This window comes from Stegostoma tigrinum, unplaced genomic scaffold (assembly GCF_030684315.1).
Source record: "Stegostoma tigrinum isolate sSteTig4 unplaced genomic scaffold, sSteTig4.hap1 scaffold_73, whole genome shotgun sequence".
In the NCBI taxonomy this organism is placed as follows: domain Eukaryota; kingdom Metazoa; phylum Chordata; class Chondrichthyes; order Orectolobiformes; family Stegostomatidae; genus Stegostoma; species Stegostoma tigrinum.
In genome coordinates, this window is record NW_026728674.1 from 1,247,376 (window position 1) to 1,389,469 (window position 142,094).

A 142,094-nucleotide genomic window follows, 5' to 3' on the forward strand; every position below is an offset into this window, starting at 1 on the left:
AATTCAATGCTCCTCCTTGAAGGGAGGACAGATGGGAGGCACTTGTCTACTGTATCAATGCCCTTCACTTCCAAACACAGATTGCCCCATCACCCCTCGTACACCACGGTTTCTAATTGGCCCTACTCTTTCCCTGGTTATTCTCCTGCTTGATATGCCTGTAGAATATCTTGATATTCTTTCCAATCTTGGCCACCACCGTTTCTTCACGCTTCATTTTTATACGTCACGAGTCATCCATTCATTTGCTCCCTTTGCACTTGTCATAAACATGTCCTGAACATTCCTCAAGATCCAGGGTTCTCCAGGCTTGTTGATCATAAATTTCACCCAAAACGGAATATAACTGGCCTTTACTCTCCCAGTTCCTTTTCTGGACGTATCCAACTATACAGCTGTAGATTCGCCCGCAAGTCACTTCCCAAAATATTTTACCCAGATCCTGCCTTGTTTCAATAAAATATGCCTTACCCTAAGCCAAAAACATTTGTTTTAAACAGATCTCCTCTCCCATGTTGAAAAGTCTGTTGTCATGGTCACAGGGACTTATGCACTTAGCCACTGTCACCCTGAACACTGGCTTTGTGTCCCAGAAATAGGTCCAGCATTGCACTGTCCCTGACAAGCTCGTCGACATGTTGATGTTAAATCATCTCTCAAATGTATTTAAAGAATTATTTCCCAAGTCAAACTTTTATGTTATCTCAATTAATGTTGTAAAGTTCAAATCCCCTAATATAATCTTTATTTTATTAGTTTCTCACCCCTCAGTGAATTACCTGCTCTTCCATTGCCCACTGCTTGCAGGCCTCTCACTTAAATTCCTCACCACATTAGCAAACCCTCGTGCAAGGATTTTGGTTCCTTTCTGGTTCAGCTGCAGACTAGCCCACTTGTAGAGGATATACCATCCCCACAAATTGTCCTTCAGATCCAAGTGTCTAAATCCACCCCCAACACAAACACTTGAGCCAAGCATTCATCTGTTTTCTTCCCCTTTTTCTTGCCTTCTCAGCATGTGGCACCACGAATAATCCAGAGATTGCAACTTTACAGGTCCTGCTATTTAACCCACTGCCTAGCTCTCGGAACGCTTGATGCAAGACCTCATCACTCATCTTACCAATGTGTACATTGAGCTGTGTCTTACGGTCCTCCTCCTTCAGGATACCCTGAATGACATGGTTGACCTGGTTAACACGCCATAATGGAGTCACATCAATGACTGTGAAAAATCTGGTCCACCCAGATTGTCGCAACGGGCAAAAAAGCACACCAATGTGTCTACTTCCAAGGAGGCTAAGGCAATTCAAATATAAAGGGCAACTTTCATTGATGTACCAGAGAAAGCATCCTATCTGGATGCATATCACAGCATGGTATGGCAGCTGCTCTTCCGAAGAAAACAACAAACTCCAGAGTCATGAAAATAACATAGTCCACCATGCAAATCAGCCTTCCATTCATTGAATCCACCTATACTTACCGCTGCCTCAGGAAAGCAACTGACATAATCAAAGGCCTTTCTCACCCCCCAATTACACTCTCTTCTACCCTTTTCTGAAGGGAAGATGTCAAAAAGTTAGTATTCACGTGTGAACAGATCCCAGAACAGCTTCTTCACCGCTGTTCCTGCACATCTGAATACAACACTTAAAATTTTAAATCTAATTTTGATCTCGCTCTCTGTAGCTGTCACTATGTTCCATTTCACTAATGCACCTTGTATGGTATGATCTGTCTATACTGCGTGATCTATAGACAGATCTCTGTACCTAGGCACATGTGATAATGATGACTCAAATCAAATTGACTGCGTGCAAGAGAGAGGTGAGCATATGATTGTGTTCAAGAGTGCAAAGACAGTGCATGAAAGTGTGAGCATGCGCACGACAGAATGTGTGCGCCAGTGACTGTGCTCGAGAGTGTGTAAACGAGAGTCAGCACAAAAGGGAGTGTTACAGCATGCATGAGGGAGTGAGTGTGTCTGTGAGAGCGAGTGAGCTTGAGAGGAAGTGAATTTGTCAGCCTAAGTGTGTGAGGGAGAGTTTTGTGGGAGTGTGCGTGTGTCTGTGTGTTGAGAGTATGAACATTGGCAAAAGATCCTACGACAGGGCATGCAAGTGTGCCACGGAATGTGTGCAAGGCCATGCATGATTGTGTGACAGTATGGACTATGAATGAGTGAGAATGTGACTGTGTGCCTGTGCGTGCGTGTGTGCCTCTGTGTGTGTGTCTGTGTCTGTGTGTGGATAGTACGTTTGTGCATGAGGGATAGGATATGCATGTGCAACATAGTGTGACCGTGAACTTCTGTTTGTGCCTGAGTCAAGTGTTGGGGGAGAATAGGGAGAGGAGAGATACAGACAGAGAGCGAGAGAGACAGTGTGTGAGAGAGAGATGAGATGAGGAATAAGAAATGACGAGCAGTCAATACCTGGAGCTAAAAAAGAACAGTATGTGAGCGTTAAGAGAAGCCGCTGGATGTAATATGGAGGCTATTGTTTTACTGATTGTACTAAGTGAAAAGCAAGTGTCACCTCCTGGTGTTAGGGGACAGGAGATGCGCATTAGAGAAGGAGATCTAGTCAGCCTTGTTATAGACAGCAGACACGTTGCAAAAGCATAGAAACTGAAATTAAAGCTTTACTGTCCATGTGTAAACAGGTGAGACAAATATGACCAGCCGATATTGTACCTTTGCGCTCAGTAAGATCATAGAATCATGAATCAGAGAATCCTTACAGCGTGGAAACACGTCCGTCAGCCCAACATGTCCACACTGCCCCTCACAGCATCCCACCCAGACCCATCCACCTATAATTCATCTAACATACACATCACTGAGCACCTTGGGAAATTTAGCATGACCAATCCACCTACGTTGCACATCTTTTGACTGTGGGAGGAAACTGGAGCACCCGGAGAAAACCCATGCAGACACATGGAGAACGTGCAAACTCCACACACACCAAAGGGTGGAAGTAAACCCAAGTTGCTGGTGCCGTGAGGCAGCAGTGTTACCCAGAGCCACTGTGGTCTTTATTATGCCAACTAAACTGCAAGCATTTTTTTTTAAAGAAAGGAAACTTACCATCGTCACAGGATGTGAGGGCTTTCAATTTTCTATCAGCTTTGAGAACTTTATCCATGTCTGTCTTCACAAGAGCAAGGTGATGGCAATGGTGAGAGACTGGTTAATATTCAGCAGCTCGCCGTGCAAAAAATTAGCGGCACTTTCATTGCTTTTTCGCTCGGGGCATAACAGAGAGACAAGTAGAAGGAAAATATTCTGCCTGGAAGTCAGTGGTGAGTGGGGTTCCACAGGGCTCTGTCCTTGGGCCTCTACTGTTTGTAATTTTTATTCATGACTTGGATGAGGGGATTGAAGGATGGGTCAGCAAGTTTGCAGACGACACAAAGGTCGGAGGTGTCGTTGACAGTGTAGAGGGCTGTTGCAGGCTGCAGCGGGACATTGACAGGATGCAGAGATGGGCTGAGAGGTGGCAGATGGTGTTCAACCTGGATAAATGCGAGGTGATGCATTTTGGAAGATCGAATTTGAAAGCTGAGTACAGGATTAAGGATAGGATTCTTGGCAGTGTGGAGGAACAGAGGGATCTTGATGTGCAGATACGGAGATCCCTTAAAATGGCCACCCAAGTGGACAGGGTTGTTAAGAAAGCATATGGTGTTTTGGCTTTCATTAACAGGGGGATTGAGTTTAAGAGTCATGAGATCTTGTTGCAGCTCTATAAAACTTTGGTTAGACCGCACTTGGAATACTGCGTCCAGTTATGGTCGCCCTATTATAGGAAAGATATGGATGCTTTGGAGAGGGTTCAGGAGGAGGTTTACCAGGATGCTGCCTGGACTGGAGGGCTTATCTTATGAAGAGAGGTTGACTGAGCTCGGACTCTTCTCATTGGAGAAAAGGAGGAGGAGAGGGGACCTAATTGAGGTATACAAGATAATGAGAGGCATAGATAGCGTTGATAGCCAGAGACTATTTTCCAGGGCAGAAAAGGTTAACACGAGGGGTCATAGTTTTAAGCTGGTTGGAGGAAAGTAGAGAGGGGATGTCAGAGGCGGGTTCTTTACACAGAGTTGTGAGGACATGGAATGCGTTGCCAGCAGCAGTTGTGGAAGCAAGGTCATTGGGGTCATTTAAGAGACTGCTGGACATGCATATGGTCACAGAAATTTGCGGGTGCATACATGAGGATCAATGGTCGGCACAACATCGTGGGCTGAAGAGCCTGTTCTGTGCTGTACTGTTCTATTTTCTGTGTTCTATGTTCTATGATAGGTGGAGAGGCAAGTAGTGTTGAGGAAGTGGGGAGGTCACAGAGAGTCTGTGGAGAAGTGGAAGTACAGGCATAGACTATTTTCTAAATTGGGAAAGGCTTCAGAAATCTGAAGCACAAAGATGACCCAATTCAGGATTCTTTTAACATGCAGTTTCAGTTGGCAGTTGGGAAGGCAAATGCAATGTCAGCATTCATTTCAAGACGGCAAAAATACAAGAGCAGAGATGTGTTGCTGAGGCTGTGTAAGGCTCTGGTCATATTGCATTTGGAATATTAAGAGCAGTTTTTGGCCATCTATCTAAGGAAGGATGTGCTGGCCTTTGTCAGGGTCTAGATGAGGTTCTCAAACATAATCCTGGGGATGAAGTGAGGAGTGGCTGAGAACTCTGGGCCTGTACTTGATGGAGTTTAGAAGGATGAAGGGGGTCACACTGAAGGTAATTCAGGCCTGGATAGAGTGGACATGGAGATGATGTTTCCACAAGTAGGAGAGACCAGGACCTGAGGGTACAGCCTCAGAGTCAAAGGGACCACCCTTCAGGATGGAGTTGAGGAAGAATTTCTTCAGTCAGAAAGTTGTGAATCTGTGGAACTCATTGATGCAGAAAGCTGTGGAAGCCAAGTCAGAGTTGATTTCAGGCATAGATAGACATGTTCTTGCTTAGTAAGGACACAGGAGGTTGAGAATGATAGATCCCACTCAATGGGCTGAATGGTCTAATTCTGTTCTGAAATCTGAAGGTCCAAAACACTGGAGTGAATCAGTTCAGTGTTATTTTTATTGCACTGCAAGGACAGTATCTCTCCAAAACACCTGACAAATTTTCTCAATCTGTTGTTGCAAACCTTTTCAATAACTAGCAACAATGCTCCTGTAGTGCCTCTCTCAGCCGACGCTCGTTAGTTTTCCACTCATCGTAACTGCAAGTGTTTGCCACCACTGAAACATCCCGGTATTACTGGCACTAGTGCCATGTTTAAAGGCTATTGTGAACCAGTAAAATGCCCAGAATCCAGAACTGCCTTATACAGTTCATAGCATTTGTCCCAGACAGGGCAGGAAAGGGGAAATTAGCACCTTACTTTACAGTTGGAGACCTGGAAATCCTGGTGGATGGATTGGTGCAGTGGAGGACTGTCCTCTTTCCCAAAGACAAGCACAGGAGGCCACGACACAAGACTCGGCCAGACTCATCTGAGTCTGTCCAGTGTCAAGGCAGTCTCAACCACCAAAAGAGCCATACAGCAGTGCTGCAAGATCAGTGACCTCTGCTCCAACAGAAGAGGAGCCTCATTGGAGATAATGGGAACTGCAGATGCTGGAGAATTCCAAGATAATAAAATGTGAGGCTGGATGAACACAGCAGGCCAAGCAGCATCTCAGGAGCACAAAAGCTGACGTTTTGGGCCTAGACCCTTCATCGGAGAGGGGGATGGGGAGAGGGAACTGGAATAAATAGGGAGAGAGGGGGAGGCGGACCGAAGATGGAGAGTAAAGAAGATAGGTGGAGAGAGTATAGGTGGGGAGGTAGGGAGGGGATAGGTCAGTCCAGGGAAGACGGACAGGTCAAGGAGGTGGGATGAGGTTAGTAGGTAGATGGGGGTGCGGCTTGCGGAGGGAGGAAGGGATGGGTGAGAGGAAGAACAGGTTAGGGAGGCAGAGACAGGTTGGACTGGTTTTGGGATGAAGTGGGTGGGGGGGGGGGGGCAAGAGCTGGGCTGGTTGTGTGGTGCAGTGGGGGGAGGGGACGAACTGGGCTGGTTTAGGGATGCAATAGGGGAAGGGGAGATTTTGAAACTGGTGAAGTCCACATTGATACCATATGGCTGCAGGGTTCCCAGGCGGAATATGAGTTGCTGTTCCTGCAACCTTCGGGTGGCATCATTGTGGCAGTGCAGGAGGCCCATGATGGACATGTCATCTAGAGAATGGGAGGGGGAGTGGAAATGGTTTGCGACTGGGAGGTGCAGTTGTTTGTTCCGAACTGAGCGGAGGTGTTCTGTAAAGCGGTCTCCAAGCCTCCGCTTGGTTTCCCCAATGTAGAGGTAGCCACACCGGGTACAGTGGATGCAGTATACCACATTGGCAGATGTGCAGGTGAATCTCTGCTTGATGTGGAATGTCATCTTGGGGCCTGGGATAGGGGTGAGGGAGGAGGTGTGGGGGCAAGTGTAGCATTTCCTGCGGTTGCAGGGGAAGGTGCCGGGTGTGGTGGGGTTGCAGGGCAGTGTGGAGCGAACAAGGGAGTCACGGAGAGAGTGGTCTCTCCGGAAAGCAGACAGGGGTGGGGATGGAAAAATGTCTTGGGTGGTGGGGTCGGATTGTAAATGGTGAAAGTGTCGGAGGATGATGCGTTGTATCCGGAGGTTGCTAGGGTGGAGTGTGAGAACGAGGGGGATCCTCTTCGGGCGGTTGTGGCGGGGGCGGGGTGTGAGGGATGTGTTGCGGGAAATACGGGAGACGCGGTCAAGGGCGTTCTCGATCACTGTGGTGGCAAAGTTGTTGTCCTAGAAGAACTTGGACATCTGGGATGTGTGGGAGTGGAATGTCTTATCGTGGGAGCAGATGCGGCGGAGGCGGAGGAATTGAGAATAGGGAATGGAATTTTTGCAGGAGGGTGGGTGGGAGGAGGTGTATTCTAGGTAGCTGTGGGAGTCGGTGGGCTTGAAATGGACATCAGTTACAAGCTGGTTGCCTGAGATGGAGACTGAGAGGTCCAGGAAGGTGAGGGATGTGCTGGAGATGGCCCAGGTGAACTGAAGGTTGCGGTGGAAGGTGTTGGTGAAGTGGATGAACTGTTCGAGCTCCTCTGGGGAGCAAGAGGCGGCGCCGATACAGTCATCAATGTACCGGAGGAAGAGGTGTGGTTTGGGGCCTGTGTAGGTACGGAAGAGGGACTGTTCCACGTAACCTACGAAGAGGCAGGCATAGCTGGGGCCCATGCGGGTACCCATGGCCACCCCCTTAGTCTGTAGGAAGTGGGAGGAGTCAAAAGAGAAGTTGTTGAGGGTGAGGACGAGTTCAGCTAGGCGGATGAGAGCGTCGGTGGAGGGGGACTGGTCGGGCCTGCGGGACAGGAAGAAGCAGAGGGCTTTGAGGCCATCTGCATGCGGAATGCAGGTGTACAGGGACTGGACGTCCATGGTGAATATGAGGTGTTGTGGGCCAGGGAATTGGAAGTCCTGGAGGAGGTGGAGGGCGTGGGTGGTGTCACGGACGTAGGTGGGGAGTTCCTGGACCAAAGGGGAGAAAATGGAGTCCAGATAGGTGGAGATGAGTTCGGTGGGGCAGGAGCAGGCTGAGACGATGGGTCGACCAGGGCAGGCAGGTTTGTGGATTTTGCGAAGGAGATAGAAACGGCCGTGCGGGGTTGGGGAACAATGAGGTTGGAGGATGTGGGTGGGAGGTCCCCTGAGGTGATGTGGTCGTGAATGGTGTTGGAGATGATGGTTTGGTCACGTGGGTGTGGGGTCATGATCGAGGGGGCAGTAGGAGGTGGTGTCGGAGAGTTGGCGTCTGGCCTCAGCGATGTAGAGGTCAGTGCGCCATACTACCACTGCGCCACCCTTGTCTGCGGGTTTGATGGTGAGGTTGGGGTTGGAGCGGAGGGCTGCCCGTTCTGCGGGGGAGAGGTTGGAGTGGGTGAGAGGGGTGGAGAGGTTGAGGTGGTGAACGTCTCGACGGCAGTTGGAGATGAAGAGGTCGAGGGAGGGTAGGAGGCCTAGGGGTGGTGTCCAGGAGGAGGACTTGTGTTGGAAGCGGGTGAAGGGGTCAGTGGAAGGAGGGTTAGGTTCCCGGTTGAAGAAGTAGGCATGGAGACGAAGATGGCGGAAAAACTGCTCTATGTCCAACCGTGACTGGTATCATTGGTCTGTGCTACCTCACATTCACACTCTCTCTAATTCTGCACCACCCTTCAGCACAGCTCATGTAATACCATTCTCACCAAAGCATTCAATGTCTGTCTTCACTTGCTCTCGCCTACTTGAGGGCCCAAGGCTATTCATCCTCTATGTTCTCTGTGCCTCTTGCTCTCACCCAGGAGACCTCACCTCCCTTCCCAAACATACATGAGCACTAACAAATGCACCAGCTCATTTCATCTCACTCAATCACTCCCTTTGTTTCATTCCAGGAAAAACAGCCCACCGTAGGGCAGAAAGAGCCAACACAGGTAGTGAGGTGTCTAACGTTTGACTTCTCACAACCTATGAGGACAGTGTCCTGACCATGATCATCCTGAGCAGCCAACTGATTGCATCCAAGCCCCTCGAGTGATATCAGACAATGCCCTGGAGTTACTTCGATCTGCTGCCTGGAACTGCCTCCCTTGACTACAGACCATTCCCCTCAGAACCTGAAGAACGACCATGTGGTTGGAGACAATGCAACGCGTTCTGTGCTTCTGCAGCTGGCACATGCTGCAGGTGTGAGATCAACATATCACGGTGCTAAACGGCAACACACCCACTCCTTTGATTGATGACTGCTGACAAACATGACAAGCTGTCTGGCTTTGTCTCGATGCCAAAAGGTTAATCAACATAGTAGCGTTATGAGTCTGAGAGATGTGGCGGAGGGGGCAACCCATAAAAAGACAAAGCAAATGAAGACAAGGCAGAGGAGCTGTTAGCATTCATGCAGGGACAAAATGAGAGTGGAGAGCTCAAGCAAGGTGTCCTGATGTGTAACGTGGCCCAATACACGAATGGGTGCCTGTCCCTGCATATAAAAGTGCCCTGGCAGTAGCACTGCAATGAGGGGGGCTGCTGCAATCCAAAATGCAGCAATGAAGTACAGAAGAGTACTGAAAGCAGATCTGACATGTGCCATGATGTGCTGAGGCTGGAACATGCCACATGTCAAAACGGTGGACATGGGGTGCTACTGATGGGTGTGGCTGCAGATGCTGGTGACTACTGCCCAAGTTGGAGGTCCAGAAGAGCATTGAGCAATGTGCAAGCATCACACATGCTTATCTCACTGAAATAAGCACGTCAGTGGACTCAGCATCAAAAGTTGAGTGGTTTGGTGAAGTTGAGATTTTGGTCTTCTGAAGTCGTTATATCACTGAAATAAGCATTTCAGTGAAACGTGCATCAAAAGTTGAGTCGTTTAGTGAAGTTCAGATTTTTGTCTTCTGAAGTGCCTACCTCACTGAAATAAGCGTTTCAGTGAAACAAGCATCAAAAGTTGAGTCGTTTTGTGAAGTTGAGAGTTGGGTCTTCTGACATGCTTATCTCACTGAAATAAGCAATTCAGTGAATCCAGCATCAAAAGTTGAGTGGTTTGGTGAAGTTGAGATTTTGTCCTTCTGAAGTGCTTATCTCACTGTTATATGCATTTTGGTAAATACAGCATCAAAGTTGAGTCGTTTGGTGAGGTTGGGATTTTGTCTTTTTGAAGTGCTTATCTCACTGAAATAAGCACTTCAGTGAACCCAGCATCGAAAGTTGAGTGGTTTGGTGAAGTTTAGATTTTGGTCTTCTGATGGGCTTATCTCACTGAAATAAGCACTTCAGTGAACCCAGCATCGACAGTTGAATCGTTTGGTGAAGTTGAGATTTTAGTCTTCTGAACTGCTTATCTCACTGAAATACGCACTTCAGTGAACTCAGCATCAAAAGTTGAGTGGTTTGGTGAAGTTGATATTTTTGTCTTCTGAATTGCTTCTCTCACTGAAATAAGCATTGCAGTGAACTCACCGTCATAAGTTGAGAGGGAGGGCAGTGTGGAGCGAACAAGGGAGTCACGGAGAGAGTTGTTTCTCCGGAAAGCAGACAGGGGTGGGGATGGAAAAATGTCTTGGGTGGTGGGGTCGGATTGTAAATGGCGAAAGTGTCGGAGGGTGATGCGTTGTATCCGGAGGTTGGTAGGGGGGTGTGTGAGAATGAGGGGGATCCTCTTAGGGCGGTTGTGGCGGGGGCGGGGTGTGAGGGATGTGTAGCGGGAAATACGGGAGATGCGGTCAAGGGCATTCTCGATCACTGTGGGGGGAAAGTTGCGGTCCTTGAAGAACTTAGACATCTGGGATGTGCGGGAGTGGAATGTCTTATCATGGGAGCAGATGCGGCGGAGGCGGAGGAATTGGGAATAGGGGATGGAATTTTTGCAGGAGGGTGGGTGGGAGGAAGTGTATTCTAGGTAGCTGTGGGAGTCGGTGGGCTTGAAATGGACATCAGTTACAAGCTGGTTGCCTGAGATGGAGACTGAGAGGTCCAGGAAGGTGAGGGATGTGCTGTAGATGGCACAGGTGAACTGAAGGTTGGGGTGGAAGGTGTTGGTGAAGTGGATGAACTGTTTGAGCTCCTCTGGGGAGCAAGAGGCGGCGCCGATACAGTCATCAATGTACCGGAGGAAGAGGTGGGGTTTGGGGCCTGTGTAGGTGCGGAAGAGGGACTGTTCCACGTAACCTACAAAGAGGCAGGCATAGCTGGGGCCCATGCAGGTGCCCATGGCCACCCTCTTAGTCTGTAGGAAGTGGGAGGAGTCAAAAGAGAAGTTGTTGAGGGTGAGGACGAGTTCAGCTAGGCGGATGAGAGTGTCGGTGGAGGGGGATTGGTCGGGCCTGCGGGACCGGAAGAAGCGGGGGCCTTGAGGCCATCTGCATGCGGAATGCAGGTGTATAAGGACTGGACGTCCATGGTGAATATGAGGTGTTGGGGGCCAGGGAATTGGAAGTCCTGGAGGAGGTGGAGGGCGTGGGTGGTGTCACGGACGTAGGTGGGGAGTTCCTGGACCAAAGGGGAGAAAATGGAGTCCAGATAGGTGGAGATGAGTTCGGTGGGGCAGGAGCAGGCTGAGACGATGGGTCGACCAGGGCAGGCAGGTTTGTGGATTTTGCGAAGGAGATAGAAACGGGCCGTGCGGGGTTGGGGAACAATGAGGTTGGAGGCTGTGGGTGGGAGGTCCCCTGAGGTGATGAGGTCGTGAATGGTGTTGGAGATGATGGTTTGGTGCACGGGTGTGGGGTCATGATCGAGGGGGCGGTAGGAGGTGGTGTCGGAGAGTTGGCGTCTGGCCTCGGCGATGTAGAGGTCAGTGCGCCATACTACCACTGCGCCACCCTTGTCTGTGGGTTTGATGGTGAGGTTGGGGTTGGAGCGGAGGGAGCGGAGGGCTGCCCGTTCTGCGGGGGAGAGGTTGGAGTGGGTGAGAGGGGTGGAGAGGTTGAGGCGGTTAATGTCTCGACGGCAGTTGGAAATGAAGAGGTCGAGGGAGGGTAGGAGGCCTGGGGGTGGTGTCCAGGAGGAGGACTTGTGTTGGAAGCGGGTGAAGGGGTCAGTGGCGGGAGGGTTAGGTTCCCGGTTGAAGAAGTAGGCATGGAGGCGAAGACGGCGGAAAAACTGCTCTATGTCCAACTGTGACTAGTATTCGTTGATGTGTGGTTGTAGGGTGACAAAGGTGAGCCCCTTGCTAAGGACTGACCGTTCGTCCTCAGTCAGTGGGAGGTCCGGGGGGGATGGTGAACATGCGGCAGGGCTCGGTGTGGCTGTCTCCTCTGGGGTTGCTGGCTGTGGAGGTTGTGGGCGGAGCAATGAGGTCGTTGGCCATGGGCGGGGTTCCGTCGGCCGTGGGCGGGGTTCCAAAGTTTGGTCTGAGGAGCATTTGTTTTACTGCAAGAAGTGTGTAGTGAGCTATCAACGCAAGGTAGCTCAACTGTGGGGTCCTTACAAAAGTAATGTCAAAACTGAACAAGTTGAACTGCTGGGACAGGACAGATTTAGCAAATATCATGTGTGGCACAGCACAATTTTTGACAAAAAAATCTGAATTCTCAGATAAAGATGCATGAAAACTGATGCTATCATAAATCATGAAATATATTCAGAATTTTCATAAAGCTCAATGATAAACTGTATTCATCAAGAACTACAGTAATATTTATATTTTATTATCGACAATTTGACAATTTCACAAACAACGAAAATGCATATTTTTTTCACATTTTTCATTTCAATGGTTCAGCCAATTATTTTCTAACCACCATCTTTATCAGGCCAGAAAGCCATAACTCATGGAGTGCCACACGGATCAGTCCGAGGACTACAATTATTTACTATCTACATTCATAACTTAGAGGAGGGGACAAGGCATAAATCCATCCAAATTTGCTGATGCTACAAAAATAGTGGGAGGGAATGTTCTCATGAGGACAAAGAATCTGCAAGGGGATAGACAGGTTGAGCAAGTCGGAAAAAGTTGGCAGATAGAGTTTAATGTAGGAAAGTACACTTTGGTAGGAAGAATCAAAAGACAGACTCTTACTTAAATAGGGGGAAGACTCTAAAAAATTGCAGGTTAGGGGACTTGGATGCTGTAGTCCATGAAACACATACTAGCATGCAGGTGACTGATTGATTTATTGCTGTCACATGTACTCAGATACTGTGAAAAGTGTTGATTTGCATGCTGTAGAGGCAAATCATACCATACAACGTGCAGAATACAGTGTTACAGCCACAGAGAAGATGCTGATAGAGAGAGATCAGAATTAACATTTGAGAGGTCCGTTCAAAAGTCACAACAGAATAGAGGCTGTTCTTAAATCTATTTGTACGCGTTTTCAAACTGATGTCCTCTGCCTGACAGAAGAGGACGGAAGAGAGTATAACCAGAGTGAGGGGGTATTTTGATTATGTTGGTTGTTTTCCCAAGGCAGTGGGAAGTGTGGATGGAGTCAATGGATGGAAGGCTAGTTTGCGTGACGGATTGGGCTGTGCTCATGATTCTCTTTCGCTTCTTGCAGTCTTGGGAACAGCAACTGCCATACCACACAGTGATGCATCCAGATAGGATGCATCTACAAAAATAGGTAGGGTCCTCATGGACATGCTGAATTTCCGTAGCCACCTTGACCATTGCGTCGACATGGGTAGACCAGGACAGATTGTTGGTGAGCAACATTCCCAGGAACTTGACACTGTCAACCATCTCCACTTCAGCACCATTGCTGCAGACAGAAGCTTCCTGAAATCAATGACCAGTCCTTCATTTTGCTTATGTTGATGGAGAGACTGTTATCTTTCCATCATGCCAGCAAGCACTCAATTGTTTTTCCTGTAATCTGACTTATTGTTGTTTGAGGTCCGACCTACAATGGAAGCGTCATCAGCAAAATTATAAATAGAGTTGGGACCACACAGTCATGATTGCATAAGGAGTATAGAGTAGGGGCCTGAGTATGCAGCTTTGCTGGGCACCGGCGTTGAGGCTTACGGTGGAGGAAGTGTTGTCACCTATCCTTACTGATTGCGGTCTCTGGGTCAGGAAGTCGAGAATCCTGTTACAGAGAGGGATGCTGAGGCCGAGGTCTCAGAGTTCAGAGAGGAGTTTGTTTGGAATTACAGTGTGGAAGGTGGAGCTCTGATCAATAAGTAACAGCCTGATGTAGGTATCCTTGTTATCCAGACATTCCAAGGATGACTGTCAGGCCAGGGATCAGCTGTAGACCTGTTGCAGTGGTAGGTGAATTGCAGAGGATCAAAGCACTTTGGTAGGTTGGAGTTGATGTGAGCCATGATTATGGTGATGCAAGTAATTAAGAAGGCAAATGGAATTTTGGCCTTTAGTGGAAGGAGGTTTTAGTTCAAAAAAGGGGAAGCTTTTTTGCAACTGATCAGGCTGTTGAGGAGGTCACACTTGGAGAAATACAAGAAAGAATACACAGCCATGGGAAGCAGTTCAAAAGAGATTCACCGGGCTGATTCATCGGATCATGATTTATCAAGAATGGTTACACAGAACGTCTTTATTCATTCAAGTTTAGGAGAATGAGGGGTGATCTTACTGAAACACAAAATTTTGAGAGGGCTTGACAGGCTAGATGTGAAGACAATGTTTCCATTAGTGTGGAAATCTCAAACTCAGCGACATAGTTACAGAAGAAGGGAACATTTATTGAAACCTGAGATGCAAAGGAATTTCTTCTTTCAGCAGGTAGTGATTGTTTAGAATACAAGAGAATTGTGAAAGGTAGATCACTGAAAGTATTTAAAGAAGGTGGTCGATAAGATTTTTGAAATAGAGAAGTTGAGGGCTCTGAGAAGCTGGTATGGAAGAGGAGTTGAATCCTGGGGCGGTCAGCCATGTTCTTATAGGATGGTGAGGCAGGGTCGAGAGGTAGAACATCCAGATCCTGGTGCTATTTCTTATGTTTTTGTCTGCTTTCTAGAACCAGTAAGGAGTTTTATTGTGCTACATGGCCAAGCGAGCTACTGACACAGAACAAGACTGAAATAATTTGCTCAATAAAACATTTCATGAGGCTTTATGGGATAAAGGAAATTTTCATGTACTACTTTGCTGACATCAATCAAAATCTGCTCAATTGAAAGAAATACATGCAGTTCATAAAATTTTATGTTGTTCTTCCCTTCAATGCATCAAGTATATCTTTGTTGTAATTCATTAAAGTTTGTCTTTCTCAGGGACTTAAAATATATGAAACAATACATAATACTGAAGTGCACAGCAGTTATCACAATGTTCCAATTCCAAATTCTTTTAGATGGATCGGGAAAAATATCTGCTACCTGCAGCTTCATTATGAATATATTCAAATTGTCCAGTCCTGAACCATTTCAGACTGTGGTTTGGATGCTCACATCTCTCACTATTTGGATTTTGTTTTGCGAATACATTCTAAAGTGCAGACTGCAGACCAGAACATTGTATTTTTGAAAAAGAAATATTATAAAATTGAATAACTTTATAAACCATGATAATAAAATATTAATTGCTTGCTTAAATTGAAAGGGTTCTTTATCTTGCTCATCTGTTTGAAGCCAAATTATTTGTACATGCTTTCTACAACAGATTGGCTGGCTTTGAAAATGTTTTCACTGTTACCTGTATGAATTTCCACCTCATATTTCGGTCATCAAGCTGATGAGAAATCCTTGGAGATAAAGAGACATCAAGTGGAGATAACTGATTGGCCAGATCATTTAATATTTTGACTTCTTGTTTCACTGGGGCAATTTCTTCTTTAAAAACCTAATGGAGAGGAAGCATATAAAATCTGAGAAACATCCTGAAATTAATGATTAAATGTTAATAAGAAATTAAGTTAAAACTAACATCCTAATATTAAATACAAAATACAAAAGCATCTGCTGGAAATGACATTCAATTAATGAAGATTTCGAGCTAAAAGTAACAGTGTCGATGAAACTATCACAAATTGTTGTAACAGAAAACTGAATTCACGAATCTATTCTTGAGGGAAGGGAATCTGCTTTCCTGAGCAATTCTGGTATCTGACTTCAAATTCACAGGAATATGGCTGACTCTCTACTGACTTCCAAAATGGCCCACCAAGCCATTCCTGGATGGGAAACAAATGTTAGCCTTGCCAGCAGTGCCCTCATCCTGTGAAAGAATGCTTTAAAAAAAGTGGATTTAATAAATGTAGAAGTAAGTAACAAAACAGGACAAATCAACTCAACAAGGCTTTGAAGGATAATTCTACTTAGTCCTGTTCTTCTTATGTTATGCTATCTATTTGCAGAACTGTATTTGAAAATACAATTTGACACCTGCCTGAGGCACAGCATATATAAAGACATCCTGAGGCATCCCAAAACTCAATCTGTTAACCAGTTCCAATTCAAGCCATTAGGAAATCAACCTCTGGATGTCGGGTATGGGTTGCCTGAACAAGCATAAACTGTTCCCTTTTTTTATATACCACCAAGCAAATAGCAGACAATTAGGTTTAATGTGGAAAGGGTTTTAGGTTTTGGTTGGGCAAATCAGGGCAGAACTTTTACACTTAATGGTAAGGTCCTCGGCAGTGTCGCCAAACAAACTTGGGGTGCAGGTTCAGAGTTCCTTGAAAGTGGAGTTGCAGGTAGTGAAGAAGGCGTTTAATATGCTTGCTTTTGTTGGTCACAGCACTCAATATAGAAGTTGGGAAGTCACGTTGCAGCTACAAAGGACATTGGTTTGGCCATTTTTGGAATACTACACTCAATTCAGGTTTCCTTGCTTTTGGAAAGTTGTCGTGAAATTTGAAAGGGTTCAGAAAAGATTTACAAGAACATTGCCAGGGTTGGAGAGTCTGACTGTAGGGAGAGGCTGAATGGGTTGGGGCTGCCTTCTCTGAAGTACCTGCTTCAAAATCTTCCTGCCGCCAGCCTCATCTCATATCCAGCCCGACTGATCACAAGGTAAGAATGTAACCACCTCTGAATGGCACTTCTCACAAGACATTGGAAGAAAGTCGCTTAGCCACATAATTTCTTTTTCTGGCAATCGGAGTTTTTAATGCAATAAATTGCAAAGAATTAATGAAAAGAAAAGCATGCTGCCGTTTGACTCTTCAGAAATATGGCAAATCCCAAATTTCCACTGTTAAATCTTGGTAAAAATGGAGTGATGAAAATCATCTGCACACAACAAGGTGGCCAGCTTTTGAATCGATAGTATTTACGTAGCTGATCTTGTTCAGTTTCTGGTCAACAGTAACACCCATGGTGTTGATGGTGGGGGATTCAGCGGTGGTAACAGCATTAAATGTCGAGAGATGATGGCTAAATTCTCCCTTGTTGGAGATGGCCATTGCTTGGCACTTGTGTGGTGCAAATGTTACCTAGCACTGTATCAGCCTAAGCCTGGATAATATATTTGGTCTTGCCACATTTGAACATGGACTGCTTTATTGTCTAAGGAGTTGGAAATGGTCCTGAACATTGTGCAGTCATCAGCAAACATTCCCACTTCTGACTTTATAGAAGGAAGCTGAAGCAGCACAGATGTTTGGCCCTGGACACTGCCCTGAGGAACTCCTACAGAGATGTCCTGGAGGTGAGATGACTATGTCTAACAACCACAAAAGTTTTCCTTTGTGCTTGGTATGACTACAACTAATAGAGGCCTTTTCCCTGCCTTACAAGAATCGAAGTCCACCTTAAAATATTCAATGACCCCAACTCTATCATCTTGGGAGGCAGCTACTTCCAATGTCATTCAACTATCAGAGAAAAAATGCTCTGCTCATCTGTCCTTGAGTGGCAACTTCAAATTTTGCATGTGTCCCTCGTTCTGCGCTCGCCAAAGTATAGGAAAAATCTTTCTACATATTCCTTGTGAAGACCATTCAGAATCATATGTAGTTCAAGGAAATCAGCTCCTTACTCTTCTCAATTTCAGCAAAAACAAGTCCAGTCCTTCTAAGATAACAAAGTGTGGAGCTGGATGAACACAGCAGGCCAAGCAGCATCTCAGGAGCTCAAAAGCTGATGTCTCGGGCCTAGACCCTTCATCAGAGAGGGGGATGGGGGGAGGGAACTGGAATAAATAGGGAGAGAGGGGGAGGCAGACTGAAGATAGAGAGAAAAGAAGATAGGTAGAGAGGAGAGTATAGGTGAGGAGGTCCTTCTAAATCCTTCCCAGTCCTTCTGATCTTACTTCATAAGACAACCCATTAATTGCAAGTATTGTTCTTGTAAACCTAAATCTGAACTGCCTCCTTAAATGAGGCAACTTATATTATATGCCATAATTGAGGTATGGCTTCAATGCTATGTGTAACTGTGGCACAAAATCCTTACTTGTATGTTCATTTCCTTTTGTAATAACATATAGCATCCATTAGCATCCTTAATCACTTGCAGTTAATCAGAAAGCCTGGTACAAACACCAGATAACATGACAGTCCTCACAGGATGCATTTTCCAATGCTTTCAATATATAGTCATGTGTGTCTCAGTGAATCAAAATCCTCCTCATTTTACCCCAATTAAATCTCACAATAAAGGAAGTATGTCTGAAAGTCATCTCATCCTGAGGAAAACAGACTTGCTCCAGGAAAGCTGCTAAAATATATCAAGAAAAATATATATGAAATGGTTCTAGAAATTTCTGCAACACAAAGATCAAAGGAAACAATAGTTTGATGAACACACTGTTAAGTGTTGCACTTGCACATCACATTTTGGAAAACAAACAACACTGATTTTCTGCTTTTTTAAAAAAAGAATGTTGAATGTCTTCATTATGCAGCACTGCAGTGAACTGAAAAAGGTATAGACTTTTAACCTGCAAAGAAAGTATGTGCAGAAGTTAAAACAAACAAAAAAAAAGCCACTTCTGCCCTAAAAAGACAATATTACATCACAAAAAGACAGGGAAGTTGGAGAATGCAGCATCATGCTACCTGCAGAGATCAAGTTTTGTCTGTGTCATAAAAAACAAAAGAACTGTGGGCACTGTAAATCAGGAACAAAAGCAGAAGTTGCTGGAAAAGCTCAGCAGGTCTGGCAGCATCAGTGAAGAGTGAGATCTGAGGAAGGGTCACAGGACCCGAAATGTTATCTCTGGCATTGTCTACGTCAGAGTGAGTTATGTCTATTGCTTCAGCAAAATCCAACCAACTTTGAATGAAAATCAATGCTTAAGAAACATCCAAAACATCCGCTGTACCCGTTGTGGCTTCCTCTACATTGGGGAAACGATGCGGAGGCTTGGGGACTGCATTGCAGAACACCTATGCTCAGTTTGCAAGAAACAACTGCACCTCCCTGTCACGAACCATTTCAACTCCCCCTCCCAATCCTTAGATGACATGTCCATCCTGGGCCTCCTGCAGTGCCATAATGATGCCACCCGAAGGCTGCAGGAACAGCAACTCATCGTCCGCTTGGGAACCCTGCAGCCCAATGGTATCAATGTGGATTTCACAAGCTTCAAAATCTCCCGTCCTCCCACTGCATCCCAAAATCAGCCCAGCTCGTCCCTGCCTCCCTAACCTATTCTTCCTCTCACCTATCTGCACCCCCCCTCATGCTGCACCCCCATTTCTTACCTACGAACCTCATCCCACCCCCTTGACCTGTCCGGCCTCCCCAGACTGACCTAACCCCTCCCTACCTCCCCACCCATACTCTCCTCTCCACCATCTTCTCCTCTATCCATCTTCAATTCGCCTCCCCCCTCTCCCTATTTATTTCAGAACCCTCTCCACCTCCCCCTTTTCTGATGAAGGGTCGAGGCCCGAAACGTCAGATTTTGGGCTTCTGAGATGCTGCTTGGCCTGCTGTGTTCATCCAGCTCCACACGTTGTTATCTCGCATTCTTGAGCATCTGCAGTTCCCATTATCTCTCTAAAATAAAGGCTGATGTCTTTCAAAACCCAATGTCAGATTTTGCAGGTCATCCTTACCCTGAAAAAATACCAAATAGGCATAAAGAAGAAAACTGGAGGTGAAACCATTCAAAAAATTTTCATTAGCATAATAAATGTTCAAACTGTAAAAGCAGGTTAAGCACCTGTACAGAAGGAAACTGTACTCAAACTTTACACAGACACTTAGAGCTAACAAATGCGAGAAACCAATATCCATTTCTTTCTGGATTACCAATTTTGCTGTTGGGAAAATAGGCCTCTACTGAGCAATGTCAATTCAAACAAGATAGCAACCTCTCAGAACTCAACACTCACAGTCGTAGAGTTCTGTTTTCACAGGTTGGAGTATAATAGGGTAAAGTACAATACACCAAATCTTCTTTGGTACCCTTTTCCTTCCATAAAGCTGCTTTTAGTCGATGCGCACAGAATTCATTTTATACACATTTAAAAGTTTCTAAGTTCAAGAGGCCAGTTCCAGCACTTTGACTTGCATCTTCTTCATCATCACAACAGAACAAAATAAACTCTCTCTTTGTAAGTCACGTTTTCAATTTTTAGTGACAAGGTGAAGTGCGAGAACTGCTCACTTGATGTTAAAATGTCCTAAGTATGTACCTATGTATTTCAATTCTGTGAAATAGGTGGAATGAGTTCGAGAAAAGGATTAATTTTGTTGCTCTGGGAGAGAGCTGGTACAGATAAAATAGGCTGAATGGCCTCCTCCCATGCTAAAAATGTCCATAACTGTTCTTGGCGCTGCTAAATTGAAGTGGGCATCCTTTCATTATGACTGTGAGACGTAGCATGTTACGATAGATGGCATAATGGAGAAATCCTTTGTTATTAATGAATTTGTCGACACGAGGCATCCTTCCGAAGTCAAATGTTCGACATATACCTGTGGCACTGACTTAGTTCCAAACACTTACAATATGGAGGTGCTGGTGTTGGACTGGGATGGACAAAGTCAGAATCCACATGGCATCAGGTTATAATCTGACAGGTTTATTTGAAATCACACAAGCTTTTGGAATGCAGTCCCTTCATCAGGTGCAGTCAGAGAGGAAAACACACAGACACTCAATTTATAAGCAAACAGATCAAAAGATCATACAACTGGTGTGAGTGGAGTGTCAGATAATAAGTCTTCATCCGGGATGTCTGTTTATTTGCAGATGTTTTGTTGAAGAAACACACAACTTGTAGTTACAGTCAGTGTGGTATCTTATAAATTCCTGCTTTGGAAATAAAGCTTAAAACTCTAAGACAGATTCTGAACACAAGCCTCTAAACTACAAGTCAGAGTCTGACCTGAGATGTCACCTTTTGTACATTCCTGTTGCGCTGCCTGATTATCATGACAGCACAGCACTGACATTGACTTCATAAACACTTTACTTGCCTCTAACACTCTTGGTCACCTGTAGAGAGTTATTATCTGACACTCCACTCAGGCCAATTCTATGATCTTTTGATCTTTCTGCTTATAAACTGTGTGTCTGTGTGGTCACCTCACTAACTGCACCTGATGAAGGGGCTGCACTCCAAAAGCTTGTGTGACTTGAAATGAGCCTGTTGGACGACAAACTGGTGTCATGTGACTTCTGACTTCAAACAGTTATAGAATATGTTTTCAATCCTACCTTGACTTGATAATAAGACAACTTCCTAAAATTTATAAAATGAGAAATATGTCTAACCCTGAGCCTTTTAAAAAGGAAATATTACAACCATAGTACAGTCAGACAGAAGGAACTGTGTCTGACACCACACAATTAATCCCCCTTATGGAAGAAAGGTTGGCTGCGTTCTCTTTCTTCAGGAACATCCAGCTAATACCACCTTACTACTGCTTGTTTTATTCAGCTGGTGTTCCATCTAATTCCTTTCGGTCTTGGTCAAACCCTCATGTAATTTATTTAAATTTTCAATAAAATAAATTTAACTTTATATTCCACAATTTGAACATTTCCTTTTAAGGTTTGAATGGTTCACTTTGTACAGTGCACATGTGGTGTTCATAATTGGAGAACATGGTGGGAAAATCAAGATATATTGACAAGCTAACTTCTGCGTTCTTGTCAGTAATGCCCTTTGAACAGAACATGAAGTTGCGGAACGATGTGGAGACAACAATTTAAAACTGGGAAGACCACTGTTTGTGGTCCGACCACACATTCATGCAATCCCTAAAGCTGTCTCTTTACATCTTTTTAATACTCTCTACCTGTCTCTTGTCTTGGCTCATTAGCAGTGAAACCTTCATCTGGAACTACTTCACTTCTGGACCTGACAATTCCAATGCATTCCCTGCTGGAGTCCCACATTTGCCCATGGCATCTAAAACACTCTAAGGCTCAGGGTTAGACATACTTCTCATTTTATAAATTTTAGGAAGATGTCTTATTATCAAGTCAAGGTAGGATTGAAAACATATTCTATAACTGTTTGAAGTCAGAAGTCACATGACACCAGCTTGTAGTCCAACTGGTTCATTTGAAATCACACAAGCTTTTGGAGTGCAGCCACCTTCACCAGGTGCAGTTAGTGAGGTGACCACACAGACACACAATTTATAAGCAGAAAGATCAAAAGATCATAGAATTGGCTTGAGTGGAGTGTCAGATAATAACTCTCTACAGGTGACCAAGAGTGTTATGAGGTCATCTAAAACTCCACTGCCTGAGTCTCATCTTGAAACAAATCCTATTCTCCGTACTTTCTAACTCACTGATACTATTAACAGTAAATTTATTAAATTCTCATTTTTGTTTACACATCGTTCCTTGGCTACGCCTATCGCTATTTTGGTAATCTCCACCAGTCCAACCATACTTCAGGATATCTGCACTCGTCTAATTATGTCCTCTTGCCCACTCTTGATTTTAAATGGCCCACTACTGGTTGTCAAACATTTAATTGTGTAGGCTTCAAACCCAACAAGAGACTTCCTCCACCTCTTAGCCGCTGTACCTTTCCTCTTTTAAGGCACTTTTTAAAACAATCCTCTTTGATCAAGCTCTTGATCATCAGAACTAAGAACTTAATAAGGCTCAGTTGTATTCTGGGATCGTTAATACTCCTTTCAGATGCCTTCAAAACTTTGCCTCCATTAAAGAGATATAAAGTGGTTGAAGACATTGCACAGCAGACAGGGATGAATTGGGGAGTTATTTCAAAGAGCTATGATATGCCAGAAGACCTCCTTCCACACGCCAACTCTGATTCTACGTAACAAAAATGATTTTCAGACTTGGGAAGAGCCTTCAAAAATGTCACTGGTAACCAGCTTTTGGGCAGAGTAGAGCTGCTGAGATGATAGACCAGGAAAGAGGGGTACCAGTAGTGATAATATGCTGAACACAATCAAATTTTGAGGTTGTAGAATGATGTGGTCTTCAGCATTTTTGAAACTTTGACCCTTTTCCTTCCTCTTCACGGAGCAAGTCAAATAGCGGCAGCACAATGTTGCATGGCTGCTCAAGCCTGCTCCACCGTTGATGATGATTGTGGCTGGTCTTCTCCATCAATTAAACTTTTGCTCGTATCTCATCCTCTTTTCAAAACATCGGTCTATTCACGTGTAGTATCCCTCTCGCTAATTTAATGAGAATTCATTCCAATCACTGAACTCCTAACGCTGACCCACCCCAGATCAAAAAATTCAGCTGAGATCAGGAACTCATCTAACCTGTATGGCTGAGCTGGCTTTTAAAAAGTTTGCCAGTGAGAGAGTCCCAGTTAGAAACATTCATTCAAAAAAATACAATTGCATGGATTACTCTACAATCCTAAGCTCCATTCAAATTCAGTTGGCTGAACGGTTGGTTTGTGATGCAAAGTGATGCCCTGCAGAGAGGGCTCAATTGCCACACCAGTGAGCTTACCACAAAGGATCTTTGCCTCAACCTCTACTTGCCCGAGGCATGGTGATCTTCAGGTTAAATCATAACCAGTTGTCTCTCTCTAAGGAGTGGCCAAATGGCGTGCTAAGACTTTACCTTTAATCCTGATAACATAGCAACAAGCAGATAACTCAGCTGATGTCACTGACTAATAGAATCCTCAATTATACTAATATTACCGATGTGATATCATCAGAAGGCATGCTCAACTAAGTTTTAATTTTCAAATTAAGTTAACAACCATTCAATCAATATTACTTAAGTACTCATATTACTGATCGTCTCGATACAACATTGCAGTTACATCTGTTCATAAGTGAAGTGCAATGTAATTGCACTTATTTTGGTTTTATCAATGTGATCCTGCAATGAGTCAATAAGCAGGTCACCCACAGGTTGCCAATCAGTGTGGACCTCCTCAGCTGTTATCACGAGCCTCAAGATCATCCAGAGCTTTCTGCAGTTCTTGAAGTTTCTCCAATGCCTTTTCCACCTGTTTCTGCCAGTTGCTTGCATGGATTTTCAATTGCTCCCAATTTTCCTTCACTTCTGTTGACTGTTTGAGGACAGCTTTGGCAATTCTCTGGGCTCTCTCTTCCGGGTTAGGTTCTGGAAATATGAAATGCAAATAATTTATCAACTATTCATGACTTTGATCGATGGAAATGAAGTTTTCTTTCGAAACCCCTTTCCTTTAAAAGGTCTCTCTGGACTTTATCCTGAAATTGGGAATATATAGTATAAGACTAAAGATTTTGTTACAGGCACATCAATGATAAATTCTGTAATGAGCTAGCAGGTCACGGAGCCATTAACAGAGAATCTCAGAGAACCAATACAAAGCCAAATAAAATTGTGCAGATATTTGAAATTTATGACTACCAAGGAAACTTTAAAAAAGGAAAAAGATTAGAGTGACTAAATGGGTAAAATTCTCAACAAAAGATTTGACATATCCTTTCAGGATATCTTTCATAGCTATTAAAACAAACATCCAACACAAACCAAGTTTCATCTTTCAGGACTGGCAAGTTAGAATGATAAACCCGAAGTCTACCCTGCACAATTCGCTCTAGAACTCACTCAATGAGGTTGTTACGAGATATAGAGATAACAAAGTGTGCAGCTGGATGAACGCAACAGGCCAAGCAGCATCTTAGGAGCACAAAAGCTTCCATGTTGGGCCGAGACCCCTCATCAGAAAAGGGGGAGGGGGAGAGGATTCTGAAATAAATAGGGAGAGAGGGGGAGGTGGATCGAAGATGGATAGAGGGGAAGATAGTTGGAGAGGAGACAGACAAGTTGAAGAGGTGGAGCTAGTAGAGGTGAGTGTGGGTGGGGTGGTAGGGAGAGGATAGGACAGTCCGGGGAGGATGGACAGGTCAAGGGGTGAGGTTAGTAGGAAGGAAATGGGGGTGTGGTTTGAGGTGGGAGGAGGGGATAGGTGAGAGAAAGAACAGGTGAGGGAGGCGGGGACGAGCTGGGCTTGTTTTGGGATGCAGTAGGGGGAGGGGAGATTTTGAAGCTTGTGAAATCCACATTGATATTATTGGGCTGCAGGGTTCCCAAGCAGAATATGAGTTGCTGTTGCTGCAACCTTCGGGTGGCATTGTTGTGGCACTGCAGGAGGCCCAGGATGGACATGTCGTCGAAGGAATAGGAGGGGAAGTTGAAATTGTTCGCGACTGGGAGGTGCAGTTGTTTGTTGTGAACCGAGCATAGGGACTGCTTTGCAGAACACTTAAGTCTCTCCTTGGTTTCCCCGATGTTGAGGAGTCCACAACGGGTACAGCGGATGCAGTATACCAGATTGGAAGATGTGCAGTTGAACATCTGCTTGATGTGGAAAGTCTTCTTGGGGCCTGGGATGGGGGTGAGGGAGGAGGTATGGGGGCACGTGTAGCACTTCCTGCAGTTGCAGGGAAAATGTCGGGTGTGGTGGGGTTGGAGGGAAGCGTGGAGCCGACAAGGGAGTCATGGAGAGAGTGGTCTCTCCAGAAAGTAGACAAGGGTGGGGATGGAAAAATGTCTTTGGTGGTGAGGTCAGATTGCAGATGGTGGAAGTGTTGGAGGATGATGCGTTGTATCCAGAGGTTGGTAGGGTGGTATGAGAGGATGAGGGGGTTCTCTTTTGGTGCTTATTGCGGAGATGAGGTGTGAGGGATGAGTTGCAGGAAATGTGGGAGACATGGTTCTTGACCACTGTGTGTGGTTGGGTGGGGGGTTGCGGTCGTTGAAAAACAAGGACATCTGACGTGTACGGGAATGGAATGCCTCATCCTGGGAGCAGATGAGGCGGAGGTGAAGGAATTGGGAATAGGGGATGGAATTTTTGCAGGAAGGTGGGTGGGAGGTGGTGTATTCTAAGTAGCTGTGGGAGTCGGTGGGCTTGAAATGGATATCGGTTTCTGGGTGGTTACCTGAGATGGAGACAGAGAGGTCCAGGAAGGTGACAGAGGTGTTGTAGATAGTCCAGGTGAACTTGAGGTTGGTGCCTGAGATGGGGACATATATAGCTCCATTCATATTCACAAATCTCTGTTTCAAATCTAATCTTCTGAAGCACGTACGTAATTTTTCATTGTCAATGAATGTTGTTATGTTGATTGCATAGAGAAAGTGTTTCAAGAGACTGATTGGCCTCATACTTTTCATCCAATTGTATTTGGCAAGTTGACGTTCAGCACTTCTGTAACAAGTCCAATTCCACTAAGTGGAGCAAATGGCATGGTCAACATTTCAATATAAATACAAGAGAGAAAAATTAAGACAATGGCCTGAGTGTTTCGCCCGATTACAGCAGAGGCATTAACACATACTAGGTTACATTAATTTATCTCTGAATCTACCAAGCAATGAATTCTTTGACAATGTCATGACAACATTGAGACATTTGGCAAGCTCAGGGGCAAGGGGACTGGTTCAGAACTGTGCACAGAAACGTAATGAACAGAAACACTGTATGGTGAGAATGGTACTAAAAAGGAAATGGTACAATTTCATCTGTATCAATCTGTAGTTGGAAAACACATGGTTTGAACCGGCACCAATGCAAAATTGAATTGCCATTGCGTGACATACCATGTGTTCAGAATCAGAATGAGGAAGAGATGAAGCTTAGTTATGATTCATTTCATTAAAATGAATCTTAACTAACTAATCTAATTAAACGAAGCAGTTTTACAGACAGAACGCTTGTTTACAAACAAAATCTGCACTGATTGACTTCCAGATAGTAAAATGAAAGCTGTTGATCTCAGACTTTGATTATACACAGAATTGAAAGATGAAGTGACAATCTTGGATTCAGGATTGCAAACTGACATCGGGGATTAAGCAACTGATAGAGACCATCCATGTAGTTAATCTTGAATTGGCAGCATTACAAGTGACCAGGACAATACCTGCTCTATAAAAATAAGAAAAATTAGAAACAGAAGACAACTAAGATACAAAAATGCGACATTCAATTCGAATTACAAAATACTTTAAGCAAACAATTTTATTTAATTCACATATATTATCTGCAATAATATCCATTTAATATTGGTTCTTCCAAACTGTTGCAGCATTTTGACATTAAAAGAATATTCCATCACAAGTATTGCTTGCTATAAAAATCCCAGCATGTTCTGAAATTCTTAGAATAAAAGTATTTCAATCCGATGGTGCTCCTGCATTATTCATCAGTTCCCCACTCAATGGGTATGTTCTGATATGCAGGAAACTTCTATTGTTCGATATGGGGACGGGTATTTACTTGGCATTGTTCTAATGGAGGCAGCACTGACAGATTATAATTTTCTTCCTGTGGGCTCTATAGTCCAGATTTTTCTCTCCTCCATTATATTGCATTAAAGATCAACAACATTCACCATTTCCTCAGTCTGAGAACCTACCATGTTAAAAAGTGACCAATTAAAGTGTTGCATTGCCTTCAATTTCACAAGGACTGAACTAATCTGCTGCTTACGACACTGATTGCAAAATTAAAAACCATGAATTGATAACAAAAACAGCGGGATTTTGTACTTTCCCTTGTGGCAAGTTTGAAAATAGAGGACATTTAATCAGGTGGAAGGATGGCACCACCTACAATTCTGCTTAGAGCCAGATTAAATCCATGGTGAGAAGACTTGTGCATAACTTCCCAACTTCATTGCGAGTTAAAGTCCCCAATTGAGCAACTGACGTACACATACATCATCCCACAACAACTGGTATTGAGTCAACAGTGGGCAGGGGTGTCACCATTAAGAAATGTAACAGGCTTTCAAAGGCATTCAATGTGCAACATCAAGAAGGGGAAGTGGCGTGCTAATGGTGTTTCACTCAATCCTGGTCCGAGATCGAGCAATAATCGTAGGTTGGTTGCCAATGGTAACAGAGATCATCACCTCCCAAGTGACACTGCTGCTTAGTACACATGCTGGGTTCTGGTTAGCCAACCGCTCATGGAAAGTGACATCCCACCAGGTTTGCCACCGGTCTATTATGTGCCAGAGGGGAGAAAGATGTAGCTGCCTACGCATGAGAGGAGCAAGGTCAGGATGACATACCCCTTGAGGGGAGCGACCTGAGGCTGGCGTTCCCCTGAAGGGAAGCTGGTTGGGGCAAGCCGTTCCCTCATCAGTTCTCGAGTCAATGACCTAGACCCTCGTCGCTTCCACAGGATTCCATCCAGAGGCTAAATAGCTGCCTATTCATCAGTGCTTGCAACTACTTCAACTCCGATTCACAGCTGGACCTGCAGGTAAATCTGCAAAACCACTGTCCCAGAGTACAGTTTCTTTGCATAAAAGGCACATTTTCAAGCTAGGAAGTCAAGGTAAACCAATCTCTTCCAACCTTTAGAACTTTTGATGTTGGAAATCAGTCAAATACAAAGTCGCAGCTCATCAGGAACTAAAACAAAGTTGCTGGAATAGCTCACCGGGTCTGGCAACATCTGTGATGGAAAACAAAAACAGCGTTAACATTTCGGGTGCGGTGACCGTTCCGCAGCTCATCAGGGATGTTTATTACTGGAATATTAATTAAGTAGAAACTAAACAAAATTGGATAAAAGGCAGGAGATGGAGAGTGGTGATGCAAGGAAGTTTTCCATACTGGAGGCCTGTTGCCAGCGGTGTTCCACAGGGATCATTGCTGGGTCTGCTTTTGGTTGTCATTTATATAAATGATTTAGATGAGGATATAGAAGGCCTGGTTAGTAAGTTTGCAGATGATACCAAAATCGGTGGTACAGTGGACAGCAAAGAGGGGAAATGCCAGTTTTGAGGAAAGGTCACCAGACCCGAAACGTTAACTTTGTTTTTTCCTTCAAAGAAGCTGCCAGACTTCCTGAGATTTGACAGCAACTTTGTTTTTGTTCGCGATTTACAGCATCTGTAGTTCTTTCGGTAGTTAAGAAGGTGTTTCATGACTCAGACCTTTGAGGAGAAGAGTTGGAATGCCATGTTGAAGTTGTACAGGATATTGGTGAGGCCTCTTCTAAACTGTTGTGTCCAATTCTGGTCGGTGTTCAAGGAAGGATATTATTAAGCTGGAGAGGGTTCAGAAAAGAATTACCAGGATGTTGCCAGAAATGGAGGTTTTGAGATTTAAGGTGAGAATAGACTGGGGCTTTTTTCACTGCATCTTAGGAGGTTTCGGGGTCACCCGATGAATGTTTATAAAATAATGAGGGATCTAGATAAGGTGAACGCCAAATGTCTTTTCCCTACTGTGGAGGATTTCAAAACTATGGGGCATAGTTTTAAGATGAGAGGAGAAAGATTTAAAAAGGAAACGAGGGGCAATATTTTTATACAGAGGATTGTTCATATGTGGAATGAACTTCCAGAAGAATTGGTGGATGCGGGTACAGTTTCACTATTTAAAAGACGTCCAGGTAAGTACATGAATGGAGGGATATGGCCGAGCGCAGGAGGCAGGCAGGACTACTTTAGTTTGGGATTATGGTCAGCATGGACTAATTGGACTGAAAGGTCTGTTTCGTGTTGTATCACTCTCTGACTCTATAAATACAATTTTATTTAAATGCTAGTGTATCTTCTTTAGCATTGATCAAGGGTAGGTTATGGACAAAATAGAGCTTTGTAATTAGTCTGATCTCAGCTGTTTAAGGAGACTGGTGAAGTCTTTGTTGTCAGAAAAGTGGCCTAAAAAGGAATCAAATACAAGATTGGGTTGCCTCTTGAGGTTAACCACAGATCTATATAAATGTCTGGCTCACATTCAGGAGGACTTTGCAATGTGTGACTTACTAGTGTTTTATACCACTACAACAATCGAATATGATGGATTTGCTTTACAAGAAAAATGGTGAAGGGCTATTTTGTTTCACTTTATAATTTACAACACACTATCAAGGTCATTCATGTATGACAACTGAATGAATCAAATTCCATTTTAGTTGAGGAATCGAGTGGTAATATCAGGTTTGGCCTTTGAAATGACAAGTGTTATGATCCCAGTTGATGGTGATACTGGACAATTCAGATTCCAGGGTGAGATAAATTTTCGTTCTCTTTACTGTGGTATTCAATTACTGAAAATGCTCACAAACGGATGCCTATGTATATTTATAACAGAAGAACACAGAAAATTATTAGATTAAAACCCACGTCTTGTCCTCCACTACACACGGTATAGGTGTACAATTCAAACTTAAAACTTGCGCAGCATTCCTCCAGTATAGAATCCAAGCTCACAAATAACATTATTATGTGAAGCCTGTTCAATATTGCTCTCCAGAGAGAGAAAAATGTTTTCATTTTCTATTAATGTCCTCTTATCATTATTTTAATTTTACTTGGATGGATTTCATTTTAACAGCATTGAAACCTTCATTTTTTTTAGTTTTATGAATCACAGAAACTCAGTAAGCAGGTACAGCAGGTATTAAGGCAGGGAAATGGAATTTTGGCATTTGTTGCTCAAGAAAGAGAGTATACAAATACAAAAGAAGGTCGCTGCAACTATGCAAGGCATTAGTGAGTCCACACCTGGAGCCCTGTGTACAGTTCTGGTCTCCTTACTTAAGGAGAGATGTCATTGTATTGGAGGCAGTCCAGTGGAGGTTCACCAGGATGATTCCAGAGACGAGAATGCGTCTTAAGACAGACAGAGTAGTTTCGGCCTACATTCTCAGGTGTTCAGAACAATGAGAAGGGATCTAATTGAGGGATATAATATGTTCAAGCAGATTGATAAAGTTGACGTGGAAAGGATGGTTCCTCATGCAGGCAATAGAACAAGAGGTCATAGTTTTAGCATAGGGAAAGAAGGTTTAAAGGGATGATGAAAAATTTCTACACTGGAAGGGTCATGAATCTCTGGAATTCACTCCCTGAGAAGGCATTGGAGGGCTGTGACATTGAGCAAATTTGAAGAGGAGATAGAACGATTTTTGAGTTCATAATGGGTTCAAGAATTATGGGGAGCAGGTAGGAAACTGAAGTTGCAGCAGAGATAAGATCAACCACAATCATATCAAACAGCGGGGCTCAAGGAGCTGAATTGTCTTACTCCTCCTAGTACTTAAGTTCATTATCATTTTTGGTTTGGAGCTGTGAACTGTGAGCTGAGAGTGACCTTTGGACTGTGAGCAGCAGCTTATGTGAAAAAAGAAGAAACAATTTGATATTTGTTTATGAGGCTAGGTCTGGATGTTAATTGCAGGTCAATTCTTCTTCCAAGAAAACTCTATTGATGAGTCATTAGCAAAGAGAAACCAATATTGAACTGTCTTTAAATCAGAAGGATTGTCCCTGCAAAAGCTACAGGACAGAGGTTTGATTGCCAACTGGTTGTCCTCCCATTATCAACTTATTCTAAGTTAAGAGGTCCTCTGTTACAAGTAATAATTAAATATCCCCCAAAGCCTACTGAAAGGTATTTGCATAGCTCAATGTTTTCAGAAACCAAGACAGAAGCTCAGAAATTACTGGAAATGCTCAGCGAGTCTGGCAGCATCTATGGACAGAAGTTAGAATTAACGTTTCAGATCCTGTGACACTTAGAAATAAGGAATTCTGAGGAAGGGTAATACGACCCAAAATGTTAACTCTGTTTTCTCTCCATAGATGCTGCCAGATCTGCTGGTTTTTTACAGCAACTTCTGTTTTTGTTTCTGATTTACAGCATCTGTAGATTGTTCAGATTTTAACTTAACATATAATCTCATCTGACTGTGAGATTTTAGATGATGGACAAAAACAAAATTTCTGGAAAAGCTCAGCAGGTCTGAAAACATCTGTGAAGGCAAAAAAGAGGTACGATGTCAGATCTGGTGGCCCTTCCTCAGACCTGATCAGAAGAAGGGTTGACAGATCTGAAATCTTACTTCTTTTTTTCCTTCACAGATGCTGCTGGACCTGCTGAGCTTTTCCAGCAGCTTTGTTTTTGTTCCTGATTTGCAGCATCCACAGTTCTTTCCATTTTAAAGATCATGCAGTCTGGTTAAGTAAACTGGCCAGTTACACTTGATTTAGTATTTTCCCTTTGATACATTCCTGAATTATATCTGTTTGTCTGTGTTTCTGTCTTTGCGAGAATTGGGGCTAGAATCAAAAAAGATGATGTTTAAGTCATAGGCGTTCGTCAGAATACCTTTTTGCTTAACTTTTTTTAAAAAAGATACTATATTGTTCATAAACTGTAAAATCTTTTGTTTTAGCTATGAACCTGGTGTCAGGTATTGTTATTCACAAAGTCTGGCACTGGCTTTTCAAAAAATCTGATTAGGAAACATTGGGATCAATTTTGAACGTCACTAAATACTTTATGTCAATGAGTTGCAAATATAGACAGTGAAGCTGATTGAATACGGCTGTGACTTCAGGTCATAAAATCAGTAATAACATACTTATATTAAATAAATAAAGACATTCCATCACATTCTCTTACTAATCAAGTTCACTTTGATTGTGACATTAATTTCTCTCCGTATTTGTTCTTGATAAAGCAACCACATTGATATTGTCTCTAATTCAGATAAGTGGGCAAGGTAAGGGCACTGTGACAGTCAGCCAGTGTTACTCAGAACAGCGGATGAGGGCTCTGTGACAGGCAGTGTTACTGAGAGGAGGGAGTGAGAGGCCTGTGACATTCAGTCAGTGATTCTGAGAGGAGGGGTTTAGGGCCGGGAGATAGTCAGAGTTACCAAGAGGAGCAGTTGAGGGCCCTGTGACGGGCCGTGTTACTGAGAGGAGTGGGTGAGGGCCCTGCGACAGGCAGTCTTACTCAGAGGAACGGCTAAGGTCCCTGTGACGGGCAGTGTCACTGAGAGGAGCGGGTGAGGGCCCTGTGACAGTCTGTCAGTGTTACTGAGGGCAACGGGTGAGCACCCTGTGACTGGCAGTGTTACTGAAAGGAGGGGGTGAGGGCACGGTGGCGGAGTGTGTTAAAGAGAGGAGGGGGTGAGGGCCCTGTGACAGTCAGTCAGTGTAACGGAGAGGAGCAGTTGAGGGCCCTGTGGCAGACAGTATTACTGAGAGGAGTGGGTGAGGGCCCTGTGACGGACAGTGTTACTGAGGAAGGGGGTGAGCGCCCTGTGACAGTCAGTCAGTGTTACTGCGAGCAGCGGGTGAGGGGTCTGTGACAGGTAGTGTTAATGAGAGGAGGGGGGGGTGAGGGCCCTGTACTGTCAGTCAATGTTACTGAGAGGAGAGGGTGAGGGCCCTGTGACAGGCAGTCAATGTTACGAAGAGGAGTGGGTGAGGGCTCTGTGACAGGCAGTATTTCTGAGATGCACGGGTGAGGGCCCTGTGACAGGCAGTGTTACTGAGAGGAGTGGGTGAGGGCTCTGTGACAGTTGTGTTACTTAGAGGAGTGGGTGAGGGCGCTGTGACGGGCAGTGTTACTGAGAGGAGCGGGTGAGGGCCCAGTGACAGTCAGGGGATGTTACTGAGAGGAGTGGGTGAGCGCCCTTTCCAATCAGTCAGTGTTACTGAGACGAGTGGGTGAGGGCCCTGTGACAGTCAGTGTTACTGAGAGGAGCGGGTAGGGGCACTGTAACAGGTAGTGTGACTGAGTGGAGCGGGTGAGAGCCCTGTGACAGTCAGTGTTACTGAGAGGAGCAGGTAAGGTCCCTGTGACGGGCAGTGTTACTGAGAGGAGCAGGTAAGGTCCCTGTGACGGGCAGTGTTATTGAAAGGAGCGGGTGAGGGCCCTGTGACAGGCAGTGTTACTGAGAGAAGCGGGTAAGGTCCCTGTGACAGGCAGTGTTACTGAAAGGAGCGGGTAAGGTCCCTGTGATGGGCAGTGTTACTGAGAGGATCGCGTGAGGGTTCTGTGACAGGCAGTGTTACTGAAAGGAGCACGTGAGGGCCCTGTAACTGGCAGTGTGACTGAGCGGAGCGGTGAGCGCTCTGTGACAGTCTGAGGGCACTGTGACGGAGTGTGTTACTGAGAGGAGGGGGTGAGGGCCCTGTGACAGTCAGTCAGTGCATAACTGAGAGGGGCAGGTGAGGGCCCTGTGGCAAGCAGTATTACTGAGAGGAGTGGGTGATGTCCCTGTGACGGGCAGTGTTACTGAGAGGGGGGGGGCGAGGGCCCTGTGACGGGCAGTATTACTGAGAGGAGGGGGTGATGTCCCTGTGACGGGCAGTGTTACTGAGAGGGGGGGGGGGCGAGGGCCCTGTGACGGGCAGTATTACTTAGAGGAGGGGGTGAGGGCCCTGTGACGGGCAGACAGTGTTACTGAGAGCAGAGGGTTGGCCCAGTGACAGTCAGAGAATGTTATTGAGAGGAGTGGGTGAGATAAGGCTCTCCCTGAAGAGCAGGCATACCAGCAGAGACCTGAGAGTGAACACTGGTTTTTGTCCCCTACAATTAAGCAGGAGAATGAGTAAATTAAAAGCAAAGATCCGTGTTCTGTTGAGTTAAGGTATGCCTGGAATTAAGATCTGACCCATGATTGGTGCATCCTACACTACATGTCAAATGCTGAGTGCTCCTGCTGGTCTGCATGACCATGTGTACAGCAGGTGCCTCTTATTGGAGCAATTTGAGCAACAAGTTGGAGCATTAGAGAGCATTGATGAGTCTGACAGGTTTAGTGATAAAAACCACAAGAACTGCGGATGCTGTAAATGACGAACAAAAACAAAGTTGCTGGAAAAGCTCAGCAGGTGTGGCAACATATGTTGGAGGAATAAACAGAGTTTACATTTCCAGTCCAGTGACCCTTCCTCAGAACTGATGGTGGCTGGGAAAACATCAGTTTCTATGCCGAAAATAGGGAGGAGGGTGGGGGAGGGAGTAAACAATAGGATAGAGCCCAAAGAGAGAGAAAGACAGGTGGACAGATAAAGGAGTTGCTAACGATCAGGCTGGGAAGTTGTCAATGGGGACTGTTAGTCACTAACAACAGGGAGTGTGTGGTGGCAGGCTGCGTGGTAACAAAGCCTGGTGTGTGGGGTGGGGGCGCTGGGATATGGGAGAGTTTAGGCCCTAAAATTGCAGAACTCAATGTTAAGTCTGGAGGGCTGTCAGGTCCCCAAGTAGAAAATGAGGTGTTGTTCTGTCTGCTTGTGCTGGGCTTCACTGGAACACTGTAGCAAGCCGGAGACAGAGATGTTGGCCAGGTTGGTTGATAGTATATGTTTCAGGGTGTTGTTTTGTGATTGAATGCAAGTTTTATGAGGAGAAACTGGTAGGCTAATTGCGTTTTCCTTGCAGCAGAGGAGGCTGAGGGGAAATCTGATCGACGTATACAAAATTATGAGAGGCATAGATTGATTGTGAGAACCAGTAGACGAGTTTAAGTCAGGGGGCATAGATTTCAGGTAAACTGTCAGCTATTTAGAGGGGATCTGAGGCAAGTGTTTTCACCAAAAGTGATACAAACATGCAATATGCTGCCTGACAAGGTGGAGAAGGCAGATACGCTTGCAATATTAATGAAGCAACAGATGAGCATTTAAAGGGCCAGGGTATGGTAGGTAATGACTCAGTGCAGGTAAATGGGATCAGTAGTTTGATGTTTGTTAGTTGGCATTGATGTTGATCAAGTGAGCCTGTTTCTATACTGCATGACTTTATGAAGCAGGGGAGGAGATATCAAAAGGTCCTGGCAAAGATTTTTCAAGTCATTTCTGGCCACAGCTAAGGTGCCAGAGGACCGCTCATACTTTTATATAAAAGAAGAAAGGACAGATCCAGAAGTTACAAGCCAGTCTAACCTTGGTGGTAGGGAAGTTATCAGAAAGAATTTTAAGGGACAAAATGTCGCTGCACTTGGAGAAACATGGAATGTTCGGGGATAGTCAGCATGGCTTTGTTGAGGTAATGCCATGGTTTGCAAATTTTATCTAATTTTTATTGAGGAGATATCAGAAGTGTTGAAGAGGGAAATTCATCTGATGTGGTCTATATGTTTTTGATAAGGTCAGTGATAGCAGACTGGTCAACAAAACAAGAGCTCATGGGATCTAAGACTCAGTGGAGTGTTGGATCCAACTTTGCCTGAAAGGCCAGAAGCAGAGGGCATGAACTCTTGCTTTTGGACATCAAGGTCCCTTTGTTTCTCAGTGCTCTCTAGGGATCTACTAGTCATTGTGAACATCTTTCACTTACCAGAGCTCCCAAAATGCATCACTACACATTTGCACTCTATCAATTGAGATTACCAGATCAAATTGTTATCCATTCAGATGCCACAAAGCTGTCAGATCAGAAAGTAACTGGATTCATGAATGATTCTCCATTTCCCCAAAGTCAGTTGATCTTCCCTGTCTCAGGCAAAGGCAGCATTTTGGTATGGCTGATATACATCTCGTGGCACGCAGAAAAGTGTCCTCTGAAAATGAGACACATCAATACATCACCAAAATATGGTAGGACAGTAAACACATGCTTTTTGCTTTTGAATATGGTAATTAAGAACACATTGCAGAACGTAAAGTCATGTAACGTTTTGTGAAAATGAACAAAAACATATTTCAAGATGCTGATCTATAAATTTTCTAATAATTTGAAGTTACCACGATCACTAGGTGAGTGGAAACATTTTCAATTGTTCCCACAACAAACAATTCTAAGTAACTGTCACAGAATCTTCTGTCATGCGCTGTAACATGTTTCTTTAAATAACATACGAGTCCCTGCATTATTTCTCACTCTCCAGCTTAGCATTACTTTATTTCTAAAATCTTACTCCTCTATAAAGCCAAGTGTTCTGCAGAAAAGTGGTTGTTCCTGCAATAGATTAAGTGGCTGACCTGTTTAAACATGAAGGTGTCAGCGCGGCTCCTCTGGCCCTTCTATGGGCTGATTCCAAAGCAGTTATGATTGTCTCCTCCTTATCCATTAGTTCATGTCTGAGTGCCTGCACGTGAAATTCCATTGAGAAATTATCACCATTTGAAAGCAACACTGTACATTTCCATTTAGTAAATCCAATCAATCAGCACTGTCAAAAAAAAAACACTGATAATTGTATTAGGTTCCAATGAAGTAGTCAATCACTTAAGTTTCTAATATTGAAAGTACATTTAATGCAGAAAGACTAATTACCACCGCAACCTTAAGCAACAGTCAAGCAATGCTGACACAACATGTTAATGCCCATTAGAAGGCCTCTATTTATCAGATATCAGAAGTATTGAAGAGGGAAATTCATCTGATGTGGTCTATATGTTTTTCATATTATGTTCTTCATATTAAACGTGCTAATCTGTGGATGGGGACAAAGGATGAAGATGGGCATATTTACAGAAAAACACCGTGACTGACAAATCACATCACCGGTTGGAAATGAGAATTGAGAGGAAGATACAAAGATGCTTCAAGAGGATTTGGAGTGACTAAGAGAGAGGGCAAAAAAAATTGTTTGATTCACTTTTTTTTTGAGCAGCTCATGCTGGGTTCATCCTCACCTTCACCAGCTCTCACCTGTGGCTCCAAATAGTTACTAGAATCTGACAGAAGCCACATAATTGTAAAAAAAATTTCAATAGTAACGTCAAATGCAGGGAAGGTAAACACTGCATCTCTTACAATTGGTGACTTTATGATTGGTCTATTCTAGCAGGCAAAGGCTGATTCTCCAATACTGGACAGATGAGACCAATCTCAAGGCCAATGGTCACGAGCACAGAACCATGTTGTGGAACATCTGGTTTCCGGGACAATTCACTCTAGATCTCCCAAACATACTGAAGAACTTGCAGCTTCTAATGTTGCTGTTCCAGTTTCAGAAAAACAGAGCTTGATTTTTGTTTTTTCATGAGATAAGACCCCTAACAAACAAAAAAAAATTCTATAGAGACACAGTTTGTTTCTTGTGATTCAGGCCAGGATTTGTTCACACAACAATGATGGGAAAGTTAGAGGAAAAGTTTCCATATAATGGAATAGGGAATGCTTTTACTGCAAGTGACTATTCAAGCAAAATCTAGTGCTTCACTTAAAAGGGAACTGGGTGAAATATTTACAAGAAAAGAAAATTAAAACAAAGGAAACAAGTAGGGAATTTGGATGAAAAGTCCCCCTTCCTCCATTAGGAGGGTAGCACCAGCACATGCAAGACTAAACTAATCATCCTCAGGGCAAATTTTGTTTTAAATCAATTAGAGAAGGAATATAAATGTGGTTCCATTGTTTATAAAGGGTACGAAGGAAATGCCAAACAATTAAAAGCCTGCTTGTCTTACGTTAGTGGTGGGAAAATTTTAAAATCGATCTGAGAGATCAAATAAACTAACTGAGAAAGGCATGGACTAGTCATGGATAGTCAGCACGGCTTTGTCAAGGTAAGGTCATTACTTACAAATTTAGTTGAATTCTTTAAGAAAGTGGCAAGGAGGATCGATGAGGGTTGCGCAATGAATTTGTCGACATGGATTTTAGCAAAGCAATTGATAACGTCCCACCTGAGAAGTGCAAAAAAGTGAAAGCTCATGGGTCATGGGATACGGAGTAATGTGTTGACTAATCGGCTTAGTGGCAGGAAACAAGGGTAATTGTTCATGGCTGTGCTTATGAACGGAAAGCAATTTCCATTGGTGTTTCACAGGGCTTGATTTTGGGGCCCCTTTAATTTATTTTATAGATGAACGATTCAGACTTGAACATGGGGGGCACAATTGGTAAATTGGCAGACAACTGAAAAATTGGATGTAAGGTGGATAGGACAGAGGATAGCTCCAAGTTCCAAAATGATATTAGATGGGTTGGCGGAGAAGGCAGGAAAGCAACAGATGGAGCACAACTCTGACAAGTGTGATGCATTGCTTTTCATGAGGACATAAAGGGAATACACAATAAATAGGAACATACTGAGAGGGGTAGATGAAGTGGGGGATCTAAGCATGGAAGTGAACAGGTTCCTAAAGGTAGCACTACAGGTCAGTAATGTTCTGATGAAGGCACAGGGAATGCTTTGCCTCATTGGGAAAAGTGTAGATTACCAAAGTAAGGACATCATGATAAAACTGTACAGGATACTGATGATGCCACAACTGGAGTAGTGTGCGCAGTTGTGTTCATCACAATCCAGGAAGTATATAATAACTCTGGAGACAGTGCAGAAAAGATTTACTCAAATATTGCCAAAGCTGGAGAATTGTAAATATGAGGCTGTTTTCCTTGGAACAGAAAAGTCTGAGGGATGACATGATTGAGGTATACAAAACAGTGAAGGGCAGAGATAGGGTAGAGTTAGTGTAGACAGGAGGAAGCTGCTTCCCTTGGCAGAGAATTCAAAAATCAGCAGTTACAGAGTCAAGCTAAGTGGCAGAAGGGTTAGAGGGGATGTGGGAAAATCCGTTTTATGCAGAGGGTGATGGGTGTCAGGAATTTGCTGCCTGAATTGGTGTTGGACTAAGAGATTCTAAACTCTTTTAAGAAGTACCTGGATCTGCACTTTAAGTGCTGCAGGTCCATGTACGTTTGTAACAATTTGGGATTAAAAAAGGCATCAGATGTCTATGGGTCAGTATGGACAAAGATGGCTGAATGGCTCCCTTCTGGTTTATATCATTTGTATGGCTCTATGTTGGTCCTGCGCAAGGCCAGCATACATTGGTCACACATTATCACTGTTGCAAAGGCACTGAACTAACTTCATGGACCGCAAGTGTTCATCTGGGATAGATACCCTGCACAAGGCTGATAGATAGGGATGGCCAGGATTCTGGCCCAGCATTTGATCTGATTTATTTGATTTATTGCAGTCACACGTACCCAATACAGGTGAACTACCCTTGTTTTTCTAGTGGGAACTGCTGTCAGATGAGTTATTGCAGTGCATTTTGTAGATGGTACACAATGCCCCCATTGTCTATCAGCAGTAGACAAACATCAATGTTGAGGTGATGGAAATGGTGCCAATCAAGCATGGATGGCATCAAGCTTCTTGAGTGTTACTGGAGCTGCGGCATCCAGGCAATCATATTCCATCACACTCCCAACTTTGCCTTGTCAGAGATGGACAAGCTTTGGGGAGAAAGGAGAGGAGATACTAACCACATGATTCCCAGACGTGCTCTTGTAGCCACAGTATTTATATGGCTTATCTCATGCAGGTTCAAGTCAGTAGTAACGCCCATGAAGTTGATAACAGAATTTCAGTGTTGAAACTCAACAAAGGAAGATGGTGAGATTCTCTCTTGTTAGAGATGATCATTGCCTGGCACCTCTGTGGTGCAAACATTATTTGGCACTCATCAGTTCAAGCCCGAGTATTATCGACATCTTGCTGTTGATGCTAAACACTGTGCAATTATTAGTAAACATCCCCAAGATTCATCCTTGAGTTGACCATTTTGCCATCCTTCCACTGTGTCCTTCCACTGTGAAACAGTGAATAAATATAACTTAGATACATAAATGGAACTGTCCTGTTCAAAGGTCAAATCCAAAACTTCCAAAATATACAGCTTCTGTCTCACTGAGCTGAACCAGACACTTCATTCTTCCTCCTTGTAACCATGCAGCCAATGCACAGGAAGGGTCATGTGCTGGCTGATTGGTGACCTCAGTGCAATTGTTTCACTTATTTAATTTTGATCAGCAAACAAGCAAGCATACAAGCATCCAAAGTTGGTGTATCATGTGATTTTATGAAGGGAAGGTCATGCCTCAGAAACCTTATTGAGTTCTTTGAGAAGGTGACCAAACAGGTAGATGAGAGTAAACCGTTTGATGTGGTGTATATGGATTTCGGCAAGGTTCGATAAGGTTCCCCACGATAGGCTATTGTACAAAATGTGGAGGAAGGGAATTGTGGGAGATATAGCAGTTTGGATTGGAAATTGGCTTGCTGAAAGAAGACAGAAGGTGGTAGTTGATGGGAAATGTTCATCCTGGAGACCAGTTACTAGTGGTGTACCGCAAGGGTCGGTGTTGGGTCCACTGCTGTTTGTCATTTTTATAAATGACCTGGATGAGGGCGCAGAAGGATGGGTTAGTAAATTTACAGACGACACAATGGTCGGTGGAGTTGTGGATAGTGATGAAGGATGCTGTAGGTTGCAGAGAGACATAGATAAGCTGCAGAGCTGCGCTGAGAGGTGGCAAATGGAGTTTAATGCAGACAAGTGTGAGGTGATGCACTTTGGTAGGAGTAACCGGAAGGCAAAGTACAGGGCTAATGGTAAGATTCTTAGCAGTGTAGATGAGCAGAGAGATCTCGGTGTCCATATACACAGATCCTTGAAAGTTGCCACCCAGGTTGACAGGGCTGTTAAGAAGGCATACAGTGTTTTAGCTTTTATTAATAGAGGGATCGAGTTCCGGAACCAAGAGGTTATGGTGGAGCTGTACAAAACTCTGGTGTGGCCGCACTTGGAGTATTGCGTACATTTCTGGTCACCGCATTATAAGAAGGATGTGGAAGCTTTGGAAAGGGTGCAGAGGAGATTTACGAGGAGGTTGCGTGGTATGGAGGGAAGGTCTTACGAGGAAAGGCTGAGGGACTTGAGGCTGTTTTCATTAGAGAGAAGAAGGTTGAGAGGTGACTTAATTGAAACATATCAAATAATCAGAGGGTTAGATAGGGTGGATAGGGAGAGCCTTTTTCCTAGGATGGTGACAGCGAGCACGAGGGGGCACAGCTTTAAATTGAGGGGTGAAAGATATAGGACAGATGTCAGAGGTAGTTTCTTTACTCAGAGAGTAGTAAGGGAATGGAACGCTTTGCCTGCAACGGTGGTAGATTCGCCAACTTTAGGAGCATTTAAGTCGTCATTGGACAAGCATATGGACGCACATGGAATAGTGTAGGTTAGATGGGCTTAAGATCGGTATGACAGGTCAGCACAACATCAAGGTCCGAAGGGCCTGTACTATGCTGTAATGTTCTATAAAAACTCTGTATTGCAAGAAAAGACAAACAAAACATTGTATCGTATTATCCTACATGACAAGGCAAAGGGATCCTTTTATCAAATGGAAAGAAAGAATAGATATAATGTTGCAAAGATTAATCACAAGCCAGAGGATCGAGAAATTCTTAAAAGGCAGAAAACAACCAAAAAAAGAAGGGGATTAGGTAAACTTTGAGGATGGACTTGCAAATAATATCAGGACAGGCAACTGGAACTTTGTTAAATATATAGAAAGGAGGACAGGCCAAAGTTAATACAAGCCCCTAAGAGAATGAGGTTGGAGAAATAATATTGGGGAACCAGGAAATGGCTGAAGAGTTAAATAAATTCTTTGCATGAGTCCTCAAGGCCTACTGGTATTATCATTAACCTATTAATCCAGAAACCCAGAAAATGTTCTGGGGACCTGGGTTCGATGGTGGAAGTTTAATTTTAAAAAGAAGTCTGGACTTAAGAATCTACCGATCACCATGAATCCATTGTCACTAATGTCCTTCAAGGGAGGAAATCTGCCAACCTCACCTGGTCTGGCCCACATATGACTCCAGACCACAGCAATGAGCTTGACTCTCAACTGCCCTCTAAAATGGCCTCGCAAGCCACTCAGTTGGACCAACCACTACTTAGACTCAAAGAAATGAAACTGGATAAATCACACAGCATTGACCTAGGCACCAGAAAAGACAATGGCAGAAACTGCCCTGTCGACCATGCAAAGTCCTCCTCACTAACATCTGGGGGTTAGTGCCAAAATTGGGAGAACTGTCTCACAGATTAGTTAATCAACAGTCTGACACAGTCATAATATCTTTCACACAATGTCCCAGACTCCACCATCACCATCCCTGGATATGTCCTCTCTCACCGGCAGGACAGACCCAGCAGAGGTGGTGGCACAGTGGTGTACAGTCAGGACAGTGTTGCTCTAGGAGGCCTCAGCATTGACTCTGGACCCCATGAAGCCTCATGGCTTCAAGTTAAACATGGCCAAGGAAAGCTCTTGCCGATTACCACGTACCGTCCTCCCTCAGCTGCTGAATCAGTACTCTGCAATGTTGAACAACACTTAGAGGAAGCACTGAGGATGGCAAGGGCACAAAATGTATTCTGGGTTGGGGATTTCAATATCCACTGCTAAGAGTAGCTCGGCACCAGTGCTACTGATCGAGCTGGTCAGATCCTAAAGGACACAGCTGCCAGACTGGGTTTGCGGCACGTGGTGAGGGAGCCAACAAGAGGGAAAAACATACTTGACCTCATCCTTACTAATCTGCCAGCTGCAGTTGCATCTGTCCATGTCAGTATCAGTAAGAGTGACTATCGCACAGTCCTTGTGGAACAACGTCCCGCCATCACATTGAGAACAACCTCCATCATGTGTGTGGCACTATCACTGCAGTAAATGGGACAGACTTCACATAGATCTAGCAACTCAAGGCTGGGCATCCATGAGGTGCTGTGGGCCATCAACAGCAGCAGAATTGAACTCTAGCACAATCTACAACCTTCGTGGCTCAGTATGTCCCTCACTCAACCGTTACCATCAATCCTGGTTTAATGGAGAGTGCAGGAGGGCATGCCAGGAGCAGCACCAGGCTTACCTGAAGATGAGGAATCAACTTGGTGAAGCCACCAAACAGGACTACTTGCATGCCAAATAGCGAAAGCAGCAAGTGATAGGCAGAGCTAATCAATCTCACCATGGATCTGATCTAAGTTCTGCAGCCCTGCCACATCCAGTCATGAATGGCAATGGACAATTAAACAACTCACTGGAGGAGGAGGAGGCACCACAAATGTCCCCATCCTCAACGATGGAAGAACCAAGCACATCAGTGCAAAACATGAGGCTGAAGCATTTGCAGAAATCTTTAGCCACAAGCGCTGAATGGGTGATCAAACTCGGCCTCCTCCAGTGATCCCCACTATTGCAGATACCAGTCTTCTGTCAATTCAATTCACTCCATGTGATATCAAGAAACGGTTAGGGACACTGGATACTGCAAAGGCTATGGGTCCTGGCAACATTCCAGCAACAGTACTGAAGATTTGTGCTCCAGAACTTGCTGCTGCCCGAGCCAAGCTGTTCTAGTTTGTTTCAACACTGGTATCTACCCGACAATGTAGAAAATTGCCCAAGTATGCCCTGTACAGAAAAAGCAGGACAAAACCAGGCCAGCCAATTACTGCTCCATTAGTCTACTCTCAATCATCAGTAAAGTGATGGAAGGTGTCATCAACAGTGCTATCAGGCAGCACCTGCTCAGAAATAACCTACTCAGTTACGCCCAGTTTGGGTTCTGCCGTGGCCACTCAGCTCCTGACCCCATCACAGCCTTGGTTCAAACGTGGACAAAAGAGCTGAATTCCAGAGCTGAAGTGAGAGCGACAACCCTTCACATCAAGGCTGCATCTGACCGAGTGTGGCATCAAGGTGCCCTAGCAAAATGGGAATCAATGAGTTTCACAGGCAAACTCACCGGTGGTTGGAGTTATACCTGACACATGGGAAGGTGGTTGTGGTTGCTGGCAGTCAATCATTTCAGCTCCAGAAGATCTCTGCAGGAGTTCCTCAGGGTAGTGTCCTCGGCCCAACCATCTTCGGCTACTTCATCAATGACCTTCCCGCCATCATAAGGTCAGAACTGGGGATGTTCGCTGATGTTTGCACAATGTTCAGCACCATTTGACTTCTCAGACACTGAAGCAGTCCAAGTTCACGTGCAACAAGATCTGGACAATATCCAGGCTTGGGCTGACAAGTGCCAAGTGACATTTGCGCCACACAAATGCCAGGCTCTGACCATCTCTTGACATTCAAGAGTGTTACCATCAATGAATCCCTCACTGTCAGCTGGGCGTTACCATTGACCAGAAACTCAACTGGTCATCACATTAAGATAGTGGCCACATGAGGAGGCCAGATGCTGGGAATATCACATCAAATAACTCACCCCCTGACTCCTCAAAGCCTGTCCGCCATCTAAAAGGCACAAGTCAGGAGTGCGATGGAACACTCCCCACTTGCCTGGATGAGTGCAGCTCCATCAACACTCAAGAAGCTTGACACCATCCAGGACAAAGCAGCCAGTACAACATCTACAAGTATCCACTCCCTCCATCTGCAATGCTCAGTAGCAGCGGTGGGTACTAACTACAAGATGCACTGCAAAAATTCACCAATGCTCCTCAGACAGCACCTTCTAAACCCAAGACCACTTCCATCCAGAAGGACAAGGGCAGCAGACATATGGGAACACCACCGCCTCCAAGTCCCTCACCATCTTGACTTGGAAATACATTGCCATTCCTTCCCCTCAAAATCCCGGAATTCCCTCCCTAATAGCGCTGTGGGTCAACCCACAGCAGGAAGAATGCAGTGGTTCAAGAAGGCAGCTCACCATCACCTTCTCAAGAGGCAACTCAGGATGGGCAAGAAATACTGGCCAGGCAGTGACACACATGTCCCACAAATGAATACAGTCACAGTAAAAGACACTGACAGTGTTCCAAAATTCCTGCATAATCAAAGGGCAAATGATAGGACAGGATATAAAACAGCAACTATCCCTAAAGAAAAGATATGAGGGAAACTAACTGGGTTAAAGACCATTAGGTCCCCTGGGCCCGAAGTGCTGCATCCTAGGATATTAAAAGTAATAGCTATAGTGATAGTTGATGCACTGATCACAATCTCTCCAGTATCCTTGGCTTTTCAAAAAGTCCCAGTGCCCCACAGGGCAGTATGGTGGCTCAGTGAGTAGCATGCTGTTTCACAGTGGCAGGGACCTGGATTCAATCCCATCCACAGGTGATTTTCTGTGAGGAATCTGCACCTTATCCCCGTGTCTGTGTGGGTTTCTTCGAGCTGCTCCGGTCTCTTCCCACAATCCAAACATGCACAGATTAGGTGGATTAGCCATGGGAAATGCAAGGTTGCAGGGGCTGGGCAGCTGGTTGAATCTGGGTGCCATGCTCTTCCGAGAGTCAGTTTGGACACAATGGGCCAAGTGGCCTGCTCTCATGCTGCAGGGATGCTATGACTAGTACCTTTATTTTAGAAAGGAAAGGAGACAAAAAAGATAACTACTGGCCAGTTAGCTTAATGTCTGTTATTGGAAAATGCAAGAGCCTATCAGAAAAGATGTAATTGCAGAGCACTTAAAATACGTAATACAATCACAGTCACTACGGCTTGATAAACAGGAAATTGTGCATGACAGATTTATAAGAATTCCATGAGGAGATTACAAGTAGTACAAATAAAAGGGTGTGACATTCAAAAAGGTATTTGTAAAAATAATCACACTTCAAGCAGATAAGACTTTTAATAAGACCACATAGTTTTGGGGAAATATATTAACATGGATAGGGGATTGACCAAATAATAGAGAACAGACATTTGGTACAGGGGGAGTCATTTCCAGGTTGGCAAGCTGTAAAAAGTGAACTGCCATACGGATCAATGCCACGGCCATTCTTGTTGCGAATAAATATTAATGACATAGTGATGAAAGTGAATGTACTATTACCGAGCTTACAGAAAACACAAAAATAGGTATGGAAGACAAGTGATGAGACTGCCAGACTGCCTGCAGAGGGATGTACAAAAGTTAAGATGCTCAGACTGGAGTATTTTTAACAGTATGGGAATGAAACGCTATAGGGAAACGGCAGGAAAGTGGTATCGAGGAATATCAGTATTTTATGATCTCATTGAGTGGCAGACTCAATGGACTGAATAGCCTTCTGCTCATTCATCATATTTCAAGAGTAAAACCTAGAGTCAATGAAATTCTAATTGAATTAAATATGGAAAATCAGCAAGGACATGTTACATTGCTTAACCCAAAGTCAAAGCACAAAAGCAGATTCCACAAAAGCACAGATAGCACATTCTTTGAGATGCCTCTTACTTCCAGACCAAAACGTTGCAACAAAAACTCACTAATGTAGAACCAAGAATACAAATATTCATGCAGCTACTTTCATGATGTGAAATGTCAATGTGATCTGTCACCCGCCAGTGACACAATAAGCAATGCTGCAGTAAGGTCAAGACAGACAATTAGGATGATTATTATTGATCAGTTTGGGTATTCAGAGACAGTGAGGGGGTTCTCAGACAAGGTTGAACCTCAAAGCACTTACAATCTGGGATTATGGTTTCCCTCCAGCACTACATTACAAAAGAAGAAGAAATGCTGAGAAATCAAAGGTCGAAAAACATGGCATACGTTTTAGGCAACACAGGAAGAAACCAGAGTGTGTCCAAATTCTGTGACAGAATATAATTTTCATACAACGCTTTCCTTAACATTTGGAAATGAGAAAGTATCTTTCATCAATGTTGTGTATATGGCTGCATTATTTTCTCTCAAACTGTGTTCTGTCATTGCTGTGAACAAAACAAGAAGTGTTCTGGAGAGATAGCAGGAACTGCACATGCTGGAGAATCGGAGTTAACGAGGTGTACAACTGGATGAACACAGCAGGCCAAGCAGCATCAGAGGAGTAGGAAAGCTGACATTTCGGGCCTAAACCCTTCTTCAGAAACATCAGCTTTCCTACTCCTCTGATGCTGCTTGTCCTGCTGTGTCCATCCAGCTCTCCACCTTGTTGTCTCAGAAACAGTGTTACAGTGATTAGTATGAGTCCTAGCTCTGACCAACTTTTTGTGCGAAAGGTTGAATATTCATCATTCTAGTTCTTGTACTCATTTTGCAGGACCTAAATGCCACAGCACAGTGGCTGAGTGGTTAGCACCACTGCCTTACAGTGACAGGGCCCCAGGATCGATTCCAGTTGTGGACAACTGTCTGTGTGGAGTTTGCGCATTCTCCCCATGACTGTTTGAGTTTCCTCCAGTTACTCCCATTTCTTCCCACACTCTAAAAGATATTGCTGCTACGGGATTGTACGACATAATAAATGTGTTAGTGAGAATGGGGGGAAAAGAGTCCCTTAAGACACAAGGGTAGCCTTGGAGAAAGTCTCAAGGGCAACAAGGTGGTGCAGTGGTTGGCACTACTGCCTCACAGTACCAGGGACCTGGGCTCAATTCCACCCTTGGGTGACTCTTCGTTTACACATTCTCCCCATGTCTGTGAGGGTTTTCGCTAGGTGCTCCAGTTTCCTACCACAGTCCAAAGATGTGCAAATTAGGTGGATTGACCACACTAAATTGTCCATAGCTACCAGGTTTGTTAGCCTTGCAGGGGTAGGTGTGGACCTGTTGGGCTGAATGTTTCTACACTGTAGGGATTCAGTGAACCCTCTTTCTACCGATGTCGTTGGCAGCAATGTGCACAATGAGCTATGTAGGAATCCTGCTCATTGACTGCAGCTCCACATTCAACACTATTATCCCCTCCAGACTGATCTCAAAACTCTATGACCTAGGTTTCTGCTCTGCCCTCTGCTACTGGATCCTTAACTTTCTGACCCAAAACCACAGTGAAGATAGGTAACTGCCCCTCCTCCACAATAACACGAGTGCCCTCTAAGGATGTTTCCTCAGCCCCCTACTGCACTCCTTGTGCACCCATGACTGTGTTGCCAAATTCCAAATTAACGCCATCTGCAAGTTAACTGACGACACCACTGCAGTGGGATGGATATCTAACAATGAATCAAAATACAGAAGGGAGGCAAAGGGTTTGGTGACGTGGTGCAGAGAACAACCTCTCTCTCGATGTCGGCAAAACTAAAGAACTGATCACTGATTTCAAAAGACAGGAGGAGAACACGCCCTGATGTATATCAATGGAACTGAGGTTGAGAGGGTGGAGCGTGTCAAGTTCCCCGGTATGACGATAATCAACAACCCGTCCTGGACTTTCCACGAAAATACGTTGGTCAAGGCGGCACAACAATGCTTCTCCTTCCTCGGGCGGCTCAGGAAATTTGGCCTGACCAATTTCTACAGATGCACCATTAAAAGCACATTGTCCAAGTGTATAATGGCCTGGTATGGCAACTATTCTGCCCAGGACTGTGAGAAACTACAGAAGCGGGTGTGCACAGCCCAGATCATCACGGAAGCCAACCTCTCATCCAAGGACTCCATTTATATGGCTCACTGCTGCGGAAAGGTAGCCAGCATCACCAAAGACCCATCGCACCTACGTAATGATCTCCTACATCCTCTTCCATCAGGCACCAGGTACAGAAGCCTGAACACATGCACACCAACAGTTTTAGGAACAGCTTCTTCCCAGTTGTTATCAGACTGATAAATAGACTCTCTAGCCTGAAATAACGCTGATCTTGCTAACATTGATCTCACTGAGCGCATGCTCTGTTCAATGTAACCTGCATGCCTCTGTCATTTTCATCTGTATATCCTTCGCTTACTATGATCTGCCTGTACCACTCATAAATAAAGATTTTCACTCTACTTTGGTACACGTGACAATAAATCAATCAATTAGTCAACAACCTTAATATAAGTTTGAGGAACAAGACTTCATCATCTGTCTTGTCACTTTCTAGCCTTCTGGTCCAATATTAAGTTCAACCAATTTAGATCAGAACCTACGCTTCCATCTTGCTCCTGTATCCCTTTTTGCATTCAGATGCCTATGTAGCTATTCACACCTCTTCTGGACACAACCTTTGATTTTTTTTTAAAAAATTACCATTGTGTTACCAAGCTTTTGCAAAAAATAATGTTTCGTAACATAATTTCTTCTACCCTCCACCTCATCACAAGCATTCCCTTGAGAATTTTTGGGAGTTTTCCGACCTCCTGTCTACCAGCCGGAAATACCTTACATTTGTGTCTTTCATTTCAGAGAGACTTTTATTACCAAAGCAGTTTTGTCTTACACCCAATGGAACAAACGCAAGAACATGATATTTCAAACAATTGGAATAATTTATACGAGAAGAAAAACATGTCGTGTGGTTGACAAGTCCACTCTTGTGGACTGAATGAGGGTGTACCGCAGGATAATCACCTAATCAATGTATCATTTCCCCTTTGCAGAGAAAACACTGGAAAAATTGAATATACCTGTATGTTTGAACAGATGAAGTACGGGTAAATCGCTGTTTCACTTTACAAGTGTATTTGGGACCTTGCTTGGTGACTGAGGAGTGGACTACAGAGGGAATGGTCACTTTGGAATGCTGAAAGGGGATACTGGTGAAGATGCTGGAAGATAATCTGCTGAACGCAGAGGTTGATGGAGGGACAAGCTGAGAATAAGGAGAATTTATGATTCTGGGATAGGTGGAATGGATGAGGGCCGAATTTTGTGAAATGGATCAAAGTGAAAGTTCTGCGAACCATGTTGGGGTCCTTGGTTGTGGAAAAGAGAAAGCATCTCACACGTGCCGGTGCGGTGTGCTCTGCTCATTACAAACAAGCAGTTTTCAGTCGGCCAATCATTATCATATATGACCTATATGTCTGGCATAATACTGGCTGCAAATTTCATAGACAATGTTGGTCAATGCAATGAGGATTATTTTTGGACTGACAACAGCATCCTGCTAGGGGAAAATACCATTCACATAACCACTATACAGCAGCAGCATGAATTACTTGCTTAAGCTCAAACTTTTGAGAAGCTTTGGTTTTCCATGGCAATTTGAGGTAGACCAGGCACTTTTCAGTTCTAAAATTTGAACCATTTGACAATGCACAGTATACACATCAGTCATCTACTTGTGATATCCATTATAGAACATAGAACATAGAACAATACGGCACAGAACAGGCCCTTCGGCCCTTGACGTTGCGCCGACCTGTGAACTAATCTAAGCCCCTCCCCTGACACAATCCCATCATTATCCATATGCTTATCCAAGGACTGTTGAAATGCCCCTAATGTGGCTGAGTTAACTACTTTGGCATGCGGGGCATTCCACGCCCATAGCACTCTCTGAGTAAAGAACCTGCCTCTGACATCTGTCTTAAATCTATCACCCCTCAATTTGTAGCTATGCCCCCTTGTACAAGCTGAAATCATCATCCTCTGAAAAAGACTCTCACTGTCCACAATATCTAATTTTCTGATCATCTTATATGTCTCTATTAAATCCCCCCTTAGCCTCCTTTTCTCCAATGAGAACAGACCCAAGTCTCTCAGCCTTTCTTCATAGGGCCTGTGCTCCAGACCAGGCTGCATCCTGGTAAATCTCCTCTGCACCTTTTCCAATGCTTCAACATCCTTCCTGTCATGGGGCGACCAGAACTGCACGCAATATTCCAAATGAGGCTGCACTAGCATTTTGTACAGTTGGAGCATGACATCATGGCTCCGGAAGTCAATCCCTATAAATCCCGTGACTGTACAAAACGCTAGTCGAGTAGCCTGTATCTCAGTATTCTCCTCGACAACATTGTTGTTTTCCAGAGTGAATACTGTCAAAAAATATTCAATTAGTGCTTCCCCTATCTCCTCTGACTCCACACACAACTTCCCACTACTGTCCTTGATTGGCCCTCATCTTACTCTCGTCATTCTTTTATCTTTTATCTTATTTATCTTCATGATGTACTTTATGAACAATACCACACATCCCCACATCACTTTAAACCTTTGGAACCTTAACAAGTTGTAGATATCTCCAATTAGCTCACTTCTTCGCTTGAAGCAGAGCAAGGACTAAGTCCTGCACGGTGAAAATGTTAGAAACAACAATGAGCACTGTCCTGCCGAGCCTTACCTAACTTCGTTACTGACCAAACTACCAGCACCCAGTTCAAAGTTGCACAATTGCTCAAGCTTTGCATTTCAGAGAGTGACTATTGTGAACATGGAAGCTAGGAGGAGGGAGGAGGCCAAATGGCTCTTTGAGCCTGCTCCACCATTCTTCATGATCATGACTGATCATCCAACTCAACAGCCTAATCCTGCTTTCTCTCCATAACACTTGATCCCATTCACCCCAAGTGTTGTATCTAGCCATATCTTGAATACGTTCAATGTTTTGACATGAACTGCTTGCTTTGGTAATGATTTCCACGGACTCACCATTCTTTGGGTGAAGAAATACCTCCGAAATCGTCTATCCTGAATCCTCATACTGTGAGCCCTGGTTCTGGACACACCCACCACTGGGAACTGCATCTATCCTGTCCAGTCCTGTTCGAATTTTATAAGTCACCTCATTCATTTGAATTCCAGCGAGAACAATCCTAACCGAGTCAATCTCTGATCATACATCGGACCTGCCATTCCGGGAAACAGGCTGATAAACATGCGCTGCACTGATAAACTATGAGAGCAACAGCATCCTTCCGCAGAAAAGGAGCACAAAACTGCACACACTATTTTAGGTGCGGCTTCACCAAGGTGCTGCGTAACTGCAACACCACATTCCGGCTTCTGTACTCGAAACCTCTCGGAACGAAGGCCAACAGACCATTTCAGAGATGGGAGGAACTGCCAATGCTCGAGAATCTGAGATAACAAGGTGTGAAGCCGGATGAACACAGCTGGCCAAGCGGTATCAGAGGAGCAGGAAAGATGACGTTTCGGGTTTGGGCCCTTTTTCAGAAATGGGGGAGGGGAACGGGATTCTGAAATAAATAAAGAGAGAAGGGGAGGTGGATAGAAGATGGATAGAGGAGAAGATAGGTGGAGACAGATCAAAGAGGCGGTGCTGGAGCCAGTAAAGGTGAGTGTTGTTGGGGAGTTATGATGGAGGTTCATCAGTCAAGGGAAGACAGACAGGTCAAGGAGGAGGGGATGATGCTGGTAGGTAGGAGGTGGGGTGGAGATTAGGGTGAGAGTTCGGGTTAGGGTTACACCCTAACCCCACCCCACCTCCTACCCACCAGCGTCAGCCCTGCCTCCTTGACCTGTCTGTCTTCCCTTGACTGGTCAACCCCCTTCCTAACATTTGTCTTTACCAGTCTCTTTCTCTTCACGTATCTATAGAAACTCTGTGTCAGTCTTTATGTTCCCTGTATGCTTACTTTACTGCATTTACCCCTTCTTAATCAATCCCTTGGTCCTTCTTTGCTAAATTCTACTATGCTGCCAATCCTCAAATATTGTTTCCATGGATCAGATACTATCGCTAATTGCCTTTGTTAAGTCATGGATTGGTCCTCTTACCCATTTTGCTTTCATGCCAGACAGGAATAAACAGAGATAATGGGAACTGCAGATGCTGGAGATTCCAAGATAATAAAATGTGAGGCTGGATGAACACAGCAGGCCAAGCAGCATCTCAGGAGCACAAAAGCTGACGTTTCGGGCCTATAAACAGTTGTTGCAGTCCGCCCATGTGCTCCTTAAATGTTTGCCATTGCCTATCCACTGTCATCCCTTTAAGCAACTCTTTGTGATCTATCAAGGCTAATTTCATGCCTCATATCTTCAGCTTTCATTATTAAGATGCAGCACCCTGGTCTCCAAATCAACTCTCACACTCTCCATCTTGATTGAAAAAATTCTATCATGTTGCGGCCACTCATCTCGAAGAAATCTTGCACAGCTAGATTGGCAATGATTCCCTTTCTCATTACACAGCACCCAGTCTTAGATGCACTGCTTTCCAGTTGGTTCCTCAACATATTGCTCAAGAAAACCATCCCGTATCCATTCCAGGTCTGTTCTAGTTCTGTTATAAACTAGTAGAGCTCTCAACAATAAATTAGAAGGTTATGGCTTCAAGCTGTAATTTATATTTAAGCATAATTTTTAGGGTAATACTTCAATGAAGTACTGAGGAATTTGGATTGTCGGAGATGCCAGCATTCAGAAGAGGCATTAACTTGAGGCTCCACCTGCTGTTAAGAGCTCAGATCAACTGAAGTCGTGACACACTTTGCCTGGGTAATAAATTCTAGTGACAAACCAGTCCATATCAATAGTGCAAGATAACAAAGTGTGGAGCTGGATGAACACAGCAGGCCAAGCAGCATCTCAGGAGCACAAAAGCTGACGTTTCGGGCCTAGACCCTTCATCAGAGAGGGGCATGGGGAGAGGGAACTGGAATAAATAAGGAGAGAGGGGGAGGCGGACCGAAGATGGATAAAAAAGAAGATAGGTAGACAGGAGTGTACAGGTGGGGAGGTAGGGAGGGGATAGGTCAGTCCAGGGAAGACAGACAGGTCAAGGAGGTGGGATGAGGTTAGTAGGTAGGAAAAGGAGGTGCAGCTTGAGATGGGAGGAAGGGATGGGTGGGAGGAAGAACAAGTTAGGGAAGCAGAAACAGGCTGGGCTGGTTTTGAGATGCAGTGGGGGGAGGGGAAGAACTGGGCTGGTTTTGGGATGCAGTGGGGGAAGGGGAGATTTTGAAGCTTGTGAAGTCCACATGGATACCATTGGGCTGCAGGGTTTCCAAGCGGAATATGAGTTGCTGTTCCAGCAACCTTCGGGTGGCATCATTGTGGCACTGCAGGAGGCCCATGATGGACATGTCGTCTGAGGAATGAGAGGGGTAGTTGAAATGGTTCGCGACTGGGAGGTGCAGTTGTTTGTTGCGAACCAAGCGGAGGTGTTCTGCAAAGTGGTTCCTAAGCCTCTGCTTGGTTTCCCCAATGTAGCAGAGGCCACACCGGGTGCAATGGATACGATATACCACATTGGCAGATGTGCAGGTGAACAAAACGAAAATGAGCTCAAAATTCATACTGGCAAGTAGACCCGCTTGACATTATGAATTGGTGCAGAGCACACTTACATGTTGGAAGCAACTGCGGACACTTGGTTCAATGGTGCTGCCTCGAAATGAAGCTACCTCACCCAGCTGCCGAGGGATCTGGACTGCATCGTGAAGCAAAAGGCTCAGGCTTCGTTGGTCACATAAATCTGTGGGTTCAGCTACTTGTTTGAAGATATCTGCAAAAGTTATCCAGAAGAAAAATACTGACATTCCTAAACTTAAGGGAGGTAGTTGAGAGTTCAATACATCCAATACATCTTCCTCAATTGCCTTGCTTTGTAAATCATCTTAAAACATTATTTTATGATCTTGATTGGCTATTTGCAAACAACTGTGGAAACAAAAACTTCTGTTTGTTTACAACAATGGACAATGTATGTTGTATGATTCTCCAAGGAAGTCATTTTGTCAATTTCTTTCTTGATTGTAAATCTCAAACCTCTCTAATAGCTCCTCGTTCATTTCAGAGAGGTAATTTTTGTGTGGACCTGGAAAACATCGGCACCGTCCTCAATGAATATTTTGTGTCAATCTTTACAATGGAAAAGGACACTGCAAGTAAGATATCAGGGCAGAGGACCTCGGAGCATCAGAGGTTAAGAGACAGGGAGATGCAGCTGGTTGAGCAACTTTACAAGTGGATACATCTACAGGGCGAACTGAAACGTATACCAGTTAGCGAGGGAAGTGAGGGAGGAGATATCTGGGCCCCTGGCAGCAATTTTCAAACCCTTGTCAATCACACGTGAAGTCATGAAGGACTATTAACATTGTCCCACTATTATCAAACGGACAAAGAAACAGACCAGGAAATTAAAGACCAGTCAGAATAATCTCAGCACTGGAGAAGCTACAAAGAGGCATTCTTAGGGGTAGAATGTACTTGCATGAATTAATCAGGGATAGTCAGTATGGATTTGTTAAGATGAGGTCACATTTCAGAAATTTGATCCAAATTTGAGGAGATATTGGAAGATTGATGAACTTCTGCATTTGATGTTGACTTAGTAAAGTCCCCCTTGGCAGACTGATCAAGAAAGCAACAGTCAACGGGATCAAAGGCAAAGAGGCACACTGGAGCCAAAACTGGCTGAGGCAGAGAGCACAGGGTGATTGATGGTAGAGGGATGTCTATTTGACAGGATGTTTGCTTTCAGTGGGGCTGTGCAGGGCTTGCCACAAGGACCCTTGAAGTTTGTCATGTATATTCTTCATTTGGGCTTAAACACAATTTGTATGACCGTGTCACTAGCAAATCACTAATTCAGTGAGGAGGATATCGGTGGAATGGTCATGTAAATAACAGCCATGGAATCAAAGGCAAATTGGCAAATTGGCAAATTGGTTGACAGACAGGAAGAATAAACTTCAGGAGGAGATCAACAGACTGGTCAGCGGGTCACAGCAATTGGAACTCAACCAGGAAAAGTGTGAGCTAACGAACTCGGGAGGGCTAACAAGGCAAGGGATCACACTATGAAGGGTGTGATCCTGGAGATTACTGAAAAAACCAAGATGCTGCCTGGGCTGGGGGTTCTCATGGAATCATAGAGTACAGAGGAGGTCCTACAGCCCACTAAGGCTGTACCTCTAAAAATACACTGCGACATATACTAGTCCCATTTTTACACACTAGACCATTCTCAAAAATATTATGACATTACAAGTGCTCATCCAAGTACTTTTCAAAGGTTGTACGGTTTCCTGTTTCAACTTCCCTCCCAGGCAATGCATTCCAGACCTTTACCACACTCTGGATGAAAATGATTTTCCGCAAAGCTCCTCTAAATTTCCCGTCTTTCTCTTTAAAATTGTGCCCTGTTGTTATTGATGCTTTAACTAAGGGGAACAATGGTTTCTACTCAACCTATCTATACCTCTCATAATCTTCTATGCCTCTATCAGGACCTCCACTCACCCCGCCAAACGTTCTCTGCTTCACAGAAAATAATCTGAATTTTTCCAGCCTTTCTTCACAGCTAAAATGCTCCAACACATGCAACATCCTTTTCATTCCCTCCAGTACAATCACATCCTTCCTAATGGGTGGTGACCAAAACTCCACACGTGACTCCAGCTGTGGCCTAACCAAACTTTTAAACAGCTCCAAAGTGACCTCCCCACTCTTACAATCTATGCCACGACTGATAAAGGGAGATGTCCTATATGTCTTTGTAACAACCCTTATTAGCCTGACCTGACCCCTTCAGGAATTTATGAACAAGTACCCCAGGATCCCTTTTCTCCTCTAAGCTTCCCAGTGTCCTGCTATGCATTAGATTTAGATTTAGGTTTTATTATCACATGTATTCAATACAGGGTACAAGAGTACAATGTCACCTCAGACGGTGCCATCTCAGGTACAAAGTACCTCGGTACGAAATTTTAGATGCAGATGTAGAAAATTTATCCATCCTTCTTTACTCAGAGTCGTAGGGGAGTGGAATGCAATGCTGGAGAGGGTAGTGGAGTCAGCCTCATTAGGGGCATTTAATCGGCTATTAGTCAAGCACATGAATGACAGTATAAGGTAGGAGTGGAGGTTAGATAGACCTTAGGATGACGGTAAAAGTTCGGTACAACATCGTGGGCCGAAGGGCCTGTACTGTGCTGTACCGTTCCATGTTCTATGTTAGAAAAATAAATGAATAAGTTAACAAGTTCAGCACGACAGTCTTCTTAATATAACAGTAGAAAAATAAAAACAAAAGTTTAAAAAGTCAAACATTACAGTCCTTTCTGAAGCCACGAGTTTGCAGACACACTGAACGAGGGCTCCACAGTGACGGCTCGTATTCCCCTGTGCTGGGCTCAGGCCCGCCCATCCTTGCCAGTGGACTTCACTGCTGACGGCCGTTGCTGTCCTCCATCGGGCATGACAGGCTTTGCCACATGAAGTACTCTCTTATCTTATTCCTTCTTCAGGCTATATCAATTTGCCACTGACCTGCCCAACTGACCGATGCCAAGAGTGGAGCAGACAAGGAGACCTGGTAAAGGTGTTTAAGATTTTGACGGGCAGAGAAAGGATAACTGGAAGTTGCTTTTTCCATTCGTAGACAGGGGAGGGGAGTTGAGGAGAACCTATTTACCCCAGTGTGGTGGGAGTCCTGAGCTCACTGACTGAAAGTGTGACTGATTCAGAAAGTGTCTGAATATTTAAGCAGTATTTAGATGTTCACTTGTGTTGCCGTAGGCTCCAAGGCTATGGGCCAAACAGTCAAAAAGGAAATCAATGCCATGTGAGTTCAATGTAGACAGATCTTTGTTGAGTAGTGCAGGAACTACAGACCACACGGCCTCCTCCTGTGCAACAAACATCCATGAGTCTATAATTACACAGCTTTTCTTGGAGGCATTTCTCCACTTGACTGATTCTTTGTAAAAGCAAGGCTAACAAAATAAATCCTTTTTATTAAAAGCTTCCATCTCACTGAGAAAGCTTCAGGCCAATTTGATAATCTGCTCTCAAAGATCTGCTCATATTTTGATAGTTGGGACAAATTCTACTGTCAGGGCTGACACAATCCACAACATTCTAAATCAATCAACAATATTCCAGAAAGATGATCATTTGCCTATCCGACCGATTTTAACTGATGCTTTAAAAAAATAGAGAAATAAATCTGGATCTGTCAAAAACTAATCAGTTCTTCCTTTGACCATACCCATACGTACCAGCTTTCAATGAAATATGCCCATTAGTTTGTGAGATACATTGTTGACAAACTCAATAATCGGAACATAATGCACAGGATATATGCATCACTGTTCTCCTTCATTTACAGTATAAATAACTTCAGTAATGAAGCAACTTTGCCTTAAATAAAACTTACTGGCAGGGAGCCTTCTCACGTGCACCCTCACCAGACATCACAGAGATTATGAGAATACAGTAAACATCTGGTGTATAATTTTTGTCAGTTTATTGAGTGTGCTAGTTTGTTAAACAAAGTTTACATACAGTTAAATCTACAGTTTACATGTGTATCAGCAATGATAGATTTAGTACTGACACTTGTATTTTTCCTCTAGATGATCCTTGAAGAGTCACGTCAAGCCAATTTTCAAAGAAAGCACTCTGATTCTTACACTCATACCCCTGGAAAAGGAAGTTGCAGAATGTCATGACTGACTTTACTTATTTGAATACAGCATAACATACATAGAACATCGAACAGTACAGGCCCTTCAGCCCACAATGTTCTGCCGAACTTTTACCCTAAACCTCAGGTCTATCTAACCTCCACCCCTATCTTAAACTACCACCCATATGCCTGTCTAATAGTCACTTAAATGCCCCTAATGAGGACGACTCCGCGACCCACTCCAGCTGAAACAAAGATCTCTTTGAATTGTCATTTGTCAGACATGTATTGAATCAAAAAACAAATTTCTCACTTCCATAGATTTCTACAGCATCTTAATATGATTTGTGAAGATTATACTCCACCCTTTCATTTAATAAATACAACTTTAAACAAAATGCCACTATATAGAACTTGTATGTTGGTATTTGTGCATATGCCATTTCAGTTTGTGTGATCTGTTTCGATGCAACGAGTGATAAACACTTTGATTAAAATGGTTGAGAGCAGTATATGTGAGATTTAATACCATGTTAAATCTATAGATAGTCCATCTGCAGGTAGTTATTCATGAGACTCAACTGACATCATGTCTCAGGGGAGCTTGTGATCTCTGGGTTATGCACTGTTTGACCATTGCCGACTGGTCACTAGTTGAGTGGAAAGAGAACTACTAGCTGCTATCCATTTTCAACAAGTGATCACGATAATCTACCTGTGTTTCAACGTCCCATCAACATTCAAGAATTATTGCTCGAAGAGGCTTCTGTGTAACAAATAGGAGCGGAATCAAGATCAGCCATGTTGTTTTCCCTATCTGAACAAGCTGCCAACACCATACATAAAGGGACCGTCTTAATCATTCTTATACAATTAACTTTTACAATAGACAACAGGGGCAGGATAAGGCCATTCGGCCCTTCGAGCCAGCACCACCATTCATTATAATCATGGCTGATCATCCACAATCAGTATCCTGTCCCTGCCTTATCTCCATAATACTTGATTCCACTATCTTTAAAAGCTGTACCTATCTCTTCTTGAAAGTGTCCAGAGACTTGCCCTCCACTGCCTTCTGGGGCAGAGCATTCCATATATCCACCACTCTCTGGGTGAAGAAGTTTTTCCTCAACTCTGTTCTAAATGCCCTATCCCTTATTTTTATACTGTGTCCTCTGGTTCTGGACTCAATCATCAGCAGAAACATGGTTCCTGCCTCCAGCGTGTCTAATCCTTTCATAATCTTATACGTCTCAATCAGACCCCTTCTCATCCTTCTAAGCCATGTCCCGGTACAGCTGCAGATGGACCTCTTTGCTCCGATACTCAATTCCTCTTGAAGGCCAGCATGCCATTGGCTTTCTTCACTGCCTGCTGTACCTGCATGCTTGCGTTCATTGACTGATGTACAAGAACACCTGCATCTCGTTGTACTTCCCCTTGACCTAACTTGACTCCATTTCGATAGTAATCTGCCTTCTTGTTCTTGTCACCAAAGTGGATAACCACACATTTATCCACATTAAACAGCATCTGTCATGCATCCGTCCACTCACCTAGCCTGTCGAAGTCACCCTGTATTCTCATAACATCCTCCTCATATTTCACACTGCCACCCAGCTTTGTGTCATTGGCAAATTTGCTAACATTACTTTTCATGCCTTCATCTATATCATTAATGTAGATTGTAAACAGCTGCTGTCCCAGCACCGAACCTTGTGGTACCCCACTGGTCACCACCTGCCATTCTGAAAGGGACCCGTTTATCACTAGTCTTTGCTTCCTGTCAGACAGCCAGTTTACAACCAAAGTCAGTATTTTGCCCACAATACCATGTGCCCGAATTTTGCTCACTAATCTCCTAAGTGGGACTTTATCAAAGGCTTTCTGAAAGTCCAGGTAGACTACATCCACGAGTTTTCCCTCGTCCATTTTCATAGTTACGTTCCCAAAAAATTCCAGAAGATAAGTCAAGCACAATTTCCCCTTCGTAAATCCATGCTGACTCTGACCTATCCTGTTGCTGCTGTCCAAATGAGTCGCAATTTAATTTTATAATTCTTTCCCACCACTGACGTCTGGCTAACCGGTCGATAATTTCCATTTTCTCTCTCCCTCCTTTCTTGAAAAGTGAGACAACATTAGCCACCCTCCAATCCGCAGGAACTGATCCTGAATCTAGAGAACATTGGAAAATGATTACCAATGTGTTCACAATTTCTGGAGCCACCTCCTTAAGTACCCTGGGATGCAGACCATCAGGACGTATCAGCCTTCAGACCCAACAGTCTATCCAACACCATTTCTTGCCTAATATAAATATCCTTCAGTTCATCCATTACCCTAGGTCCTTCAGCCACGATTACATCTGGGAGATTGCTTGTGTCTTGCCTAGTGAAGACAGATCCAAAGTACCTATTCAACTCTCCTGCCATTTCCTTGTTCCCATTAAATAAATTCACTCGTTTCTGTCTTCAAGGGCTCAATTTTAGTCTTAACCATTTTTTTTCCACACACCTAAAAAAAACTTTGACTATCCTTCTTTATATTTTTCGCCAGTTTTCCTTCGTACCTCATTTTATTCTCTGCGTATTGCCTTTTTAGTTATCTTCTGTTGCTCTTGAAAAGCTTCCCAGTCCTCCGGCTTCCCGCTAATCTTTGCTCGGTTATACTACTTCTCTTTTATCTTTATAGAGTCCTTAACTTCTCTCGTCAGCCACGGCCATCCCTGCCTCCCCTTAGGATCTTTTTTCCTCCTTGGAATGAACTGATCCTGCATCTTTTGCATTATATCCAGAAATACCTGCCATTGTTGTTTCACTGCCATCCCGGCGAGGGTATTGAACCATTGAACTTTAGCCAGCTCCTCCCTCATAGCTCCCTAGTTCCTACAATACTGACACTTCCAATTCTCCCTTCTCCCTCTCAAATTGCAGATCAAAAATTATTGTATTATGGTCACTACCTCCTCATGGCTCCTTTACTTCGAGGTCCCTGATCAAATCCGGTTGGTTGCACAACACCAGATCCAGAATGGCCTCCTCCCTGGTACGCTCCATACTGACTCTACATCTCCTGATTCTATGACTCCACTCGCAAGGGACTGGAGATTTTATATTTCTTCACATTCATAATTTCATATTTTTTCACTATTTTTATTATTACTTCATTTCATATTTCTTTACTTCTGACTATTTTAAATACAACAGGTTTTCTTATGCTACATCAGTGACGACATTTCAAAGGTAGTTTAGCTGCCTATAAAGTACTTTTTATGCCTGAGACCATAAAATGTGCTACATAAATGCAGTTCTTTCTTTTATTAACTGCTGTAGTTGTGTGTTTCTTTGCCAATGGAGGATTGGCTACAATTACGCAGAGTAACATAAGTGAAATACATTTCCATGACAAAATTCCAAACCATGGTTACTCAGTTAGAATAATAAAATATTGGCTGTTTGCAACCGAACACTGTAGATGAGCGAGCGTCACTTAGTCAGTAAAGTACCAAATAAATATGTTCCCGACATGGAGAATACAAATGAAAACTACGGTAATGCTCACAGGAAATTGGACAATGTTCTATTTTATGATCACAGCAATGCCATATCATCAACACATGCTTTAATAGATAATAAGTCACTCTGCGATATTTATTCATTTGTTTTTCATTCTCAAGATCATCTTGGCAAATCCTGTGAACCGGGACCACTTAGTTAGGACTTAATTCGCATTTTTTTCCACCTATAATATCCATGGTTTATCCATCTCCACTCTATGTTTGTCTGCAGGAAGATGAGTTGACAGGGGGTTTACAGTTTTAATTCATACAGATATATGTCCAATGTTTGTAAACATGTGTCTGTAGCTAGAATCTATGCTGTTGTAATAAATAGGTATTCTTGTTAAGAACAGAAAAGTGAAAACTGCCGGGTTAGAAAGTTCCAGCTACGCGCTTACCTGATGGAAATGCATTGACTGTGATATTAATATATATAATTGTTAAATGAGAATACTGACGAATTTTGCTTATTGTTTCTGTGATGATCTAAACAATCCATTTGTCAACACTATAAAGTAGATATTGTTATTGTAAACACCCCTGAAAATGCAAAGAAAATTTCAAGAGGGGCCAAATAAGTAGTGTTGGGGAACAAAGAAATGGCAGAGGAACTGAACAAGTATTTTGCATCAGTCTTGAGGTTGGAAGGCACCAGTAGTAGAGCTTTAAGGGAGTCTGAAGCAGAAGTGAGTGCAGTGGCCATCACTAAGGAGAAGGTACAGGGGAAGCTGAAGGGTCTGTGTGGAATTTGCACATTCTCTCCATGTCTGCATGTGTCTCCGCCAGGTGCTCTGATTTCCATCCACAGTCCAAAGATGTGCAGGCAAGGTGGATCAGCCGTGGCAAATGTGAGCTTGCCGGGAAACAGTACAGGGCTGGGTCTTGGTGGGATGTTCTTTGCGGAGGTGGTGCAGACCCAATGGCCTCTTTCCGCTCTGTAGGAATTCTATAATTCAGAGAAGATGGTAAATTACATGGACCAGATGGACTGTCCCCCAGAGTTCTGAAGGAGATAAGTGAGAAGACCATTGGTGATCTTTCAGGAATTACTGGAGTCAGGGTGGGTCCCAAAGGAGTGCAAAATGGCAAATATAACACCCCTGTTTAAAATGGAGGGAGGCAAAAGATGAGAAATTACAGACCTGTTAGCCTGGTGCTGGTCATTGGGTCAGATTTCAGAGTCTATTATTAAGGATGAGACCGGACAATGCTTGGAAGTACATGGCAATACTTGGAAATACATGGTAAATTGGGCTGAGAAAACACAACTTTGTCAAGGGAAGGTCTCTGTTAGATTCTTTGGGAATGTAACCATAGAGTCAAAACCAAAGAGAGCCATTGAACTTTATCTATTTGGAATTCCAGAAAGCCTTTGACAAGGTGACACACAGGAGTCTTCAAAATAAAAAATGAGCTTATGGTGTTCGGGAGTAGGTACTGGCATGGACAGAGGATCGGCTAACTGGCAGAATGCAGAGAGTGGCAATAAAAGGGTCTTTTTCAGGATGGCAGCCAGCAACTACAGGAGTTCCGCACTCATCAGAGATCAGACTACAGCCATTCACGTTATACATTAGCAATCTCGACAAAGGAACTGATGGTATTGTTGTCCACAGGGCGTTGTTGCTAAGTCTGCAGATGACATTTCGATAGGTGGAGAGGCAAGTAGTGTTGAGGAAGTGGGGAGGTCACAGAGAGTCTGTAGAGATGGGCAAGTACAGGCATAGACTATTTTCTAAATGGGGAAAGGCTTCAGAAATCTGAACCACAAAGATGCCCTAGTTCAGGATTCTTTTAACATGCAGGTTCAGTTGGCAGTTGGGAAGGCAAATGCAATATCAGCATTCATTTCAAGACGGCAAAAATATAAGAGCAGAGATGTATTGCTGAGGCTGTGTAAGGCTCTGGTTATCTTGCATTTGGAATATTAAGAGCAGTTTTTGGCCATCTATCTAAAGATGGATGTGCTGGCCTTTGTCAGGGTCTAGAGGAGGTTCTCAAACATAATCCTGGGGATGAAGGCACTGTCACGTGAGGAGTGGCTGAGAACTCTGGGTCTGTACTCGATGGAGTTGAGAAGGACGAAGGGGGTCACACTGAAGGTCAGTCAGGACTGGATAGAGTGGACATGGAGATGATGTTTCCACGAGTAGGAGAGACCAGGACCTGAGGGCACAGCCTCAGAGTCAAAGGGACCACCTTTCAGGATGGAGGTGAGGAGGAATTTCTTCAGTCAGAAAGTTGTGAATCTGTGGAACTCATTGATGCAGAAAGCTGTGGAGGCCAAGTCAGAGTTGATTTCAGGCATAGATAGATATGTTCTTGCTTAGTGAGGACACAGGAGGTTGAGAATGACAGATCCCACTCAATGGGCTGAATGGTCTAAATCTGTTCTGAAATCTGAAGGTCGAAAACACTGGAATGTTAGTTCAGTGTTATTTTTATTGCACTGCAAGGACAGTATCTCTCCAAAAGACCTAACAAATTTTCCCACTCTGTTGTTGCAAACATATTCAATAACTAGCAACAATGCTCCTGTAGTGCCTCCCTCAGCCGACGCTAGTTAGTTCTACACTCATCGTAACTGCACGTGTTTGCCACCACTGAAACATCCCGGTATTACTGGCACTAGTGCCATGTTTAAAGGCTATTGTGAACCAGTAAAATACCCAGAATCCAGAACTGCCTTGTACAGTTCATAGCAATTGTCCCAGACAGGGCAGGAAAGGGGAAATTAGCACCTTATTTACAGTTAGGGACCTGGAGGTCCTGGTGGATGGATTGGTGCAGTGGAGGACTGTCCTCTTTCCCAAGCACAAGCACAGGAGGCCACAACACAATATTCCGCCAGACTCATCTGAGGCTGTCCAGTGTCAATGCAGTCTCAACCACCAAAAGAACCATACAGCAGTGCTGCAGGATCAGTGACCTCTGCTCCAATGGAAGAGGATCCTGGTCTGTGCTACCTCACATTCACACTCTCTCTAATTCTGCACCACCCTTCAGCACAGCTCATGTAATACCATTCTCACCAAAGCATTCAATGTCTGTCTTCGCTTGCTCTCGTCTACTTGAGGCCCCAAGGCTATTATTCCTGTATGTTCTCTGTGCCTCTTGCTCTCACCCAGGAGACCTCACCTCCCTTCCCAAACATACATGAGCACTAACAAATGCACCAGCTCATTTCATCTCACTCAATTCCTCCCTTTGTTTCATTCCAGGAAAAACAGCCCACAGTAGGGCAGAAAGAGCTAACACAGGTAGTGAGGTGTCTAATGTTTGACTTCTCACAACCTATGACGACAGTGTCCTGACCATGGTCATTCTGAGCAGCCAACTGATTGCATCCAAGCCCCTCGAGTGATATCAGACAATGCCCTGGAGTTACCTAGATCTGCTGCCTGAAAGTGCCTCGCTTGACTGGAGACCATTCCCCTCGGAACCTGAAGCATGACCATGTGGTTGGAGACAATGCAATGCCTTCTGTGCTTCTGCAGCTGGCACAGACTGCAGGTGTGAGATCAACATATCACGGTGCTGAACGGCAACACATCCACTCCTTTGATTGATGACTGCTAACAAGCATGACAAGCTGTCTGGCTTGGTCTCGATGCTAAAAAGTTAATCAACATAGTAGCGTTATGAGTCTGTTAGATGTGGCGGAGGGGCAAACCTTAAGAAGACAAGGCAAATGAAGACAAGGCAGAGGAGCTGTTAGCATTCATGCAGGGACACAATGAGAGTTGAGAGCTCAAGCAAGGTGTCCTGATGTGTAACGTGGCCCAATACACGAATGGGTGTCTGTCCCTGCATCCAAAAGTGCCCTGGCAGTAGCACTGCAATGAGGGGGGCTGCTGCAATCCAGAATGCAGCAATGAAGTACAGAAGAGTACTGAAAGCAGATCTGTGATGTGCCATGATGTGCTGAGGCTGGAACATGTCACATGTCAAAACTGTGGACATGGGGTGATCCTGATGGGTGTGGCTGCAGATGCTGCGGACTAGTGCCCAAGTTGGAGGTGCAGAGGAGCATTGAGCAATGTGGAAGCACCACACACCCACTCAGAATTTCATGTCGTTAATTCGGAGCATCCAGTTTCTGTCTGGCAGGTAGAAAAAGGGAATAAGTACTAATGAGGTGGTACTGGGAAATAGTGCATGTCGTTCAGTGCTCCCTAGCGAGAATTTCAGCTCAATATCTACAATTTCCCTGGAAAAGGCAACATTTTGGTTTTGACATCCTGAAGCAGCTTGAGCTGCTATCAATATGAAGGGTACGCACCTAATGAAGAACGTCAAAATTGACAGTCGCAATAACAATTTAATATTGGAACACATCTCATGCAGACAAAGCTCAATTTTATATTAATGGTAAATTCAAGGTGATTGGGGTGGATAGGAGGACACCGAAAGTTTAACCCTGGACGTCCATTGCCAAGTCCTAGAATTGTATCCAGCCTGGACTGAAAGAAAATAAAATTCTCTCCGCTTGCAAGGATTCCCCAATATACTGTCACAGTCCTAATACATTTCCAAGTGAAGTGCATAACATTATTCCTAAATGGAGTTTACTAAACAATCTGACTGAGATAAGCTGAACGACAATTAGTCTGGAAAATACCACAATGGCACAGTTAATGCTCTTCAAGATACTGGCTAGGTTAAAAAGTCTCAGTTATGAGATAGACTGGTATGCTGGGTTTGTTTTCCTTGGAGCAGAGGAGGCTGAGGTTGGGGTTGGGATCTGATTGAGGCAAAGAAAATTATGACAGGCACGGGCAGAATACATTGTGAGAATCCTTTCTCCATGGCACATGTGTCTAAGACCAGATGGCACAAGTTTAAGGTGAGGATTAAATGCTTTGGAGGAAGTCTGAGGAAAAGCTTTTTCATCAACAAAGTGGACGACGTATGGAGCACGCTGCCTGAGAGGGTAGTTGAGGCAGGTATTCTCAACATTTAAAAAGCATCTGGGATGAGCATTTGAAATGCTAGGTCAAAGTAGGCTAGGGACCAAGTGTAGATAAATGAGATTAGTGTAGTTTGGTGTTTGTTGGGAGGCATAGACATGGTGTTTCTATGCTGTATGACTCTACGAGATTGAGTGTCACATAAAAATTTATTCTACATCTGGCCGTTTATTCCTTGACATTAACTGGATGATGTTCATATTGTGTACTTTATACACGTCTTTCTCCAGCACTAACATTTGTCACCGTGAAGAGCATTACAATCAGAGTGTCGAGATGTCTACATGATCCTGTACAGATCTGACCAAATGGATTCCAAAGTATATCAGTTTCAATTTTACGATTTAAAACAAAAATCGCTAAAACTTTCAACTACTTTATCTGTTTAAGTGAAATGAAATTAGAACATACTGAAACCTTATGTCAACAATACCAGGATTGATTTTAATCAGTCGACAATCTTCATATTCACTGAACGGATCATATACATATCAAAATCCAATCCGTCGGATGCAGTTTAAATGCACCTTAGGAGAATCTAAACATACTACATTAAAGTGTAAATCATACATACGTATCAAATACGTTCAGCAGCCAGTTCAGACACATGTCGACACAGAGTGGCACATTGACCAAGTCCTTGTGGTTTTGTTCCAAAACATCATAAATGGACGTTAAACAGTTGATTACTTCAGTCACATTCAGAAGTTGCTCGGTTTGTGTCAATTTGTGTTGATCAAAGACGCGTTGCGCTGTGTGCAACTCCAACAGATCCACTACAAAGGAGGAAGAAAACTAACTTTGATTACAGTTTTAACTTATTGAGCTATCAAATAAAATTAATTCCTGTATTTGGCCTAGAAATAAATACAATGATTCACAAAAGTACTCTGGAATGAAGGAAACAGGCCATTTCCTTCTCAAATGCACGATGTCAAATCTAACTAGGGAACCGTCAGTGATAATGTATGGTTTAGAAGGGGTGGACACTAGGAAGTTGTTTCCGTTAGGCGGGGAGACTAGGACCCGTGGGCACAGCCTTAAAATTAGAGGGGGTAAATTTAAAACTGAAATGAGACGACACGTCTTCAGCCAGAGTGGTGGGCTTGTGAATTCATTGCCGCAGATTGCAGTGGAGGCCAGGACGTTGGATGCCTTCCAGGCAGAGATCGACAAATTCTTGATCCCAAAAGGAATCAAGGGCGAGGGGGAAGAGTGCAGGGAAGTGGTGTTGAAATGCCCATCAGCCATGATTTAAATGGCAGAGTGGACTTGATGGGCCGAATGGCCTCACTTCCACTCCTATGTCTTATGGTCTTATGATGCTGGTCATATTCTGTCGTTTGGTTCAGTAATTTCTGCAGAACAATGGTGGAGGAACAGTAGCTTTGTATGTTATGAAGCCCTCCTTTATATTTATGAAGCAGGACTCAGTACAATTTAAACTAAAACATCCATCTCTTTCAACCGACGTGCATTCTCACTACATCCAAATCCAAAGTACAAACTAATTGGCTCTTTACTCGTTTCAAATAGTGGATCTTACAACCCCTATTTCACTGCTGGTAATCAGCATTCATTTAAATCACACTAGGTTGCAGCTATGAAGTGTGTTAATCACACATTCTTGTTCATTTTAAAAAGGCGCTCTGTTACCTCGGTTTTGAACTAGATTTCTCTTATAATTTTGCTCTTTTGTCATACACATGGTATGTTCTACAGCGTCTACCAAAAACAATTAGTAGTTAAACAAGTATCAATTCAATTTTAGTTCACATGATGCCAACAAAATCTGGCAAACATGGTCAAAACATGGAATGCCAATCGAACCACTCCAAATACAACAGAACCTCCATAAATAAAATCTAATGGCAATATGAGGAATGAAGCTCCCAGAGATATGCATTCATCTGAGTGAAATCGTTGATTTTCTCGGCTTCTAACCCTTTCACAGGCAGAGAGATCCTGGCCCATGAACCTTCACTGCTTGAAAAAAATTCCCCTCGACATCGCCCTACATCTTTTCCCCAAAACATGAATGCATTCCCTTCTCCTTGTAACATCATCCACCAGCCATGGGAACACAGCCTCTCCACGTTTATCTTATCCCAACCAATCATAATCCTTTATGTCTCCATTAACTACTTATTAATCCCCTGTACTCCAATGAAAATAGCGTTAGCTAAATTTGTTGATAAAATGTCACAATCCTAAAACAGGTTGGGTAAATTTCATCATTATTACTCAATATTACCAAAATTATTACTCTTGAAGTTTAGTCCCAGATTTGGGTGTATCATTCCAGTCCTATTTCAAGGTTCAGGATAACTTCTTTGTTTTAGCACTGCATGAGCTACATTATAAAGCCCCATCCCACAGATACGAAGGTGGGAAGAAACACATAAAATCTGGAGGGCACTGTGTGTACATGTGTGGAAGTTCTGGGGAACTGTCAAGCAGCCTGCCTATCCTTTGACCTCCTGAGACTAATTGATGGCAATTTCAGGGATCTCCTCTATTGCGTAAGGAGATAGATGTCAATCAGGAAGGCAGTGAGCTTTACATGCACAATCCAGCCTCAAAAAACTGAGTTGGTAGGGGATCCTCATCCACAGGCCCCTTGGCCTGATCCAAGGCACTTCACGCCCTTAAACTCTCATCCAACGTTTCAACAACCCCGAACAACCCTCGACCACTCCGCACCTCTAGTCCGGGACCTGCCATCCAGCCATCAGCAACTTCAGACTCTTCTGGGCTCTAAGTGGCCAGGAGTTCTACAAGGTAGAACTTCCATCCAAGAGGGCGCCCCATGTCCTGCCTCCAGCCATTTAATGCTGCAGGGCAGCTGTGAAGAGCATGGGCAGGGTCCCATTTGGCATTTCAACTGGGAGACACCTGAGCAGGAGTGGGGGCAACAGCACCATGTCGAGTACTATTCACCAGACCAAAACTTCCATATCCTCAGCATTCTCTCCAATGTTCTGCCAATTCAACAGTCAGTGCCCAAGGTTAGTGGGAAACCAGAAATAAGGAAAGATTTCAAAGCCGAGAAATAGAAAAGAAACCGACAATAAGAGCTTATTGAAACAAATGAAAAGGAAGGAAGAGGTCAAAGTGAACGCAGATCCCTTAAAGAATGGAGGCTGCAAAAATAATAATGGGGAATCAGGAAATGGCAAATGAGACAAATAAATACTTTATGTCAGTCTTCACAGCAAAAGGCACAAATACCATCTCAAAAATATTTAGTGAACAAAGAGCAAAAAGCAGACAAGAAATATCACCAGAGAAAAGGTGCTCGGGAAACTAATGGGGTTAAAGGTCGATAGGTATCTGGGACCTGATGTACTCCGTGCTAGTATATTAAAAGATGTAGCTAGTGCGGCCTTACTTGAAATACTGCGTGCAGTTCAGGTCGCCCCATTACAGGAAGGATGTGGAAGCATTGGAAAAGGTTCAGAGGAGATTTACCAGGATGTTGCCTGGTCTGGAGTGAAGGTCTTATGAAGAAAGGCTGAGGGACTTGGGTCTGTTCTCATTGGAGAGAAGAAGGTTAAGAGGGGATTTAATAGAGACATACAAGATGATCAGTGGATTAGATCGGGTGGGCAGTGGGAGTCTTTTTCCGAGGATGATGACTTCAGCTTGTACAAAGGGGCACAGCTTCACATTCAGGGATAATAGATTTGAGACAGATGTCAGAGGCAGGTTCTTTACTCAGAGTGGTAAGGGCGTGGATCGCCCTGCCGGCCAATGTGGTTCACTCAGCCACATTCGGGGCATTTAAACAGTCCTTGGGTAAGCAGATGAGTGCTGATGGGCTGGTGTAGCGGGGTGGGCTTATATTAGTTCACTGGTCTGTGCAACAACAAAGCCCGAAGGGCCTGTTCTGCGCTGTATCGTTCTATGTTCTAACCCCCCACCAGCACTCATCTTCACTGGTTTCATCCTCGCCGCTTCGAACTGTCTGTCTCCTCTCGAACTATCTTCTCAGCTATCCATCTTCAATCCGCCTCCCCCTCTCTCCATATTTATTTCAGAATCCCTTCCCCTGCCCCATTTCTGAAGAAGGGTCCAGATTCCAAACATCAGCCGTCCTGTTCCTCTAATGCTGCTTGGCCTGCTGCACTCATCCAGCTCTACACCTTGTTTCTTCAGATTATCCAGCATCTGCAGTTCCTACTATCTCTGAAGAGATTTTCTTTCTCTTCTCCCACAGCAGTCTTGGAAACAACTCATATGGGCGTGGGGATTTGTTCACTTTTAAACCAGCCAATAATTTCAATTTCACACTGCATCTTCCTGCTTTATAGACATCAATGCTCCTCCTTGAAGGGAGGACAGATGGGAGGTACTTGTCGACTGTATCGATGCTCTTCAGTTCTGAACACAGATTGCCCCATCACCCTTCGTACACCCCGGTTTCTAATTGGCCCTACTCTTTCCCTGGTTATTCTCCTGCTTGATATGCCTGCAGAATATCTTGATATTCTTTCCAATCTTGGCCACCACCGTTTCTTCACACTTCATTTTTATACGTCACTAGTCATCCATTCATTTGCTCCCTTTGCACTTGTCATAAACATGTCCTGAACATTCCTCAAGATCCAGGGTTCTCCAGGCTTGTTGATCATAAATTTCACCCAAAACGGAACATAGCTGGCCTTGACTCTCCCAGTTCCTTTTCTGCTGTAGATTCGCCCTCAACTAACTTCCCAAAATATTACACCCAGATCCTGCCTTGTTTCAGTCAAATATGCCTTACCCCAAACCAAAAACATTTTTTTTTAAACAGATCTCCTCTCCCACGTTGAAAAGTCTGTTGTCATGGTCACTATCACTAAAGCACTTAGCCACTGTCACCTTGAACACTGCCTTTGTGTCCCAGAAGTAGGTCCAGCATTGCACCGTCCCTTACAAGCTCGTCTACATGGTGATGTTAAATAATCTCTCAAATGTATTTAAAGAATTATTTCCCAAGTCAAACTTTTATGTTATCTCAATTAATGTTGTGCAGTTGAAATCCCCTAATATAATCTTTATATTATTATTTTCTCACCCCTCAGTGAATTACCTGCTCTTCAATTGCCCACTGCTTGGAGGCCGACAGCTTAAATTCCTCACCACATTAGCAAACCCTTGTGCAAGGATTTTGGTTCCTTTCTGCTTCAGCTGCAGACCAGCCAACTTGCAGAGGATATACCATCCCCACAAATTGTCCTTCAGATCCATGTGTCTAAATCCCTCCCCAAACACAAACACTTGAGCCAAGCATTCATCTGTTTTCTTCCCCTTTTTCTTGCCTTCTCAGCATGTGGCACCAGGAATAATCCAGAGATTGCAACTTTAGAGGTTCTGCTATTTAATCCACTGCCTAGCTCTCGGAACACTTGATGCAAGACCTCATCACTCATCTTACCAAAGTGTACATCGAGCTGCGTCTTACAGTCCTCCTCCTTCAGGATATTTTTAATGACATTGTTGATCTGGTTAACACGCCATAATGGAGTCACATCAATGACTGTGAAAAATCTGGTCTACCCAGATCGTCGCAATGGGCAAAAAAGCACACCAATGTCTCTACTTCCCAGGAGGCTAAGGCAATTCAAATATAAAGGGCAACTTTCATTGATGTACCAGAGAAAGCATCCTATCTGGATGCATATCATAGCATGGTTTGGCAACTGTTCTTCCTAAGAAAACAACAGACTCCACAGTCATGAACACAGCACAGTGCATCATGCAAATCAGCCTTCCACTCATTCATTCCACCTATACTTCCTGCTGCCTCGGGAAAGCAACTGAAATAATCAAAGGTCTTTCTCACCCGCCAATTACACTCTCTTCTACCCTTTTCTGAAGGGAAGGTGTCAAAAACTTTGTATTCATGTGTGAACAGATCCCAGAAAAGCTTCTTCACCACTGTTATTGGACATCTGAATAGAACTCTTAAAATTTTAAATCTAATTTTGATCTTGCTCTCTGTGCATCTTCTCTGTTGCTGTCATTATGTTCCATTTCACTAATGCACCTTGTATGGTATGATCTGTCTATACTGCATGCATCACAGAACTTTTCACTGTACCTAGGCATATGTAACAATGAATACTCTAATCAAATTGACTGTGTGCAAGAGAGAGGTGAACATATGGTTGTGTTCAAGAGTGCAAAGACAGTGCACGAAAGTGTGAGTGTGCGCAGGACAGAATGTGTGCGCCAGTGACTGTGCTCAAGAGCGTGTAAACGAGAGTCAGCACAAAAGCGAGTGTAACAGCATGCATGAGGCAGTGAGAGTGTCTGTGAGAGCGAGTGAGCTTGAGAGCAAGTGAATTTGTAACCCCAAGTGTGTGAGGGAGAGTTTTGTGTGTGTGTGTCTGTGTGTAGTTGAGTGTATGAACATTGGCAAAAGATCGTGCGAACAGGGCATGCAAGTGTGCCACGGAATGTGTGCAAGACCATGCATGATTGTATGACAGTATGGAGTATGAATGAGTGAGAACGTGACTCTGTGTGTGTGTGTCTGTCCGTGTGTGTCTGCCCGCGTGTGTCTGTCCGTGGTCAGTGTGTGTGGATAGTATGTTTGTGCATGAGGGATAGGATATGCATGTGCAACATAGTGTGACTGTGAACTTCTGTTTGTGCCTGAGTGAAGTGTTGGGGGAGAATAGGGAGAGGAGAGATCGAGAGAGCGTATGTGAGAGAGATGAGATGAGGAGAGGAATAAGAAATGATAGAACATAGAACATAGAACAGTACAGCACAGAACAGGCCCTTCAGCCCACAATGTTGTGCCGACCATTGATCCTCATGTATGCACCCTCAAATTTCTGTGACCATATGCATGTCCAGCAGTCTCTTAAATGTCCCCAATGACCTTGCTTCCACAACTGCTGCTGGCAACGCATTCCATGCTCTCACAACTCTCTGCGTAAAGAACCTGCCTCTGACATCCCCTCTATACTTTCCACCAACCAGCTTAAAACTATGACCCCTCGTGCTAGCCATTTCTGCCCTGGGAAATAGTCTCTGGCTATCAACTCTATCCATGCCTCTCATTATCTTGTATACCTCAATTAGGTCACCTCTCCTCCTCCTTTTCTCCAATGAAAAGAGACCGAGCTCAGTCAACCTCTCTTCATAAGATAAGCCCTCCAGTCCAGGCAGCATCCTGGTAAACCTCCTCTGAACCCTCTCCAAAGCATCCACATCTTTCCTATAATAGGGTGCCCAGAACTGGACGCAGTATTCCAAGTGCGGTCTAACCAAAGTTTTATAGAGCTGCAACAAGATCTCACGACTCTTAAACTCAATCCCCCTGTTAATGAAAGCCAAAACACCATATGCTTTCTTAACAACCCTGTCCACTTGGGTGGCCATTTTAAGGGATCTATGTATCTGCACACCAAGATCCCTCTGTTCCTCCACGCTGCCAAGAATCCTATCCTTAATCCTGTACTCAGCTTTCAAATTCGACCTTCCAAAATGCATCACCTCGCATTTATCCAGGTTGAACTCCATCTGCCACCTCTCAGCCCATCTCTGCATCCTGTCAATGTCCCGCTGCAGCCTACAACAGCCCTCTGCACTGTCAACGACACCTCCGACCTTTGTGTCGTCTGCAAACTTGCTGACCCATCCTTCAATTCCCTCGTCCAAGTCATTAATAAAAATTACAAACAGTAGAGGCCCAAGGACAGAGCCCTGTGGAACCCCACTCACCACTGACTTCCAGGCAGAATATTTTCCTTCTACTACCACTCGCTGTCTTCTGTTGGCCAGCCAATTCTGTATCCAAGCAGCTAAGTTCCCCTGTATCCCATTCCTCCTGACCTTCTGAATGAGCCTTCCATGGGGAACCTTATCAAATGCCTTACTGAAGTCCATATACACCACATCCACAGCTCGACCCTCATCAACCTTTCTAGTCACATCCTCAAAAAACTCGATAAGGTTTGTAAGGCATGACCTACCCCTCACAAAGCCGTGTTGACTGTATTTGATCAAGCCATGCTCTTCCAGATGGTCATAAATCTTATCCCTCAGAATCCTTTCTAACACCTTGCAGACGACAGACGTGAGACTTACCGGTCTATAATTGCCGGGGATTTCCCTATTTCCTTTCTTGAAGAGAGGAATTACATTTGCCTCTCTCCAGTCCTCAGGTACAACTCCAGTGGAGAGCGAGGATGCAAAGATCTTCGCAAGTGGCGAAGCAATTGCATTTCTCGCTTCCCAAAGCAGCCGAGGACAAATCTGATCCGGGCCTGGCGACTTGTCAATCCTAATGTTTGACAAAATTTTCAGCACATCAGCTTCCTCTATCTCTATCCATTCCAGCATGCACACCTGCTCTTCAAAGGTTTCATTCACTACAAAGTTGGTTTCTTTCGTAAAGACAGAAGCAAAAAACTCATTTAGGGCTTCCCCTACCTCCTCAGGCTCCACACACAAGTTCCCTATGCTATCCCTGATCGGCCCTACTCTTTCTTTGACCATTCTCTTATTCCTCACGTAAGTGTAAAATGCCTTTGTGTTTTCCCGGATTCCTTCTGCCAAGCCTTTCTCGTGCCCCCTCCTGGCTCTCCTCAGACCATTTTTGAGCTCCTTCCTTGCCTGCATGTAATCCTCTCTAGCTGAACTTGACCCTAGCTTCCTCCACCTTATGTAAGCTACCTTCTTCCTTTTCACTAGAAGCTCCACCGCTCTCGTCATCCAAGGTTCCTTAATCTTACCCCTTCTTGCCTGTCTCAGAGGGACATATTTACTCATCACTCCCAACAACTGTTCCTTAAACCATCTCCACATGTCTATAGTTCCCTTACCATGGAACAACTGCTCCCAGTCCATGCTTCCTAACTCATGTCTAATCGCATCATAGTTTCCTCTTCCCCAATTAAATATCCTCCCATTCTGCCTAATCCTCTCCTTCTCCATAGCTATGTAAAATGTGAGGCAGTTATGGTCACTATCACCAAAATGCTCCCCCACCACAAGATCTGATACCTGCCCCGGCTCGTTTCCGAGCACCAAGTCTAGAATGGCCTCTCCCCTCATCGGCCTGTCAACGTACTGCGTTAGGAAACCCTCCTGAACACACCTTACAAAAACAGCTCCATTCAAATCTTCTGCTCGAAGGAGGTTCCAATCAATATTAGGAAAGTTAAAGTCACCCATTACAACAACCCTACTGCGTCCACACTTTTCCAAAATCTGTCGACCTATGCTTTCTTCAATCTCCCTGCTGCTATTGGGGGGCCTGTAGTAAACCCCTAACGAGGTGACTACTCCCTTGCTGTTCCTAATTTCCACCCATACTGACTCAGTAGGCGGATCTTCCTCGACAAAGGAAGCTTCTGTAGCTGTGATACCCTCTCTGATTAGTAGTGCTACACCCCCTCCTCTTTTTCCCCCCTCCCTATTCTTTTTAAATGTTCTAAACCCTGGAACATCCAGCAACCATTCCTGCCCATGAGAAACCCATGTCTCTGTTATGGCCACAACATCATAGCACCAGGTACTGATCCATGCTCTAAGTTCATCACTTTTATTCCTGATACTCCTTGCATTAAAGCAAACACACTTTAACCGATCCCTTGGTTCCTTCCCAGGAAAATCCTTCCCACTAGCTGGTCTACCTCTTGCTACTGCCTCACCTGCATCAACGCTCACCTCTGGTATACGGCTCAGGTTCCCACCCCCCTGCCATACTAGTTTAAACCGTCTCGAACTACTCGAGCAAACCTTCCACCCAGGACATTGGTCCCCTTCCAGTTCAGATGCAACCCGTCCTTCTTGTACAGGTCCCACCTTCCCCAGAAGGCATCCCAATTATCAACATGATGAGTGGTCAATACCTGGAGGTAAAAAAGAACAGTGTGAGAGTGTTAATAGAAGCCGCTGGATAGAATATGGAGGCTAAAATAGTATCAGAGATAATGGGAACTGCAGATGCTGGAGAATTCCAAGATAATAAAATGTGAGGCTGGATGAACACAGCAGGCCAAGCAGCATCTCAGGAGCACAAAAGCTGACGTTTCGGGCCTAGACCCTTCATGAAGGGTCTAGGCCCGAAACGTCAGCTTTTGTGCTCCTGAGATGCTGCTTGGCCTGCTGTGTTCATCCAGCCTCACATTTTATTATCTTATAATATGGAGGCTATTGTTTTACTGATGGTACTGAATGAAAAGCAAGTGACACCTCTACTTGTTAGGGGACAGGAGATGTGCATTCGAGAAGGAGATACAGTCAAGCCTTGTTAGAGACAGCAGACACATTGAAAATGCACAGAAACTGAAATTAAAGCTTTCTTGTCAATGTGTCAAGAGGTGAGACAAATATGACGGGCTAATATTGTACCTTTGTGCTCAGTAAAATCATAGAATCATGAATCAGAGAATCCTTACAGTGTGGAAACAGGTCCGTCAGTCCAACACAACCACACTGCCCCTCAAAGCATCCCACCAAGACCCATCCACCCATAACTCACCTAACCTACACATCACTGAACTCCTTGGGAAATTTAGCATGGCCAATCCACCGACCTTGCACGTCTTTTGACTGTGGGAGGAAACTGGAGCACCCAGAGAAAACCCATGCGGACACATGAAGAATGTGCAAACTCCACACAGATAGTCAAAGGGTGGAATTGAACCCACGTTGCTGGTGCCGTGAGGCGGCAGCGTCAAACAGAGCCCCTGTGCTCTTTATTATGCCAATTAAGCTGCAAGCATTATTTTTAAAGGAAGGAAACGTACCATCGTCACAGGATGCCAGTGCTTTCAATTTTCTATCAGCTTTGAGAACTTTATCCATGTCTGTCTTGACAAGGGCAAGGTGATGGCAATGGTGTGAACAGCAATTTGATTCACTCTAAATCAACTATAACACTAATTTTCAAAACTTTGAAAACTCAACGTCCTGTTTTTCGAAGATGTCTGCATGTTCCATGGAAAATCATGTATTTTCCACTGCCTACCAGGCTAATCATTTCTTCACTATGATCTCCGTCTCTCTCTCTCTCTCTCTCTCTCTGTGTCTTGCCCTCTTTGATTTCTGGAATTCCCGCCCTCCCTACCCTCAGCTACCTGTGCTCATATGCTCGAGGCTTCTCCAATTTTCTGATGTTCATGCTAAAGCTTTAAGATCCCCGCACTGAACGTCAGCAAATTTTTCCAGAAGCCTCAAATGACTGCTGCCCAGTGGCTCTTACATCCATTTTCATCACTATGAAGTGCTTTGAGAGGTTGGTCATGGGTCACATCAACTCCACCCTCCCACATTACCTTGATCCACTGCAATTCACCTACTGATGCAGCAGATCCATCGTCGATGTCCTCTCTTTGGCTTTACACACATCTCTGGAACGTCCAGATAACAAGGGCATCTACATCAAGCTCCTACTTATTGACCACATCTCCACTTTCAATACCCTAATGCCAAACAAACACATCTCCAAGATTTTGAGTAGGATTAATTTCTTATATTTTTATGCCAATTATATGACTGAATTAATTAAGTCGATTTAATTTTCAAACAAGTCTAGGTTTCTTTGTATTTCACCAGAGTCCAAATGTAAATTTATTCACATGCAAATTACATGAATGGCTTCAACATACAAATAAGTTCAGAGCTGATACACATTGTCATATAGGTTATGACACTCAGAAAACTTGATGTAGCAAAGACACCTAACATGTGCTGTCTCTATGATAACAAGGTGTCGAGCTGAATGAGCACAGCAGGCTGAGCAGCATCAGAGGAGTAGGAAAGCTGACGTTTTTGGTCCAGATCTTTTGTCAGGAATTGGACACAAAAGAATCTGAGATAACAGGTGTAGAGCTGGATGATGAGAGATAATGGGAACTGCAGATGCTGGAGAATTCCAAGATAATAAAATGTGAGGCTGGATGAACACAGCAGGCCAAGCAGCATCTCAGGAGCCTGAGATGCTGCTTGGCCTGCTGTGTTAATCCAGCCTCACATTTTATTATCTTAGAGCTGGATGATGCTGCTTGGCTTGTTGTGTTCATAAGACCATAAGACAGAGGAGTGGAAGTAAGGCCATTTGGCCCATCAAGTCCACTCTGGCATCTGAATCATGGCTAATGGGCATTTCAACTCCACTTCCCTGTACTCTCCCCATAGCCCTTGATTCATCCAGCTCTACACTTTGTTATCTCAGACTCCCCAGCATCGGCAGTTCCCACTACCTGTGTGGTCCTCCTCTACGTCAGGGAAACCAAGCGGAGGCTTGGTTCACACTAAACAACTGCACGTCCCAGTCGCCAACCATTTTAACTACCCCTCCCAATCCTCAGATGGACTGTCCATCCTGGGCCTCCTGCAGTGCCACAACGATGGCACCCAAAGGTTGCAGGAACAGTACCACTTATTTTGCTTGGGAACCCTGCAGCCTAATGGTATCAGTGTGGATTTCACAAGCTTCAAAATTTCCCCTCCCCACCTACATCCCAAAACCAGCCCAGCTCATCCTCACCTCCCTAACCTGTACTTCCTCCCACCTATCCACTCTCCCACCTCAAGCCCTACCCCCATCTCCAACCTACCAGCCTCATCCCACCCCCTTAGCCTGTTTGTCCTCCCTGGACTGACCGATCCCCTCCCTAACTCCCCACGTACACTCATCTTGACTGGCTCCATCCACCGCCTCTTTAACCTGTCTGTCTCCTCTCCACCTATCTTCTCCTTTATCCAGAGATAATGGGAACTGCAGATGCTGGAGAATCCAAGATAACAAAGTGTGAAGCTGGATGAACACAGCAGGCCAAGCAGCATCTCAGGAGCACAAAAGCTGACGTTTCGGGCCTAGACCGTTCATCAGAGAGGGTGTTGGGGAGAGGGCTCCGAAATAAATAGGGAGAGAGATGGGGAAGCGGACCGAAGATGGAGACAAAAGAAGATAGGTGGAGAGGAGAGTATCGGTGGGAAGGTCGGGAGAGGATAGGTCAGTCCAGGGAGGACGGACAGGTCAAGCAAACGGGATGAGGTTAGTCAGGAGGAAATGGAAGTGCGGCTTGAGGTGGGAGAAGGAGATAGGTGAGAGGAAGAACAGGTTAGGGAGGCGGGACAAGCTGGGCTGGTTTTGGGATGCAGTTGGGGGAGGGGATGAGTTGGGCTCGTTTTGGGATGCAGTCAGGGAGGGGAGATTTTGAAGCTTGGGAACTTCACATCGATACGATTGGGCTGCAGGGTTCCCAAGCGGAATATGAGTTGCTGTTCCTGCACTCTTTGGGTGGCACCATTGTGGCACTGCAGGAGGCCCACGATGGACAGGTCGTCTGAGGAATGGGAGGGGGAGTTAAAATGGTTCGCGACTGGGAGGTGCTGTTCTTTATTGCAAACCGAGCGGAGGTGTTCTGCAACGCAAACATGAGATTTTTTCCTTCTAGCTTGCACTCACTGGAGCACTGCAGCAAGCCTGAGACAGAGATTTTGGCCAGGGATCATGATGGAGTGCTCAAGTGACAGGCAATTGGAAACCTGGGGCCATTTTTATGGACAGAATATAGGTGTTCTGCCAAGTGGTTGGTCAGTCTGTGTTTCGTCTCCCCGATGCAGAGGGAGACCATATTGTGAGCAGTGAATACAGTAGACTAGATTGAGTGAAGTGTGGGTAAATCGCTGCTTCTCCTGGAAGCCTTGGATAGTGAAGCGGGAGGAAGTAAATGGACAGATATTATGCCTTCTGTGGTGGCATGGAAAGTGCTGTCAGGTAATGGGGAGGTGTTGCGAATGGATAAAGAGTGGACTGAGGTGTCCTGACGGAATGGTCTCTGCGGAAGGCTGACAAGAGAGGGGAGGGGAATATTTGCCTGGTGGTGGAATCTTGTTGGAAATCGTGGCTGATGTTCTTCTAGATGTGGATATTGATGGGTTGGGCTTTGAGGACCAGTGCACATCATCAGGGGTGAGGCCAAAGTGTAGGAGATGGGTTGGACACAGCTGAGAGCTCTGTCAACCACAAACGCAAGGAATACTCAGTTGAGGAAGAAGGCAGACATTTCAGAATCCCTCCAACAGAAGACGAAATCATGAGAACAAGTGGATCTGTCGGGACAGTCCTGTTTGAAGATTATGGGAACTAAGACTACGTTGTTTGTCATAAAGGCTATGGTTGAGTGATCATATTCAAACTGAAGAGACCAAGAATGTGAGATTGGAGAATGGGTGGAGAACCATGCCTCGAGAATCCCTCTGCGGGTCTATGCTTGGCTTGGGCTACTATGGTTACCTTGTCCCAGTTTCGTATGAGAGGCGTGATCCTCCACCCATAATGCAGCCAACAAACAGATACAATTGGACCCCCACATACAAAAGCATACAGATCAAAACCCGAAATGACAGTACTCATGGTAACAGACCGGACAGTATAAATTCCAGACAGAGTAGAGTAACATTGTTTCGCTGGAGGCTTTACTGATGATGTCACACATCATGGTGACGAAACGTCTCAATGAAAACAAGCCAGCTCGGCGAGCAAGTCAACAACCTCAATCAGAGAACTGGCTGTTTTGAACTACCTTGTTCAAGTGTATCATTTTGGATCTTGAATGTTAAATCTCGCTCCAACACAGGGACGGAGGATTGCTGTTAACAGCTGCATTATAACTAATTCATATTGAATCATTGTTTTGACCAGTCCAGAGATGTGCAGGTTAGGTGGATTGGGAATGCTGAATTACCCACAGTGCCCACATACGTGTAGGTTAGGTATATTAGCCATGGGAAATGCAGGCTGACAGGGATAGAGTAGGGAATGGGGATGGGTCTGGGTGGGATGCTCTTTGCAAGGTTGCTGCGGACTTGTTGAACTGAATGGCCTGTTTCCACATCAGGGATTCTATAAAACCAGGTTTTACTAAATTAGTGAGAGAGTGAGTTTATCAATTGCTAAATGCAAGAAGTCAGAAGGCACCACAAATACACACAAGTTAGAAACAAGAAATTAGCTCAAAAAACATAACCGTTAAGAGGGATACGGATAGTTCAGCCTTTGGATTGTTTGTGAAGAATACAAAGTGGGATGTTGTGGCCACTAAGTTGGGCGATCCCCGGAATGCTTATGTGAATTCAGCAGTTAATTTTGAGATTCTTGTTGAAATTCTTTTGACCTTGTTTCCTTTTTGACATTGCCCTGGTTTGCAGAGCTCAGAGCAAGAGATTGTCTTTTCTTCTAACCTGCAGCATAGGCCTATGAAATGGCTGTCCTAGAACTGTGACCTCCACAACTCCATAGACCACACGAGCAGAGTCGCCCAGGAATACACACGATCTGACATTCAAGAACTATTGAGATAACAATACTCAGTGTGGGATTGGAAAAGACAGCATGTACAAACAGAAAACAGCTGTAAATACTGTCAAGAGGTGAAATAAAGTTATAGAGCTAAATTAGTGGCTCTTTGCTTACATGCTCATTGTATTCAGAACAAAATCAACAAATTAATAGCACACATACAGGTTGGCGGGCATGATTTGAGAGCTATTACAAAGACATGGTTATAAGGAGATCAACACTGGAGGTAAATGTGCAGGGCGACGTGACATTCCAAAAAGACAGGCAGGAGGGAAACTGACTGTCAGCGATGAAATTACTGTGAGAACAAGAAACGATCTTCGATCGGAAGACGTAGAATCCAATTGTATTTATTTGTTAACGGGAGGAGGACATCACTAGCTACGCAGTGTTTGTTGTCCATCCCCAATTGCCCAGGGGTCAGTTCAGAGTCAATCATATGGCTGTGGGTCTGCAGTCACATGTAGGCCAGACCATGTAAGGATGGCAGTTTCCTTTTCTAAAGGACATCAGTGAACCAGGTGGGTTTTTCTGACATTTGGCAATGGATTCATGGTCATCATGAGATTCTACATTCATGATTTTCTTTTATATTCAATTCAAATTCCACCACCTACTGTGCTGGGATTTGAACACAGGTCCCCAGAATGTGATCTAAGTCTCTGAATTAACAGTCCAGTAATAATACCACTCGGCCATTTCCTCCCCAATCTTGGAACAAGAAAACCTGTAGCTGACTCCCACATGGGGAAAAACACTTTACCAGGAGCTTCTTCAAACGAGGTGATCGCCTCTTCTTACATTTTAAGATAGCTATGAATTATCAGGACCTTGGGGGAAGCTACTAAATTGGGGGAAGGAGTATCAGGTAGGAGCAGAGCAGTATTAATTGGGAGGAGCTTTTATTTTACATGTCGACATTTGATACGTGGGAGTTATTTAAAGACCTAGTGATCAGCGTTCAGATCTGGCCTATTCCAGGGAAGGAGGAATGACAAGGATGGCAATCTAAGGACATATGGACATAAGAAATAAAGCAGGAGTAGGTCATCTGTCTCTTCCAGCTCGCTCCGCCAATCAATAAGGTCATCACTGATCTTTTTGCGGACTCAGCTCCACTTACCCTCCCATTCACCAAAATCCTCAATTCCTTTCCTGTTCAAAGATCTATCTGTCTTGGCCTTTAAAACATTCAACCAGGGAACCTCAACTGTTTCACTGGGCAGAGAATTCCACAGATTCACAACCCTTTGGATGAAGAAGCTCATCCTCAACTCAGTCTTCAATCTGTTCACCCTTATTTTGAGGCTGTGCCCCGGAGTTGTACTTTCACCCATCAGTGGAACCAACTTCAGTGCTCCTTTCCTGTGTATTTCTTTCGTAATTTTAAAAGTTGCTCTTAGAACATCCCTCATTCTTCGAAGTTTCAGTGAGTGCAATCGTAGTCTCCTCAAACTCTCCCCATACAGCAACATTTTCAATTCTAGAATCAATCTTGTGAAGCTCCTTTGCACCCCCTCCAGTGCCAGTACATCCTTTCTCCAGTGAGGAGACTAAAACGGTACAAACTCCTCTACATCAAGCCTCACCAGCACCCTATACAACTGGAGCATCCCCTCCCGATTTTTAAACTGCATCACTCGAGCAATAAAGGACACTATTCCATTTGTTGCCTCAATTACCAGCTGCGTCTGCAAACGTTTTGTGCTTCATACACAAAGCTGCCCAGCTCCCTCTGCATAGCAGCATGCTACAATTTTTCACCATTTAAGTAATACTCCATTTTGCCCGAATTGCCACCAAAATGGATAGCCTCACATTTTCCATCATTGCACTCCATCTGCTAGACCCTTGTCCATTCACTTACACTTTCTGTGTCCTTCTGCAGACGTTCATTATCCTCTTCACACTTAACACTAAAATGTGTGGTAGAGTAATCTGTGAACTGTAATAGAACATATAACAACACAGCGCAGAACAGGCCCTTCGGCCCTCCACGTTGCGCCGAGCTGTGAACTAATCTAAGCCCATTCCCCTGCACTACCCCATCGTCAACCATATGCTTATCCAAGGGCTGTTTAAATGCCCCTCATGTGGCTGAGTTAACAACATTGGCAGGCAGAGCATTCCACGCCCTTAACACTCTCTTAGTAAAGAACCTGCCTCTGACATCTGTCTTAAAACCATCACCCCTCAATGTGTAGCTGCACCCCCTTGTACAAGCTGAAGTCATCATCCTCGGAAGAAGACTCTCACTGTCCACCCTATCTAAACCACTGATCATCTTATATTATCTCTATTAAACTCCCTCTTCGCCTCCTTCTCTCCAATGAGAACAGACCCAAGATCCTCAGCCTTTCTTCACAAGACCTTCGCTCCAGACCAGGCAACATCCTGGTAAACCTCCTCTGCACCTGTTCCAACGATTCCGAGGCCGCACTAGTGTTTGTAAGTTGCAGCATGACATCACGTCTCCGGAACTCAATCCTTCTACCGTTGCAACCTAACACACCATCAGACTCCTGAACAGCACCATCTACCTGGGTAGCAATTTTCAGGAATCTATGCACATGGACACCAAGATCCCTCTGCTCACCTACACTGTCAAGAATCTTTCCCTTGACTCGGTGTTCTGCCTTCCTATTAGTCCTCCCAAAGTGAATCACCTCACATTTATCCGTATTAATCTCCATTTGCCAACTTTAGGGACAATTCTGCAGTTTATCCAATTCTCCCTACAACATGCAACATTCTTCCACAATGTCCACCACTCCACCAACTTTAGTGTCATATGCAAACTTACTAACCCATCCACCAATGCCTGCGTCCAAGTCATTTACACAAATGACAAACAGCAGTGGTCTCACAACACTGTTTGTAATTTTTATTAATGACTTGGACGAGGGAATTGAAGGATGGGTCAGCAAGTTTGCAGACGACACAAAGGTCGGAGGTGTCGTTGACAGTGTAGAGGGCTGTTGTAGGCTGCAGCGGGACATTGACAGGATGCAGAGATGGGCTGAGAGGTGGCAGATGGAGTTCAACCTGGATAAATGCGAGGTGATGCATTTTGGAAGGTCGAATTTGAAAGCTGAGTACAGGATTAAGGATAGGATTCTTGGCAGCGTGGAGGAACAGAGGGATCTTGGTGTGCAGATACATAGATCCCTTAAAATGGCCACCCAAGTGGACAGGGTTGTTAAGAAAGCATATGGTGTTTTGGCTTTCATTAACAGGGGGATTGAGTTTAAGAGTCGTGAGATCTTGTTGCAGCTCTATAAAACTTTGGTTAGACCGCACTTGGAATACTGCGTCCAGTTCTGGGCGCCCTATTATAGGAAAGATGTGGATGCTTTGGAGAGGGTTCAGAGGAGGTTTACCAGGATGCTGCCTGGACTGGAGGGCTTATCTTATGAAGAGAGGTTGACTGAGCTCGGTCTCTTTTCATTGGAGAAAAGGAGGAGGAGAGGTGACCTAATTGAGGTATACAAGATAATGAGAGGCATAGATAGAGTCGATAGCCAGAGACTATTTCCCAGGGCAGAAATGGCTAGCACGAGGGGTCATAGTTTTAAGCTGGTTGGTGGAAAGTATAGAGGGGATGTCAGAGGCAGGTTCTTTACGCAGAGAGTTGTGAGAGCATGGAATGCGTTGCCAGCAGCAGTTGTGGAAGCAAGGTCATTGGGGTCATTTAAGAGACTGCTGGACATGCATATGGTCACAGAAATTTGAGGGTGCATCCATGAGGATCAATGGTCGGCACAACATTGTGGGCTGAAGGGCCTGTTCTGTGCTGTACTGTTCTATGTTCTATGTTCTAACAAATCCTTGAGACACACCACTAGTAATCAGACTCCAGGCTGAATATTCTCCATCAACCAGCACTCGTTGCCTTCTTACCGAAAGCCAGTTTCTAATCCAAATGGCTAAATCTCCCTCAATCCTGTGCCTCTGTATTTTCTCCAATAGCCTACCACGGGGAAACTTATCAAAGGCTTTACTGAAGTCCATGTATACCACGCCAACTGCCCGACCGTCATCCACATGTTTGGTCACCTTCTCAAAAAATTCAATGAAGTTTCTGAGACACGACCTGCCCTTGACGTATCCATGTTGACTATCTCCAATCACATTGTTACTTGCTAGATGATTATAAATCCTATCTCTTATAATCCTTGCCAAAATTTTTCCTCCAACACACCCAAGGCTCACAGGTCTATAATTGCCTGGGTCATTCCTACTACCCCTCTTGAACAAGGGCACAACATTTGCAATCCTCCACTCCTCTGGTACTAAACCTGTAGACAATGAGGACTCCAAGATCAAGGCCAAAGGCTCCACCACCTCCTCCCTCGCTTCCCAGGCAATCCTCGGAAAAATCCCATCAGGCCCAGGCGTTTTATCTACCTTCACACCTTGTCGAATTGATAACACTTCCTCCTTACTAACCTCAACCCTTTCAATTCTAGTAGCCTCTAACTCAGTCACCTCCTCTACAATATTCTCCTGTCCCTCAGTGAAAACAGATGAGAAATATTCATTTAGCACCTCTCCAATCTCCACAGCGTCCACACACAACTTCCCACTTCTGTCTTGGACTGGCCCTATGCCTACCCCAGACATCCTCTTATTCCTCACATACCTATCGAAAGCTTTCGGGTTCTCCTTTATTTACCTGCCAATGTCTGCTCATGTACCCTCCTTGCTCTTCTTAACTTTCTCTTTAAATCCTTCCCAGCTAATCTGTAGCTCTCCATCACCTCATCTGAACCATCTGGTCTCATCATCACATCAGCCTCCCTCTTCTGCTTAACTAGAGATACAAGTTTTTTTTAGTTAACCACAGTTCCCTTAGCTTATCGCTTCCTCCCTGCCTGACAGGGACGTGCCTATCAAGAACACGCAATATCTGTTCCTTAAACCAGCTCCACAATTCAATTGTCCCCATCCCCTGCATTTTGCTAACCCATTCTATGCCTCCTAAGTCTTGACTCATCACCTTATAAGGGAGGAATGGAGAAGCCGATAGTGAAGAGGACGATCAGAGGTTACAGCAGAACATAGATAGACTGGAGAGTTGGGAAGATAAATGGCAGATGGAGTTCAATCCAGGCAAACGCGAGGTGATGCATTTTGGAAGATCACATTCAAGGACAAACTATACAGTAAATGGGGAAAATTGATGAACAGAGAGATCTGGGCGTTCAGGTCCATTGTTCCCTGAAGGTGACAATACAGGTCAATAGGGTGGTCAAGGCGGCATATGGCATTGGACGGGGTATTGAGTACAAGAGTTGGCAGGTCATGTTGCAGTTGTATCGGACTTTGGTTCGGCCACATTTACAGTACTGTGTCCATTACCAAAAGGACGTGAACGCTTTGGACAGGGTACAGAGGAGGTTCACCAGGATGTTGCCTGGTAAGGAGGGTGCTAGCTACAAAGAGAGGTTGAGTAGATTAGGATTATTTTCATGAGAAAGATGGAGATTGGGGGGGACCTGATTGAGGTCGACAAAATCATGAGGGTATAGACAGGGTGAAGAGCAAAAAGCTTTTGCCACCCAGAGCGGAGGACTCAATTACTAGGGGTCATGAGTTTAAAGTGAGAGGAGGAAAATTTAGGGGAGATATGCATGGAAAGTTCTTTACAGAGAGGTTGGTGGGCACCTGGAACGCATTGCCAGTGGAGGTGAGCGACGCAGACACATTAGCATCTTTTAAGATATATTTGGACAGGTACACGGACGGGCAGGGAGCAAATGGACACAGAACGTGAGCAAACAGGTGAGAGGTTAGACAGAGGATCTTGATCGGCGCAGGCTTGGAGGGCAAAAGGGCCTGTTCGTGTGCTGTAATTTGCTTTGTTGTTTTGACTGACTGGAGGGAAGGAGGAATGGATCGCTGGAGGGAGGGAGGGAGGAATGGATGGATGAATGGACGGGGCAAGGAGCAGGAGGACGGGGTGGGGGGGGGTGGGGGAAGGAGAAGGAGGACGGGGGTGGGGAAGGAGGAGGAGGACGGGGGAGGAGAGAGAAGGAGGGCGGCGGCCGGGCGGGGGGGGGGGGGGGGGGGGGAGGAGGAGGAGGAGGACCGGGGGGGGGGGGGGGGGGGGAGGAAGGAAGGAGGAGACGACGGTGGTGGGGGGGGGGAGGAAGGAGGAGGACGACGGTGGTGGGGGGGGGGAAGGAAGGAGGAGACGACGGTGGTGGGGGGGGAGGAAGGAGGAGGACGACGGTGGTGGGGGGGGGAGGAAGGAGGAGGACGACGGTGGTGGGGGGGGGAGGAAGGAGGAGGACGACGGTGGTGGGGGGGGGGGAGGAAGGAGGAGGACGACGGTGGTGGGGGGGGGAGGAAGGAGGAGGACGACGGTGGTGGGGGGGGGAGGAAGGAGGAGGACGACGGTGGTGGGGGGGGGGAGGAAGGAGGAGGACGACGGTGGTGGGGGGGGGAGGAAGGAGGAGGACGACGGTGGTGGGGGGGGGAGGAGGAGGAGGACGACGGTGGTGGGGGGGGAGGAAGGAGGAGGACGACGGTGGTGGGGGGGGGGAGGAAGGAGGAGGACGACGGTGGTGGGGGGGGGAGGAAGGAGGAGGACGACGGTGGGTGGGGGGGGGAGGAAGGAGGAGGACGACGGTGGTGGGGGGGGGAGGAAGGAGGAGGACGACGGTGGTGGGGGGGGGAGGAAGGAGGAGGACGACGGTGGTGGGGGGGGAAGGAAGGAGGAGGACGACGGTGGTGGGGGGGGAAGGAGGAGAGGACGACGGTGGTGGGGGGGGGAAGGAGGAGGACGACGGTGGTGGGGGGGGGAAGGAGGACGACGACGGTGGTGGGGGGGGAAGGAGGGACGACGACGGTGGTGGGGGGGGGAAGGAGGAGGACGACGGTGGTGGGGGGGGGAAGGAGGAGGACGACGGTGGTGGGGGGGGGAAGGAGGAGGACGACGGTGGTGGGGGGGGGAAGGAGGAGGACGACGGTGGTGGGGGGGGAAGGAGGAGGAGGACGACGGTGGTGGGGGGGGAAGGAGGAGGACGACGGTGGTGGGGGGGGAAGGAGGAGGACGACGGTGGTGGGGGGGGAAGGAGGAGGACGACGGTGGTGGGGGGGGAAGGAGGAGACGACGGTGGTGGGGGGGGAAGGAGGAGGACGACGGTGGTGGGGGGGGAAGGAGGAGGACGACGGTGGTGGGGGGGAAGGAGGAGGACGACGGTGGTGGGGGGGGAAGGAGGAGGACGACGGTGGTGGGGGGGGAAGGAGGAGGACGACGGTGGTGGGGGGGGAAGGAGGAGGACGACGGTGGTGGGGGGGGAAGGAGGAGGACGACGGTGGTGGGGGGGGAAGGAGGAGGACGACGGTGGTGGGGGGGAAGGAGGAGGACGACGGTGGTGGGGGGGGAAGGAGGAGGACGACGGTGGTGGGGGGGGAAGGAGGAGGACGACGGTGGTGGGGGGGGAAGGAGGAGGACGACGGTGGTGGGGGGGGAAGGAGGAGGACGACGGTGGTGGGGGGGGAAGGAGGAGGACGACGGTGGTGGGGGGGGAAGGAGGAGGACGACGGTGGTGGGGGGGGAAGGAGGAGGACGACGGTGGTGGGGGGGGAAGGAGGAGGACGACGGTGGTGGGGGGGGAAGGAGGAGGACGACGGTGGTGGGGGGGGAAGGAGGAGGACGACGGTGGTGGGGGGGGAAGGAGGAGGACGACGGTGGTGGGGGGGGAAGGAGGAGGACGACGGTGGTGGGGGGGGAAGGAGGAGGACGACGGTGGTGGGGGGGGAAGGAGGAGGACGACGGTGGTGGGGGGGGAAGGAGGAGGACGACGGTGGTGGGGGGGGAAGGAGGAGGACGACGGTGGTGGGGGGGGAAGGAGGAGGACGACGGTGGTGGGGGGGGGAAGGAGGAGGACGACGGTGGTGGGGGGGGAAGGAGGAGGACGACGGTGGTGGGGGGGGAAGGAGGAGGACGACGGTGGTGGGGGGGGAAGGAGGAGGACGACGGTGGTGGGGGGGGAAGGAGGAGGACGACGGTGGTGGGGGGGGAAGGAGGAGGACGACGGTGGTGGGGGGGGAAGGAGGAGGACGACGGTGGTGGGGGGGGAAGGAGGAGGACGACGGTGGTGGGGGGGGAAGGAGGAGGACGACGGTGGTGGGGGGGGAAGGAGGAGGACGACGGTGGTGGGGGGGGAAGGAGGAGGACGACGGTGGTGGGGGGGGAAGGAGGAGGACGACGGTGGTGGGGGGGGAAGGAGGAGGACGACGGTGGTGGGGGGGGAAGGAGGAGGACGACGGTGGTGGGGGGGGAAGGAGGAGGACGACGGTGGTGGGGGGGGAAGGAGGAGGACGACGGTGGTGGGGGGGGAAGGAGGAGGACGACGGTGGTGGGGGGGGAAGGAGGAGGACGACGGTGGTGGGGGGGGAAGGAGGAGGACGACGGTGGTGGGGGGGGAAGGAGGAGGACGACGGTGGTGGGGGGGGAAGGAGGAGGACGACGGTGGTGGGGGGGGAAGGAGGAGGACGACGGTGGTGGGGGGGGAAGGAGGAGGACGACGGTGGTGGGGGGGGAAGGAGGAGGACGACGGTGGTGGGGGGGGAAGGAGGAGGACGACGGTGGTGGGGGGGGAAGGAGGAGGACGACGGTGGTGGGGGGGGAAGGAGGAGGACGACGGTGGTGGGGGGGGAAGGAGGAGGACGACGGTGGTGGGGGGGGAAGGAGGAGGACGACGGTGGTGGGGGGGAAGGAGGAGGACGACGGTGGTGGGGGGGGAAGGAGGAGGACGACGGTGGTGGGGGGGGAAGGAGGAGGACGACGGTGGTGGGGGGGGAAGGAGGAGGACGACGGTGGTGGGGGGGGAAGGAGGAGGACGACGGTGGTGGGGGGGGAAGGAGGAGGACGACGGTGGTGGGGGGGGAAGGAGGAGGACGACGGTGGTGGGGGGGGAAGGAGGAGGACGACGGTGGTGGGGGGGGAAGGAGGAGGACGACGGTGGTGGGGGGGGAAGGAGGAGGACGACGGTGGTGGGGGGGGAAGGAGGAGGACGACGGTGGTGGGGGGGGAAGGAGGAGGACGACGGTGGTGGGGGGGGAAGGAGGAGGACGACGGTGGTGGGGGGGGAAGGAGGAGGACGACGGTGGTGGGGGGGGAAGGAGGAGGACGACGGTGGTGGGGGGGGAAGGAGGAGGACGACGGTGGTGGGGGGGGAAGGAGGAGGACGACGGTGGTGGGGGGGGAAGGAGGAGGACGACGGTGGTGGGGGGGGAAGGAGGAGGACGACGGTGGTGGGGGGGGAAGGAGGAGGACGACGGTGGTGGGGGGGGGAAGGAGGAGGACGACGGTGGTGGGGGGGGAAGGAGGAGGACGACGGTGGTGGGGGGGGAAGGAGGAGGACGACGGTGGGGGGGGGGGAAGGAGGAGGACGACGGTGGGGGGGGGGGAAGGAGGAGGACGACGGTGGGGGGGGGGGAAGGAGGAGGACGACGGTGGGGGGGGGGGAAGGAGGAGGACGACGGTGGGGGGGGGGGAAGGAGGAGGACGACGGTGGGGGGGGGGGAAGGAGGAGGACGACGGTGGGGGGGGGGGAAGGAGGAGGACGACGGTGGGGGGGGGGGAAGGAGGAGGACGACGGTGGGGGGGGGGGAAGGAGGAGGACGACGGTGGGGGGGGGGGAAGGAGGAGGACGACGGTGGTGGGGGGGGGGGGGAAGGAGGAGGACGACGGTGGTGGGGGGGGAAGGAGGAGGACGACGGTGGCGGGGGGGGAAGGAGGAGGACGACGGGGGAAGAAGGAGAAGTAGGACGGTGGGGAAGGGGAAGGAGAAGGACGACGGTCGGGAAGGGGAAGGAGAAGGAGGACGGTGGGGAAGGGGAAGGAGAAGGAGGACGGTGGGGAAGGAGGAGGAGGAGCGGGGAGTGGGGGGGGAGGAGTTGAACACAGCAGACATCCTGACATCAGCTTCCCTGGCCTCTGATGCTGCATGTCCTGCTGTGTTCATGCTCACGAACACCTCGTTACCTCCCATTCTCCTTCGTTTGTGTTTTCTTGCTCTTCCTCCCTCCCTCTGATTCTCACCCCCTCTCTCACCTCTGCTGGCCCTAATTTCACTCCCTTGTCATGCTCCTTTATTTCCATCTTTCTGTCCCTTTTCTCTCTCCCACCACAAATTCACTCTCTCTCACTCTGGCTTTATGAACAGGGGGAGAGAGTACAAGAGGAAAAGAAACCAAAGCACACAGCGCCTTCGGCTGAGAGGGAAATTAAGAACTGCCAGAGATTTTCCAAACCGTGACACAGGAGTTGCCTCTCTCCCTCTCTCTCGACAGTCTCTGTCACTGCCTCACCCAACCCCACACCCATTCGCGTCCCATGGTGACTCTCCACAAACCCACCTCCGGGTAGAAATGCAAACACAAGTTACTGGAAATGCTCAGCATCTGTGAAGAAAAAGTACCGAGGTAGCATTTTGGGTGCGATGACCCTTTCTCTCCGAGCTCCGGCTAGAAATGCTCCAGCCTCTGGGACAGGGTCCCCTTGTAGTCGGAGAGCTGCGGGTCGATCTCGGCTGTTCGCTTGGCGCAGGGCATCAAGAGCTCCCCTCAGCCCCAGGAAGGGATATGTTCACCCCCTAACCTTATACTGACAGTGGTTGTGTTCTTCCCTCATCCCCGGGAGCCCCTCTTGCCTTCTCACCTGGTCGTCGGAGTGCTATTCGGCTACGGAGGGCGGTGCGATAAAGAGCCCACTTCCCACAGCCGCGGGGGAAGGGGGCATCCCTTCACTCCTCAACCTCCTCCCATCTCATCTTGTGGCAGTGGCTGTTCGGCTGCAGAAAGCAGCGCTGCCCATGACCCCAAACCTCCCGACAACACCCCTCTCCGAACCCAACCCCCACCACGACCCTTTTGCAGTAGCTGTAGGCCACTCAGTCACAGGGCTGTACGATAGTGACTCTCCCCATGTCCCCTCGCTTCCAGGACGGCTCTCCTCCAACGCCTACCCCATCCCATCCCGCTCCTTCCCTTTACCTTGTAGTCGGAGAGCTGTAGGCAGTTCTGCTATGGAAACCCGCGCAGGGCTGTATAATAGACACCCTCCCAATGTCCCCAGCCTTCCCCTCACCCGGGGAGGGGTATTCTCACCCCCAAAACATACATTCCCAACCCCTCGCTTTGTGATAGGAGCGGCGCAGGGTGTGAAACAGGGATCGTGCTCATGTCCCCAGTCCTCCCTTCACCCCAAACCCCGCTGTGACCTTGCAGTCGGAGATTGTTGTCGGCTGCTCAGCCACGGAAGGCGTCGCGTAACGCGGCCAGGTACTCGGGGAGCGCAGGCTCGGTGCCAGGCAGCTGTTCAGGCAGGTAGCTGTGCCCAGGAGCCGGGCAAAGAGGCCTTCTCCCACCTCAGATCCCCGGTCCTGGCAAAGGCGGCGCAGGGCCGAGCCAATGAGCAGCGAGCGCTCCAGCAGCCCGGATGCCTGCTCCTAGCCCGGTGGTCATGCTGGAGGCCGCTGGAGAACAGGGGGTTGTAGGGGTCCAGGAGCGTGGTGCGATGATCCCCGCTGCCGAAACCCTGGGTCCTCAGCCCCTCCCGGGAAAAGGGATCCAGACAGCGGACTCGTCGCCGAGGGAGAGGGGGAAAAAGGCGTGAGTAGGAACAGGAGAGGAAGGGGATTGACTGCGAGGGAGAAAGAGACAGAGTGTGTGTGAGAGAGAGAGGGGATTAGAAATGCAGTCTGATTGTGGATGGGTTGGGTTTAAACAGAGATTTTTAAACTTTGTTCGAACGAAACCCAGAACGCTGCCTGCTGAGCGAGTGGAGAGGCTCGGACAGAGAGGAAGAGAGACACAGGGAAAGATAGGGGGGCGGGGGAGAGGGGGCAGAGAGAGGTCACAGGGAGAGACGGAGAGACAGGGGAGAGAGAACGGCAGAAGCACACACAGAGGGAGGCAGAGACAAGAGGAGAGACAGAGGGGCGCACACACACACAGACCAAAGAGACAGAGAAGTGCACAGCGAAGTGGCAGAGACAAGACGACAGAGAGAGAGATACAGAGACATAGAGTGAGGCACACACAGAGAGATGGAGAGACAGAGATTGTGTGTGTGGGGCAGGGGGTGGGTTTGGAGAAAATGGGAGAGAGAGAGAAAGAGGCAGAGTCGTAGAGTTGTACAGCAGTGAAACAGACCCTTCAGTCCAACTCCTCCATGCCGACCGGGGGGCCGGGGCCCGTGGGCGGGACAGGGCTGCGGGGGGCCGGGGCCCGTGGGCGGGACAGGGCTGCGGGGGGCCGGGGCCCGTGGGCGGGACAGGGCCGCGGGGGGCCGTCCCTCTGAGGGGGACAGGGCTGCGGGGGCGGGTCAGGACTGCGGGGGCAAATCGCCGTGAGCGGGTCAGGACTGCGGGGGCAAATCGCCGTGAGCGGGCCAGTGCTGCGGGGGCAGGTCCCCGTGAGCAGGACTGTACTGCGGGGGCCGGTCCCCCTGAGCGGGATAGGGCTGCAGGGGGCCCGTCCCCGTGAGCAGGACAGGGCTGCAGGGGGCAAATCGCAGTGAGCGGGACAGGGCTGCGGGGGCCGGTCGCCGCCAGCGGGAGAGGGCTGCGGAGGCAAATCGCCGTGAGTGGGAGAGGGCTGCGGGGGCCGGTCCCTGTGAGCGTCTCAGAAATGCAGGGGCAAGTTGATCCGGTGAATTCAAGTATGAAATTACACGAAAGACAGCAATGAATTTAAAGCATCAAGAGGAAAGAGATTTGGAATCCAGCATTCGTTCATGGGGATGGAGCAGCGCTTGGAATATTGCCTTCAGTTCTGGTCGCTTCATTACAGGGAGGATGTGGAAGCTTTAGAGAGGGTGCAGAGGAGATTTAGCAGGATGCTGCATGGAATGGACGGCAGGTCTTATGAGGAAGGGTTGAGGGGGCGAGGACTTTTTTCATTGGAGCAAAGAAGAATGAGAGGTGACTTGATAGAGGTATACAAGATGATGAGAGGCATAGCTGGAGTGGATAGTCAGAGATTTTTTCCCAGAGCAGAAATGACTATCACGAGGGGGAGAAATTTTAAGGTGACTGGAGGAAGGAACAGGGGAGATGTCAGACCTAAGTTCTTTACACAGAGAGTGGCGGGTGTGTGGAATGCGCTGCTGGCAGTGGTAATGGAGTCAGATACATTTAGAGGCTTTTAAGCGACTCTTGGATAGGCACATGAAGGACAGTAAAATGAAGGGTATGCAGGGTAGTTTGATCTTAATGGGATAATAGGACGGCACAACATCGTGGGCCGAAGGGCCTGTACTGTTCTTTGTTCTATGTTCAGCCAAAGGTTCTTTTCAGGAGAGAGTAATTGATTGTAGTTTTTAAAGACAGAACTGGAGGACAGAGAAAGATATCAAGGAAGGTTGCACGTTAGTGACAGTATCAACAAGTCCTCAGCAAATGTACTCTCTGAGGAACTACACTGTTTTGAAGGCGAGAGGACCAATGATATCAGTTAAGCCCCCCTTGTTTTTGTATTGTGTACTTCTGACATATGCGCAAATGGACAACCTCACTCTCCTGCTAAGCTGCAGAATGAATAATGCTGCAATATTTGTCAACTCCCAAATGGGCATTGATACATTAGTAAATCGCACATCAATAAACTTACGTCTCAAGGTTCTCGCCTTCTAGAACTGTTTGTACTGGTAAATAACCCAAGCGAGGATGTTTGGCAAAGTATTTCTTTGATCTGAACTTATTTTTCAGCACCTTGCTAAAATCACGCACATCTTCACCTGATGTTGTCTAAAAATGTAAAATAAATCAAATTTAGTTAAGAATTAATAATGAACCAATCTACTCAACTCACTCTATAATCCATGCTATCGCTGCTAAATGTCTTTGAGGATGTAAAATTAAAGAGTCTGCAATTCTGAGGGATAAAGTCGCTATCTTTCTGTAAGATTATGATAAAGGTTAGATATGTCTGAATGTGAGTTTCGAACAATTAAGCTTGAGTTTCATAGAGTCATACAGCATGAAAAAAGATCCTTTGGTCCAACCAGTCTATGCTGATCACAATCCCAAACTCAACTAGTTCCACCTGCCTGTGCTTGGCCGATATCTCTCCAAACATTTCTATCATCTTTCTATCTTCTAGCTACAGCATCACCTGAACAGAATTCTCCATCTTGTGGTCAAATACTAAAACTATACAATTAAGTAATTTCAAATGATTCACATTAGTGGCCTTTCTGGTTGAATTGCTAATTATTTTAACAACAGTGCATTTTTTGTCCAATTATGCCATGTATAATTACTGATCCAAAATTCATCTCATTGGGTTTCATTTTTTTGGTTTTTTGTATTGAGTCAAAGATGAGATCAATACAGGGGGGGAGAAGGGAGCCGCACGAGGGGGGGGAGAAGGGAGCCGCACGAGGGGGGGGAGAAGGGAGCAGGACGGGGGGGGGGGAAGGGAGCAGGACGGGGGGGGGGGAAGGGAGCAGGACGGGGGGGGGGGAAGGGAGCAGGACGGGGGGGGGGGAAGGGAGCAGGACGGGGGGGGGGGAAGGGAGCAGGACGAGGGGGGGGGAAGGGAGCAGGACGAGGGGGGGGGGAAGGGAGCAGGACGAGGGGGGGGGAAGGGAGCAGGACGAGGGGGGGGGAAGGGAGCAGGACGAGGGGGGGGGAAGGGAGCAGGACGAGGGGGGGGGAAGGGAGCAGGACGAGGGGGGGGGAAGGGAGCAGGACGAGGGGGGGGGAAGGGAGCAGGACGAGGGGGGGGGAAGGGAGCAGGACGAGGGGGGGGGAAGGGAGCAGGACGAGGGGGGGGGAAGGGAGCAGGACGAGGGGGGGGGAAGGGAGCAGGACGAGGGGGGGGGAAGGGAGCAGGACGAGGGGGGGGGAAGGGAGCAGGACGAGGGGGGGGGAAGGGAGCAGGACGAGGGGGGGGGAAGGGAGCAGGACGAGGGGGGGGGAAGGGAGCAGGACGAGGGGGGGGGAAGGGAGCAGGACGAGGGGGGGGGAAGGGAGCAGGACGAGGGGGGGGGAAGGGAGCAGGACGAGGGGGGGGGAAGGGAGCAGGACGAGGGGGGGGGAAGGGAGCAGGACGAGGGGGGGGGAAGGGAGCAGGACGAGGGGGGGGGAAGGGAGCAGGACGAGGGGGGGGGAAGGGAGCAGGACGAGGGGGGGGGGAAGGGAGCAGGACGAGGGGGGGGGAAGGGAGCAGGACGAGGGGGGGGGAAGGGAGCAGGACGAGGGGGGGGGAAGGGAGCAGGACGAGGGGGGGGGAAGGGAGCAGGACGAGGGGGGGGGAAGGGAGCAGGACGAGGGGGGGGGAAGGGAGCAGGACGAGGGGGGGGGAAGGGAGCAGGACGAGGGGGGGGGAAGGGAGCAGGACGAGGGGGGGGGAAGGGAGCAGGACGAGGGGGGGGGAAGGGAGCAGGACGAGGGGGGGGGAAGGGAGCAGGACGAGGGGGGGGGAAGGGAGCAGGACGAGGGGGGGGGAAGGGAGCAGGACGAGGGGGGGGGAAGGGAGCAGGACGAGGGGGGGGGGAAGGGAGCAGGACGAGGGGGGGGGAAGGGAGCAGGACGAGGGGGGGGGAAGGGAGCAGGACGAGGGGGGGGGAAGGGAGCAGGACGAGGGGGGGGGAAGGGAGCAGGACGAGGGGGGGGGAAGGGAGCAGGACGAGGGGGGGGGAAGGGAGCAGGACGAGGGGGGGGGAAGGGAGCAGGACGAGGGGGGGGAAGGGAGCAGGACGAGGGGGGGGGAAGGGAGCAGGACGAGGGGGGGGGAAGGGAGCAGGACGAGGGGGGGGGAAGGGAGCAGGACGAGGGGGGGGGAAGGGAGCAGGACGAGGGGGGGGGAAGGGAGCAGGACGAGGGGGGGGGAAGGGAGCAGGACGAGGGGGGGGGAAGGGAGCAGGACGAGGGGGGGGGAAGGGAGCAGGACGAGGGGGGGGGAAGGGAGCAGGACGAGGGGGGGGGAAGGGAGCAGGACGAGGGGGGGGGAAGGGAGCAGGACGAGGGGGGGGGAAGGGAGCAGGACGAGGGGGGGGGAAGGGAGCAGGACGAGGGGGGGGGAAGGGAGCAGGACGAGGGGGGGGGAAGGGAGCAGGACGAGGGGGGGGGAAGGGAGCAGGACGAGGGGGGGGGAAGGGAGCAGGACGAGGGGGGGGGAAGGGAGCAGGACGAGGGGGGGGGAAGGGAGCAGGACGAGGGGGGGGGGAGCAGGACGAGGGGGGGGGAAGGGAGCAGGACGAGGGGGGGGGAAGGGAGCAGGACGAGGGGGGGGGAAGGGAGCAGGACGAGGGGGGGGGAAGGGAGCAGGACGAGGGGGGGGGAAGGGAGCAGGACGAGGGGGGGGGAAGGGAGCAGGACGAGGGGGGGGGAAGGGAGCAGGACGAGGGGGGGGGAAGGGAGCAGGACGAGGGGGGGGGAAGGGAGCAGGACGAGGGGGGGGGAAGGGAGCAGGACGAGGGGGGGGGAAGGGAGCAGGACGAGGGGGGGGGAAGGGAGCAGGACGAGGGGGGGGGAAGGGAGCAGGACGAGGGGGGGGGAAGGGAGCAGGACGAGGGGGGGGGAAGGGAGCAGGACGAGGGGGGGGGAAGGGAGCAGGACGAGGGGGGGGGAAGGGAGCAGGACGAGGGGGGGGGAAGGGAGCAGGACGAGGGGGGGGGAAGGGAGCAGGACGAGGGGGGGGGAAGGGAGCAGGACGAGGGGGGGGGAAGGGAGCAGGACGAGGGGGGGGGAAGGGAGCAGGACGAGGGGGGGGGAAGGGAGCAGGACGAGGGGGGGGGAAGGGAGCAGGACGAGGGGGGGGGAAGGGAGCAGGACGAGGGGGGGGGAAGGGAGCAGGACGAGGGGGGGGGAAGGGAGCAGGACGAGGGGGGGGGAAGGGAGCAGGACGAGGGGGGGGGAAGGGAGCAGGACGAGGGGGGGGGAAGGGAGCAGGACGAGGGGGGGGGAAGGGAGCAGGACGAGGGGGGGGGAAGGGAGCAGGACGAGGGGGGGGGAAGGGAGCAGGACGAGGGGGGGGGAAGGGAGCAGGACGAGGGGGGGGGAAGGGAGCAGGACGAGGGGGGGGGAAGGGAGCAGGACGAGGGGGGGGGAAGGGAGCAGGACGAGGGGGGGGGAAGGGAGCAGGACGAGGGGGGGGGAAGGGAGCAGGACGAGGGGGGGGGAAGGGAGCAGGACGAGGGGGGGGGAAGGGAGCAGGACGAGGGGGGGGGAAGGGAGCAGGACGAGGGGGGGGGAAGGGAGCAGGACGAGGGGGGGGAAGGGAGCAGGACGAGGGGGGGGGAAGGGAGCAGGACGAGGGGGGGGGGAAGGGAGCAGGACGAGGGGGGGGGAAGGGAGCAGGACGAGGGGGGGGGAAGGGAGCAGGACGAGGGGGGGGGAAGGGAGCAGGACGAGGGGGGGGGAAGGGAGCAGGACGAGGGGGGGGGAAGGGAGCAGGACGAGGGGGGGGGAAGGGAGCAGGACGAGGGGGGGGGAAGGGAGCAGGACGAGGGGGGGGGAAGGGAGCAGGACGAGGGGGGGGGAAGGGAGCAGGACGAGGGGGGGGGAAGGGAGCAGGACGAGGGGGGGGGGAAGGGAGCAGGACGAGGGGGGGGGAAGGGAGCAGGACGAGGGGGGGGGGGGAAGGGAGCAGGACGAGGGGGGGGGGGGGAAGGGAGCAGGACGAGGGGGGGGGGAAGGGAGCAGGACGAGGGGGGGGGGAAGGGAGCAGGACGGGGGGGGGGGGAAGGGAGCAGGACGGGGGGGGGGGAAGGGAGCAGGACGAGGTGGGGGGGGAAGGAGCAGGACGAGGTGGGGGCGTAAGGAGGAAGGGAAATGAACACAGCAGACAGGCTGACATCACCTCGACACCCAGAATATTCAGACCCGAGATAAGCGTTTCTCCCTGCGACTCCTGAAACAGACACTCGCAGCCATGCGCCGGCACCTCCACACACTGCAATCCAGCCTGCCCCAGCTCAGAGCCTCCCTCTCCCAGACCTGCAAAGGACCCCTGCTGTTTTTTATCCGCCGCAGGTTCCACAGACTGAACACCCAGTTCCACTCAGCTTTACTGGACACCAAAAATCGTAAGTACAACCAACTCACGGGCCCCTGCCACCCACAAGAGGATTCCTGCGCCTCCCAAATCCCGAGTCTGTACCTGCCCCGCCGCCATTGACCATGAAGACACGGCCGGAGACCCCACCGATGACGTCACATCCGCCTCCGCCGGCCACACCACTTCCGGAACCGCTGCTGCACTCACCACCTCCACTTCCACAGATACAACACCTCACACACCACCCTCACCGCAGCTGCTGCCGCCTCCCCCGATACTCCAACTGCCGACGGAACCCCGCCCACGGCCGACGACCTCATCGCTCCGCCCACAGCCTCCAGAGCCAGCAACCCCAGAGGAGACAGCCACACTGAGCCCTGCCACATGTTCACCGTCTCCCCAGACCTCCCACTGACTGAGGACGAACGGTCAGTCCTCAGTAGGGGGCTCACCTTTGTCCCCCTACAACCACAAATCAACCAATACCAGTCACGATTGGACATAGAGCAGTTTTTCCGCCATCTTCGCATCCACGCCTACTTCTTCAACCGGGAGCCTAAAACTCCCTCCACTGACCCCTTCACCCTCTTCCAACACAAGTCCTCCTCCTGGACACCACCCCCAGGCCTCCTAACCTCCCTCGACCTCTTCATCTCCAACTGCCGTCGAGACATTAACCGCCTCAATCTCTTCACCCCTCTCACCCACTCCAACATCTCCCCTGAAGAACGGGCAGCCCTCCGCTCCAACCCCAACCTCACCATCAAACCCGCAGACAACGGTGGCGTAGTGGTAGTATGGCGCACTGACCTCTACATCGACGAGGCCGGACGCCAACGCTCCGACACCACCTCCTACTGCCCCCTCGCTCATGACCCCACACCCGAGCACCAAACCATCATCTCCAACACCATTCATGACCTCATCACCTCTGGGGACCTCCCACCCACAGCCTCCAACCTCATTGTTCCCCAACCCCGCATGGCCCGTTTCTATCTCCTTCCCAAAATCCACAAACCTGCCTGCCCTGGTCGACCCATCGTCTCAGCCTGTTCCTGCCCCACCGAACTCATCTCCACCTATCTGGACTCCATTTTCTCCCCTTTAGTCCAGGAACTCCCTACCTACGTCCGTGACACCACCCACGCCCTCCACCTCCTCCAGGATGTCAAATTCCCTGGCCCCCAACACCTCATCTTCACCATGGACGTCCAGTCCCTATACACCTGCATTCTGCATGCAGATGGCCTCCAGGCCCTCCGCTTCTTCCTGTCCCGCAGGCCCGACCAGTCCCCCTCCCCCGACACCCTCATCGGCCTAGCCGAACTCGTCCTCACCCTCAACAACTTCTCTTTTGACTCCTCCCACTTCCTACAGACTAAGGGGGTGGCCATGGGCACCCGCATGGGCCCCAGCTATGCCTGCCTCTTTGTAGGTTACGTGGAACAGTCCCTCTTCCGCACCTACACAGGACCCAAACCCCACCGCTTCCTCCGGTACACTGATGACTGTATCGGCGCCGCCTCTTGCTCCCCAGAGGAGCTCGAACAGTTCATCCACTTCACCAACACCTTCCACCCCAACCTTCAGTTCACCTGGGCCATCTCCAGCACATCCCTCACCTTCCTGGACCTCTCAGTCTCCATCTCAGGCAACCAGCTTGTAACTGATAATAAAATGTGAGGCTGGATGAACACAGCAGGCCAAGCAGCATCTCAGGAGCACAAAAGCTGACGTTTCGGGCCTAGACCCTTCATCAGAGAGGGGGATGGGGGGAGGGAACTGGAATAAATAGGGAGAGAGGGGGAGGCGGACCGAAGATGGAGAGTAAAGAAGATAGGTGGAGAGGGTGTAGGTGGGGAGGTAGGGAGGGGATAGGTCAGTCCAGGGAAGACGGACAGGTCAAGGAGGTGGGATGAGGTTAGTAGGTAGCTGGGGGTGCGGCTTGGGGTGGGAGGAAGGGATGGGTGAGAGGAAGAACCGGTTAGGGAGGCAGAGACAGGTTGGAAACCTTTTGTGCTCCTGAGATGCTGCTTGGCCTGCTGTGTTCATCCAGCCTCACATTTTATTATCTTGGAATCTCCAGCATCTGCAGTTCCCATTATCTCTGATAGCTTGTAACTGATGTCCATTTCAAGCCCACCGACTCCCACAGCTACCTAGAATACACCTCCTCCCACCCACCCTCCTGCAAAAATTCCATCCCATATTCCCAATTCCTCCGCCTCCGCCGCATCTGCTCCCACAATAAGACATTCCACTCCCGCACATCCCAGATGTCCAAGTTCTTCAAGGAGCGCAACTTTCCCCCCACAGTGATCGAGAACGCCCGTGACCGCGTCTCCCGTATTTCCCGCAACACATCCCTCACACCCCGCCCCCGCCACAACCGCCCAAAGATGAATACCCCTCGTTCTCACACACCACCCCACCAACCTCCGGATACAACGCATCATCCTCCAACACTTCCGCCATCTACAATCCGACCCTGCCACCCAAGACATTTTTCCATCCCCACCCCTGTCTGCCTTCCGGAGAGACCACTCTCTCCATGACTCCCTTGTTCGCTCCACACTGCCCTCCAACCCCACCACACCCGGCACCTTCCCCTGCAACCGCAGGAAATGCTACACTTGCCCCCACACCACCTCCCTCACCCCTATCCCAGGCCCCAAGATGACATTCCACATTAAGCAGAGGTCCACCTGCACATCTGCCAATGTGGTATACTGCATCCACTGTACCCGGTGTGGCTTCCTCTACATTGGGGAAACCAAGCAGAGGCTTGGGGACCACTTTGCAGAACACCTCCGCTCAGTTCGCAACAAACAACTGCACCTCCCAGTCGCAAACCATTTCCACTCCCCCTCCCATTCTTTAGATGACATGTCCATCATGGGCCTCCTGCAGTGCCACAATGATACCAGCCACCCGAAGGTTGCAGGAACAGCAACTCATATTCCGCCTGGGAACCCTGCAGCCTAATGGTATCAATGTGGACTTCACCAGTTTCAAAATCTCCCCTTCCCCCACCGCATCCCTAAACCAGCCCAGTTCTTCCCCTCCCCCCACTGCACCACACAACCAGCCCAGCTCTTCCCCTCCACCCACTGCATCCCAAAACCAGTCCAACCTGTCTCTGCCTCCCTAACCTGTTCTTCCTCTCACCCATCCCTTCCTCCCACCCCAAGCCGCACCCCCATCTATCTACTAACCTTATCCCACCTCCTTGACCTGTCCGTCTTCCCGGGACTGACCTATCCCCTCCCTACCTCCCAACCTATACTCTCTCCACCTATCTTCTTTTCTCTCCATCTTCGGTCCGCCTCCTCCTCTCTCCCTATTTATTCCAGAACCCTCACCCCGTCCCCCTCTCTGATGAAGGGTCTAGGCCCGAAACGTCAGCTTTTGTGCTCCTGAGATGCTGCTTGGTCTGCTGTGTTCATCCAGCCTCACATTTTATTATCTTGGATTCTCCAGCATCTGCAGTTCCCATCATCTCTGACATCAGCTTCCCTGAGCCTCTGATGCTGCTTGTCCTGCTGTGTTCATCCACATCAACACCTTGTTACCCCCCATTCTCCTTTGTTTGTGTTTTCTTGCTCTTCCTCCCTCCCTCTGATTCTCTCCCCCTCTCTCACCTCTGCTGGCTCTAATTTCACTCCCTTGTCATGTTCCCTTATTTCCATCTTTCTGTCCCTTCTCTCTCTCTCTCCGCCCACAAACTCACTCTGGCTTTATTCACAGGGGGAGAGAGTACAAGAGGAAAGGAAACCAAAGCACGCAGCGCCTTCGGCTGAGAGAGAAATGAAGAAATGCCGGAGATTTTCCAAACCCTGACGCAGGGGTTGCCTCTCTCTCTCTCGACAGTCTCTGTGACTGCCCCATCAAACCCCACACCCATTCCCGTCCCATGGTGTCTCTCCACAAACCCACCTCCGGGTAGAAATGCAAACACAAGTTGCTGGAAATGCTCAGCATCTGTGAAGAAAAAGTCCCGAGGTAGCGTTTTGGGTGCGATGACCCTTTCCCTCAGAGCTCCAGCTAGAAATGCTCCAGCCTCTGAGACAGGGTCCCCTTGAGGTCGGAGAGCTGCGGCTCCATCTTGGCTGTTCGCTTGGCGCAGGGCATCAGGAGCTCCCCTCAGCCCCAGGAAGGGGTATGATCACCCCCTAACCTTATACTGACAGTGGTTGTGTCCTTCCCTCATCCCCGGGAGCCCCTCCTGTCTTCTCACCTTGTCGCCGGGGTGCTATTCGACTACGGAGGGCTGTGCGATAAAGATCCTACTTCCCACAGCGGCAGGGGGAGGTGGCATCCCTTCGCTCCAAAAACACCCCCTCCCATCCAATCTTGTGGCGATGGCTGTTCGGCTGCAGAAAGCGGCGCTGCCCGTGACCCCAAACCTCCCTACAACACCCCTCTCCTAATCCGACACTTTTGCAGTAGCTGTAGGCCACTCAGTCACTGGGCTGTACAATAGTGACTCTCCCCATGTCCAATCACTTCCAGGACGGCAATCCTCCAACCCCGACCCCATCCCATCCGCCTCCTTCCCTTTACCATGTAGTACGAGAGCTGCAGGCTGGTCGGCTACGGAAACCCGCGCAAGGCTGGATAATAGACACCCTCCCAATGTCCCCAGCCTTCCCCTCACCCGGGGAGGGGAATTCTCACCCCCAAAACATCCATTCCCAACCCCTCGCTTTGGGATAGGAGCGGCGCAGGATGTGAAACAGGGACCGTGCTCATGTCCCCAATCCTCCCTTCACCCCAAACCACCACCCCCAGCTTACCTTGCAGTGGGAGATAGTTGTCGGCTGCTCAGCTACGGAAGGCGTCGCGGACCTGCGGCCGGGTGCTCGGGGAGCGCGGGCTCAGTGCCAGGCAGCTGTGCCCAGGCGCCGGGCGAAGAGGCCTTCTCCCCCCTCGGATCCCCGCTCCCGGCACAGGGCCGAGCCACTGAGCAGCGAGCGCTCCAGCAGCCCGGATGCCTGCTCCCAGCCCGGTGGTCATGCTGGAGGCCGCTGGAGAACAGGAGGTTGTAGGGGTACGGGAGCGTGGTGCGATGATCCCCGTTGCCGAACAGCTGGGTCCTCAGAACCCTCCCGGGAAAAGGGATCCAGACAGCGGACTCGTCGCCGAGGGAGGGGGGGGGGAAGGCATGAGTCGGAACAGGAGAGGAAGGGGATTGACTGAGAGGGAGAAAGAGACAGACTCTCTGTGTGTGTGTGTGTGTGTGTGTGTGAGTGAGAGAGAGAGAGGGGATTAGAAATGCAGTCTGATTGCGGATGGGTTGGGTTTAAATAGAGATTTTTAAACTTCGTTCAAAAAACTCACAACGCTCCCTGCTGAGCGGGTGGAGAGGCTCGGATAGAGAGGAAGAGAGAGACAGAGGGGCGGGGGAGAGGGGACAGAGAGAGGTTCACAGGGAGAGACGGAGAGACAAGGAGACAGGGGAGAGAGAACGGCAGGAGCACACACAGACGGAGCCAGATACAAGACGAGAGATAGGGAGGGGCGCACACAGAGACCAAAGAGACAGAGTGAAAGCGGAGAGAGGAGAGAGACAGAAGTGCACAGCGAGGTGGCAGAGACAAGACGACAGAGAGAGACAGAGACATAGAGTGAGGCACACACAGAGAGATGGAGAGACAGAGATTGTGTGTGTGTGGCGGGGGGTGGGTTTGGAGAAAATGGGAGAGAGAGAGACAGTCGTCGAGTTGTACAGCAGGGAAACAGACTCTTCAGTCCAACTCCTCCAGGCCGACCAGATACCGTAACTGACTAGTTCTGTTTGCCAGCCTGTAGCCCATATCCCTCCAGCCCCTTCCTATTCATGTGTCCCTGCAGGTGACTTCTAAATACTGTGAGTATAACAGCCTCTGTCACTCCTCTGGCAGTTCATGCCACACACAGACTACACTCGGGAGAACACGTTGGCGCCAAATCCATCTCCCATCCTCTGAGAAAAGGAACCGGAAATGACATCACCAACCCAAGGAAACCGGAACACTTAAAGAGAAGGCGGGACCTAACTCCGGATGCTCACTGATGATTTTACCTGGAATGGTGCCGAAACGTCTGCAAACTAACCTTCCAGCTCAGTGAGCAATCTTACATCCAGAACCTCAACCCTGAGCTACAAATCTTCTCAAAACTCGATAATGCTTTGCCACTTGATTAACAGATGCATCCTATTTTTGAAAAAAATAAACTTTTTTTGCTGGATGTATGACTGACTGACCAGTGTTTATTGTCCTTCCTTAACTGAGCCTTGGGAGCTCTGCAGACCAATGGTATCAACGTGGATTTCACAAGCTCCAAAATCTCCCCTTCCACCACTGCATCCCAAAACCAGCCCAGCTCGTCCCCTAATCTGTTCTTCCTCTTACCGATTCCCTTCCTCCCAGCTCAAGCCAAACCCCCATTCCCTACCGACTGACCTCTTCCCGCCCCCTTGACCTGTCCGTCCTCCCCAGACTGACCTATCCCCTCCCTACCTCCACACCCACACTCACCTCTACTGGCTTCATGTCCGCCCCTTTACTTAAGACCAGAAGACATCGGAGTGGAAGTAGGGCCATTCGGCCCATCAAGTCCACTCCACCATTTAAATCATGGCTCAGGGGCATTTCAACTCCACTTCCCTGAACTCTCCCCGTTGCCCTTGATTCCTCGTGAGATCAAGAATTTGTCAATCTCTGCCTTGAAGGCATCCAACGTCCTGGCCCCGACTGCACTCCGTGGCAATGATTTCCACAAGCCCGCCACTCTCTGGCTTTACAAATGTCATCTCATTTCCATTTGAAATTTACCCCCTCTAATTTTAAGGCTGTGCCCATGGGTCCTGGTCTCCCGGCCTCACGGAAACAACTTCCTAGCGTCCACCCCTTCCAAGGCAGACATTATGTTGTAAGTTTCTATTAGATCTCCCCTCACCCTTCGAAACTCTGATGAGGACAATCCCAGGATCCTTAGCCGTTCATCGTATGTCAAACCTACCACTTCAGGGATATTCCGTGTGAATCTCCGCTGGACACGCTCCAGGGCTAGTATGTCCTTTCTGAGCTGTGGGGCTCAAAATTGGACACGGTATTCTAAATGGAGCTTAACTAGAGCTTTATAAAGCCTCAGAAGCACATCGCTGCTTTTATATTCCAACCCTCTTGCGATAAAGGACAACATTACATTCACTTTCTTAATTACGGACTTTACCTGCAAGTTAACCTTTAGAGAATCCTGGACCAACACTTCTAGATTCCTTTGTACTTGAGCTTTACGAATTTTCTCACCATTTAGAAAATAGTCCATGCCTGTATTCTTCTTACCAAAGTGCAAAACCCCACATTTACTCACATTGAATTTCATCAGTCATTTCCTGGACCACTCTCCTAAACTGTCTAACTCTTTCTGCCGCCCCTCCACCTCCTCAGTACTACCTGCCTGTCCACCTATCTTCGTATCATCGGAAAACTTCGCCAGAATGACCCCAGTCCCTTCATCCAGATCATCAATACGTAAGGTGAACAGCTGCGGCCCCGACACCGAAACCTGCGACACCAATCGTCACTGGTTGCCATTCCGAAAAACAGCCTTTTATCCCAACTCTCTGCCTTCTATCAGACAGCCAATCCTCAATCCAAGCCAGTAGCTCATCTCAAACACCATGGGCCCTCACCTTGCTCAGCAGCCTCCTGTGAGACACTTATGAAAGGCCTTTTGGAAGTCTAGATAGACAACATTTACTGGGTTTCCCCGGTCTAACATACTTGTTACCTCTTCAAAGAATTCTAACAGGTTTGGCAGGCACGACCTCCCCTTACTAAATCCATGCTGACTTGTTCTAATCTGACCCTGCACTTCCAGGAATTTCAAAATCTCATCCTTGACAATGATTCAAGAATTTTATCAACTACCGAGGTCAGGTTAATTGGCCTGTAATTTTCCATCTTTTGCCTTGATCCTTTCTTAAACAAGGGGGTTACAACAGCAATTTTCTAATCATCTGGGACTTTTGAAAGATCACATCCAAAGCCTCTGCTATTTCCTCAGCCACCTTCCTCAGAACTCTAGGATGTAGCCCATCGGGGCCAGGAGATTTAGCAATTTTTAGACTTTTTAGCTTTTCCAGCACTTGCTCTTTTGTAATGCCTACCATGCTCAACTTTGCCCCCTGACTCTCCCTAATTGTTAGCATACTACTCATGTCTTCCACTGTGAAGACTGACACAAAGTACTTATTAAGTCCTTCAGCTACTTCCTTATCTCCCATCACTAGCCTTCCAGCATCAATTTGGAGCGGCCCAGTGTCTACTTTTGCCTCATGTTTGTTTCTTATGTATTGAAAGAAGCTTTCACTGTGATTTCTAATATGACTAGCTAGCCTTCCTTCATATTTGCTCCTCTCCTTCCTTATTGCTCGTCTGTCTCCTCTGCACCTATCTTCCCCTCTGTCCATCTTCAATCTGCCTTCCCCCTCTCCCTGAAAATTTATGTTCAGGGAGATCTGGGTGTTCAGGTCCATTGTTCCATGAAGTTGGCAATGCAGGTCAACAGAGTGGTTAAGAAGGCATATGGTGTGCTTTCCTTCATCGGACGGGGTATCGAGTACAAGTGTTGGCAGGTCATTTTGCAGTTGTATAAGACTTTGGTTCGGCCACACTTGGAGTACTCCGTACAGTTCTGGCCACCTCATTACCAAAAGAATGTGGATGCTTTGGAGAGGGTGCAGAGGAGGTTAACCAGGATGTTGCCTGGTATGGAGGGTGCTAGCTATGAAGAGAGGTTGAGTAGATTCGGATTATTTTCATGAGAAAGACGGAGATTGAGGGGGGAACCTGATTGAGGGCTACAAAATCATGAGGGATACAGACAAGGTGGATAGCAAGAAGCTTTTTCCCCCAGAGTTATTGACTCAATTACAAGGGGTCATGAGTTCAAACCGAGAGGAGGAAAGTTTCAAGGAGATATGCAAGGGAAGTTCCTGAGGAAGAGGGTGGTGGGTGCCTGGAATGCGTTGCCAGCAGAGCTTGAAGACGCAGACACGATAGGGTCTTTTGAGATGTACCTGGACAGGTACATGGATGGGCAGGGAGCAAAGACCCTGACAAAATAGACGACAGGTTTAGACAGAGGATCTCAATTGGCGTAGGATTCGAGGGTCGAAGGGCCTGTTCCTGGGCTGTAATTTTCTTTGTTCTTGGATCAGATAAGAAGGAAAAGGGAGGTGTATAACAGTTATCAAGGGAATAAATCAACAGAGTCCCTGTAGACACACTAATGTCAACCAGGCCAACATCCCCAGCACTGAGGCACTGACCATCCTCGATCAGCCACAATGGGCTGGACACTTCATCTGTATGACTGACACGAGACTCCCCGCATGTTCTAATCCCAGCTTCAAAACAGCAGGCGAGACCCAGATGTGCAGAGGAAGCACTCGGTGATAAACTCAAGGCCTCAACGGTGAAGTGCAACATTCCTGCAGACACCGAGAATCACCGGCCGAAGACGGTCCGACGCCTGAGGAGCACCTGGGAAGGCATCAACACCTCGAGGCTTGATTTGGAAGCAGCGGAAGCCATGCAGCTACATCAACAACCCCCTCACTCCTTCCCAAGACCGCCTTCTGCCCCAAGTGCAACAGAGCCTACGGTAGCTGCATCGGTCTGGACAGCCACCCGGAGATTCAGCCTGAGAGTGGGAGACTGTCATCCGCGAGAAACCACCATGATGATGATGTATGGTGTGCAGGGGGATCTTGTCATAGCAATTAAGAGAACAAATAGAGGGCAACAGAACGCTGGTGACCAGGATTAGGATCAGGGAGAATCTCAAAATCTTCTACAAGTGTCTCAGAGCGAAAGAGAAAATCCAGGGAAAACCAGGTCTCATGAGGGATGAAGAGGCAAATGTATGGTTTGAACTGGACAGCAATTGTCAGGTGTTAAACAAGAAATTCACATCACCTTTTACATGTGAGAAGGAGCATTTCGGCACACAATTCCTGAGCAGAATTAACAGAGACTGGGGACATGTAAGGTGATCCGGTGAATTTAAAATCAGAAGAATTACCTGGAGAACAAGTAACATAGTTCCGCTTATCAAAATGCATGACAAACATAAAGCAGAGTATTACAGTCTGGAGAGTATCACATCAGTAGATAGGAAAATATTGGAGAATATTCTGAACGGCAGGCTTAATTTCCTTGGAAAGAAGCGGGGTTTGATCAGCAACGGTCAGCATAGCTTTGTCAGAGGGAGGTCATGCCTCACAAACCTAGATGATCCTTTCAAAGAGGTGACGGAGTGTGTAGATGGGAATTGATGCAGTGAAAACAGATTTCAGCAAAGACTTGGACAGGGTCTCACATGGGAGCCTGGCAAAGAAGGTAAAAGCTCGTGGGGTCCAGGAAAATACAGCAAGTTCAATCCAAAGTTATACATTGGTCAAATGGGCAGGTCAGTGGTAGATGGAGTGTTAACACTGATAAGTGTATGGTAATGCAATTTGGAAGAACTAACATGGCAAGGAATCTTTCAATGGATGCCAGGACACCAGGAAGGTCAGAGCAATGGTGTTATCTTGGGGTGCTTGTGCAGAGATTGCTGAACATGGCATGGCAGCTTAAAGGGACAGTTAGGAAAGCAAATGGCTGAAGAGCTGTGCAGGAGTTTGGTTAGGCCCCAGCTGAAGGACTGAGTGCAGTTCTGCTCTCGCTTTAAATTGAAGGGTGAAAGAATAGCTTTAAATTGAGGGGTGAAAGACATAGGACAGATGTCAGAGGTTCGTCCCTGTGAGCGGGCCAGGGCTGCGGGGGCCAGTCCCTGTGAGCGGGCCAGGGCTGCGGGGGCCAGTCCCTGTGAGCGGGCCAGGGCTGCGGGGGCTAGTCCCTGTGAGCGGGCCAGGGCTGCGGGGGCCAGTCCCTGTGAGCGGGCCAGGGCTGCGGTGGAAAATAGCTGTCAGGGGTTCAGGGCTGCGGGGGCCAGTCCATGTCAGCGGGCCAGGGCTGCGGGGGCCAGTCCCTGTGATCGGGTCATGGCTGAGGGGGCCAGTCCCTGTGAGCGGGTCAGGGCTGCGGTGGCAAAGAGCTGTGAGCGGGTCAGGGCTGCGGGGGCCAGTCCCTGTGAGCGGGTCAGGGCTGCGGGGGCCAGTCCCTGTGAGCGGGCCAGGGCTGCGGGGGCCAGTCCCTGTGAGCGGGTCAGGGCTGCGGGGGCCAGGCCCTGCGAGCGGGTCAGGGCTGCGGGGGCCAGGACCTGCGAGCGGGAAGGGCTGCGGGGGCCAGTCCCTGCGAGCGGGCCAGGGCTGCGGGGGCCAGTCCCTGTGAGCGGGCCAGGGCTGCGGGGGCCAGTCCCTGTGAGCGGGCCAGGGCTGCGGGGGCCAGTCCCTGTGAGCGGGCCAGGGCTGCGGGGGCCAGTCCCTGTGAGAGGGCCAGGGCTGCGGGGGCTAGTCCCTGTGAGCGGGCCAGGGCTGCAGGGGCCAGTCCCTGTGAGCGGGCCAGGGCTGCGGTGGAAAATAGCTGTCAGGGGTTCAGGGCTGCGGGGGCCAGTCCATGTCAGCGGGACAGGGCTGCGGGGTACAGTGCCTGTGATCGGGTCATGGCTGAGGGGGCCAGTCCCTGTGAGCGGGTCAGGGCTGCGGTGGCAAAGAGCTGTGAGCGGGTCAGGGCTGCGGGGGCCAGTCCCTGTGAGCGGGTCAGGGCTGCGGGGGCCAGTCCCTGTGAGCGGGCCAGGGCTGTGGGGGCCAGTCCCTGTGAGCGGGCCAGGGCTGCGGGGGCCAGTCCCTGTGAGCGGGCCAGGGCTGCGGGGGACAGTCCCTGTGAGCGGGCCAGGGCTGCGGGGGCTAGTCCCTGTGAGCGGGCCAGGGCTGCGGTGGAAAATAGCTGTCAGGGGTTCAGGGCTCCGGGGGCCAGTCCATGTCAGCGGGACAGGGCTGCGGGGGAAAGTGCCTGTGATCGGGTCATGGCTGAGGGGGCCAGGCCCTGTGGGCGGGTCAGGGCTGCGGGGGCCAGGCCCTGAGAGCAGGTCAGGGCTGCGGGCGCCAGGCCCTGAGAGCGGGTCAGGGCTGCGGGGGCCAGGCCCTGAGAGCGGGTCAGGGCTGCGGGGGCCAGGCCCTGAGAGCGGGTCAGGGCTGCGGGGGCCAGGCCCTGAGAGCGGGTCAGGGCTGCGGGGGCCAGTCCCTGTGAGCGGGTCAGGGCTGCGGGGGCCAGTCCCTGTGAGCGGGTCAGGGCTGCGGGGGCCAGTCCCTGTGAGCGGGTCAGGGCTGCGGGGGCCATTCCCTGTGAGCGGGTCAGGGCTGCGGGGGCCATTCCCTGTGAGCGGGTCAGGGCTGTGGGGGCCAGTCCCTGTGAGCGGGTCAGGGCTGCGGGGGGCCAGTCCCTGTGAGCGTGTGAGGGCTGCGGGGGCCAGTCCCTGTGAGCGGGTCAGGGCTGCGGGGGCCAGTCCCTGTGAGCGGGTCAGGGCTGCGGGGGCCAGTCCCTGTGAGCGGGTCAGGGCTGTGGGGGCCAGTCCCTGTGAGCGGGTCAGGGCTGGGGGGGCCAGTCCCTGTGAGCGGGTCAGGGCTGCGGGGGCCAGTCCCTGTGAGCGGGTCAGGGCTGCGGGGGCCAGTCCCTGTGAGCGGGTCAGGGCTGCGGGGGACGGGCCCTGTGAGCGGGTCAGGGCTGCGGGGGCCAGGCCCTGTGAGCGGGTCAGGGCTGCGGGGGCCAGGCCCAGTGAGCGGGTCAGGGCTGCGGGGGCCAGGCCCTGTTAGCGGGTCAGGGCTGCGGGGGCCAGGCCCTGAGAGCGGGTCAGGGCTGCGGGGGCGAGTCCCTGTGAGCGGGTCAGGGCTGCGGGGGCCATTGCCTGTGAGCGGGTCAGGGCTGCGGGGGCCAGTCCCTGTGAGCGGGTCAGGGCTGCGGGGGCCAGTCCCTGTGAGCGGGTCAGGGCTGCGGGGGCCAGTCCATGTCAGCGGGACAGGGCTGCGGGGTACAGTGCCTGTGATCGGGTCATGGCTGAGGGGGCCAGTCCCTGTGAGCGGGTCAGGGCTGCGGTGGCGAAGAGCTGTGAGCGGGTCAGGGCTGCGGGGGCCAGTCCCTGTGAGCGGGTCAGGGCTGCGGGGGCCAGTCCCTGTGAGCGGGCCAGGGCTGCGGGGGCCAGTCCCTGTGAGCGGGCCAGGGCTGCGGGGGCCAGTCCCTGTGAGCGGGCCAGGGCTGCGGGGGCCAGTCCCTGTGAGCGGGCCTGGGCTGCGGGGGCCAGTCCCTGTGAGCGGGTCAGGGCTGCGGGGGCCAGTCCCTGTGAGCGGGTCAGGGCTGCGGGGGCTAGTCCCTGTGAGCGGGTCAGGGCTGCGGGGGCCAGTCCCTGTGAGCGGGTCAGGGCTGCGGGGGACGGGCCCTGTGAGCGGGTCAGGGCTGCGGGGGCCAGGCCCTGTGAGCGGGTCAGGGCTGCGGGGGCCAGGCCCAGTGAGCGGGTCAGGGCTGCGGGGGCCAGGCCCTGTTAGCGGGTCAGGGCTGCGGGGGCCAGGACCTGAGAGCGGGTCAGGGCTGCGGGGGCCAGGCCCTGAGAGCGGGTCAGGGCTGCGGGGGCCAGGCCCTGAGAGCGGGTCAGGGCTGCGGGGGCCAGGCCCTGAGAGCGGGTCAGGGCTGCGGGGGCCAGTCCCTGTGAGCGGGTCAGGGCTGCGGGGGCGAGTCCCTGTGAGCGGGTCAGGGCTGCGGGGGCCAGTCCCTGTGAGCGGGTCAGGGCTGCGGGGGGCCAGTCACTGTGAGCGGGTCAGGGCTGCGGGGGCCAGGCCCTGAGAGCGGGTCAGGGCTGCGGGAGCCAGGCCCTGCGAGCGGGTCAGGGCTGCGGGGGCCAGGTCCTGCGAGCGGGTCAGGGCTGCGGGGGCCAGGACCTGCGAGCGGGAAGGGCTGCGGGGGGCAGTCCCTGCGAGCGGGCCAGGGCTGCGGGGGCCAGTCCCTGTGAGCGGGTCAGGGCTGCGGGGGCCAGTCCCTGTGAGCGTGTGAGGGCTGCGGGGGCCAGTCCCTGTGAGCGGGTCAGGGCTGCGGGGGCCAATCCCTGTGAGCGGGTCAGGGCTGCGGGGGCCAGTCCCTGTGAGCGGGTCAGGGCTGCGGGGGCCAGTCCCTGTGAGCGGGTCAGGGCTGCGGGGGCCAGTCCCTGTGAGCGGGGGAGGGCTGCGGGGGCCAGGCCCTGTGTGCGGGTCAGGGCTGCGGGGGCCAGGCCCAGTGAGCGGGTCAGGGCTGCGGGGGCCAGGCCCAGTGAGCGGGTCAGGGCTGCGGGGGCCAGGCCCTGCGAGCGGGTCAGGGCTGCGGGGGCCAGGACCTGCGAGCGGGAAGGGCTGCGGGGGCCAGTCCCTGCGAGCGGGCCAGGGCTGCGGGGGCCAGTCCCTGTGAGCGGGCCAGGGCTGCGGGGGCCAGTCCCTGTGAGCGGGCCAGGGCTGCGGGGGCCAGTCCCTGTGAGTGGCCCAGGGCTGCGGGGGCCAGTCCCTGTGAGCGGGCCAGGGCTGCGGGGGCCCGTCCCTGTGAGCGGGCCAGGGCTGCGGGGGCCAGTCCCTGTGAGCGGGCCAGGGCTGCGGGGGCCAGTCCCTGTGAGCGGGCCAGGGCTGCGGGGGCCAGTCCCTGTGAGCGGGCCAGGGCTGCGGGGGCTAGTCCCTGTGAGCGGGCCAGGGCTGCGGGGCCCAGTCCCTGTGAGCGGGCCAGGGCTGCGGTGGAAAATAGCTGTCAGGGGTTCAGGGCTGCGGGTGCCAGTCCATGTCAGCGGGCCAGGGCTGCGGGGGCCAGTCCCTGTGATCGGGTCATGGCTGAGGGGGCCAGTCCCTGTGAGCGGGTCAGGGCTGCGGTGGCAAAGAGCTGTGAGCGGGTCAGGGCTGCGGGGGCCAGTCCCTGTGAGCGGGTCAGGGCTGCGGGGGCCAGTCCCTGTGAGCGGGCCAGGGCTGCGGGGGCCAGGCCCTGAGAGCGGGTCAGGGCTGCGGGGGCCAGTCCCTGTGAGCGGGTCAGGGCTGCGGGGGCGAGTCCCTGTGAGCGGGCCAGGGCTGCGGGGGCCAGGCCCTGAGAGCGGGTCAGGGCTGCGGGGGCCAGTCCCTGTGAGCGGGTCAGGGCTGCGGGGGCGAGTCCCTGTGAGCGGGTCAGGGCTGCGGGGCCAGTCCCTGTGAGCGGGTCAGGGCTGCGGGGGGCCAGTCACTGTGAGCGGGTCAGGGCTGCGGGGGCCAGGCCCTGAGAGCGGGTCAGGGCTGCGGGAGCCAGGCCCTGCGAGCGGGTCAGGGCTGCGGGAGCCAGGCCCTGCGAGCGGGTCAGGGCTGCGGGGGACAGGCCCTGCGAGCGGGTCAGGGCTGCGGGGGCCAGGACCTGCGAGCGGGAAGGGCTGCGGGGGGCAGTCCCTGCGAGCGGGCCAGGGCTGCGGGGGCCAGTCCCTGTGAGCGGGTCAGGGCTGCGGGGGCCAGTCCCTGCGAGCGGGCCAGGGCTGCGGGGGCCAGTCCCTGTGAGCGGGTCAGGGCTGCGGGGGCCAGTCCCTGTGAGCGTGTGAGGGCTGCGGGGGCCAGTCCCTGTGAGCGGGTCAGGGCTGCGGGGGCCAATCCCTGTGAGCGGGTCAGGGCTGCGGGGGCCAGTCCCTGTGAGCGGGTCAGGGCTGCGGGGGCCAGTCCCTGTGAGCGGGTCAGGGCTGCGGGGGCCAGTCCCTGTGAGCGGGGGAGGGCTGCGGGGGCCAGGCCCTGTGTGCCGGTGAGGGCTGCGGGGGCCAGGCCCTGTGAGCGGGTCAGGGCTGCGGGGGCCAGGCCCAGTGAGCGGGTCAGGGCTGCGGGGGCCAGGCCCTGCGAGCGGGTCAGGGCTGCGGGGGCCAGGACCTGCGAGCGGGAAGGGCTGCGGGGGCCAGTCCCTGCGAGCGGGCCAGGGCTGCGGGGGCCAGTCCCTGTGAGCGGGCCAGGGCTGCGGGGGCCAGTCCCTGTGAGCGGGCCAGGGCTGCGGGGGCCAGTCCCTGTGAGCGGCCCAGGGCAGCGGGGGCCAGTCCCTGTGAGCAGGCCAGGGCTGCGGGGGCCCGTCCCTGTGAGCGGGCCAGGGCTGCGGGGGCCAGTCCCTGTGAGCGGGCCAGGGCTGCGGGGGCCAGTCCCTGTGAGCGGGCCAGGGCTGCGGGGGCCAGTCCCTGTGAGCGGGCCAGGGCTGCGGGGGCTAGTCCCTGTGAGCGGGCCAGGGCTGCGGGGCCCAGTCCCTGTGAGCGGGCCAGGGCTGCGGTGGAAAATAGCTGTCAGGGGTTCAGGGCTGCGGGTGCCAGTCCATGTCAGCGGGCCAGGGCTGCGGGGGCCAGTCCCTGTGATCGGGTCATGGCTGAGGGGGCCAGTCCCTGTGAGCGGGTCAGGGCTGCGGTGGCAAAGAGCTGTGAGCGGGTCAGGGCTGCGGGGGCCAGTCCCTGTGAGCGGGTCAGGGCTGCGGGGGCCAGTCCCTGTGAGCGGGCCAGGGCTGCGGGGGCCAGTCCCTGTGAGCGGGTCAGGGCTGCGGGGGCCAGGCCCTGTGAGCGGGCGAGGGCTGCGGTGGCAAATAGCTGTCAGGTGGTCAGGGCTGCGGGGGCCTGTCCATGTCAGCGGGACACGGCTGCGTGGGACAGTGCCTGTGATCGGGTGATGGCTGCGGTGGCAAATAGCTGTGAGCGGGTCAGGGCTGCGGGGGCCAGTCCATGTCAGCGGGACAGGGCTGCGGGGTACAGTGCCTGTGATCGGGTCATGGCTGAGGGGGCCAGTCCCTGTGAGCGGGTCAGGGCTGCGGTGGCAAAGAGCTGTGAGAGGGTCAGGGCTGCGGGGGCCAGTCCCTGTGAGCGGGCCAGGGCTGCGGGGGCCAGTCCCTGTGAGCGGGCCAGGGCTGCGGGGGCCAGTCCCTGTGAGCGGGTCAGGGCTGCGGGGGCCAGTCCCTGTGAGCGGGTCAGGGCTGCGGGGGCCAGTCCCTGTGAGCGGGTCAGGGCTGCGGGGGCCAGTCCCTGTGAGCGGGTCAGGGCTGCGGTGGCCAGTCCCTGTGAGCTGGTCAGGGCTGCGGGGGCCAGTCCCTGTCAGCGGGTCAGGGCTGCGGGGGACGGGCCCTGTGAGCGGGTCAGGGCTGCGGGGGCCAGGCCCAGTGAGCGGGTCAGGGCTGCGGGGGCCAGTCCCTGTGAGCGGGTCAGGGCTGCGGGGGGCCAGGCCCTGAGAGAGGGTCAGGGCTGCGGGAGCCAGGCCCTGCGAGCGGGTCAGGGCTGCGGAAGCCAGGCCCTGCGAGCGGGTCAGGGCTGCGGGGGCCAGGCCCTGCGAGCGGGTCAGGGCTGCGGGGGCCAGGACCTGCGAGCGGGAAGGGCTGCGGGGGGCAGTCCCTGCGAGCGGGCCAGGGCTGCGGGGGCCAGTCCCTGTGAGCGGGTCAGGGCTGCGGGGGCCAGTCACTGTGAGCGTGTGAGGGCAGCGGGGGCCAGTCCCTGTGAGCGGGTCAGGGCTGCGGGGGCCAATCCCTGTGAGCGGGTCAGGGATGCGGGGGCCAGTCCCTGTGAGCGGGTCAGGGCTGCGGGGGCCAGTCCCTGTGAGCGGGTCAGGGCTGCGGGGGCCAGTCCCTGTGAGCGGGGGAGGGCTGCGGGGGCCAGGCCCTGTGTGCGGGTCAGGGCTGCGGGGGCCAGGCCCTGTGAGCGGGTCAGGGCTGCGGGGGCCAGGCCCAGTGAGCGGGTCAGGGCTGCGGGGGCCAGGCCCTGCGAGCGGGTCAGGGCTGCGGGGGCCAGGACCTGCGAGTGGGAAGGGCTGCGGGGGCCAGTCCCTGCGAGCGGGCCAGGGCTGCGGGGGCCAGTCCCTGTGAGCGGGCCAGGGCTGCGGGGGCCAGTCCCTGTGAGCGGGCCAGGGATGCGGGGGCCAGTCCCTGTGAGCGGCCCAGGGCTGCGGGGGCCAGTCCCTGTGAGCGGGCCAGGGCTGCGGGGGCCAGTCCCTGTGAGCGGGCCAGGGCTGCGGGGGCCAGTCCCTGTGAGCGGGCCAGGGCTGCGGGGGCCAGTCCCTGTGAGCGGGCCAGGGCTGCGGGGGCCAGTCCCTGTGAGCGGGCCAGGTCTGCGGGGGCCAGTCCCTGTGAGCGGGCCAGGGCTGCGGGGGCCAGTCCCTGTGAGCGGGCCAGGGCTGCGGGGGCCAGTCCCTGTGAGCGGGCCAGGGCTGCGGTGGAAAATAGCTGTCAGGGGGTCAGGGCTGCGGGGGCCAGTCCATGTCAGCGGGACAGGGCTGCGGGGTACAGTGCCTGTGATCGGGTCAGGGCTGAGGGGGCCAGTCCCTGTGAGCGGGTCAGGGCTGCGGGGGCCATTCCCTGTGAGCGGGTCAGGGCTGCGGGGGCCATTCCCTGTGAGCGGGTCAGGGCTGCGGGGGCCAGTCCCTGTGAGCGGGTCAGGGCTGCGGGGGGCCAGTCCCTGTGAGCGGGTCAGGGCTGCGCGGGCCAGGCCCTGAGAGCGGGTCAGGGCTGCGGGAGCCAGGCCCTGCGAGCGGGTCAGGGCTGCGGGAGCCAGGCCCTGCGAGCGGGTCAGGGCTGCGGGGGCCAGGCCCTGCGAGCGGGTCAGGGCTGCGGGGGCCAGGACCTGCGAGCGGGAAGGGCTGCGGGGGCCAGTCCCTGCAAGCGGGCCAGGGCTGCGGGGGCCAGTCCCTGTGAGCGGGCCAGGGCTGCGGGCGCCAGTCCCTGTGAGCGGGCCAGGGCTGCGGTGGAAAATAGCTGTCAGGGGTTCAGGGCTGCGGAGGCCAGTCCATGTCAGCGGGACAGGGCTGCGGGGTACAGTGCCTGTGATCGGGTCATGGCTGAGGGGGCCAGGCCCTGTGAGCGGGTCAGGGCTGCGGGGGCCAGGCCCTGAGAGCGGGTCAGGGCTGCGGGGGCCAGGCCCTGAGAGCGGGTCAGGGCTGCGGGGGCCAGGCCCTGAGAGCGGGTCAGGGCTGCGGGGGCCAGGCCCTGAGAGCGGGTCAGGGCTGCGGGGGCCAGTCCCTGTGAGCGGGTCAGGGCTGCGGGGGCCAGTCCCTGTGAGCGGGCCAGGGCTGCGGGGGCCAGTCACTGTGAGCGGGCCAGGGCTGCGGGGGCCAGTCCCTGTGAGCGGGCCAGGGCTGCGGGGGCTAGTCCCTGTGAGCGGGCCAGGGCTGCGGGGGCCAGTCCCTGTGAGCGGGCCAGGGCTGCGGTGGCAAATAGCTGTCAGGGGTTCAGGGCTGCGGGGGCCAGTCCATGTCAGCGGGACAGGGCTGCGGGGTACAGTGCCTGTGATCGGGTCTTGGCTGAGGGGGCCAGTCCCTGTGAGCGGGTCAGGGCTGCGGTGGCAAAGAGCTGTGAGCGGGTCAGGGCTGCGGGGGCCAGTCCCTGTGAGCGGGTCAGGGCTGCGGGGGCCAGTCCCTGTGAGCGGGCCAGGGCTGCGGGGGCCAGTCCCTGTGAGCGGGCCAGGGCTGCGGGGGCCAGTCCCTGTGAGCGGGCCAGGGCTGCGGGGGCCAGTCCCTGTGAGCGGGCCAGGGCTGCGGGGGCTAGTCCCTGTGAGCGGGCCAGGGCTGCGGGGGCCAGTCCCTGTGAGCGGGCCAGGGCTGCATGGAAAATAGCTGTCAGGGGTTCAGGGCTGCGGGGGCCAGTCCATGTCAGCGGGACAGGGCTGCGGGGTACAGTGCCTGTGATCGGGTCATGGCTGAGGGGGCAAGGCCCTGTGAGCGGGTCAGGGCTGCGGGGGCCAGGCCCTGAGAGCGGGTCAGGGCTGCGGGGGCCAGGCCCTGAGAGCGGGTCAGGGCTGCGGGGGCCAGGCCCTGAGAGCGGGTCAGGGCTGCGGGGGCCAGGCCCTGAGAGCGGGTCAGGGCTGCGGGGGCCAGTCCCTGTGAGCGGGTCAGGGCTGCGGGGGCCAGTCCCTGTGAGCGGGTCAGGGCTGCGGGGGCGAGTCCCTGTGAGCGGGTCAGGGCTGCGGGGGCCATTCCCTGTGAGCGGGTCAGGGCTGCGGGGGCAATTCCCTGTGAGCGGGTCAGGGCTGCGGGGGCCAGTCCCTGTGAGCGGGTCAGGGCTGCGGGGGGCCAGTCCCTGTGAGCGGGTCAGGGCTGCGCGGGCCAGGCCCTGAGAGCGGGTCAGGGCTGCGGGAGCCAGGCCCTGCGAGCGGGTCAGGGCTGCGGGAGCCAGGCCCTGCGAGCGGGTCAGGGCTGCGGGGGCCAGGCCCTGCGAGCGGGTCAGGGCTGCGGGGGCCAGGACCTGCGAGCGGGAAGGGCTGCGGGGGCCAGTCCCTGCAAGCGGGCCAGGGCTGCGGGGGCCAGTCCCTGTGAGCGGGCCAGGGCTGCGGGCGCCAGTCCCTGTGAGCGGGCCAGGGCTGCGGGGGCCAGTCCCTGTGAGAGGCCCAGGGCTGCGGGGGCCAGTCCCTGTGAGCGGGACAGGGCTGCAGGGGCCAGTCCCTGTGAGCGGGTCAGGGCTGCGGGGGCCAGTCCCTGTGAGCGGGCCAGGGCTGCGGGGGCCAGTCCCTGTGAGCGGGCCAGGGCTGCGGGGGCTAGTCCATGTGAGCGGGCCAGGGCTGCGGGGGCTAGTCCCTGTGAGCGGGCCAGGGCTGCGGGGGCCAGTCCCTGTGAGCGGGCCAGGGCTGCGGGGGCAAATAGCTGTCAGGGGGTCAGGGCTGCGGGGGCCAGTCCATGTCAGCGGGACAGGGCTGCGGGGTACAGTGCCTGTGATCGGGTCATGGCTGAGGGGGCCAGTCCCTGTGAGCGGGTCAGGGCTGCGGTGGCAAAGAGCTTTGAGCGGGTCAGGGCTGCGGGGGCCAGTCCCTGTGAGCGGGTCAGGGCTGCGGGGGCCAGTCCCTGTGAGCGGGTCAGGGCTGCGGGGGGCCAGTCCCTGTGAGCGGGTCAGGGCTGCCGGGGCCAGTCCCTGTGAGCGGGTCAGGGCTGCGGTGGCAAATAGCTGTCAGGTGGTCAGGGCTGCGGGGGCCAGTCCATGTCAGCGGGACAGGGCTGCGTGGGACAGTGCCTGTGATCGGGTCATGGCTGCGGTGGCAAATAGCTGTGAGCGGGTCAGGGCTGCGGGGGCCGGGCCCTGTGAGCGGGTCAGGGCTGCGGGGGCCAGGCCCAGTGAGCGGGTCAGGGCTGCGGGGGCCAGGCCCTGTTAGCGGGTCAGGGCTGCGGGGGCCAGGCCCTGAGAGCGGGTCAGGGCTGCGGGGGCGAGTCCCTGTGAGCGGGTCAGGGCTGCGGGGGCCATTCCCTGTGAGCGGGTCAGGGCTGCGGGGGCCAGTCCCTGTGAGCGGGTCAGGGCTGCGGGGGCCAGTCCCTGTGAGCGGGTCAGGGCTGCGGGGGCCAGTCCCTGTGAGCGGGTCAGGGCTGCGGGGGGCCAGTCCCTGTGAGCGGGTCAGGGCTGCGGGGGCCAGGCCCTGAGAGCGGGTCAGGGCTGCGGGAGCCAGGCCCTGCGAGCGGGTCAGGGCTGCGGGAGCCAGGCCCTGCGAGCGGGTCAGGGCTGCGGGAGCCAGGCCCTGCGAGCGGGTCAGGGGTGCGGGGGCCAGGACCTGCGAGCGGGAAGGGCTGCGGGGGCCAGTCCCTGTGAGCGGGCCAGGGCTGCGGGGGCCAGTCCCTGTGAGCGGGCCAGGGCTGCGGGGGCCAGTCCCTGTGAGCGGGTCAGGGCTGCGGGGGCCAGTCCCTGTGAGCGGGTCAGGGCTGCGGGGGCCAGTCCCTGTGAGCGGGTCAGGGCTGCGGGGGCCAGTCCCTGTGAGCGGGTCAGGGCTGCGGTGGCCAGTCCCTGTGAGCTGGTCAGGGCTGCGGGGGCCAGTCCCTGTCAGCGGGTCAGGGCTGCGGGGGACGGGCCCTGTGAGCGGGTCAGGGCTGCGGGGGCCAGGCCCTGTGAGCGGGTCAGGGCTGCGGGGGCCAGGCCCAGTGAGCGGGTCAGGGCTGCGGGGGCCAGTCCCTGTGAGCGGGTCAGGGCTGCGGGGGGCCAGGCCCTGAGAGAGGGTCAGGGCTGCGGGAGCCAGGCCCTGCGAGCGGGTCAGGGCTGCGGAAGCCAGGCCCTGCGAGCGGGTCAGGGCTGCGGGGGCCAGGCCCTGCGAGCGGGTCAGGGCTGCGGGGGCCAGGACCTGCGAGCGGGAAGGGCTGCGGGGGGCAGTCCCTGCGAGCGGGCCAGGGCTGCGGGGGCCAGTCCCTGTGAGCGGGTCAGGGCTGCGGGGGCCAGTCACTGTGAGCGTGTGAGGGCAGCGGGGGCCAGTCCCTGTGAGCGGGTCAGGGCTGCGGGGGCCAATCCCTGTGAGCGGGTCAGGGATGCGGGGGCCAGTCCCTGTGAGCGGGTCAGGGCTGCGGGGGCCAGTCCCTGTGAGCGGGTCAGGGCTGCGGGGGCCAGTCCCTGTGAGCGGGGGAGGGCTGCGGGGGCCAGGCCCTGTGTGCGGGTCAGGGCTGCGGGGGCCAGGCCCTGTGAGCGGGTCAGGGCTGCGGGGGCCAGGCCCAGTGAGCGGGTCAGGGCTGCGGGGGCCAGGCCCTGCGAGCGGGTCAGGGCTGCGGGGGCCAGGACCTGCGAGTGGGAAGGGCTGCGGGGGCCAGTCCCTGCGAGCGGGCCAGGGCTGCGGGGGCCAGTCCCTGTGAGCGGGCCAGGGCTGCGGGGGCCAGTCCCTGTGAGCGGGCCAGGGATGCGGGGGCCAGTCCCTGTGAGCGGCCCAGGGCTGCGGGGGCCAGTCCCTGTGAGCGGGCCAGGGCTGCGGGGGCCAGTCCCTGTGAGCGGGCCAGGGCTGCGGGGGCCAGTCCCTGTGAGCGGGCCAGGGCTGCGGGGGCCAGTCCCTGTGAGCGGGCCAGGGCTGCGGGGGCCAGTCCCTGTGAGCGGGCCAGGTCTGCGGGGGCCAGTCCCTGTGAGCGGGCCAGGGCTGCGGGGGCCAGTCCCTGTGAGCGGGCCAGGGCTGCGGGGGCCAGTCCCTGTGAGCGGGCCAGGGCTGCGGTGGAAAATAGCTGTCAGGGGGTCAGGGCTGCGGGGGCCAGTCCATGTCAGCGGGACAGGGCTGCGGGGTACAGTGCCTGTGATCGGGTCAGGGCTGAGGGGGCCAGTCCCTGTGAGCGGGTCAGGGCTGCGGGGGCCATTCCCTGTGAGCGGGTCAGGGCTGCGGGGGCCATTCCCTGTGAGCGGGTCAGGGCTGCGGGGGCCAGTCCCTGTGAGCGGGTCAGGGCTGCGGGGGGCCAGTCCCTGTGAGCGGGTCAGGGCTGCGCGGGCCAGGCCCTGAGAGCGGGTCAGGGCTGCGGGAGCCAGGCCCTGCGAGCGGGTCAGGGCTGCGGGAGCCAGGCCCTGCGAGCGGGTCAGGGCTGCGGGGGCCAGGCCCTGCGAGCGGGTCAGGGCTGCGGGGGCCAGGACCTGCGAGCGGGAAGGGCTGCGGGGGCCAGTCCCTGCAAGCGGGCCAGGGCTGCGGGGGCCAGTCCCTGTGAGCGGGCCAGGGCTGCGGGCGCCAGTCCCTGTGAGCGGGCCAGGGCTGCGGTGGAAAATAGCTGTCAGGGGTTCAGGGCTGCGGAGGCCAGTCCATGTCAGCGGGACAGGGCTGCGGGGTACAGTGCCTGTGATCGGGTCATGGCTGAGGGGGCCAGGCCCTGTGAGCGGGTCAGGGCTGCGGGGGCCAGGCCCTGAGAGCGGGTCAGGGCTGCGGGGGCCAGGCCCTGAGAGCGGGTCAGGGCTGCGGGGGCCAGGCCCTGAGAGCGGGTCAGGGCTGCGGGGGCCAGGCCCTGAGAGCGGGTCAGGGCTGCGGGGGCCAGTCCCTGTGAGCGGGTCAGGGCTGCGGGGGCCAGTCCCTGTGAGCGGGCCAGGGCTGCGGGGGCCAGTCACTGTGAGCGGGCCAGGGCTGCGGGGGCCAGTCCCTGTGAGCGGGCCAGGGCTGCGGGGGCTAGTCCCTGTGAGCGGGCCAGGGCTGCGGGGGCCAGTCCCTGTGAGCGGGCCAGGGCTGCGGTGGCAAATAGCTGTCAGGGGTTCAGGGCTGCGGGGGCCAGTCCATGTCAGCGGGACAGGGCTGCGGGGTACAGTGCCTGTGATCGGGTCTTGGCTGAGGGGGCCAGTCCCTGTGAGCGGGTCAGGGCTGCGGTGGCAAAGAGCTGTGAGCGGGTCAGGGCTGCGGGGGCCAGTCCCTGTGAGCGGGTCAGGGCTGCGGGGGCCAGTCCCTGTGAGCGGGCCAGGGCTGCGGGGGCCAGTCCCTGTGAGCGGGCCAGGGCTGCGGGGGCCAGTCCCTGTGAGCGGGCCAGGGCTGCGGGGGCCAGTCCCTGTGAGCGGGCCAGGGCTGCGGGGGCTAGTCCCTGTGAGCGGGCCAGGGCTGCGGGGGCCAGTCCCTGTGAGCGGGCCAGGGCTGCATGGAAAATAGCTGTCAGGGGTTCAGGGCTGCGGGGGCCAGTCCATGTCAGCGGGACAGGGCTGCGGGGTACAGTGCCTGTGATCGGGTCATGGCTGAGGGGGCAAGGCCCTGTGAGCGGGTCAGGGCTGCGGGGGCCAGGCCCTGAGAGCGGGTCAGGGCTGCGGGGGCCAGGCCCTGAGAGCGGGTCAGGGCTGCGGGGGCCAGGCCCTGAGAGCGGGTCAGGGCTGCGGGGGCCAGGCCCTGAGAGCGGGTCAGGGCTGCGGGGGCCAGTCCCTGTGAGCGGGTCAGGGCTGCGGGGGCCAGTCCCTGTGAGCGGGTCAGGGCTGCGGGGGCGAGTCCCTGTGAGCGGGTCAGGGCTGCGGGGGCCATTCCCTGTGAGCGGGTCAGGGCTGCGGGGGCAATTCCCTGTGAGCGGGTCAGGGCTGCGGGGGCCAGTCCCTGTGAGCGGGTCAGGGCTGCGGGGGGCCAGTCCCTGTGAGCGGGTCAGGGCTGCGCGGGCCAGGCCCTGAGAGCGGGTCAGGGCTGCGGGAGCCAGGCCCTGCGAGCGGGTCAGGGCTGCGGGAGCCAGGCCCTGCGAGCGGGTCAGGGCTGCGGGGGCCAGGCCCTGCGAGCGGGTCAGGGCTGCGGGGGCCAGGACCTGCGAGCGGGAAGGGCTGCGGGGGCCAGTCCCTGCAAGCGGGCCAGGGCTGCGGGGGCCAGTCCCTGTGAGCGGGCCAGGGCTGCGGGCGCCAGTCCCTGTGAGCGGGCCAGGGCTGCGGGGGCCAGTCCCTGTGAGAGGCCCAGGGCTGCGGGGGCCAGTCCCTGTGAGCGGGACAGGGCTGCAGGGGCCAGTCCCTGTGAGCGGGTCAGGGCTGCGGGGGCCAGTCCCTGTGAGCGGGCCAGGGCTGCGGGGGCCAGTCCCTGTGAGCGGGCCAGGGCTGCGGGGGCTAGTCCATGTGAGCGGGCCAGGGCTGCGGGGGCTAGTCCCTGTGAGCGGGCCAGGGCTGCGGGGGCCAGTCCCTGTGAGCGGGCCAGGGCTGCGGGGGCAAATAGCTGTCAGGGGGTCAGGGCTGCGGGGGCCAGTCCATGTCAGCGGGACAGGGCTGCGGGGTACAGTGCCTGTGATCGGGTCATGGCTGAGGGGGCCAGTCCCTGTGAGCGGGTCAGGGCTGCGGTGGCAAAGAGCTTTGAGCGGGTCAGGGCTGCGGGGGCCAGTCCCTGTGAGCGGGTCAGGGCTGCGGGGGCCAGTCCCTGTGAGCGGGTCAGGGCTGCGGGGGCCAGTCCCTGTGAGCGGGTCAGGGCTGCCGGGGCCAGTCCCTGTGAGCGGGTCAGGGCTGCGGTGGCAAATAGCTGTCAGGTGGTCAGGGCTGCGGGGGCCAGTCCATGTCAGCGGGACAGGGCTGCGTGGGACAGTGCCTGTGATCGGGTCATGGCTGCGGTGGCAAATAGCTGTGAGCGGGTCAGGGCTGCGGGGGCCGGGCCCTGTGAGCGGGTCAGGGCTGCGGGGGCCAGGCCCAGTGAGCGGGTCAGGGCTGCGGGGGCCAGGCCCTGTTAGCGGGTCAGGGCTGCGGGGGCCAGGCCCTGAGAGCGGGTCAGGGCTGCGGGGGCGAGTCCCTGTGAGCGGGTCAGGGCTGCGGGGGCCATTCCCTGTGAGCGGGTCAGGGCTGCGGGGGCCAGTCCCTGTGAGCGGGTCAGGGCTGCGGGGGCCAGTCCCTGTGAGCGGGTCAGGGCTGCGGGGGCCAGTCCCTGTGAGCGGGTCAGGGCTGCGGGGGGCCAGTCCCTGTGAGCGGGTCAGGGCTGCGGGGGCCAGGCCCTGAGAGCGGGTCAGGGCTGCGGGAGCCAGGCCCTGCGAGCGGGTCAGGGCTGCGGGAGCCAGGCCCTGCGAGCGGGTCAGGGCTGCGGGAGCCAGGCCCTGCGAGCGGGTCAGGGGTGCGGGGGCCAGGACCTGCGAGCGGGAAGGGCTGCGGGGGCCAGTCCCTGCGAGCGGGCCAGGGCTGCGGGGGACAGTCCCTGTGAGCGGGCCAGGGCTGCGGGGGCAGGTCCCTGTGAGCGGGCCAGGGCTGCGGGGGCAGGTCCCTGTGAGCGGGCCAGGGCTGCGGGGGCCGGTCCCTGTGAGCGGGCCAGGGCTGCGGGGGCCGGTCCCTGTGAGCGGGCCAGGGCTGCGGGGGCCGGTCCCTGTGAGCGGGCCAGGGCTGCGGGGGCCGGTCCCTGTGAGCGGGCCAGGGCTGCGGGGGCCGGTCCCTGTGAGCGGGCCAGGGCTGCGGGGGCCAGTCCCTGTGAGCGGGCCAGGGCTGCGGGGGCCAGTCCCTGTGAGCGGGCCAGGGCTGCGGGGGCCTGTCCCTGTGAGCGGGCCAGGGCTGCGGTGGAAAATAGCTGTCAGGTGTTCAGGGCTGCGGGGGCCAGTCCATGTCAGCGGGACAGGGCTGCGGGGTACAGTGCCTGTGATCGGGTCATGGCTGAGGGGGCCAGTCCCTGTGAGCGGGTCAGGGCTGCGGTGGCAAAGAGCTGTGAGCGGGTCAGGGCTGCAGGGGCCAGTCCCTGTGAGCGGGTCAGGGCTGCGGGGGCCAGTCCCTGTGAGCGGGCCAGGGCTGCGGGGTCCAGTCCCTGTGAGCGGGCCAGGGCTGCGGGGGCCAGTCCCTGTGAGCGGGCCAGGGCTGCGGGGGCCAGTCCCTGTGAGCGGGCCAGGGCTGCGGGGGCCAGTCCCTGTGAGCGGGCCAGGGCTGCGGGGGCTAGTCCCTGTGAGCGGTCCCGGGCTGCGGGGGCCAGTCCCTGTGAGCGGGCCAGGGCTGCGGTGGAAAATAGCTGTCAGGGGTTCAGGGCTGCGGGGGCCAGTCCATGTCAGCGGGACAGGGCTGCGGGGTACAGTGCCTGTGATCGGGTCATGGCTGAGGGGGCCAGTCCCTGTGAGCGGGTCAGGGCTGCGGTGGCAAAGAGCTGTGAGCGGGTCAGGGCGGCGGGGGCCAGTCCCTGTGAGCGGGTCAGGGCTGCGGGGGCCAGTCCCTGTGAGCGGGTCAGGGCTGCGGGGGCCAGTCCCTGTGAGCGGGTCAGGGCTGCGGGGGCCAGTCCCTGTGAGCGGGTCAGGGCTGCGGGGGCCAGTCCCTGTGAGCGGGTCAGGGCTGCGGGGGCCAGGCCCTGTGAGCGGGTCAGGGCTGCGGGGGCCAGGCCCTGTGAGCGGGCCAGGGCTGCGGGGGCCAGTCCCTGTGAGCGGGCCAGGGCTGCGGGGGCCAGTCCCTGTGAGCGGGCCAGGGCTGCGGGGGCCAGTCCCTGTGAGCGGGCCCGGGCTGCGGGGGCCAGTCCCTGTGAGCGGGCCAGGGCTGCGGGGGCCAGTCCCTGTGAGAGGGCCAGGGCTGCGGGGGCTAGTCCCTGTGAGCGGGCCAGGGCTGCGGTGGAAAATAGCTGTCAGGGGTTCAGGGCTGCGGGGGCCAGTCCATGTCAGCGGGACAGGGCTGCGGGGTACAGTGCCTGTGATCGGGTCATGGCTGAGGGGGCCAGTCCCTGTGAGCGGGTCAGGGCTGCGGTGGCAAAGAGCTGTGAGCGGGTCAGGGCTGCGGGGGCCAGTCCCTGTGAGCTGGTCAGGGCTGCGGGGGCCAGTCCCTGTGAGCGGGCCAGGGCTGCGGGGGCCAGTCCCTGTGAGCGGGCCAGGGCTGCGGGGGCCAGTCCCTGTGAGCGGGCCAGGGCTGCGGGGGCCAGTCCCTGTGAGCGGGCCAGGGCTGCGGGGGCTAGTCCCTGTGAGCGGGCCAGGGCTGCGGTGTAAAATAGCTGTCAGGGGTTCAGGGCTGCGGGGGCAAGTCCATGTCAGCGGGACAGGGCTGCGGGGTACAGTGCCTGTGATCGGGTCATGGCTGAGGGGGCCAGGCCCTGTGGGCGGGTCAGGGCTGCGGGGGCCAGGCCCTGAGAGCGGGTCAGGGCTGCGGGGGCCAGTCCCTGTGAGCGGGTCAGGGCTGCGGGGGCCAGTCCCTGTGAGCGGGCGAGGGCTGCGGTGGCAAATAGCTGTCAGGTGGTCAGGGCTGCGGGGGCCTGTCCATGTCAGCGGGACAGGGCTGAGTGGGACAGTGCCTGTGATCGGGTCATGGCTGCGGTGGCAAATAGCTGTGAGCGGGCCAGGGCTGCGGGGGCCAGTCCCTGTGAGCGGGCCAGGGCTGCGGTGGAAAATAGCTGTCAGGTGTTCAGGGCTGCGGGGGCCAGTCCATGTCAGCGGGACAGGGCTGCGGGGTACAGTGCCTGTGATCGGGTCATGGCTGAGGGGGCCAGTCCCTGTGAGCGGGTCAGGGCTGCGGTGGCAAAGAGCTGTGAGCGGGTCAGGGCTGCAGGGGCCAGTCCCTGTGAGCGGGTCAGGGCTGCGGGGGCCAGTCCCTGTGAGCGGGCCAGGGCTGCGGGGTCCAGTCCCTGTGAGCGGGCCAGGGCTGCGGGGGCCAGTCCCTGTGAGCGGGCCAGGGCTGCGGGGGCCAGTCCCTGTGAGCGGGCCAGGGCTGCGGGGGCCAGTCCCTGTGAGCGGGCCAGGGCTGCGGGGGCTAGTCCCTGTGAGCGGTCCCGGGCTGCGGGGGCCAGTCCCTGTGAGCGGGCCAGGGCTGCGGTGGAAAATAGCTGTCAGGGGTTCAGGGCTGCGGGGGCCAGTCCATGTCAGCGGGACAGGGCTGCGGGGTACAGTGCCTGTGATCGGGTCATGGCTGAGGGGGCCAGTCCCTGTGAGCGGGTCAGGGCTGCGGTGGCAAAGAGCTGTGAGCGGGTCAGGGCGGCGGGGGCCAGTCCCTGTGAGCGGGTCAGGGCTGCGGGGGCCAGTCCCTGTGAGCGGGTCAGGGCTGCGGGGGCCAGTCCCTGTGAGCGGGTCAGGGCTGCGGGGGCCAGTCCCTGTGAGCGGGTCAGGGCTGCGGGGGCCAGTCCCTGTGAGCGGGTCAGGGCTGCGGGGGCCAGGCCCTGTGAGCGGGTCAGGGCTGCGGGGGCCAGGCCCTGTGAGCGGGTCAGGGCTGCGGGGGCCAGGCCCTGTGAGCGGGTCAGGGCTGCGGGGGCCAGGCCCAGTGAGCGGGTCAGGGCTGCGGGGGCCAGGCCCTGTGAGCGGGTCAGGGCTGCGGGGGCCAGTGCCTGTGAGCGGGCCAGGGCTGAGGGGGCCAGTCCCTGTGAGCGGGCCAGGGCTGCGGGGGCCAGTCCCTGTGAGCGGGCCAGGGCTGCGGGGGCCAGTCCCTGTGAGCGGGCCAGGGCTGCGGGGGCCAGTACCTGTGAGCGGGCCAGGGCTGCGGGGGCCAGTCCCTGTGAGCGGGCCAGGGCTGCGGGGGCCAGTCCCTGTGATCGGGTCATGGCTGCGGTGGCAAATAGCTGTCAGGGGGAAAGGGCTGCGGGGTACAGCGCCTGTGATCGGGTCATGGCTGAGGGGGCCAGTCCCTGTGAGCGGGTCAGGGCTGCGGTGGCAAAGAGCTGTGAGCAGGTCAGGGCTGCGGGGGCCAGTCCCTGTGAGCGGGTCAGGGCTGCGGGGGCCAGTCCCTGTGAGCGGGCCAGGGCTGCGGTGGCAAATAGCTGTCAGGTGGTCAGGGCTGCGGGGGCCTGTCCATGTCAGCGGGACAGGGCTGCGTGGGACAGTGCCTGTGATCGGGTCATGGCTGCGGTGGCAAATAGCTGTGAGCGGGTCAGGGCTGCGGGGGCCAGTCCCTGTGAGCGTGTGAGGGCTGCGGGGGCCAGTCCCTGTGAGCGGGTCAGGGCTGCGGGGGCCAGTCCCTGTGAGCGGGTCAGGGCTGCGGGGGCCAGTCCCTGTGAGCGGGTCAGGGCTGCGGGGGCCAGTCCCTGTGAGCGGGTCAGGGCTGCGGGGGCCAGTCCCTGTGAGCGGGTCAGGGCTGCGGGGGCCAGTCCCTGTGAGCGGGTCAGGGCTGCGGGGGCCAGTCCCTGTGAGCGGGTCAGGGCTGCGGGGGCCAGTCCCTGTGAGCGTGTGAGGGCTGCGGGGGCCAGTCCCTGTGAGCGGGTCAGGGCTGCGGGGGCCAGTCCCTGTGAGCGGGTCAGGGCTGCGGGGGCCAGTCCCTGTGAGCGGGTCAGGGCTGCGGGGGCCAGGCCCTGCGAGCGGGTCAGGGCTGCGGGGGCCAGGACCTGCGAGCGGGAAGGGCTGCGGGGGCCAGTCCCTGCGAGCGGGCCAGGGCTGCGGGGGCCAGTCCCTGTGAGCGGGCAAGGGCTGCGGGGGCCAGTCCCTGTGAGCGGGCCAGGGCTGCGGGGGCCAGTCCCTGTGAGCGGCCCAGGGCTGCGGGGGCCAGTCCCTGTGAGCGGGCCAGGGCTGCGGGGGCCAGTCCCTGTGAGCGGGCCAGGGCTGCGGGGGCCAGTCCCTGTGAGCGGGCCAGGGCTGCGGGGGCGAGTCCCTGTGAGCGGGCCAGGGCTGCGGGGGCCAGTCCCTGTGAGCGGGCCAGGGCTGCGGGGGCCAGTCCCTGTGAGCGGGCCAGGGCTGCGGGGGCCAGTCCCTGTGAGCGGGCCCGGGCTGCGGGGGCCAGTCCCTGTGAGCGGGCCAGGGCTGCGGGGGCCAGTCCCTGTGAGAGGGCCAGGGCTGCGGGGGCTAGTCCCTGTGAGCGGGCCAGGGCTGCGGTGGAAAATAGCTGTCAGGGGTTCAGGGCTGCGGGGGCCAGTCCATGTCAGCGGGACAGGGCTGCGGGGTACAGTGCCTGTGATCGGGTCATGGCTGAGGGGGCCAGTCCCTGTGAGCGGGTCAGGGCTGCGGTGGCAAAGAGCTGTGAGCGGGTCAGGGCTGCGGGGGCCAGTCCCTGTGAGCTGGTCAGGGCTGCGGGGGCCAGTCCCTGTGAGCGGGCCAGGGCTGCGGGGGCCAGTCCCTGTGAGCGGGCCAGGGCTGCGGGGGCCAGTCCCTGTGAGCGGGCCAGGGCTGCGGGGGCCAGTCCCTGTGAGCGGGCCAGGGCTGCGGGGGCTAGTCCCTGTGAGCGGGCCAGGGCTGCGGTGTAAAATAGCTGTCAGGGGTTCAGGGCTGCGGGGGCAAGTCCATGTCAGCGGGACAGGGCTGCGGGGTACAGTGCCTGTGATCGGGTCATGGCTGAGGGGGCCAGGCCCTGTGGGCGGGTCAGGGCTGCGGGGGCCAGGCCCTGAGAGCGGGTCAGGGCTGCGGGGGCCAGTCCCTGTGAGCGGGTCAGGGCTGCGGGGGCCAGTCCCTGTGAGCGGGCGAGGGCTGCGGTGGCAAATAGCTGTCAGGTGGTCAGGGCTGCGGGGGCCTGTCCATGTCAGCGGGACAGGGCTGAGTGGGACAGTGCCTGTGATCGGGTCATGGCTGCGGTGGCAAATAGCTGTGAGCGGGTCAGGGCTGCGGGGGCCAGTCCCTGTGAGCGTGTGAGGGCTGCGGGGGCCAGTCCCTGTGAGCGGGTCAGGGCTGCGGGGGCCAGTCCCTGTGAGCGGGTCAGGGCTGCGGGGGCCAGTCCCTGTGAGCGGGTCAGGGCTGCGGGGGCCAGTCCCTGTGAGCGGGTCAGGGCTGCGGGGGCCAGTCCCTGTGAGCGGGTCAGGGCTGCGGGGGCCAGTTCCTGTGAGCGGGTCAGGGCTGCGGGGGCCAGTCCCTGTGAGCGTGTGAGGGCTGCGGGGGCCAGTCCCTGTGAGCGGGTCAGGGCTGCGGGGGCCAGTCCCTGTGAGCGGGTCAGGGCTGCGGGGGCCAGTCCCTGTGAGCGGGTCAGGGCTGCGGGGGCCAGTCCCTGTGAGCGGGTCAGGGCTGCGGGGGCCAGTCCCTGTGAGCGGGGGAGGGCTGCGGGGGCCAGGCCCTGTGTGCGGGTCAGGGCTGCGGGGGCCAGGCCCTGTGAGCGGGTCAGGGCTGCGGGGGCCAGGCCCAGCGAGCGGGTCAGGGCTGCGGGGGCCAGTCCCTGCGAGCGGGTCAGGGCTGCGGGGGCCAGGACCTGCGAGCGGGAAGGGCTGCGGGGGCCAGTCCCTGCGAGCGGGCCAGGGCTGCGGGGGCCAGTCCCTGCGAGCGGGCCAGGGCTGCGGGGGCCAGTCCCTGTGAGCGGCCCAGGGCTGCGGGGGCCAGTCCCTGTGAGCGGGCCAGGGCTGCGGGGGCCAGTCCCTGTGAGCGGGCCAGGGCTGCGGGGGCCAGTCCCTGTGAGCGGGCCAGGGCTGCGGGGGCCAGTCCCTGTGAGCGGGCCAGGGCTGCGGGGGCCAGTCCCTGTGAGCGGGCCAGGTCTGCGGGGGCCAGTCCCTGTGAGCGGGCCAGGGCTGCGGGGGCTAGTCCCTGTGAGCGGGCCAGGGCTGCGGGGGCCAGTCCCTGTGAGCGGGCCAGGGCTGCGGTGGAAAATAGCTGTCAGGGGGTCAGGGCTGCGGGGGCCAGTCCATGTCAGCGGGACAGGGCTGCGGGGTACAGTGCCTGTGATCGGGTCAGGGCTGAGGGGGCCAGTCCCTGTGAGCGGGTCAGGGCTGCGGGGGCCAGTCCCTGTGAGCGGGTCAGGGCTGCGGGGGCCAGTCCCTGTGAGCGGGTCAGGGCTGCGGGGGCCAGTCCCTGTGAGCGGGTCAGGGCTGCGGGGGCCAGTCCCTGTGAGCGGGTCAGGGCTGCGGTGGCAAATAGCTGTCAGGTGGTCAGGGCTGCGGGGGCCAGTCCATGTCAGCGGGACAGGGCTGCGTGGGACAGTGCCTGTGATCGGGTCATGGCTGCGGTGGCAAATAGCTGTGAGCGGGTCAGGGATGCGGGGGCCAGTCCCTGTGAGCGGGCCAGGGCTGCGGGGGCCAGTCCCTGTGAGCGGGCCAGGGCTGCGGGGGCTAGTCCCTGTGAGCGGGCCAGGGCTGCCGGGGCCAGTCCCTGTGAGCGGGCCAGGGCTGCGGTGGAAAATAGCTGTCAGGGGTTCAGGGCTGCGGGGGCCAGTCCATGTCAGCGGGACAGGGCTGCGGGGTACAGTGCCTGTGATCGGGTCATGGCTGAGGGGGCCAGGCCCTGTGAGCGGGTCAGGGCTGCGGGGGCCAGGCCCTGAGAGCGGGTCAGGGCTGCGGGGGCCAGTCCCTGCGAGCGGGTCAGGGCTGCGGGGGCCAGGACCTGCGAGCGGGAAGGGCTGCGGGGGCCAGTCCCTGCGAGCGGGCCAGGGCTGCGGGGGCCAGTCCCTGCGAGCGGGCCAGGGCTGCGGGGGCCAGTCCCTGTGAGCGGCCCAGGGCTGCGGGGGCCAGTCCCTGTGAGCGGGCCAGGGCTGCGGGGGCCAGTCCCTGTGAGCGGGCCAGGGCTGCGGGGGCCAGTCCCTGTGAGCGGGCCAGGGCTGCGGGGGCCAGTCCCTGTGAGCGGGCCAGGGCTGCGGGGGCCAGTCCCTGTGAGCGGGCCAGGTCTGCGGGGGCCAGTCCCTGTGAGCGGGCCAGGGCTGCGGGGGCTAGTCCCTGTGAGCGGGCCAGGGCTGCGGGGGCCAGTCCCTGTGAGCGGGCCAGGGCTGCGGTGGAAAATAGCTGTCAGGGGGTCAGGGCTGCGGGGGCCAGTCCATGTCAGCGGGACAGGGCTGCGGGGTACAGTGCCTGTGATCGGGTCAGGGCTGAGGGGGCCAGTCCCTGTGAGCGGGTCAGGGCTGCGGGGGCCAGTCCCTGTGAGCGGGTCAGGGCTGAGGGGGCCAGTCCCTGTGAGCGGGTCAGGGCTGCGGGGGCCAGTCCCTGTGAGCGGGTCAGGGCTGCGGGGGCCAGTCCCTGTGAGCGGGTCAGGGCTGCGGTGGCAAATAGCTGTCAGGTGGTCAGGGCTGCGGGGGCCAGTCCATGTCAGCGGGACAGGGCTGCGTGGGACAGTGCCTGTGATCGGGTCATGGCTGCGGTGGCAAATAGCTGTGAGCGGGTCAGGGATGCGGGGGCCAGTCCCTGTGAGCGGGCCAGGGCTGCGGGGGCCAGTCCCTGTGAGCGGGCCAGGGCTGCGGGGGCTAGTCCCTGTGAGCAGGCCAGGGCTGCCGGGGCCAGTCCCTGTGAGCGGGCCAGGGCTGCGGTGGAAAATAGCTGTCAGGGGTTCAGGGCTGCGGGGGCCAGTCCATGTCAGCGGGACAGGGCTGCGGGGTACAGTGCCTGTGATCGGGTCATGGCTGAGGGGGCCAGGCCCTGTGAGCGGGTCAGGGCTGCGGGGGCCAGGCCCTGAGAGCGGGTCAGGGCTGCGGGGGCCAGGCCCTGAGAGCGGGTCAGGGCTGCGGGGGCCAGGCCCTGAGAGCGGGTCAGGGCTGCGGGGGCCAGTCCCTGTGAGCGGGTCAGGGCTGCGGGGGCCAGTCCCTGTGAGCGGGCCAGGGCTGCGGGGGCCAGTCACTGTGAGCGGGCCAGGGCTGCGGGGGCCAGTCCCTGTGAGCGGGCCAGGGCTGCGGGGGCTAGTCCCTGTGAGCGGGCCAGGGCTGCGGGGGCCAGTCCCTGTGAGCGGGCCAGGGCTGCGGTGGCAAATAGCTGTCAGGGGTTCAGGGCTGCGGGGGCCAGTCCATGTCAGCGGGACAGGGCTGCGGGGTACAGTGCCTGTGATCGGGTCATGGCTGAGGGGGCCAGTCCCTGTGAGCGGGTCAGGGCTGCGGTGGCAAAGAGCTGTGAGCGGGTCAGGGCTGCGGGGGCCAGTCCCTGTGAGCGGGTCAGGGCTGCGGGGGCCAGTCCCTGTGAGCGGGCCAGGGCTGCGGGGGCCAGTCCCTGTGAGCGGGCCAGGTCTGCGGGGGCCAGTCCCTGTGAGCGGGCCAGGGCTGCGGGGGCCAGTCCCTGTGAGCGGGCCAGGGCTGCGGGGGCTAGTCCCTGTGAGCGGGCCAGGGCTGCGGGGGCCAGTCCCTGTGAGCGGGCCAGGGCTGCGGTGGAAAATAGCTGTCAGGGGTTCAGGGCTGCGGGGGCCAGTCCATGTCAGCGGGACAGGGCTGCGGGGTACAGTGCCTGTGATCGGGTCATGGCTGAGGGGGCCAGGCCCTGTGAGCGGGTCAGGGCTGCGGGGGCCAGGCCCTGAGAGCGGGTCAGGGCTGCGGGGGCCAGGCCCTGAGAGCGGGTCAGGGCTGCGGGGGCCAGGCCCTGAGAGCGGGTCAGGGCTGCGGGGGCCAGGCCCTGAGAGCGGGTCAGGGCTGCGGGGGCCAGTCCCTGTGAGCGGGTCAGGGCTGCGGGGGCCAGTCCCTGTGAGCGGGTCAGGGCTGCGGGGGCGAGTCCCTGTGAGCGGGTCAGGGCTGCGGGGGCCATTCCCTGTGAGCGGGTCAGGGCTGCGGGGGCCATTCCCTGTGAGCGGGTCAGGGCTGTGGGGGCCAGTCCCTGTGAGCGGGTCAGGGCTGCGGGGGGCCAGTCCCTGTGAGCGGGTCAGGGCTGCGCGGGCCAGGCCCTGAGAGCGGGTCAGGGCTGCGGGAGCCAGGCCCTGAGAGCGGGTCAGGGCTGCGGGAGCCAGGCCCTGCGAGCGGGTCAGGGCTGCGGGAGCCAGGCCCTGCGAGCGGGTCAGGGCTGCGGGGGCCAGGCCCTGCGAGCGGGTCAGGGCTGCGGGGGCCAGGACCTGCGAGCGGGAAGGGCTGCGGGGGCCAATCCCTGCAAGCTGGCCAGGGCTGCGGGGGCCAGTCCCTGTGAGCGGGCCAGGGCTGCGGGCGCCAGTCCCTGTGAGCGGGCCAGGGCTGCGGGGGCCAGTCCCTGTGAGAGGCCCAGGGCTGCGGGGGCCAGTCCCTGTGAGCGGGCCAGGGCTGCAGGGGCCAGTCCCTGTGAGCGGGTCAGGGCTGCGGGGGCCAGTCCCTGTGAGCGGGCCAGGGCTGCGGGGGCCAGTCCCTGTGAGCGGGCCAGGGCTGCGGGGGCCAGTCCCTGTGAGCGGGCCAGGGCTGCGGGGGCAAATAGCTGTCAGGGGGTCAGGGCTGCGGGGGCCAGTCCATGTCAGCGGGACAGGGCTGCGGGGTACAGTGCCTGTGATCGGGTCATGGCTGAGGGGGCCAGTCCCTGTGAGCGGGTCAGGGCTGCGGTGGCAAAGAGCTTTGAGCGGGTCAGGGCTGCGGGGGCCAGTCCCTGTGAGCGGGTCAGGGCTGCGGGGGCCAGTCCCTGTGAGCGGGTCAGGGCTGCGGGGGCCAGTCCCTGTGAGCGGGTCAGGGCTGCCGGGGCCAGTCCCTGTGAGCGGGTCAGGGCTGCGGTGGCAAATAGCTGTCAGGTGGTCAGGGCTGCGGGGGCCAGTCCATGTCAGCGGGACAGGGCTGCGTGGGACAGTGCCTGTGATCGGGTCATGGCTGCGGTGGCAAATAGCTGTGAGCGGGTCAGGGCTGCGGGGGCCGGGCCCTGTGAGCGGGTCAGGGCTGCGGGGGCCAGGCCCAGTGAGCGGGTCAGGGCTGCGGGGGCCAGGCCCTGCTAGCGGGTCAGGGCTGCGGGGGCCAGGCCCTGAGAGCGGGTCAGGGCTGCGGGGGCGAGTCCCTGTGAGCGGGTCAGGGCTGCGGGGGCCATTCCCTGTGAGCGGGTCAGGGCTGCGGGGGCCAGTCCCTGTGAGCGGGTCAGGGCTGCGGGGGCCAGTCCCTGTGAGCGGGTCAGGGATGCGGGGGGCCAGTCCCTGTGAGCGGGTCAGGGCTGCGGGGGCCAGGCCCTGAGAGCGGGTCAGGGCTGCGGGAGCCAGGCCCTGCGAGCGGGTCAGGGCTGCGGGAGCCAGGCCCTGCGAGCGGGTCAGGGCTGCGGGAGCCAGGCCCTGCGAGCGGGTCAGGGGTGCGGGGGCCAGGACATGCGAGCGGGAAGGGCTGCGGGGGCCAGTCCCTGCGAGCGGGCCAGGGCTGCGGGGGACAGTCCCTGTGAGCGGGCCAGGGCTGCGGGGGCAGGTCCCTGTGAGCGGGCCAGGGCTGCGGGGGCCAGTCCCTGTGAGCGGGCCAGGGCTGCGGGGGCCAGTCCCTGTGAGCGGGCCAGGGCTGCGGGGGCCAGTCCCTGTGAGCGGGCCAGGGCTGCGGGGGCCAGTCCCTGTGAGCGGGCCAGGGCTGCGGGGGCCAGTCCCTGTGAGCGGGCCAGGGCTGCGGGGGCCAGTCCCTGTGAGCGGGCCAGGGCTGCGGGGGCCAGTCCCTGTGAGCGGGCCAGGGCTGCGGGGGCTAGTCCCTGTGAGCGGGCCAGGGCTGCGGGGGCCAGTCCCTGTGAGCGGGCCAGGGCTGCGGTGGAAAATAGCTGTCAGGTGTTCAGGGCTGCGGGGGCCAGTCCATGTCAGCGGGACAGGGCTGCGGGGTACAGTGCCTGTGATCGGGTCATGGCTGAGGGGGCCAGTCCCTGTGAGCGGGTCAGGGCTGCGGTGGCAAAGAGCTGTGAGCGGGTCAGGGCTGCAGGGGCCAGTCCCTGTGAGCGGGTCAGGGCTGCGGGGGCCAGTCCCTGTGAGCGGGCCAGGGCTGCGGGGGCCAGTCCCTGTGAGCGGGCCAGGGCTGCGGGGGCCAGTCCCTGTGAGCGGGCCAGGGCTGCGGGGGCCAGTCCCTGTGAGCGGGCCAGGGCTGCGGGGGCTAGTCCCAGTGAGCGGTCCCGGGCTGCGGGGGCCAGTCCCTGTGAGCGGGCCAGGGCTGCGGTGGAAAATAGCTGTCAGGGGTTCAGGGCTGCGGGGGCCAGTCCATGTCAGCGGGACAGGGCTGCGGGGTACAGTGCCTGTGATCGGGTCATGGCTGAGGGGGCCAGTCCCTGTGAGCGGGTCAGGGCTGCGGTGGCAAAGAGCTGTGAGCGGGTCAGGGCGGCGGGGGCCAGTCCCTGTGAGCGGGTCAGGGCTGCGGGGGCCAGTCCCTGTGAGCGGGTCAGGGCTGCGGGGGCCAGTCCCTGTGAGCGGGTCAGGGCTGCGGGGGCCAGTCCCTGTGAGCGGGTCAGGGCTGCGGGGGCCAGTCCCTGTGAGCGGGTCAGGGCTGCGGGGGCAAGTCCCTGTGAGCGGGTCAGGGCTGCGGGGGCCAGGCCCTGTGAGCGGGTCAGGGCTGCGGGGGCCAGGCCCTGTGAGCGGGTCAGGGCTGCGGGGGCCAGGCCCTGTGAGCGGGTCAGGGCTGCGGGGGCCAGGCCCAGTGAGCGGGTCAGGGCTGCAGGGGCCAGGCCCTGTGAGCGGGTCAGGGCTGCGGGGGCCAGTGCCTGTGATCGGGCCAGGGCTGAGGGGGCCAGTCCCTGTGAGCGGGCCAGGGCTGCGGGGGCCAGTCCCTGTGAGCGGGCCAGGGCTGCGGGGGCCAGTCCCTGTGAGCGGGCCAGGGCTGCGGGGGCCAGTACCTGTGAGCGGGCCAGGGCTGCGGGGGCCAGTCCCTGTGAGCGGGCCAGGGCTGCGGGGGCCAGTCCCTGTGATCGGGTCATGGCTGCGGTGGCAAATAGCTGTCAGGGGGACAGGGCTGCGGGGTACAGCGCCTGTGATCGGGTCATGGCTGAGGGGGCCAGTCCCTGTGAGCGGGTCAGGGCTGCGGTGGCAAAGAGCTGTGAGCAGGTCAGGGCTGCGGGGGCCAGTCCCTGTGAGCGGGTCAGGGCTGCGGGGGCCAGTCCCTGTGAGCGGGCGAGGGCTGCGGTGGCAAATAGCTGTCAGGTGGTCAGGGCTGCGGGGGCCTGTCCATGTCAGCGGGACAGGGCTGCGTGGGACAGTGCCTGTGATCGGGTCATGGCTGCGGTGGCAAATAGCTGTGAGCGGGTCAGGGCTGCGGGGGCCAGTCCCTGTGAGCGTGTGAGGGCTGCGGGGGCCAGTCCCTGTGAGCGGGTCAGGGCTGCGGGGGCCAGTCCCTGTGAGCGGGTCAGGGCTGCGGGGGCCAGTCCCTGTGAGCGGGTCAGGGCTGCGGGGGCCAGTCCCTGTGAGCGGGTCAGGGCTGCGGGGGCCAGTCCCTGTGAGCGGGTCAGGGCTGCGGGGGCCAGTCCCTGTGAGCGGGTCAGGGCTGCGGGGGCCAGTCCCTGTGAGCGGGTCAGGGCTGCGGGGGCCAGTCCCTGTGAGCGTGTGAGGGCTGCGGGGGCCAGTCCCTGTGAGCGGGTCAGGGCTGCGGGGGCCAGTCCCTGTGAGCGGGTCAGGGCTGCGGGGGCCAGTCCCTGTGAGCGGGTCAGGGCTGCGGGGGCCAGTCCCTGTGAGCGGGGGAGGGCTGCGGGGGCCAGGCCCTGTGTGCGGGTCAGGGCTGCGGGGGCCAGGCCCTGTGAGCGGGTCATGGCTGCGGGGGCCAGGCCCAGCGAGCGGGTCAGGGCTGCGGGGGCCAGGCCCTGCGAGCGGGTCAGGGCTGCGGGGGCCAGGAACTGCGAGCGGGAAGGGCTGCGGGGGCCAGTCCCTGCGAGCGGGCCAGGGCTGCGGGGGCCAGTCCCTGCGAGCGGGCCAGGGCTGCGGGGGCCAGTCCCTGTGAGCGGGCCAGGGCTGGGGGGGCCAGTCCCTGTGAGCGGCCCAAGGCTGCGGGGGCCAGTCCCTGTGAGCGGGCCAGGGATGCGGGGGCCAGTCCCTGTGAGCGGGCCAGGGCTGCGGGGGCCAGTCCCTGTGAGCGGGCCAGGGCTGCGGGGGCCAGTCCCTGTGAGCGGGCCAGGTCTGCGGGGCCAGTCCCTGTGAGCGGGCCAGGGCTGCGGGGGCTAGTCCCTGTGAGCGGGCCAGGGCTGCGGGGGCCAGTCCCTGTGAGCGGGCGAGGGCTGCGGTGGAAAATAGCTGTCAGCGGGTCAGGGCTGCGGGGGCCAGTCCCTGTGAGCGGGTCAGGGCTGCGGGGGCCCGTCCCTGTGAGCGGGTCAGGGCTGCGGGGGCCAGTCCCTGTGAGCGGGTCAGGGCTGCGGTGGCAAATAGCTGTCAGGTGGTCAGGGCTGCGGGGGCCAGTCCATGTCAGCGGGACAGGGCTGCGTGGGACAGTGCCTGTGATTGGGTCATGGCTGCGGTGGCAAATAGCTGTGAGCGGGTCAGGGCTGCGCGGGCCAGTCCCTGTGAGCGGCCCAGGGCTGCGGGGGCCAGTCCCTGTGAGCGGGCCAGGGCTGCAGGGGCTAGTCCCTGTGAGCGGGCCAGGGCTGCGGGGGCCAGTCCCTGTGAGCGGGCCAGGGCTGCGGTGGAAAATAGCTGTCAGGGGTTCAGGGCTGCGGGGGCCAGTCCATGTCAGCAGGACAGGGCTGCGGGGTACAGTGCCTGTGATCGGGTCATGGCTGAGGGGGCCAGGCCCTGTGAGCGGGTCAGGGCTGCGGGGGCCAGGCCCTGAGAGCGGGTCAGGGCTGCGGGGGCCAGGCCCTGAGAGCGGGTCAGGGCTGCCGGGGCCAGGCCCTGAGAGCGGGTCAGGGCTGCGGGGGCCAGGCCCTGAGAGCGGGTCAGGGCTGCGGGGGCCAGGCCCAGTGAGCGGGTCAGGGCTGCGGGGGCCAGGCCCTGCTAGCGGGTCAGGGCTGCGGGGGCCAGGCCCTGAGAGCGGGTCAGGGCTGCGGGGGCGAGTCCCTGTGAGCGGGTCAGGGCTGCGGGGGCCATTCCCTGTGAGCGGGTCAGGGCTGCGGGGGCCAGTCCCTGTGAGCGGGTCAGGGCTGCGGGGGCCAGTCCCTGTGAGCGGGTCAGGGATGCGGGGGGCCAGTCCCTGTGAGCGGGTCAGGGCTGCGGGGGCCAGGCCCTGAGAGCGGGTCAGGGCTGCGGGAGCCAGGCCCTGCGAGCGGGTCAGGGCTGCGGGAGCCAGGCCCTGCGAGCGGGTCAGGGCTGCGGGAGCCAGGCCCTGCGAGCGGGTCAGGGGTGCGGGGGCCAGGACATGCGAGCGGGAAGGGCTGCGGGGGCCAGTCCCTGCGAGCGGGCCAGGGCTGCGGGGGACAGTCCCTGTGAGCGGGCCAGGGCTGCGGGGGCAGGTCCCTGTGAGCGGGCCAGGGCTGCGGGGGCCAGTCCCTGTGAGCGGGCCAGGGCTGCGGGGGCCAGTCCCTGTGAGCGGGCCAGGGCTGCGGGGGCCAGTCCCTGTGAGCGGGCCAGGGCTGCGGGGGCCAGTCCCTGTGAGCGGGCCAGGGCTGCGGGGGCCAGTCCCTGTGAGCGGGCCAGGGCTGCGGGGGCCAGTCCCTGTGAGCGGGCCAGGGCTGCGGGGGCCAGTCCCTGTGAGCGGGCCAGGGCTGCGGGGGCTAGTCCCTGTGAGCGGGCCAGGGCTGCGGGGGCCAGTCCCTGTGAGCGGGCCAGGGCTGCGGTGGAAAATAGCTGTCAGGTGTTCAGGGCTGCGGGGGCCAGTCCATGTCAGCGGGACAGGGCTGCGGGGTACAGTGCCTGTGATCGGGTCATGGCTGAGGGGGCCAGTCCCTGTGAGCGGGTCAGGGCTGCGGTGGCAAAGAGCTGTGAGCGGGTCAGGGCTGCAGGGGCCAGTCCCTGTGAGCGGGTCAGGGCTGCGGGGGCCAGTCCCTGTGAGCGGGCCAGGGCTGCGGGGGCCAGTCCCTGTGAGCGGGCCAGGGCTGCGGGGGCCAGTCCCTGTGAGCGGGCCAGGGCTGCGGGGGCCAGTCCCTGTGAGCGGGCCAGGGCTGCGGGGGCTAGTCCCAGTGAGCGGTCCCGGGCTGCGGGGGCCAGTCCCTGTGAGCGGGCCAGGGCTGCGGTGGAAAATAGCTGTCAGGGGTTCAGGGCTGCGGGGGCCAGTCCATGTCAGCGGGACAGGGCTGCGGGGTACAGTGCCTGTGATCGGGTCATGGCTGAGGGGGCCAGTCCCTGTGAGCGGGTCAGGGCTGCGGTGGCAAAGAGCTGTGAGCGGGTCAGGGCGGCGGGGGCCAGTCCCTGTGAGCGGGTCAGGGCTGCGGGGGCCAGTCCCTGTGAGCGGGTCAGGGCTGCGGGGGCCAGTCCCTGTGAGCGGGTCAGGGCTGCGGGGGCCAGTCCCTGTGAGCGGGTCAGGGCTGCGGGGGCCAGTCCCTGTGAGCGG

General features: G+C 53.5%; 1 long non-coding RNA gene across 5 annotated transcripts; it reads right to left on the reverse strand.

The window, feature by feature from the left end:
• Nucleotides 1-23,549: 23,549 nt before the first annotated feature.
• On the reverse strand, nt 23,550-100,560 carry LOC132209237 (uncharacterized). 5 transcript variants are annotated; one of them, XR_009445330.1, is made up of 8 exons: nt 100,381-100,552; nt 95,884-96,020; nt 67,513-67,714; nt 54,337-54,494; nt 36,579-36,685; nt 35,988-36,157; nt 25,770-28,297; nt 23,550-23,958 (listed from the first exon to the last, which is right to left on the reverse strand). It is a non-coding gene; the product is annotated as an uncharacterized LOC132209237 (long non-coding RNA). The 5 variants fall into 5 exon arrangements; XR_009445332.1 differs by lacking the exon at nt 23,550-23,958 and having other exon boundaries at nt 24,485-26,058; nt 28,198-28,297; nt 100,381-100,560; XR_009445333.1 differs by lacking the exon at nt 25,770-28,297 and having other exon boundaries at nt 100,381-100,560.
• Nucleotides 100,561-142,094: the final 41,534 nt, after the last annotated feature.